Raw genomic sequence first — 140,625 nt, 5'->3', positions numbered from 1 at the left:
AAGCAACCATGCAAGCAACCATGCAAGCAAGCAGGCATGCAGCAGGCAGGGTTTCTGTCACGGCTCCGGCGCTGCGGGCCTCCGGCGGCTCCACGCGTGCTAATCGTCGCAGACGGGTTTCGCTCAACACCGCAGCTCGCTCGAAGACACCTGCTCCTCAGCCCGCGGGCCGCCTCGCCCCTACGCGCCTACGCGATTTCAGATAACACTCTAGAGGTAGGACAAACAAGACTACGTGGAGTCGGTTTTGCAACAATTCGGTTCTGTCACTAACTTTTGTTGCACAACATCTAACGTTATGCTAATAGTCATTAGGCCTATTAGCGTTATGCTAATCAAATTTATGCCAAAACAAATTAGTCTTTAAGATGATTATGCCAACTTCAAATGTATGCCTAAAAAAATATGCCGAAGTATTATTATGCCAAAATCGTTATGCCGAAGTATATTAGGACAAAGAACATTATACAAAAAGAAGGGATCCCAACATATTATATTATTTCGTAGAGGCAAGGAAATCACTTCAAATACTACGTAGTGTAGTGAAGTATTGTGAAGATTGCATTTTGCAGTGTGTTTTTTTGCCAGCTGTTCTCTTACGATTGTACACACTTTTCCAAAGAGATGTTACTCGAAGTTTAGGTAATTGAATAAATAAGAGGAAGAAGACGTGATTCGTATGTAGTTATTATATTATATTACTAACTGACCCGTGCGGCTCCGCTCGCGTAAATCTCGTGCTGTTGCATTCGTTGCAGCACACTCAGACCTTGATACTCTCAAAATAATATACTTGCATGCAAATGCTTTAACATTTTTTTCGTATTGATCTATCCTTTTGTCCGTGCCTATGCGTTACTTCCATTCGTGCTTACTTCTTCTCTCATGCTCCTGCCGGCGCCCGCGTACCTACATGCCATGTAGCGTACGCGTATGGAACCGCGCTAAAATTCTTTACGCGCGTAATCATGTAGGTATTACGATGATACATCGGCGCGGGCGACGCGTTAACCATCGTTTTATATTCATAGATAATTTCATTTTAACTATCATCCCCTCATATGATACATATTGCATAAAAATTTGATTGCCATTTACATTTTTAAATAATAAAACAAAAATAAATAAGTTTGGTGAATGTTGTAAAATGGATTGCAACGCCATCTATGACGTGTATGTGCAAACTTAGGTTCATATTAAATGTTGCCCTTTGAAATAAAATGAATATAAAATTATACAAATAATTACCCAAAATCTATAAAAAATGACAAAAAAGTATTTTGAATCGTCAAACAGTCACAAAACGTACGGTCTCCGATGAGGCTTGATCCCACACCAAAATGATTTAAGACGGAACAGTACACCATTGCGCCACAGCGACGCTTTAACAATGAGCCAAAATTATCTTTCATATCGTCCCCGTAGAACGAAAAGTCATTAAGTAACAAAATGTTCAAAATCGACTTATAAATCTATACTTATAATAAATCTGTAGAGAGGTCAATTCTGTACATTGAATATATTTAAAAAAAAAAACCAATGGGGGATGTTTAGTAACGGATACTGATACCGAATCTGCAATTTATAATTTTCTTTTCTGTCTGTCTGTCTGTCTGTCTGTCTGTCTGTCTGTCCTCCGTCTGTATGTGTCGCTATCACGTAAAAACTACCGGATAGAATGCGCTGAAATTTGGTATATGCATAGAATAAGTAGTGGAGCAATTTCCAGGATACTTTTTATCGCATAAAATTTCATAGATTTTTAGATAATTGAAAAAAATACGTAGAAATCGTTTGAACCTGCGTTTCCCTAAAGAGACCATAGATGGCGTTGCAATTCATTTCACAACATTCGCATATAGTTAACGCGGTGCCTTCCGTATCGATACCTGTTGTTCTCACCAACCAATAGATGGCGTTATAGTCAACAACACAGCATGTTTTTCTTATTAATTTATTTTGATTGCTTTATTGTAAAAAACATACCTTTGAAACAGGCTATACATTTATAAGATTTTCAAACATAAATGTTGTATGATATATTACACAAAAATGTTGGTTTACGTGGGTCCGGTGCGCTCGGGATATACTAGATGGCAAACCGAGTAATTTCGTTTGTTGTCGCCCCAACTAACAGATGGCGTAGTAGTTCGTATCACATAACCAAATTTATTGGTTGCATTAAAGAAATAAATTGGATAGCTGTGAAACAGACTATGTGGTAAGTTTTAAAAAATAAACAACGGATGATATATTAAAAAATAATTACGGGTTACGCGGTTTCGGACGTATCATCGCAAGTATACATTATTACGCGTGTGAAGAGCTCCGGCGCAGATAGGTCTGTTTGTACCTGTAATAATATTCTGAATCCTGACGGGTAAGCAATGGTCAGTCTATAATAAGGTACCTATTATATTTTACAGTGTAAACTGGTACGGATACAGAAAAGAGCGGGAAAGAAGGTAACCACAGGAAATCAGGCCTGCCTGAGCCTGTGTCACATTGTGTGCCCTTCGGGTCCCTTTCGTAAATAACCATTAGATGACAAAAGAGTTGTTAGCATTTTTATGTGTAGGTGTATCGAGTGCTTCGCAATTCGCGTAGTCAAACGAATAAGCAACAGTACGAAATTCACGCGAGCGGAGCCGCACGGGTCAGCTAGTACCAATAAAATCAGTAATTTTTTCTCCATATTTCTGTCTTACTCTCGTATTCATAACGTAATTATTTAGAAAAATGTAAATCGCGAGACTTAATTAAGTACATTATTTGATTTGTGACAGTTGAGTTACAAGTAACTAAGTCACCTGATTACTTTTTCTCTTCTTTGTTGAAAAAGATACTTACGCATTAAAGTCCCTTATCTACTTTTTCCGCATTACTCCCTATAGGCATGTCTTAAAAAATAGTAATGCGAAAACTCATCAAAGTGACTTAGTAATTTTATTGTATGTGATATTTTGTGCGAAAAGTAACTAACTACCATTAATTATTTTTCGAGCTATATTATTTAAGACCAGACGTTTAAAAGAAAAAACGACAACTAACTATAGTGTTCTGGTTAATATTTTCCCTGACTGTAGATGACATAACACATTAGAGTATTATAATTAAAATGTTTTGGCTACTTTTCACTCAGCAAAAACACTACTAGATGAAAGGTTGGTAACTATGTCCCGTGATACGATGCTACTTAGTGAGATTACGCCCTTTGACCTTAGGACCCTCGCCGCGCCCGCGCATTATTGCAGTCACTCGCAGAGGCGTATTTTAAGATGGCGCGCCCTGGGCTCCGCTAGCTTTCCGCCCCATCAAGGAATGAAAGAACTAAACTTTATTTTCATTTTTAACAAATTAGTTTTTTACATTGTCCTGATCAATTTTATTTATTAAATCGGCTTTAATCGACCTTCACCTCCTCTGGGCAGGCTGAGTCGTCCAGATCTGTAATGCTCAGTTCCGCGGTCTTTGTGGGCCTGGACACTCGGAAGGTGTCCTCCCCGATAACTTTCCTCAATTTAGAGGCCAGGGCATCCGCTTTTCCGGTCCCTGACCCCTGGGAGCTCAACATTCGAGCTCCCGTAGCCGCAACCCCGAAGCGGACTATTTCATTGTCGGCTTGGTTTATTTTGCCCTTTGCGTCCCTAATAATGTCTCTATATGTCGCACCGCTTTTTGCCGCCTTCAGCTGCAGCTGGAGCCCGAAGATTGGGCGCCTTCTTCTTCCTCCTTCTTTTATTACAGAATTGATGAGTATCTAAACGACAATAGCTCTTGGGAATAGTCGCTCGCTTGATTAGGATTCTTTTAAATTAGGGAACTTTGCCATAAATTGTATAAACTCAGTAGCAGTAGGTCTAAATATTGTAAAATATGGGCACTTAATGATGCAAATAGGTGATGTTACATACAATTTGATGTTAATCATAAAACTGTCACTTTTTTTCTTTTATATTGTTCACAACCAATGTGCTCACTTGTTGCCCATATTCTTATTATCACATGCTAGTAGGTGCTCCCAACATACGGTATGATCGGAGACTAATAAATAACCGTGAGTTTCTTGCTAGCTCTTCTCATAAGGCTCCACCCCCTTTCCGAGCTAGTGGTAGATTCAGTAATTGTAACGACTATCATAAGTGTCAATATTTGACCTAAATGTATAAATGATTTGATTTTGATTTTCTTGCCCTTTTTGTCGGCTACCGTAGCCTTGGGCGCCTTGCTATTTTTCCCGACGAGCTGCTACTCTTTGGCAGCCGTCGGTTTAGTGAACGGCGGTTTGGAAGCCACTGCACTGTAAGACGCGGCTGTTTACCCTGCTTCTCCTTGGTCCGGAGACCTGTGAGCTGCGGTGCGGTGGCGGTGGCGTGGCGAATGCGTTAGCAGGTACAGCTGAGGACGCTGCCCCTGGTTTTTCCGGCGCGGGGGTTGATGCCGTTGCCTGTGACATGTGATCGACCTCCTCTTGCAAGCGATAATTCTGGGCCTGACGCGCCAAATTCTCCTTCGTGGCATACTGCCTGCTCGACTCCGACACTGCCAGTTTGACGTTCCTGGCAGCGTCTTTGAGGGACTTTATAAAGGTCACCCTTGAGGTGACCGGATTTGTCGGCCACCTCCACCACTGCCTAGTGGTGAGTGAGGATAGTGTCCGCCAGCTGGATGGTGAATTTGTCCTTAGGGTCATTGTCTGACACTTGCTAAAACTGGGCGTGCTCCGACCCTCCGCAACTATGCTATGCAGTCAATACGGCTGGGCTTCTTGCCCCCGATCTCCTCGGGTTTGAGCTTCTCGCCTCTCCCACTTACATCATTTGGGTTCGTTTTCAAATTTATATTATCCAAACAGTTCCCGCGAGTGTGGTGGCAAGTATCGTTCCACCGAGGTAGAGGCCCCATAATCCGGTGACCCTTATACTACTGGAGGGCGGGAGGTGCCCCAGTGGCCGCTTGCGTCTGGTTTTTCTGGCGCGGGGGTCCCCGCAAAGCGAATGAACTCTGACCACGCAAAGCCCCTAAAGGGGGCGCCACTGCTGGAGTTACTCGGGATTTTCACAGAGGTGGTCTCCTCGCGACCCAGCCGGTTAAGGCAAGGCCCTCGGTCAAGGATGGACGGATTTACGATAACTGACGGTTGACGAGGGCGGCAGCGGCCTGGCTCTTCGTCAGCTCGGGGCAGTGTGAGTGCCTACTGAGCCCGTCCTCCCACTGACGGCTCACCTGTCCCGCACCTGTGTCCTCTGCAAACAGAGGGACACGCGCAGTAATTTTTTGTTACTCGCGATCACTGTTTCCCCAACCTTTCAATTCTACTAAGCCCCCTCACCCCGACAAGATGCAGACCCAAGAGAGGAAACCGGCCCGGGCTATAGCCCTTCTAGCTCTAGGGTAAATACTGCAAGGAAAGATTTGTTAAATCTTTGTGTCAAAGGTGTCATACTAAGCGAACTTTATCCTTGGTATGAATCTTTACCTGTTAGTAACGATGTGTTGGATAGGCTATGTGAGCCTGACGTCACTTAGCTCGAGGAAGAAGAGGAAAATGATGTGGCTACATCATTAATGCTGTTCTATTGATGATTTTGTAACGTGTTCTTGTTCATTATGTTTTAATTAGGTTTTGTATACTTAAAGACAGTTTTTTTTCAATAAATGTTGCCTAAGAATGTTGTTTTACTTTTATACTTTTCAACTGATAGGACACTAGTTTTAAATTAGGCAATAAATTAATAAATAAGCAAAGTCTATTTAGTTGGGTATTTTATTTAGACATAGTTATGTAAAATATGTTTTACTCCTAAAATAACTAACTGATTTTAGTTACTAGTATAATATTTAAATGCTGATGCGAAAACTAACTAACTACATGTGAAAAGTAAATAAGTGACAGATAAATAGGAAAACCTTGGGGTAAAACAAATTATCCTTTACAGTTAATAATTTATATACTATTTTCGTGGTTTAATACATATAACATATACTTAATTAATATATCTTCAAAACAAAACCTTTCATGCATCGATAACTAATCTCCGAAAAAAGTTATATTTTTTTTGTCATTTAAGACATAAAACACCTCGTATCTCAAAATCACTTAAGTGTTAGTTAGTGATTTTTCGCTCTACGGGGACGATATTTTTGTGTTACCTGTTAACGATTTTTACTACATTTTTGCAATTTTCAAGAAATTTAAGAATTTTTATGAGATAAAAAGTATCCTATATGTTGATACACTATTTATTCTATGCATGTACTAAATTTCAGTGCATTCTATTTAGTAGTTTTTACGTGATGCCGTCACATACAGACGGACGACAGACAGACAGACAGAAAAAAAATATAAATTGCAGATTCGGTATGAGTATCCGTTACTAAGCATCCCCCATTGTTTTTTTTTTTGTAGAATTGACCTCTCTACAGATTTATTATAAGTATACAACGTGCCGCTCCAATGGCTTATTTTCTTCAACGTCTTCAACTTGATAGTTGATTAGCCTTCAAGACCTTCACATTACGGCTTCTCAATCCAATTTTAATCTAATCTATCAACAACAGTAGATTTGTTGACCAGACTTAATGATTCAATTCAATCCTATCATTAAGTAAGTAGATGCTCCCATCATGCTTCCAATACGCTTGACATCTTGTTTACTACCACTTTAATATACTGATTTAATTTGTTAAGACCTATGTCGCTCCTTGAATACAAATGGCCACAAATCGAAATCTATAAATTTTACAGGAGAGCCAAAATAAATTTTTGAAACTGTTTTTTTATAACATTTCATATATTTATTTATTAAATATAAGATGTTAATATATCATTAGATGCGTATTTTTTAGCTCTATCTTTCTACAAAATAAACTTTGTAATAGCTTTTATCTATTATGAGAAAAAAGCATATAAGTCCCTTTTGCATTCAAAATTATAACCAATATTATGAGAAATATGTCAAAAATTAAACACAGTTTTACAAATAAAAATGGTTAATTGTACTTTTTTGGTAAAAAAACCGTATCAAAAAGTTTAATAATAATTACTAAGTAAAACCATAACTGAATAGACCAGGAAAACATTGTATTAAACAATCTAAATGAAAAAATCTTAACTTTTTATTAAGTAAGTAAAATTATTGAGATCAACTTTGTGCGTAACTTTAATTATTTAGTAAAATTAAACATCAATCATCATCATCAATCAATGGGTAACGTGACGAGTAGACTGAGTGCAGCAGAAGTATTAAAGAAATAAGATAATAGAAGAGGTTTTTGAGTTTTATAAGCCTTTATATTTAGCATTCGTGGATTATTCCAAAGCTTTTGACAGCATTACTCATTCCGCCATAGAATCATCACTCCATCCAAGTCCTACTTAAAGATACTATGTAGAATCGAACCTTCTTACATCAAACTCATCAAAGCAATAGACAACAATATCATTCCAAATCCAAAGAAGCGTGAAACAGGGAGACCCGCTATCTCCCAAATAATTTACCAACACCCTCAGAGAAATTTTCAGGAGCCTGGCGGTGTTATGGCAATCAAAAGCATAGTTGTAAGTGGTAAACAGTTAACAAACCATTGTTTTGTAGATGACATAGTCCTCTTCTCTTTTTCGGCATCGGAACTCGAATCAATGCTCAAAGATCTGAGCACGGCAAACCTTCAGATTGGACTGAGTAAGAACCGTACAAAAACCCAGGTTATGACCAACAACACAAAACGTAGGGTCGAGGTAGACGGGCACGTCATAGACTATGTCGACGAGTACACTTGCTAGGGCCAGATAACCTCTTTAAACAACCGACGGGACAAAGAGTTGGACAAACGTGTCACAAGTGCCTGAAAGAGATCCTGGTCCAGGAAAGAGCTAATAAAGGGTAACCTTCCACTGTCACTCAAGTGAAAGCTCGTCGACATGTTTATACCTACTACCCGTCCTTACCTACGCTGCCCAAACATGGTCCCTTACGGAAAACCAGAAAGAGCCAGAGAGCGATGGAGCATAGTATATTATGCATCAAAAGAACAGATCACGTCCGAAATTCTATACTGCGCTCCCAAACTCGCATAGCCGATGTAAGGGAGAAGACCGCCTGGCTGAAATGGAACTGAGCCGGCCACATTATCCATATGCATTCGGAAAGGTGGACCCGCATATCTACCAACTGGATGCCAGAAGATGGTCATAGCAGACGCGGGAGACTTAAATGGAGATGGCGGGATGACCTAGACGCATTTGAAAAGGACTGGTCGGATCTTGCCCCTGAAAGAGGAATTTGAAAGGAAAGGGTGCCTCTTTACTTTGCCTGCATCAAAATGTTTTATTTTATTTTTAAAATTGTAACGAAAACTAAAATTATTATCATACCAAACGGTCATATTTCTGGCCTTCCCATTCTAGCACGCTAAAAATGATTATTTATTTCACAATAATTTAATGCAAAAGGGACGTATTTCAAAATATGCTACTGTTATATTACAAAATATAATAACAAATACTAGTGTTTGAATGCAAAACGGTCGTTTTCAGAAATATGGCACTTTTGTATTACAAAATATGGTAACAAATACTATAGTTAGAATGCAAAAAGGACGTTTTCCAAAATATGGCAGTTTTGTATTGTAAAATATAATCACATTAACTTGAAATTTTGCTCCCAACACAGACATATTTTGGATTGTGGCACTTTTTCATGCAACTGACGAGCATTTGCGTTGAATCTCCGGGCGCAACTCAAAGAGTGGCTGTTTTGCACTGACATTACCTGTCAAAGTGAGCTAATGCAAAAAGGGCAGTAAGTCAGTGCAGCCATAATATAAGCAAAAATGATGGGGTTTTTTTTTTTACTATAAAATATAGTCGGTTCAGGTGTCATTTTTGCAATAAAACGATTTTCATTTTTTTTTGAGTTGTGGCCCTTTTGCATTGAAGGAGCGATGTGTGTTCGGTAGTGTTGGTAGCAGCGCCTTACATCACCAATAATTTATACCTAATAGAATCTCTTCTCATTGGCCCTATCTTCCGAACTGGCGGTAAATTCACTTTATGTATCATCGACTATCATAAGTGCCCGCATTTGACCTAAACGAATAAATGATTTGATTTTACAAAAGTTCTATGTATTTATGTCTGTGACCATACAAATCTGGCGCTCTGTAATAAATAATGATGAGTGGGACGAAGACAGAGCTATTTAGATATTTCTGTTTTAAAAACACAGATCAATTTACTAAAATAATAACTCAAAGTAAGTTTTGCCAGGAGCCTTGCCATACACTTGTTTTATTACTGAAACAAGGATTGGTGTTTCAAATATCCAGCCTAGGATCACTGAACTGCTAAAGCGACAATATACGAATATAGAAACCATTGAAAACCAGATTTAATTAAAACACTTTTTTGAGTACATAAATAAAATTACACTATAATATTTCCACACGTGTTCACACTGCGAAGGTTTTAGAGGTCAGGGTAAAGGTCAAATTCAAGACCTGGCTTTAAAGCGAAGCCAGTGACCCCCTTTCAATTGAACAGTGATTGATCCCGTGGTCAATTCAGCAGGGATGCAGGTCCTCTCACATGGAGACACCTCCAGGTGCTGCAGGATCTGGTAGATCATCACCTTCACTTCGCAGAGCGCAAATCTTGACCCTAAGAAAAAAATGTCGAAAAACTGTTAAGCCACTTGTAATTCCTAATTAAAATGTTTTTTTATAAATATACGAGTAAATGGTGAATACTGAATATGATTACGCACCATTAATAGTCGTAGTTGCTAAACACTTTAGTGGCGTTGAAGAGATTAAATAAGTCTCAAAATATCCACTAGAAGGTCTTCGGACCCACGAATGGGTCTCCGTGGTTCATCCAACGCGGATGTTGTTCATGATCAAGAGGATTTGCATCATCACCACCCCAACCACAGTAATAATGTCCTCCTAGCCGATATACGGCTACGGCGGTCAGTTTCATTGAAACTGGCCATCTGTGCAGGACTTTGTTTATAGTGTCCAAGTGTGTGCACAATACACAGGTATACCCTCTATTCCATCAGTCTCATAGTCTGGTGGGACGGATAACCGACACGACCAGTGAGAGGTCAGGCGCAGGACCGACGGCTTTACGTGCTCTCCGAGGCACGGAGGTCTTCGACCTCAACTTCCCAACTCTGGGTAATCTCTAAGAAATTCTTAACAGAAAATCTCAGAAAAGACTTTTTGGCTCGACCCAGGACTCGAACCCGAGACCTCTCGCACGGCAGCCGCATATACTACCGACCGCGCCACAGAGGCAGTTAACCACAGTATAGTACACTAAAAGCATTTCCTATGTCGACATTATCTCGACAGTACTCTCTAAAGAGCTCTTTAACTTACCAATACAGTTCCTGGGTCCAACACCGAAGGGCATGTAAGCAAACGGATTGATCTTGTGTTTGTTCTGTTCAGAGAAGCGTTCAGGATCAAACTTGTCGGGGTTGGGGAAGTACTGAGGGTCACGGTGGAAGGCAAACACTGGGATTAGCACACTATCGCCTTTACGCATCTGTAATTAATAGATGAGGTTTTAAATGAAAATCTGACAACCAGTCTTACCGAAGGGTATCGTGTTATGATCCAGGTAACTGGGTTGTGGAGGACAGATAGTTAGTCGTGCCATGTAAAATCATGCTTCTTGATATTCAGCTATATCCGGTGAGACTGGAAGCCGACTCATGTTTTTAAACATTTATTCAAGTTAGACAATAACATTTACATTATCAGCAACATAAATGTTCAGCAACTTCTGGAGCTGACTGTTATAAATACAAATAAGAAAATAAAAAGAAATTACAGTAATCTCTGTATTCTTCATATTTTGATCAGTAAATCTGAATCTTTCTGATGTTGGTGAAACAGGAAGCGTTTTAGAACATATATATTTCAATTGTGTTTGTACTTACAATGTAGTCTTGGGGATTTTTGTCGTTAGGTTTGCCCAAGTTATAGTCCTTGGTACAAGACCTGTCTGTAAACATAGCGGGAGGCCACATTCTGAGTACTTCTGCAATACAAAGCTCATATGAGATCACTAGTATTAGATTCGTTTATTTCTCTTAAAGAAAAGCTTAGTTCCACGAAGAGAAAATTGTGTGAATCCCTTAATCTGTTCTATTCTGACGTGTGGTTAGTGGTCGGCACTAATAGTGTTAATGCAAAAATCAGATTTTAGGCTGCCTGTATACCGCCGGCTGTACTAATGTATACCTATTTTCTACTGACTGATATTTTGAAACACACGAAATGCTTACCTGATACAACCATGTCCATATACCGCATCTCCTGGAGAGATTTCAGGTCTAACTTGCCACCGTTCTTAATGTCATATTCTCTGATCTCTTCCACCAGTTTGTCTTGCACCTCGGGGTTCAAAGCAAGCTCATACAGAAGCAACGACGAGGCTGTCGATATTGTTTCGAAACCAGCGAATAAAAATGAGACTACTTGCGCGATGATATCATTGTTGGACCATACTAGAAAAAGTAAAGAAACTCATTACAATGTTATTTGACTGCCTCTGTGGCGCAGTTGTTTAGGTCGCCACGCCGCTACCATTGCGTCGGGAGGTCGTAAGTTCGTCGGTTCCACACGGAACAATGATTTATTTATTTGTGCGAACCACAAATAATTGTTTCGGGTCTGGTTGTACGCTGTGTCCGTTGGTTGTAAAAGTCCCCGCGACACAAGAGCCATTCAGTAGTGCAGGAGTTGTCTTTTCAAATACAGGAAAAATAATTAACAAGCCTGATTTAATATGATTGACTGAAGAAGACTTCACAAAATACTGACCTCTTTTAACTTTTTTAGTTCCAACAGAAGATTCTTCTACGGAAGCAAATCCTGCTGATTCACCTTTAGATTTCAAATTTTCATGTGAAAGTCTGCCTGAAAAATACACAAAAGTTATCAGGTTTTACTGGATGTCACTATTTAAAGGAAAATATTTCAAGAGTAAATCCTTCCTTGAGGAGCTCCCTCAGTAGTTTCGGCTGTAACTTGTCCGTCAGTCAGTCAGTCTGTCAGTCGCTCAGTAGCGGAAGTGTTTTACATTTATAGAAGAATATTTAATAACATTTACCTTTCTTAGCTTCCATAAGTAAGTGTATCATATCAGGTCTGAGGATCTGACGTCGCTCACGGTCTGTCATTGTGTCCAGCACTAAACTCCTGAAGAATTTCTTCGTCGCTGTCGACATGAAGTCTATTTTTAAGAGCTAAAACAAATATAAAAAAAATATTTCCACTTTTGATAAACCATTACTAGACAACTAGAAATATGAAGATGGATTGATACGTTTTCTATTTTTTTAAATACAAATGCTTGTTTTGACATATTAGTCTTAGTAGGCTCATTACTTAGCAACATCAATATCATATAATTTTAATCCAGTAATGTCCCACTGCTGGGCAAGGGTCGGGCTTTGAGTCCACCACGCTGGCCAAGTGCGGCTTGAGGTCTTTGTATACCTTTAAGGACTGTCTTAAAGAACTTTCAGACGTGCAAGGTTTCTTCACGATGTTTTCCTTCACCGTTAGAGCAAGATAAAATTATTTCTAATGAACACAAAAATCATTGGCGTATTGATTCGGGTTTTAACGTCGACGATTTGCGTTATGCAACGCGCCTATTACTTCTTAAGATAAGATTACAATACAATAAGATTATATTTAAGCCTTTAAAGTAGCTTTAGATCCACCCACCAGATTAAACATTATCAAATGCGGTAAGTAGTTAACATTACCTTCCCAATAAAAGGCATATTCAACATAATGAAGAACTGGATCATATCTTTGAAACCCAAGGTTGTCGTCTCCTTGACCATGGTGAAGAACTCGTTGTCTTCATCAGTGAGAGAGTCTACCTTCAGACCGAAGGCGCAGGTAGCGATCACGTCGTTGGCGTAGCGCGAGGTCAGGTCCTTGCAGTCTATATCTATGTAACCAGCTGTGGAACCAATAAGAAACACCTGTTTTACAACACATACAAATACAACATAGTATTTCAAAAACCGTTTATGTTACGTTTATGTAAACGGTTGACAAATAAGACCCACGAAATCATACATTTATATGGAATCAAAATAAATTATTGAGACATTATCTTCTTACCTATGTATATCGTATATACTTTGCATTGCAAATAGCTCTAGTAGAAAGAAATCAAAGTCTTACCATCTGAAGACTTAATTTTTTTCTTAAGACTGGCCATCGTCTGTTCTCCGACCTCCACCATGAACGGCACCATCAGACGTATCTTGGAGCTGGTGAACGCTGGACTCAGCGTCGAGCGCATGTCCTTCCATTCTTGACCTAAGACAAATCGAACGAAGAACATAACAAGCTTAATCGAATTTAACAAACATGCATCATCAAGGAAAAAATAAAACATAAGAAAGATCCTGAACATGAGGTGTAAATCAAAGCTATAATGGGTATTTTATCTATTGCCTCCGTGGCACAGTGGTAGAGGTGGTCGTCACGCCACCACACCAGTGCGTCGGAAGGCGATCCCCACAAGGAACAAAATTTATTAGTGCGATCGACAAATTTGTCATTTCGGGCGTGACTATAGCCAGACATTCAAGCACGGACAAAAATTATAATTTAAAAGCACCCGCCAGACAAGAACAATTTTTAGTGCGGGACGAAAAACAATAAAAGTCATGTAATAGATAGAGAAAAGGAAAACGGAGGTTTGGGAAAAGACGGTAGAATTCAGGAATTTTTCGACGACGACGACGACGAAGACAGCAATATAATTATTTCGTTATTTGACGTTAAACTGAGTAGCTATAACGAATCTCAGTTAACAAGTTATTGAAAGCCACTATGATGAACATTGTTATCTCCCTTATTATAAAGTGATTAACAAGTTACGTCAAAGCAGCATTGTACTGAATAGTGACCATGAATTTGACGTTCACTAGTTGTCAAGTGAGATACGTGATAAGCCCGCAGGACTGAAAACTCACCCATCAAAGATAATAAACTCCGGTTGAAGGAAGAATCAGTCTCGAGGAACACAGGGCGACGGTCGAGGAAGTACTCGTAGTCTTTGACACCAATCTTCTTCACCAGCTCCAAGTCTCGAATCATCACTGTCTTGTTTGTAAATTCGTATCTTCCTATAAACCTAAATGCAAGTGTAAATACATAAATTCTATGCATAAGCTTAAGCAGGTAAGTAATTACGTTTTAAAGAACTATCGAATTTTCTTCCACTATCGGCAACGTATGAAAATCTGATTAGCGCCACCAACGTCACGTCAACGTCGTAGGAACTATTTTGTTGGTACGTTTTAAATGTCAAACTTTCGATGCTCGACAGTACCGGCTGTAGAAAATCGCGCTACTGAGAGCCGAGTGGCGTATACATTCACCTCGAACTCACGTGATTCAGGGTTCCTACCCAAGTAAGCACATGAATACATTTATTTGTTATATATTGAAAAAAATATAACATAAAAATTTTTGAGGATTTTTATGATAGAAAACTCCAAAAAATAACTAATATGTACTTACTTTTCTTCTGGGAAGGCTTCGTAGGTATCCTTTATATCGATCCCTACATTACGCTGACGGAACAAGACCTTGCCCATATTGCCGATGAACGGGAGCGGTTTGAAGTGCTTGACGCCATACTTCTCAAATACGGAGTAAGTCTGGCGCAGGTACAGCCACACTGCGATGACTAGCACACTCACCCAGAGCAGAAGGACAATCATGATCTGCATTAGAAGAAATAATCACATATAGTATAATCAGGGCAGGCAAAATAATTAAATGAATGTGACAATGTGTAAGTGCGAGCGAGAGACTCCGATAAAATGACATGACGTACTTCGCACAATTGAAATGGCCCGAGTATAACTTGCTGTCTCATTATATATTGTTGCGAGAGTTGCATCTCTCACGTTGCATTAACGCGAACACGCATTTTACGACCACGACGAGTGCAACCTGCGCCGAATCGTTAGGCATTTTAAGGTAAAATGCGTGTTTGCGTAAAAGTTTCCAGAATTAGGGTGTGTGCGCATTAAGGATTTTACATTTCCCAAAGAACTAAAAAAAAATGCGTAAAATACTTTGATTTCGAACTAAAGCCGTAAGACGACTGTTTTTTGCAAAAATGGCAAGCCTGGAAGCTTAGCAACCAATCCATGAGAACCTGACAAAAGAGTGTAATGTAGTACAATAGAGGAACATGATAAAGTACTCCATATTATCAGAAAAAGCAGCATACCGGAAACGATTTATTAGCACATGCTGACAAAATATCCCAAAACCTGCAGAAATTATGAGTGGAGGAAGTAGGATATTTTATTGGTAGTAATTTATATTTTTTTACAGGTTTTTGTTAATTTTGTTTCCTCTCTTTTTCTGGGAGAAGACCCGTGCTCTGTACAGCACCATAGGTCTCAAAACAAGAAAGATAATTTTGGCATTAAACCTACCACGCTGGTCGGAATTCATGCGATTAAAAGGCTTTTTTAAAAGTATATTCTCATTTGTCCCCGCTAAAACTGTCCCTCTGGGTGATAACTGGGAATAAAACTGGAATATACCGTTTTAAATAGCCTTTAAGAATGGAATATTAAAGAATTAAGGAAATTTAGCACTATATACTTTATATTTTCTATTTCATGGGGTGATTTATGTATTGAACAAAAATGACTTACCTTTAAATGTTAAAGTTCGGTACGTAGAACAAGAAATTATGAAATTATGTACAGTTACTTATAAACTAAGTAATTTGTTCTCTGGTTCAGCTTCCTTGCGGAATATGAATGGCAACTGAATCGCAACTGAGCATGACTCTATATATGAGACACATTATCTGGATCCCCAGATAATAACTCAACTGTACAGTCGCGAGCTTATTTATAGTAAACTAAACTCGATCATGATTTTTCTCTGGAGTATTATGAAGGTCGCCGGGAGGTGACATTCATAGACCATTTCAGTGATGACTTGCTTAAATATCAGGTGTGAAGTACTCGTAACCGGCGGTCTTGTACTGCAAGATAATGCAGGTGGCGTCAAATAGAGAAATATTGGTAACCGAGGTACATTTTCGTTCACGGCTTAAAAAGTCAAAGCAAAAGTGCCTCAGGTTTAAAAAACCCGGCCATTAGATTGGTAATTACTACATACTGATAGCTAAAATAATAACACGTAAAACGGGAAAGTGGTTTAAGTACGAAGCTATTTTCTTTCTTTCGCTTTTATACAAAGCATCATGTGTATAGATTGAAGAGTCTTGTCTCTTTTCTTCGAGAAGAATACCCACTCATCCATTTCAAAACGTTTTATTAAACCTTGATTTGTGCCTTTACGTAATAATATTGCCATGCAATTATGTCCGTGACTATCCAAGTGTGGTGGTTAATTGAACAATGATGGTTTGGTTTGATGGATTGGAGAACTTTTCTTCCGCGTGTGACGAGGACAAAACTATACCTACATAGTTATCCTTTAATGTTGGTCTGGTGCTAGAACTGGAAATTGAAGCTGCACGTTTGGCGCAGTGTTTCACGTAGCCACCTGGCCGCAAAAAACAGTGTTCTGAGTCTGCTTGTTCATTTATCCGCATAAGTATGTATTTAGAAGTATAGAGGTGTGTTTATCTGTTGTTTGGTTACCATAGTACAAGAGCTGCTTAGGTTGGAAACAAATGACCATAATTGAGTTGCCCAATAATACGTATTTATTTACCGATTGAATCACCGATCACACGCTCTTTGTTTGTAAATATGTCATGTCTATAATTAAAACTGTCTGGTGAGGATGACGCGAAGTTATATTGTTTTTACGCTTTATTATCTAGATAAAAATATAAATAATTATGTTCCGCAATATTTTAGTTATATCACCGTTAGTTTTGTTTTTCATTCATCTATACTAATATTATAAAGCTGAAGAGTTTGTTTGTTTGTTTGTTTGTTTGAACGCGCTAATCTCAGGAACTACTGGTCCGATTTGAGAAATTCTTTCAGTGTTGGATAATCCATTTATCGAGGAAGGTTATAGGCTATATATCATCACGCTACTACCAATAGGAGCAGAATACCAGTGAAAAATGTTACAAAAACGGGGAAAATTTTTAACTTACGTAACGCAAGCGAAGTTGCGCGGGTCAGCTAGTTAATCATAATGATGCAATAAATCAATTTAAATTAACTTGTGAATCACTGCTGTTCTACCTGTAGCTCAATTCTCTACCACTATCGACTATTGACAAGCGGCGAAATTTTGTATGAATATTTGATCAGCGCCTCTTGCGAGCGGGTTAGTTATTATTTTTGCTGCTCATTTAGAATGCCATACTCTGTAGGGGTGTTTTTTCAAAGACAGCTCCCCCACTAATAATTTCTCTTATGTCGCGGGGACTTTTACAAAAATGGAAACAACGAACACAAAGTAGAACCAGACCCGAAACACTTATTCGTGGATCGCACAAATATTTTTTTCCGTGTGGAAATCGAACCAGTGACCTTAACCACTGCGCCACGGAGGCAGTCAGTATGTATTGGTATACTGTTTAACCTTGAAATTGTCACGGACACACAGCGTTACTTTTGCTTGTATACATATTAAACCATATTAATGACTAACTCTTGTTATTACATAAACAAAGTTGTTTAATCCTCTAGCTCGACCAACACAAATAAGTCGCATTGTACCGATTACATATCATTGTATTTATAAACAAGATAAACTTGATAAATGCCAGTTGTGTTTATAACAGCGAGTGCTTTGTGTTACTGAAACTTTTTTTAAATATATTAACTTACATTAATTTTTCGTCGCTAACAAGATTTCTGTCTAGGTGATATATGTGACGGCATCACGTAAAAACTACCAAATAGAATGCACTGAAATTTGGTATATGCATCGAATAAGTAGTGGAGCAACTTATAGGATACTTTTTATCTCATAAAGATGCTTAAATTTCTAGAAAATTCCAAAAATGTAGTAAACCTCGTAATCAGGTAACATAAAAATATAAGCGACTGGCTGACCCGGCGAACTTCGTACCACCTAAAATATGCAATATTAAATGTCTATTTTTCAATATTTCTGAGTGATTTTCTTAATATTTTTTCCCGTAAGATCCTTCTCCTAATAATAACAAATATGCCGTGACCAAGGAAAACGGGTTTAATTTTTATATATATAGAGATAATTTTAGCACCGATTAAACGTCGCTGTGGCGCATTGGTTTATTGCTCCATTCGGGATCGTTTTGGTGTGGGATCAAACCTCATCAGAGACAGTACTTTGAATTTTCCCATGAGAATGCGTCATTTTCCCGGGGTAAAAGTAGCCTATGTCCTTTCGCGGGTATCAAAATATCTCCATACCAAATTTCATGCAAATTGCTTCAGTTTTTTAGGCGTGATTGAGTAACAGACAGACAGACAGACGGAGTTACTTTCGCATTTATAATATTAGTATGGATCATACAAACTGAGTGTAAAAAGCACAGCCTCAAGGAAAACAACGTGTGGTAGTAGATCATATATTATTTTGTTTCGTATTACTGGCGCCGTGGCTACTTCAACAAGGAGACCACTTCAAATACTACGTAGTGTAGCGGAACATTGCGAAGATTGCATTCTGTCGTTAGTTTTTTTAACAGCATTTCTCATAAAAGTGATTTTTTGTCATTTTTCTCCACTAAGTTCTGTGCCTAGGTGACTTTTATGAGAATACAAACTTTGTGTAATGAAGTAACATTACTAAGTTGATCGCATATAACATATATTATTTCGTATTAGAGGCAAGGAAATCACATCAAATACTACGTAGTGTAGTGAAGTATTGATAAGATTGCATTTTGCAGTGTGCTTTTTTGCCAGCTGTTCTCTTACGGTTGTAGTACACTTGTTAGACTTGTTACACGTTGTAGGTAATTGAATAAATAACAGTTCGGTGCCTTGATCTCTGCTTACTCCCATAGGAAGAAGACGTGATTCGTATGTAGTTATTATGTTATATTATAGGTACGTGTCTATATTTGGTACTTAGGTCACTACTTATGTTTTGAGCCTTGACGAATCTGATTGTTTTAGACCCCATTTGGTGTTTTCATCGTAAAGTTTGACCTTTTGACTACTACATTCCCAAGAAAGTTTTGAAATCTGCGCTGAAAATATTTTCAATATCGTCGATCGAAAATTGTAAGTGTGCGGGAAAATAGCATTAGGATGCTAACATTTTCGTGCAAATATTTTTTACTACTCTCGACGTGACTTATAGAAACAGTCGTGTATATATCGACGTGTCGTGTATATATACATATATCGACTGATGTATTATTTTGATGATAAAATCCGATCCTTCGAAAATTTAAAACGCCAATAAATAGAGTTCTATTATGATTATTTTTCCCTCACCAATGAAATTCCTGAAGGTCGTCCAAGGTCACCAGTTGTGTCCGGAAAAATTGATGCTGTGCGAAAATTAATTATGCATTTTCGTTTCCTGATACACGAAAAGAATGACACAATCCTAAACATTATTTCCACTCTTAGATATAAAATATTAGGTAACAACATTTCCGATTAGAAGATTTTTTCTAAATGAATCATTTTTTTTACAGTACCTAATTCAATAACGTCCTCGCGCCGATTAGTGCAAACAAATGCTTGAAAAATTCATCGTTTTGCTTCAAAATACGTGTATCAATTTGTGATAGAACAAAATCTAGGATAAAATGCGCATGAGCCCAAAAATAAACACCAATCGACTTTATGGATGCTTTAAGATGAACTAAATGCAGAAAAAAATATTCGCGCTCAAAGCACTTCGGAACTAATGATCCCTTGATTTTTTATAAAAATTTTGTTACGGTGAAAAGTGCCTTTAGAAAAATGCAGAATGGTTCATTCTTATTGATTTTCAACCAACAATTTACCTAAAGACTTTTTTGAAATATGGAAAAACCACAAAATCCTACGGGTCGAGCTCAATAGAAACAATGCCGGTCGTAACGCATCTAGCTAAACAGCCGGCTATTATGTGCACGAAAAAAACGAATTAATGAGTTTCTCGCCATGCCGTTACAGTTTGACTTCAAATGACTTTATTTTGTTCCAAAACGTTGACAAAAAATTGCGTTAACATTGATTTATCATCGGTACAAGAAATAGGTGACGCTTTTAAACACCCTGTTTTTGAGGGTTCTTCGGCAAAGGGAAAAAAATATTCAAAAAATATTTTAATCGGATAAAAAAATGATCTAGATCATGAATAAGGATACCCGAGAACACGATAAAGTAGTTTTCACTCACATATTTAAAGTTTTTCATGGTTAGGCTCAAAACATAATAGTGGCCCAGGAATTAATTAAAATATGTATCGATTTTTTATTTTGGTTTCACAGTTATAGTCTACATATATAATTGGAAAGATTGACAAGATAATATATTTAAGTGTACTCGTATAGTCGACAACTCGACACTGAACTAAGTCTAAGTGTTTAATTGTTTTACAGAAAACGTAGGTATAAAGTTTATCATTTGTAATTACAATACTGTATTAATTTTTGCCAGGAACCTGCTTTGTTTGAAAGGTAAATCATAATATATTCTTGGTTGGTTTAAACCGGCTCATGCTCCGAATCTGGACGATATTCCCATAGCCAAGCTTTCGCATTTAGGATTAAAATGAAAAAGCACTCAGTTACAAATTAAGTTATTTATCTTTACGGTACAAACTACACTAGTTTATAAAATAACACGTCTTTAGTAGTGTAATTATTGTAAGGTGAAGTAAATAAGTTTGACGGAAAATCTTTGTTGAAAAACTATCCGTGTAACATTATATTATTTGCACCAGTGATTCATGTCCCCACGCCGCTGCTACCAATGCACTGGGTGGAAATTGACTGCTAATAGGAAATTAATTGGTATAGGGAATTAGCAAATTGTTATTTTAAATACAGGATATTACTCTGAGAAGAACAATCTCGTTTCCATGGAAACCGAAACAAAATTCACTTACTATATTTACTATGATCGCCTCTCCTTCGTCAATGATAATAACCTATTTGATAGTCAATAGGCCTTCAAGACCTTCACATTACGGCTTCTCAATCCAATTATAATCTAATCTTTCAACAGCAACAGTAGATTTGTTGACCAGATTTAATGATTCCATTCAATCCTATCATCAAGTAAGTAGATGCTCCCATCATGCTTCCAATACGCTTGACATATTGTTTACTACCACTTTAATATACTGATTTAATTTGTTAAAACCTATGTGTGTTCGGTAGTGTTGGTAGTAGCGCCTTACATCACCAATAACTTATACCTAATAGATATATTGTTTAAACCATTTGGCGATTAAAAAGAGTGGCCAGGAGTTACTTGCCAGCTCTTCTCATTGACCCTACCTTCCGAACTGGCGGTAAATTCACTCTATGTATGATTGACTATCATAAGTGTCAGTATTTGACCTAAATGAATAAATGATTTGATTTTACAAAAGTTCTATGTATTTATGTCTGTGACCATACAAATCTGACGCTCTGTAATAAATAATGATGGAACATTTATTTCTTAATTCGGTTTCTGTTCAGTGTGGGACGAAGACAGAGCTATTTAGGTATTTCTAAAAACAAACTTCAATGTACTAAAATAATAACTCAAAGTAAGTTTTGCCAGGAGGCTTGCCATACACTTGTTTTATTACTGTAACTTTTACAACTGCTAAAGCGACAATATACAAATATAGAAACCATTGAAAACCAGATTTAATTAAAACACTTTTTTGAGTACAAAAAAATTACAATAATATTTCCAAACGTGTTCCACGTTAAGAGGTCAGGGTACAGGTCAAATTCAAGACCTGGCTTTAAACCGAAGCCAGTGACCCCCTTTCAATTGTACGTTGAATGATCCCGTGGTCAATTCAGCAGGGATGCAGGTCCTCTCACATGGAGACACCTCCAGGTGCTGCAGGATCTGGTAGATCATCACCTTCACTTCGCAGAGCGCGAATCTTGACCCTGAGAAAAAAAATAGAAAAACTGTTAAGCCACTTGTAATTCCTAATTAAAATGTTTTTTTTAAATATACGAGTAAATGGTGAATACTGAATATGATTACGCACCATTAATAGTCGTAGTTGCTAAACACTTTAGTGGCGTTGAAGAGATTAAATAAGTCTCAAAATATCCACTAGAAGGTCTTCGGACCCACGAATGGGTCTCTGTGGTCCATGTAGACAACGCGGATGTTGTTCATGATCAAGAGGATTTGACCATCACCACTCCAACCACAGTATAGTTCACCAAAAGCATTTCCTATGTCGACATTATTTCGACAGTACTCTCTAAAGAGCTCCTTAACTTACCAATACAGTTCCTGGGTCCAACACCGAAGGGCATGTAAGCAACCGGATTGATCTTGTGCTTGTTCTGTTCAGAGAAGCGTTCAGGATCAAACTTGTCGGGGTTGGGGAAGTACTGAGGGTCACGGTGGAAGCCAATCACTGGGATTAGCACACTATCGCCTTTACGCAACTGTAATAGATGAGGTTTTGAATGAAAATCTGACGATCAGTCTTACCGAAGGGTATCGTTTTATGATCCAGGTAACTGGGTTGTGGAGGACAGATAGTTAGTCGTGCCATGTAAAATCATGCTTCTTGATATTCAGCTTTATTCGGTGAGACTGGAAGCCGACTCCAACATAGATTGGAAGAAGACTCTCTCACATGCTTAACAAAATTTTACACGTTTTTTTTTAAACATTTATTCAAGTTAGAAAAGAAAAGAAAGAAAAATATTTTTAAATTTTGTACACCATGCTTATGAAACTACAACAAAGAAAGAATAAAAATCAGGTAAAAAAAGAAGTGTGTGTAGATGCACTTTGCAGTTGCACAAAAACAATGGTGATCGCTCAGCATAATGCTGTGGCACCTGCATTGCTGCAAACGCTTGACAGCGCTGATTTTCAGCACAGAAAATAACATTTAAAATAAACAAATAAAGTAGACATGAATTTGGTTTTTATAAAAATATTAATAATAAATTGACCAAAATAGGAAATTAATCATGCGCTTGCGATTGCGAGGCCTTCATCAAATAAACTTTGACAAAGTAAGGGCAATGGTTCAGGATGCGATAATTGTGATGTGACAAATGACATTTACATTTTCGGCGACATAAATGTTGAGCAACTTCTGGAGCTGACTGTTATTTACGTTCGTTGTTAAAAAGACAAATCTTCATATATATTATTCTTCTGTAAGTGTGTATGTCACTGAACTTCTCTTAAACGACTGGAACGATTTTGATGAAATTTTTTGTGTGTGTTCAAGGGGATCTGAGAATGGTTTAGATTCACAATTTTGTCCGCTGGATAATGTTAAATTAATTTTTAATTTATTAGTAGTTGTTGATTTTGGAATGTTTTACATTGGATCCGACAGACGGCGCTACCATTTCAGTGTCAAATATTTTTAGTCTTTGTTGTTGTCCATTTATCGAGGAAGGCTATAGGCTATATATCATCTCGCTACGACTAATAGGAGCAGAGTAGCAGTAAAAAATGTTACAAAAACGGGGAAAATTCTGAACCATTCTCTCTTATGTGACGCAAGCGAAGTTGCACGGGTCAGCTAGTAAGAATATAATAAAGAAATTACAGTAATCTCTGTATTCTTCATATTTTGATGAGTAAATCTGAATCTTTCTGGTATTGGTGAAACAGGAAGAGTTTTAGAACATATATATTTCAATTGTGTTTGTACTTACAATGTAGTCTTGTGGATTTTTGTCGTTAGGTTTGCCCAAGTTATAGTCCTTGGTACAAGACCTGTCTGTAAACATAGCGGGAGGCCACATTCTGAGTACTTCTGCAATACAAAGCTCATATGAGATCACTAGTATTAGATTCGTTTATTTCTCTTAAAGAAAAGCTTCTTATCTTATCTTATCTTAGGGGTGGGGGTGCCAGTTAATGCCTGGCTGACACTTCGACCATTCCTGATCCTTTGTGTCACCCCCTCCTTTGCTACTCTAGACGTTGGGGGGCAGGGCAAAACTTATCAGTTTTGCTATGCACCCCACCGGAAGCAGCCTGTAGTCTTCTGGTTTAGGGTAACCGCATCCTAGAAGATCCATTCTTTTCCTTCCTAAAGCATCACACTCGCACAGTATGTGTTTCATGGTTTCTGCTTCTTCATTGCAGTGCCTGCATTTGGGGTCATCTATGGCTCCTATTTTGTTTAACATGTAGTTCGTGCCGTAGTGTCCTGTGAAAGCACCAAGTATTTTCTTGATGCTGTCTTTGCTGAGGTTTATTAGGTTATTACTCCAGCTTTTGTTGACGTTATTTATGAACAGTTTCGAATGGGTTAGTCCAGATATGGCTTTCCATTCTTTCAGATGCTGGTCCCTGGTGAAGTTGGTTATTGCCAGTTTGACTGTCGCATCAGGTAGTCCAATTATTGGTTCTGGACCTATTGGGAGTGATTCTGATCCTTTCCGTGCAAGTTCATCAGCTTTCTCATTTCCATCTATGCCAGCGTGGCCTGGTACCCAAACTAGCCTAACTTTGTTTGTTCGGCCTACCTTGTTCAGGTTCTTTATGCAATTCAGTACAAGTCCCGAATTGACCTTAAAACAGCAAAGTAAAGAAAAGCTTAGTTCCACGAAGAGATAATTGTGTGAATCCCTTAATCTGTTCCGTTCTGTCGTATGGTTAGTGGTCAACCTCGTGTCAAAGTTGTTCAAGCCGCCCGGAAGGCCGTTGACGTGGCTTCACGTCTGTTATCTTAATGGACAATAACCTGGACCGACTATTTACGTGCTCACCGAAGCACGGAGACGGTCAGATCAAATACCACTATGCGGTCACCCATCTTTAGAGTGACCTCGCCAACGGTTGCTTAACCCACTGATCGTTTAACATGCGGTGAGCGCAACTGGCTATGAGCCCCTTAATGAAAATACCTCGTAGTCAGGACCTGCTTGAACCAAGGTGTGAAATAAATGTACCATTAATATTGTTGACATTCTATCCTTGTACACTGGTTTCCATATATTACATGAGGACCTCATAGGGTTCGGGGTTCGAAGTGAAATCGGTTATTAACCTGGTTATAAAATAATACATATAATAGAAAATAGTCGACACTAATAGTGTTAATGCAAATATCAGATTTTAGGCTGCCTGTATACCGCCGGCTGTACTAATGTACCTATTTTCTACTGAGTGATATTTTGAAACATACAAAATGCTTACCTGCCACCAGTCTTACCGAAGGGTATCGTGTTATATCCCAGGTAACTGGGTTGTGGAATTCAGATAGGCAATCGCTCCATGTGAAACACTGGTATTCAGCTGCATACGGTAAGACTGGAAGCCGACTCTAACAAAGTTTGGAAAAAGGCTAAGCTGACATGACAAAATGCTTACCTGATATAACCATGTCCATATACGGCATCTCCTGGAGAGATTTCAGGTCAAATTTACCACCGTTCTTAATGTCATATTCTCTGATCTCTTCCGCCAGTTTATCTTGTACCTCGGGGTTCAAAGCCAGCTCGTACAGAAGGAACGACGTGGCTGTCGATATCGTTTCAAAACCAGCAAATAAAAATATTACTGCTTGCGCGATGAGATCATTGTTGGACCATACTAGAAAAAGAAAATAAACTTATTACAATGTTATTTGACAGCCTCTGTGACGCAGTTGTTCAGGTCGCCACGCCGCTAGCATTGCGCCGGGAGATCGAGAAAAATGCCGCTCGATATCGCCGCCCTTTAATGTTAATACCGAATTGTGACTATTAAACTCGAAGGAACTACCCGATCGGCACAAGCCAAACAAATGCAGTAATTGATTTGATTCAGATTTTTTATTCGATAAACTCTGCTAAACAACTGGAATATACCTATGTGTAGCAAGCCTGATTTAATATGATTGACTGAAGAAGACTACACGAAATACTGACCTCTTTCAACTTTTTTAGTTCCAACAGAAGATTCTTCTACGGAAGCAAATCCTGCTGATTCACCTTTAGACTTCAAATTTTCATGTGAAAGTTTGCCTGAAAAATACACAAAAGTTATCAGTTTTTACTGTATGTCACTATTTAAAGGAAAATATTTCAAGAGTAAATCCTTCCTTGAGTAGCTCGTTCAATAGTTTCGGCTGTACCTTATCCGTCAGTATGTCAGTCGCTCAGTAGCGGAAGAGTTTTACATATATAGAAGTAGATTTACCTTTCTTAGCTTCCATAAGCAAGTGTATCATATCAGGTCTGAGGATCTGACGTCGCTCACGGTCTGTCATTGTGTCCAGTACTAAACTCTTGAAGAATTTCTTCGCTGCTGACGACATTAAATCCATGTTGAAGAGATAAAATAAAGGTAAAAAGATATTTCAAATTTTGATAAACCATAACTAGACAACTAGAAATATGAAAATGGATTGATACGTTTTCTATTTTTTTAAATACAAATGCTTGTGTTGATATATTAATCTTAGTAGGCACATTATTTAGCAACATCAATATAATATAATTATAATCCATTTATGTCCCACTGCTGGGCAAGGTTCTCCTCCCGTAATGTTGAGACCCGGTTTAGGCCTTGAGTCCACCACGCTGGCCAAGTGCGAGTTGAGGTCTTTGTATACCTTTAAGGACTATCTTAAAGAACTTTCAGACGTGCAAGGTTTCTTCACGATGTTTTCCTTCACCGTTAGAGCAAGATAAAATTATTTCTAATGAACACATAACTTCCAAAAATCATTGGCGTATTGATTCGGGTTTTAACGTCGACGATTTGCGTTATGCAACGCGCCTATTACTTCTTAAGATAAGATTACAATACAATAAGATTATATTTAAGCCTTTAAAGTAGCTTTAGATCCACCCACCAGATTAAACATTATCAAATGCGGTAAGTAGTTAACATTACCTCCCCAACAAAAGGCACATTCGTCATGATGAAGAACTGGATCATATCTTTGAAACCCAAGGTTATTGTCTTCTTGACCAGGGTGTAGAACTCGTTGTCTTCATCAGTGAAAGAGTCTACCTTCAGACCGAAGGCGCAGGTAGCGATCACGTCGTTGGAGTACCGCGAGGTCAGGTCCTTGCAGTCTATATCTATGTAACCAGCTGTGGAACCAAAAAGAAACACGTTTTTTGCAGCACATACAAATACAATATAGTTTTTCACAAACCGCTTATGTAAACGGTTGACAAATGAGACCCACGAAAACATACATTTATTTGAAATCAAAATAAATTATTGAGACAATATCTTCTTACCCATGTATATCGTATATACTTTGCAGTGCAAATATCACTAGTAAAAAAAAAAACAAAGTCTTACCATCTGAAGATTTAATTATTTTCTTAAGGCTGGCCATCATCTGGTCTCCGACCTCGACCATGAACGGCACCATCAGACGTATCTTGGAGCTGGTGAACGCTGGACTCAGCGTCGAGCGCATGTCCTTCCATTCTTGACCTAAGACAAATCGAACGAAGAACATAACAAGTAGTTCTTTACACAGCTTGATCGAATTTAACAAACATGCAGCATCAAGGAAAAAATAAAACAAGAAAAATCCTGAACATGAGGTGTAATCAAAGCTATAATGGGTATTTTATCTATTGCCTCCGTGGCACAGTGGTAGAGGTGGTCGTCACGCCACCACGCCAGTGCGTCGGAAGGCCGATCCCCACAAGGAACCAAATATATTAGTGCGATCGACAAATTTGTGATTTCGGGCGTGACTATAACCAGACATTGAAACAACCACTATGCTGTACATTGTTTTCTCCCTTAGTATAAAGTGATTAACACGTTACGTCAAAGCAGCAGTGTACTGAATAGTGATCATCAATTTGACGTTCACTAGTTGTCAAGTGAGATACGTGATAGGGCTTATCACTTCTGCGTCTTCTTATATCTACCTGCGGGCTGCAGGACTAAAAACTCACCCATCAAAGTTAATAGACTCCGGTTGAAGAAAGAATCACTGTTGGAGAACATTGAGCGACGGTCGAGGAAGTACTCGAAGTCTTTGACAGTGGTCTTCTTCACCAGCTCCAAGTCTCGAATCATCACTGTCTTGCTTGTAAATTCGTATCTTCCTACAAACCTAAATTCAAGTGTAAATACATAAATTCTACGCATAAGCTTTAGGAGGTAAGTGAAATTCGTTTTAAAGAACTGTCGAATTTTCTACCACTATCGGCAACGCAGTGACAGCCGAGTGATATAAGTTGACACCTCCCATGCCAGTGGTCGCAGGTTCGAATCCGAGGCAACACACCAATGACTTTTCGAAGTTATGTCTGTATTAGAAATAATTATGCCATCAAAAACATTCTGTAAAAACCTCAAGTCTCGCCGTAAAAAGTTGTGAGATCGATATAATACCAAGTCGATTAATCTATTTAGTCTCTACTTAAAGGACCTTCTGTCTTAAGTTATTACGTATGTTATTATCATGCCAATTTTAAAAAAAAATACCTTTAAAACAAATAGACCGACCTGGCCATCGCATGATTTAATTATTAGTATGTATCACACTACACAGCACGACGAGAAGTTAATGCTCCTGAAATGTTAATGGCGAATTTGTGTTTTCTTGCGATGACCAAGTCGATCTAATTGTTTTAAAGGTATTTTTTTTTAAATTGGCATGATAATAACATACGTAATAACTTAAGACAGAAGGTCCTTTAAGTAGAGACTAAATAGATTAATCGACTTGGTATTATATCGATCTCACAACTTTTTACGGCGAGACTTGAGGTTTTTACAGAATGTTTTTGATGGCATCTCACTTCTTTTTGTAGAGCGAACATAAGTCCAATTTGTATGGAAAGACGTTATTTTTTCATAATTCAACATATTTTCCTATGGGAATGTTGTTCAGTTTCATGGGCTAAACACCCTTATCCACCCTATACCCCCTCCCCCGTTATGTCTCATATAGTAGGTACCTATCTACACCTATTTATTTTATTTTCTACTGTAATAATAATTCATTAACTGCAAATGTAACCTTGTAATCTTATACATTTATATGGGATTACAAAGTTATTGTTGCAGTTGGTGTATTTAGAAAACTGGACCGAAATTAGAAAATATTAAATTTTTCCCATGATTAAGACACTAAACCCTATTTGTATTCTAAATTTTAAGTTTCTAAGTCTGCTAGAAGTACCTTAGACTTTTGATGATCGGTGAGTCAGTGAGTCAGTGAATCAGTGAGTGACAAAATTCAAAATTTTAACAAGTTGTCATTCCTAAACTACTGGTTCAAATTGACTGAAATTATAAATATACCGTGTTTATACAATGACTAATTAGTTGCTGAAAATCCAGGCTTCTTGTTTTATCCACAACGAAATTATAGGGGTGTCAAAAATAGCCCGAATTGCTTCGAGAAACGGATGTTACGGCCGTGCCGCTTTTTTTTTGCTCGACTTGCGGGGGCACTTCCGTGCCCCCAGATCACATGCTCCAACGGTGAAGGAAAACATCGTGAGGAAACCTTGCATGCCTAAAATTTGTTTAATACATTTATTGAGGGCATGCAAAGTCCCCAACCCGCACTTGGCCAGCGTGGTGGACTCAAGGCCTAACCTCTCCCTCATTACGGGAGGAGACCCTTGCCCAGCAGTGGGACAGTAATGGGTTAAATTTATTTATCGGCAACGTATGAAAATCTGATTAGCGCCACCGACGGGCGTCGTAGAACTATTTTGTTGGTACGTTTTAAATGTCAAACTTTCGATGCTCGACAGTACCGGCTGTAGAAAATCGCGCTACTGAGAGCCGAGTGGCGTAAACATTCACCTCGAACTCACGTGATTCAGGGTTCCTACCCAAGTAAGCACATGAATACTTTTGTATTACTTGCATTGAAAAAATATAATATTCAAATTTTTGAGGATTTTTATGATAGAAAACTCCAAAAACTAATATGTACTAACTTTTCTTCTGGGAAGGCGTCGTAGGTATCCTTAATGGCGATCGCTACATTACGCTGACGGAACAAGACCTTGCCCATATTGCCGATGAACGGGAGCGGCTTAAAGTGCTTGACGCCATACTTCTCAAATACGGAGTAAGTCTGGCGCAGGTACAACCACACTGCGATGACTAGCACACCCACCCAGAGCAGAAGGACAATCATGATCTGCATTAGAAGAAATAATCACTTATAGGGCAGGCAAAATAATTAAATGAATGTGACAATGTGTAAGTGCGAGCGAGAGACTCCGATAAAATGACATGACGTACTTCGCACAATTGAAATGGCCCGAGTATGACTTGCTGTCTCATTATATATTGTTGCGAGAGTTGCATCTCTCACGTTGCATTAACGCGAACACGCATTTTACGACCACGACGAGTGCAACCTGCGCCGAATCGTTAGGCATTTTAGGGTAAAATGCGTGTTTGCGTAAAAGTTTCCGGAATTAGGGTGTGTGCGCATTAACGATTTTACATTTCCCAAAGAACTAAAAAAACTAAAAATGCGTAAAATACTTTGATTTCGAACTAAAGCCGTAAGACGACTGTTTTTTGCAAAAATGGCAAGCCTGGAAGCTTAGCAACCAATCCATGAGAACCTGACAAAAGAGTGTAATGTAGTACAATAGAGGAACATGTTAAAGTTCTCCATATTATCAGAAAAAGCAGCATACCGAAAACGATTTATTAGCACATGCTGACAAAATATCCCAAAACCTGCAGAAATTATGAGAGGAGGAAGTAGAATACTTTATTGGTAGTGATTGATATTTTTTTACAGGTTTTTGTTAATTTTGTTTCCTCTCTTTTTCTGGGAGAAGACCCGTGCTCTGTACAGCACCATAGGTTTCAAAATAAGAAAGATAATTTTGGCATTAAACCTACCACGCTGGTCGGAATTCATGCGATTAAAAGGCTTTTTTAAAAGTATATTCTCATTTGTCCCCGCTAAAACTGTCCCTCTGGGTGATAACTGGGAATAAAACTGGAATATACCGTTTTAAATAGCCTTTAAGAGTGGAATATTAAAGAATTAAGGAAATTTAGCACTATATACTTTATACTTTCTATTTCATGGGGTGATTTATGTATTGAACAAAAATGACTTACCTTTAAATGTTAAAGTTCGGTACGTAGAAATTATGAAATTATGAAATTATGTACAGTTACTTATAAACTAAGTAATTTGTTCTCTGGTTCAGCTTCCTTGCGGAATATGAATGGCAACTGAATCGCAACTGAGCATGACTCTATATATGAGACACATTATCTGGATCCCCAGATAATAACTTAACTGTACAGTCGCGAGCTTATTTATAGTAAACCAAACTCGATCATGATTTTTCTCTGGAGTATTATGAAGGTCGCCGGGAGGTGACATTCATAGACCATTTCAGTGATGACTTGCTTAAATATCAGGTGTGAAGAACTCGTAACCAGCGGTCTTGTACTACAAGATAATGCAGGTGGCGTCAAATAGAGAAATATTGGTAACCGAGGTACATTTTCGTTCACGGCTTAAAAAGTCAAAGCAAAAGTGCCTCAGGTTTAAAAAACCCGACCTTTAGATTGGTAATTACTACATACTGATAGCTAAAATAATAACACGTAAAACGGGAAAGTGGTTTAAGTACGAAGCTATTTTCTTTCTTTCGCTTTTATACAAAGCATCATGTGCATAGATTGAAGAGTATTGTCTCTTTCCTTCGAGAAGAATAACCACTCATCCATTTCAAAACGTTTTATTAAACCTTGATTTGTGCCTTTACGTAATAATATTGCCATGCAATTATGTCCGTGACTATCCAAGTGTGGTGGTTAATTAAAAAGTACAGAAATTTATTAGAATTAAACTTAACTATAAATAACTTTTAACAACTAAACTAGAAATAATTAAAAAAAACAAAATATTTACAATTATACAATATATTTACAATATAAAATATGGATACAAAAGGAGTGCGTCACGCGTCGTAGAATTTCTCCTCACCATCGTCGACTGGTAACGTACCCAGAATGCTGGCAGCATTGCCACGTTGGATGGCAATGCTAATTCTTTGACCAAAGTAAAGGCCAGCATTCTGGTCACGCGTGGCATCGACGAGACGCTTCGCAATCTCTCGGTAGAGACTACGAGCACTCGGGCCCCACGGTCCTTAGGTTTCAACCCCAAACGGCACAAATACGTAATTACCAATGATGTTACTATATTTGCGCCGCTTGAGGTTTTCAGCTGATGCGGCAGCAGCGCCCGCAATGCCCACCGTACCTGGAATATGGGAAGGCGCCAAGGTGTCGACACAGGTTGCATCCCAAACCAAGGGCCTGCCCATACTCCAAGGCAACAACGACATACCGTCCGGCCTCTTCCCATCGTCGCGCGCCAGCCCATTGGGTTCTAATAGAGCTGGAACACCCGCGGTGGCAAGAGACCGGCGAATTATGTCGTTTAGGTGGGCGTGACGCGGGAAACGACCCGCACTTTTATTACACGATAGACCATGGTGCCCGAGCTCGCCGACAGCTTCCCCGCAGTGACAACGATGCGGAGAAACACACGAGGCTCCTAAACGAAGACAATGGTTAATTGAACAATGATGGTTTGGTTTGATGGATTGGAGAACTTTATTCCGCGTGTGACGAGGACAAAACTATACCCACATAGTAATCCTTTAATTTTGGTCTGGTGCTAGAACTGGAAAACTGAAGCTGCACGTTTGGCGCAGTGTTTCACGTAGCCACCTGCTTGTTTATCCGCATAAGTATGTATCTAGAAGTATAGAGGTGTTTTTATTTGTTGTTTGGTTACCATAGTACAAGAGCTGCTTAGGCTGGAAACAAATGACCATAATTGAGTTGCCCAATGATACGTATTTATTTACCGATTGAATCACCGATCACACGCTCTTTGTTTGTAAATATGTCATGTCTATAATTAAAACTGTCTGGTGAGGATGACACGAAGTTATATTGTTTTTACGCTTTATTATCTAGATAAAAATATAAATAATTATGTTCCGCAATATTTTAGTTATATCACCGTTAGTTTTGTTTTTCATTCATTAATCATAATGATGCAATAAATCAATTTAAATTAACTTGTGAATCACTGCTGTTCTACCTGTAGCTCGATTCTCTACCACTATCAACTATTGACAAGCGGCGAAATTTTGTATGAATATTTGATCAGCGCCTCTTGCGAGCGGGTTAGTTATTATTTTTGCTGCTCATTTAGAATGTCATACTCTGTAGGGGTGTTTTTTCAAAGACAGCTCCCCCACTAATAATTTCTCTTATGTCGCGGGGACTTTTACAAAAATGGAAACAACGAACACAAAGTAGAACCAGACCCGAAACACTTATTCGTGGATCGCACAAATATTTTTTTCCGTGTGGAAATCGAACCAGTGACCATAACCACTGCGCCACGGAGGCAGTCAGTATGTATTGGTATACTGTTCAACCTTGAAATTGTCACGGACACACAGCGTTACTTTTGCTTGTATACATATTAAACCATATTAATGACTAACCCTTGTTATTACATAAACAAAGTTGTTTAATCCTCTAGCTCGACCAACACAAATAAGTCGCATTGTACCGATTACATATCATTGTATTTATAAACAAGATAAACTTGATAAATGCCAGTTGTGTTTATAACAGCGAGTGCTTTGTGTTACTGAAACTTTTTTTAAATATATTAACTTACATTAATTTTTTGTCGCTAACAAGATTTCTGTCTAGGTGATATATGTGACGGCATCACGTAAAAGCTACCTAATAGAATGCACTGAAATTTGGTATATGCATAGAATAAGTAGTGGAGCAACTTATAGGAGCACTTTTTATCTCATAAAGATGCTTAAATTTCTAGAAAATTCCAAAAATGTAGTAAACCTCGTAATCAGGTAACATAAAAATATAAGCGACTGGCTGACCCGGCGAACTTCGTACCACCTAAAATATGCAATATTAAATGTCTATTTTTCAATATTTCTGATTGATTTTCTTAATATTTTTTCCCGTAAGATCCTTCTCCTAATAATAACAAATATGCCGTGACCAAGGAAAACGGGTTTAATTTTTATATATATAGAGATAATTTTAGCACAGATTAAACGTCGCTGTGGCGCATTGGTTTATTGCTCCATTCGGGATCATTTTTGTGTGGGATCAAACCTCATCAGAGACAGTACTTTGAATTTTCCCATGAGAATGCGTCATTTTCCCGGGGTAAAAGTAGCCTATGTCCTTTCGCGGGTTATCAAAATATCTCCATACCAAATTTCATGCAAATTGCTTCAGTTTTTTAGGCGTGATTGAGTAACAGACAGACAGACAGACAGACGGAGTTACTTTCGCATTTATAATATTAGTATGGATCATACAAACTGAGTGTAAAAAGCACAGCCTCAAGGAAAACAACGTGTGGTAGTAGATCATATATTATTTTGTTTCGTATTACTGGCGCCGTGACTACTTCAACAAGGAGACCACTTCAAATACTACGTAGTGTAGCGGAACATTGCGAAGATTGCATTCTGTCGTTAGTTTTTTCACAGCGTTTCTCATAAAAGTGATTTTTTGTAATTTTTCTCCACTAAGTTCTGTGCCTAGGTCTTTTATGAGAATACAAACTTTGTGTAATGAAGTAACATTACTAAATTGATCGCATATAACATATATTATTTCGTATTAGAGGCAAGGAAATCACATCAAATACTACGTAGTGTAGTGAAGTATTGTGAAGATTGCATTTTGCAGTGTGCTTTTTTGCCAGCTGTTCTCTTACGGTTGTAGTACACTTGTTAGACTTGTTACACTTGTTACACGTTGTAGGTAATTGAATAAATAAGAGTTCGGTGCCTTGATCTCTGCTTACTGCCATAGGAAGAAGACGTCATGCGTATGTAGTTATTATGTTATATTATAGGTACGTGTCTATATTTGGTACTTAGGTCACTACTTATGTTTTGAGCCTTGACGAATCTGATTGTTTTAGACCCCATTTGGTGTTTTCATCGTAAAGTTTGACCTTTTGACTACTACATTCCCAAGAAAGTTTTGAAATCTGCGCTGAAAATATTTTCAATATCGTCGATCGAAAATTGTAAGTGTGCGGGAAAATAGCATTAGGATGTTAACATTTTCGTGCAAATATTTTTTACTACTCTCGACGTGACTTATAGAAACAGTCGTGTATACATATATCGACTGATGTATTATTTTGATGATAAAATCCGATCCTTCGAAAATTTAAAACGCCAATAAATAGAGTTCTATTATGATTATTTTTCCCTCACCAATGAAATTCCTGAAGGTCGTCCAAGGTCACTAGTTGTGTCCGGAAAAATTGATGCTGTGCGAAAATTAATTATGCATTTTCGTTTCCTGATACACGAAAAGAATGACACAATCCTAAACATTATTTCCACTCTTAGATATAAAATATTAGGTACAACATTTCCGATTAGAAGATTTTTTCTAAATGAATCATTTTTTTTACAGTACCTAATTCAATAAGGTCCTCGCGCCGATTAGTGCAAACAAATGCTTGAAAAATTCATCGTTTTGCTTCAAAATACGTGTATCAATTTGTGATAGAACAGAATCTAGGATAAAATGCGCATGAGCCCAAAAATAAACACCAATCGACTTTATGGATGCTTTAAGATGAACTAAATGCAGAAAAAAATATTCGCGCTCGAAGCACTTCGGAACTAATGATCCCTTGATTTTTTATAAAAATTTTGTTACGGTGAAAAGTGCCTTTAGAAAAATGCAGAATGGTTCATTCTTATTGATTTTCAACCAACAATTTACCTAAAGACTTTTTTGAAATATGGAAAAACCACAAAATCCTACGGGTCGAGCTCAATAGAAACAATGCCGTTTCTCGCCATGCCGTTACAATTTGACTTCAAATGACTTTATTTTGTTCCAAAACGTTGAAAAAAATAGCGTTAACATTGATTTATCATCGGTACAAGAAATAGGTGACGCTTTTAAACACCCTGTTTTTGAGGGTTCTTCGGCAAAGGGAAAAAAATATTTAAAAAATATTTTAATCGGATAAAAAAATGATCTAGATCATGAATAAGGATACCCAAGAACACGATAAAGTAGTTTTCACTCACATATTTACAGTTTTTCATGGTTAGGCTCAAAACATAATAATGGCCCAGGAATAATTAAAATATGTATAGATTTTTTATTTTGGTTTCACAGTTATAGTCTACATATATAATTGGAAAGATTGACAAGATAATGTATTTAAGTGTACTTGTATAGTCGACAACTCGACACTGAACTAAGTCTAAGTGTTTAATTGTTTTACAGAAAAAGTAGGTATAAAGTTTATCATTTGTAATTACAATATTGTATTAATTTTTGCCAGGAACCTGCTTTGTTTGAAAGGTAAATCATAATATATTCTTGGTTGGTTTAAACCAGCTCATGCTCCGAATCTGGACCATATTCCCATAGCCAAGCTTTCGCAATTAGGATTAAAATGAAAAAGTACTCAGTTACAAATTAAGTTATTTATCTTTACGGTACAAACTACACTTGTTTATAAAATAACATGTCTTTAGTAGTGTAATTATTGTAAGGTGAAGTAAATAAGTTTGAAGGAAAATCTTTGTTGAAAAACTATCCGTGTAACATTATATTATTTGCACCTAAATAGTGATTCATGTCCCCACGCCGCTGCTACCAATGCACTGGGTGGAAATTGACTGCTAATAGGAAATTAAAATTGGTATAGGGAATTAGCAAATTGTTATTTTAAATACAGGATATTATTCTGAGAAGAACAATCTCGTTTCCATGGAAACCGAAACAAAATTCATTTACTATGATCGCCTCTCCTTCGTCAATGATAATAACCTATTTGATAGTCGATAGGCCTTCAAGACCTTCACATTACGGCTTCTCAATCCAATTATAATCTAATCTATCAACAGCAACAGTAGATTTGTTGACCAGATTTAATGATTCCATTCAATATTATCATTAAGTAAGTAGATGCTCCCATCATGCTTCCAATACGCTTGACATCTTGTTTACTACCACTTTAATATACTGATTTAATTTGTTAAAACCTATGTGTGTTCGGTAGTGTTGGTAGCAGCGCCTTACATCACCAATACTTATACTTAATAGATATATTATTAAAACCATTTGGCGATTAAAAAGAGTGGCCAGGAGTTACTTGCCAGCTCTTCTCATTGACCCTACCTTCCGAACTGGCGGTAAATTCACTCTATGTATGATTGACTATCATAAGTGTCAGTATTTGACCTAAATGAATAAATGATTTGATTTTACAAAAGTTCTATGTATTTATGTCTGTGACCATACAAATCTGGCGCTCTGTAATAAATAATGATGGAACATTTATTTCTTAATTCGGTTTCTGTTCAGTGTGGGACGAAGACAGAGCTATTTAGATATTTCTGTTTTAAAAACACAGATCAATTTACTAAAATAATAACTCAAAGTAAGTTTTGCCAGGAGGCTTGCCATACACTTGTTTTATTACTGTAACAAGGATTGGTGTTTCAATTAATCGGCGTAGGATCATTGAACTGCATAAGCGACAATATACGAATATAGAAAACAATTGAAAACCAGATTTAATTAAAACACTTTTTTGAGTACAAAAAAAATTACAGTAATATTTCCACACGTGTTCACACTGCAAAGGTTTTAGAGGTCAGGGTAAAGGGCAAATTCAAGACCTGGCTTTAAACCGAAGCCAGTGACCCCCTTTCAATTGTACGTTGATTGATCCCGTGGTCAGTTCAGCAGGGATGCAGGTCCTCTCACATGGAGACACCTCCAGGTGCTGCAGGATCTGGTAGATCAGCACCTTCACTTCGCAGAGCGCGAATCTTGACCCTGGGGAAAAAATAACTGTTAAGCCACTTGTAATTCCTAATTGAAATGTTTTTTATTAATATACGAGTAAATGGTGAATACTGCATATGATTACGCACCATTAATAGTCGTAGTTGTTAAAAACACTTTAGTGGCCTTGAAGATATTAAATAAGTCTTAAAATATCCACTGGAAGGTCTTCGGACCCACGAATGGGTCTCCGTGGTCCATGTAGACAACGCGGGTGTTGTTCATGATCAAGAGGATTTGCATCAACACCACTCCAACCACAGTATAGTACACCAAAAGCCGTTACTATGTCGACAGTACTCTCTAAAGAGCTTCTTAACTTACCAATACAGTTCCTGGGTCCAACACCGAAGGGCATGTAAGCAGTCGGATTGATCTTGTGCTTGTTCTGTTCAGAGAAGCGTTCAGGATCAAACTTGTCGGGGTTGGGGAAGTACTGAGGGTCACGGTGGAAGCCAATCACTGGGATTAGCAAACCATCGCCTTTACGCATCTGTAATAGATGAGGTTTTGAATGAAAGTCTGACATCCAGTCTTACCGAAGGGTATCGTGTTATGATTCAGGTAAAACTGGGTTGAGGAGGTCAGATAGTTAGTCGTGCCATGTAAAATCATGCTTCTTGATATTCAGCTGTATCCGGTGAGACTGGAAGCAGACTCCAACATAGATTGGAAGAACGGTCTCTCACATGCTTAACAAAATGTTACATGATTTTTTTTAACATTAATTCAAGCTCAACAATAACATTTACATTTTCAGCGACATAAATGTTCAGCAACTTCTGGAGCTGACTGTAATTTACGTTCGTTGTTAAAAATACAAATAAGAATATAATTAAATTACGGTAATCTCTGTATTCTTCATATTTTGATCAGTAAATCTGAATCTTTCTGATGTTGGTGAAACAGGAAGCGTTTTAAAACATATATACATATTTCAATTGTGTTTCTACTTACGATGTAGTCTTGGGGAGCTTTGTCGTTAGGTTTGCCCAAGTTATAGTCCTTGGTACAAGCCCTGTCTGCAAACATAGCGGGAGGCCACATTCTGAGTAGTTCTGTAATACAAAGCTCATATGAGATCACTAGTATTAGATTAGTTTATTTCTCTTAAAGAAAGCTTAGTTCCACGAAGAGATAATTGTGTAAACCCCTTAATCTGTTCCGTTCTGTCGTATGGTTAGTGGTCAACCTGGTGTCAACATTTTTCAAGCCGTTGACGTGGCTTTACGTCTGTTATCTTAATTGACAATAACCTGGACCGACTATTTACGTGCCCACCGAAGCACGGAGACGGTCAGATCAAATACCACTATGCGGTCACCCATCTTTAGAGTGACCTCGCCAACGGTTGCTTAAAACATTGATCGTTTAACGTACGGTGAGGGCAACTGGCTATGAGCCCCTTAATGTAAATACCTCGTAGTCAGGACCTGCTTGAACGAAGGTGTGAAATAAATGAACCATTAATATTGTTGACATTCTATCCTTGTACATTGGTTTCCATATATTACATGAGGACCTCATAGGGTTTGGGGTTCAAAGTGAAATCGGTTATTAACCCGGAGCCAATACATACTATGGAAAATTGTCGACACTAATAGTGAAAATCTGATATTTGCATTAGGCAAATATCAGATTTTAGGCTGCCTGTGTACCGCCGGCTGTACCAATGTACCTATTTTCTACTAAGTGTTATTTTGAAACATACAAAATGCCTACCTGCAACCAGTCTTACCGAAGGGTATCGTGTTATATCCCAGGTAACTGGGTTGTGGAGGTCAGATAAGCAGCCGCTTCATGTGAAACAATGGTATTCAGCTGCATCCGGTGAGACTGGAAGCCGACCCTAACATAGTTTGGAAAAAGGCTATGCTGACATGACAAAATGCTTACCTGATACAACCATGTCCATATACGGCATATCCTGGAGAGATTTCAGGTCTAACTTGCCACCGTTCTTAATGTCATGTTCTCTGATCTCTTTCACCAGTTTGTCTTGTACCTCGGGGTTCAAAGCCAGCTCGTACAGAAGGAACGACGTGGCTGTCGATACCGTTTCGAAACCAGCAAATAAAAATATTACTGCTTGCGCGACGAGATCATCGTTGGACCATACTAGAAAAAGAAAAGAAACTCGTTACAATGTTATTTGACTGCCTCTGTACTCTGTGGCGCAGTTGTTTGCTGGGAGGTCGTAATTTCGTTGGTCCCACACGGAACAATTATTTATTTATTTGTGCGATCCACAAATAATATTATTGTTTCGGGTCTGGTTGTACTTTGTGCCCGTTGTTTGTATGTTTGTAAAAGTCCCTGCGACAGAAGAGCAATTCAGTAGTGCAGGAGTTGTTTTTTTAAATACAGGAACAAAAATAATTTCCACGGCTTTCTAAACACATATTGTTCGGTGACAATCGGCCTAGCTGGGCGGCAAAAGCGAATATATATAGACGAATGATCGAGAACAATGCCGCTCGATATCGCCGCCTTTAAATGTTTATACCGAATTGTGACGATTGAACTCGAAGGAACCACCCAATCGGCACAAGCCAAACAAATGCAGTAATTGCTTTGATTATTCATTTTGTTATTCGATAAATACTGCTAAACAACTTCAATATAATATATGTGTAGCAAGCCTGATTTAATATGATTGACTGAAGAAGACTACACGAAATACTGACCTCTGTCAACCGTTTTAGTGCCAACAGAAGATTCTTCTACGGAAGCAAATCCTGCTGATTCACCTTTAGACTTCAAATTTTCATGTGAAAGTTTGCCTGAAAAATACACAAAAGTTATCAGTATTTACTGTGACTATTTAAAGGAAAATATTTCAAGAGTAAATCCTTCCTTAAGTAGCTCGCTCAAGTAGTTTCGGCTGTACCTTGTACGTCAGTCAGTCAGTCAGTCAGTCGCTCAGTAGCGGAAGGGTTTTACATATATAGAAGAAGATATACCTTTCTTAGCTTCCATAAGCAAGTGTATCATATCAGGTCTGAGGATCTGACGTCGCTCACGGTCTGTCATTGTGTCCAGTACTAAACTCTTGAAGAATTTCTTCGCCGCTGTCGACATTACGTCCATTTTGAGGAGCTAAAATAAATATAAAAAAATATTTCCACTTTTGATAAACCATTACTAGACAACTAGAAACATGAAGATTGATACGTTTCCTTTTTTTTAATACAAATGCCTGTTTTGACATATTAGTCTTAGTAGGCACATTATTTAGCAACATCAATATAATATAATTTTTATCCATTATTGTCCCGTAATGAGGAGACCCGGGTTAGGTCTTGAGTCCACCACGCTGGCCAACTGCGAGTTGGTGTCTTTGTATACCTTTAAGGACTGTCTTAAAGAACTTTCAGACGTGCAAGGTTTCATCACGATCTTTTCCTTTACCGTTACAGCAAGATAAAATTATTTCTAATAAACACATAACTTCCAAAAATTATTGGTGTATTGAATCGGGTTTCAACGTCGACGATTTGCGTTTATATACATATATTTATATTATATTAATTATAGATTATATTTAGGCCTTTAAAGTAGCTTTAGTTCCACCTACCAGATTAAACATTATTATCAATTATGGTAAGTAGTTAACATTACCTTCCCAATAAAAGGCACACTCGTCGTAATGAAGAACTGGATCATATCTTTGAAACCCAAGGTTGTCGTCTCCTTGACCAGGGTGTAGAACTCGTTGTCTTTGTCAGTAAGAGAGTCTACCTTCAGACCGAAGGCGCAGGTAGCGATCACGTCGTTGGAGTAGCGCGAGGTCAGGTCCTTGCAGTCTATATCTATGTAACCAGCTGTGGAACCAATAAGAGCCTTTTTTGCAACACATTCAAATACAATATAGTATTTCAAAAACCGTTTATGATACGTTTATGTAAACGGTTGACCAATAAAACCCACGCAAACATACATTTATTTGAAATCAAAATTAATCATTCAGACATTGTCTTCTTACCAATGTATTTTTATTTGTATATACACTACATTGCAAATAGCTCTAGTAAAAAAAATCTAAGTCTTACCATCTGAAGACTTAATTCTTTTCTTAAGACTGGCCATCATCTGGTCCCCGACCTCCACCATGAACGGCACCATCAGACGTATCTTGGAGCTGGTGAACGCTGGACTCAGCGTCGAACGCATGTCCTTCCATTCTTGACCTAAGGCAAATTGAACGAAGAACATAACAAGTAGTTCTTTTCACAGCTTAATCGAATTTAACGAACATGCAGCATCAAGGAAAAATTAAAACATAAGAACGATCCTGAACATGAGGTGTAAAGCAAAGCTATAATGGGTTTTTTATTTATTGCCTCCGTGGCACAGTGGTAGAGGTGGTCGTCACGCCACCACACCAGTGCGTCGAAAGGCCGATCCTCACAAGGTACAAAATATATTAGTGCGATCGACAAATTAGAGATTTCGGGCGTGACTATAACCAGACATTCAAACAACCACTATGATGTACATTGTTTTCTCCCTTAGTATATAGTGATTAGCACGTTACGTCAAATCAGCAATTTACTGAATAGTGACCATCAATTTGACGTTCACTAGTTGTCAAGTGAGATACGTGATAAGCCCGCAGGACTGAAAACTCACCTATCAAACTTGATAGATTCCGGTTGAAGTAAGAATCACTGTCGGGGAACACAGGGCGACGGTCGAGGAAGTGCTCGAAGTCTTTGACAGCGATCTTCTTCAACAGCTCCAAGTCTCGGATCATCAGTGTCTTGTTTCTAAATTCGTATCTTCCTACAAACCTAAATGAGTGTAAATACATAAATTCGTTTTAAAAAACTGTCAAATTTTCTACCAATATCGGCAACTGCTATCTATCGACAAATTATGTATGAAAATCTGATTAGCGCCACCGACGGGCGTCGTAGGAACTATTTTGTTGATACGTTTTAAATGTCAAACTTTCGATGCTCGACAGTACCGACTGCAGAAAATCGCGCTACTGATAGCCGAGTGGCGTAAACATTCACCTCGAACTCACGTGATTGAGGGTTCGCAGCCAAGTAAGCACGTGGAAACTTTTGCATGTTTTGCATTGAAAAAAAATAAAAATTGTTGAGGATTTTCATGATAAAAAACTCCATAAAATAACTAATATTTACTTACTTTTCTTCTGGGAAGGCTTCGTAGGTATCCCTAACGTCAAACCCTATATTACGCTGACGTAACAAGACCTTGCCCATATTGCCGATGAACGGGAGAGGCTTAAAGTGCTTGACGCCATACTTCTCAAATACGGAGCGAGTCTGGCGGAGGTACAGCCACACTGCGATGACTAGCAAACCCACCCAGAGTAAGACAGTCATGATCTGCATTAGAAGAAATAATAACATATACTATAATCAGGCCGTTACAAACGTGCGAAATACGTCATAATTGTGACAATGTGTAAGTGCGTGCGGGAGACTCCGATAAAATGCCATGACTGACTTCGCACGTTTGAAATGGCCCGAGTATAACTTGCTGTCTCATTATATATTGTTGCGAGAGTTGCATCTCTCGCGTTGCATGTTTAATATAGGTATATTAAAAAAATCTTGATTTCGAACTAAAGCCGTAAGACGACTGTTTTTTGCAAAAAAAGCATACAAATTATTTTCCTGGAAGCTTCGCAACTAATCCATGAGAAACTGACAAAAGAGCGTTATAAAGTACAATAGAGGAACATGATAAAGCAATCCATATTATCAGAAAAAGCAGCATACCGATACCGATTTATTAGCACATGCTGATAAAATATCCCAAAACCTGCAGAAATTATGAGAGGAGGAAGTAGGATACTTTATTGGTAGTGATTGATATTTTTTTGCAGGTATTTGTTAATTTTGTTTCATCTCTTTTTCTGGGAGAAGACCCGTGCTCTGTACAGCATCATAGGTCTCAAAACAAGAAAGATAAATTTAAACATTACACCTACCACGCTGGTCGGAATTCATGCAAATTTAAGGCAATTTTTTTAAAGGAATACTCCCATTTGTCCCCTCTAAAAGTGTCCCCCTGGGTGACAGCTGAGAATAAAAGTGGAATATACCGTTTTAAATAGCTTTCAAGCGTGGAATATTTAAGTTCAGCACTATATATTTTTTTCCATTAGATGGGGTGATTTATGTTTTCAACAAAAATGACTTAGCAAAATAACTCACCTTTAAATGTTAAAATTCGGTACGTAGAACAAGAAATAATGAATTTATTTACAGTTACTTATAAACTAAGTAATTTGTTCTCTGGGTCAGCTTCCTTGCGGAATATGAATGGCAACTGAATCACAACTGAGCAAAACTGCTCACTATATATCTGACACATTATCTGGATCCCCAGATAATAACTCAACTGTACAGTCGCGAGCTTATTTATAGTAAACTAAACTCGATCATGATTTTTCTCTGGAGTATTATGAAGGTCGCCGAGAGGTGACAATCTAGAAAGACATTCATAGACCATTTTAGTGATGTCTTGCTTAAATATCAGGTGTGAAGTACTCGTAATCGGCGGTCTTGTACTACAAGATAATGCAGGTGGCGTCAATCAGATAAATATTACCGAGGTACATTTTCGTTCATGGCTTAAAAAGTCAAAGCAAAAGTGCCCCTTTTTTTTGTTTTTCGCCAGGGAAACCAATCGGCGTCGCTGTAAAAGGTCGACCCACCGGCTAGGTCCCCGCCGCACTGGGACTGCGCAAACGGGGTATGTGGTCCGCCGTAGGGCCCACTAAAAACCTGACGAGTGTCCAACCGCTTCCGCAAAGACGTGCGCCGGGATAACCGCTAGTACCGCAAGACGCACGCCATGCGCGGCTCGCCCCCTGTGGGGGGCCCTACCTTGGGTGATGCCGCCTGGGTGGATAGTGACGGCATCAAACACCATAGACGATGGACGTGACACCACCCGCCCATCACCTATCTTGGGAACCTCACCTCTCCTGTGGGTGGTCCCAATTCCGTCACCCGGAGGTTCCAAAAGCAAAAGTGCCCTAGGATTAAACCACCATTAGATTGGTAATTACTACATGCTGATAGCTAAAATAATAACACGTAAAACGGGAAAGTGGTTTAAGTACGAAGCTATTTTCCTTCTTTCACTTTTATAGAAAGCATGGTATGTATAGATTGAAGAGTATTGTCTCTTTCCTTCAAGAAGAATAACCACTCATCTATTTCAAAACGTTTTATTAAACCTTGATGTCTTCCTTTACGTAATAATATTGCCACGTAATTATGTCCTTGACTATCAAAGTGTGGTGGTTAATTGAACAATGATGGTTTGGATTGATTGATGAACTTTGCTATAAATTGTATAAACTCAGTAGCAGTAGGTCTAAAAATTGTAAAATATGGGCAATTTATGATGCAAATAGGTGATGTTACGTACAACTTGATGTTAATTATAATTAACTGACACTTTTTTCTTCTATAATGTTCACAACCAAACAATGTGCTCACTTGCTGCCCATATTCTTATTATCACATGCTAGTAGGTGCTCCCATAACCTAGCTATATTCATTTTCCTTAACTCCTGCTGTAAGGGGTAGTTTTTTTTTTGATATTTAGGAGTTTATATATCGTCCCCGTAGAGCGAAAAATCACTAACTAACACTTAAGTGATTTTGAGATACGAGGTGTTTTATGTCTTAAATGACAAAAAAAAATATAACTTTTTTCGGAGATTAGTTATCGATGCATGAAAGGTTTTGTTTTGAAGATATATTAATTAAGTATATGTTATATGTATTAAACCACGAAAATAGTATGTAAATTATTAAACTGTAAAGGATAATTTGTTTTACCCCAAGGTTTTCCTATTTATCTGTCACTTAGTTACTTTTCACATGTAGTTAGTTAGTTTTCGCATCAGCATTTAAATATTATACTAGTAACTAAAATCAGTTAGTTATTTTAGGAGTAAAACATATTTTACATAACTATGTCTAAATAAAATACCCAACTAAATAGACTTTGCTTATTTATTAATTTATTGCCTAATTTAAAACTAGTGTCCTATCAGTTGAAAAGTATAAAAGTAAAACAACATTCTTAGGCAACATTTATTGAAAAAAAACTGTCTTTAAGTATACTAAACCTAATTAAAACATAATGAACAAGAACACGTTACAAAATCATCAATAGAACAGCATTAATGATGTAGCCACATCATTTTCCTCTTCTTCCTCGAGCTAAGTGACGTCAGGCTCACATAGCCTATCCAACACATCGTTACTAACAGGTAAAGATTCATACCAAGGATAAAGTTCGCTTAGTATGACACCTTTGACACAAAGATTTAACAAATCTTTCCTTGCAGGGGTGTATTTACCCTAGGGCTAGAAGGGCTATAGCCCGGGCCGGATTCCTCTCTTGGGTCTGCATCTTGTCGGGGTGAGGGGGCTTAGTAGAATTGAAAGGTTGGGGAAACAGTGATCGCGAGTAACAAAAAATTACTGCGCGTGTCCCTCTGTTTGCAGAGGACACAGGTGCGGGACAGGTGAGCCGTCAGTGGGAGGACGGGCTCAGTAGGCACTCACAATGCCCCGAGCTGACGAAGAGCCAGGCCGCTGCCGCCCTCGTCAACCGTCAGTTATCGTAAATCCGTCCATCCTTGACCGAGGGCCTTGCCTTAACCGGCTGGGTCGCGAGGAGACCACCTCTGTGAAAATCCCGAGTAACTCCAGCAGTGGCGCCCCCTTTAGGGGCCTTGCGTGGTCAGAGTTCATTCGCTTTGCGGGGACCCCCGCGCCAGAAAAACCAGACGCAAGCGGCCACTGGGGCACCTCCCGCCCTCCAGTAGTATAAGGGTCACCGGATTATGGGGCCTCTACCTCGGTGGAACGATACTTGCCACCACACTCGCGGGAACTGTTTGGATAATATAAATTTGAAAACGAACCCAAATGATGTAAGTGGGAGAGGCGAGAAGCTCAAACCCGAGGAGATCGGGGGCAAGAAGCCCAGCCGTATTGACTGCATAGCATAGTTGCGGAGGGTCGGAGCACGCCCAGTTTTAGCAAGTGTCAGACAATGACCCTAAGGACAAATTCACCATCCAGCTGGCGGACACCATCCTCACTCACCACTAGGCAGTGGTGGAGGTGGCCGACAAATCCGGTCACCTCAAGGGTGACCTTTATAAAGTCCCTCAAAGACGCTGCCAGGAACGTCAAACTGGCAGTGTCGGAGTCGAGCAGGCAGTATGCCACGAAGGAGAATTTGGCGCGTCAGGCCCAGAATTATCGCTTGCAAGAGGAGGTCGATCACATGTCACAGGCAACGGCATCAACCCCCGCGCCAGAAAAACCAGGGGCAGCGTCCTCAGCTGTACCTGCTAACGCATTCGCCACGCCACCGCCACCGCACCGCAGCTCACAGGTCTCCGGACCAAGGAGAAGCAGGGTAAACAGCCGCGTCTTACAGTGCAGTGGCTTCCAAACCGCCGTTCACTAAACCGACGGCTGCCAAAGAGTAGCAGCTCGTCGGCAAAAATAGCAAGGCGCCCAAGGCTACGGAAACCGACAAAAAGGGCAAGAAAATCAAAATCAAATCAGTTATTCATTTAGGTCAAATATTGACACTTATGATAGTCGTTACAATTACTGAATCTACCACTAGCTCGGAAAGGGGGTGGAGCCTTATGAGAAGAGCTAGCAAGAAACTCACGGTTATTTATTAGTCTCTGATCATACCGTATGTTGGGAGCACCTACTAGCATGTGATAATAAGAATATGGGCAACAAGTGAGCACATTGGTTGTAAACAATATAAAAGAAAAAAAGTGACAGTTTTATGATTAACATCAAATTGTATGTAACATCACCTATTTGCATCATTAAGTGCCCATATTTTACAATATTTAGACCTACTGCTACTGAGTTTATACAATTTATGGCAAAGTTCCCTAATTTCAAAGAATCCTAATCAAGCGAGCGACTAATCAGTACACACAGTACTACAGTGCTGGAGGCCTGTGTACACCAACAGTTAACACAGTTTGTGTTAAATAACAATTTACTTAGCCCGCTCCAATCCGGATTCAGACCAGGCCACAGCACTACGTCGGCACTCCTTAAGGTGACTGGCGATGTTAGGGCGGGGATGGAGGATACTAAAGTCACTGTTATGGCTTTGGTAGACTTCTCGAATGCCTTCAATACCGTCAGTCATGATATCCTTCTCTCTATCCTCTCCCATCTTAACATATCTTCCGGTGCGCTGAATTGGTTTTCCTCATATCTTCAAGGGCGCCAGCAATCGGTTCACCTCGGTGAATCTTCATCGAGCTGGCGTGGACTGGATTCTGGCGTCCCACAAGGCGGCATTCTTTCTCCCTTATTATTTTCAATATTCATCAATCTAACCCAAAATCTTCGAGGATCGTATCATCTGTATGCTGATGACTTGCAACTTTATTCGCAAGGGTCCGTGGACTCTATATCGACAGCAGTAGACGTCGTGAATAGCGACCTCGAACACATTAGGTGCTGGTCTGAGAAGTTTGGCTTGGCTGTTAACCCTGCCAAATGTCAGGCTATAGTGGTAGGCAGTCACCGCAATATTAGCAGATTAGGTAATGTTCATGTACCACCTATAGTCTTTAACGGCCGGACTATTGAAACGACGTCTTCAGTAAGAGATTTAGGTCTTCATGTTGATTCAACGTTGAGCTGGAAAGTCCAAACAGCCAATGTTTGCCGTAGAGTGACTAGCACACTGCGAGCTCTATATCGCCTTAAGAACTTTCTGCCATCCAGGACCAAAACCATGCTTGTGCAGACCTTAATATTCCCTCTGATCGACTATGGTGATGTGTGTTACTTTGACCTGAATGCAGATCTCCTCAACAAACTTGACCGTCTTCTTAACAACTGCATTCGATTTATCTTCAATTTACGCAAGTATGATCATGTATCTACTTATCGCTCTCAACTTAGGTGGCTACCAATCCGTGAGCGCCGTAATTTACGTGCACTCACGACTCTCTTCTCTTTTCTTACTTCCCCTACTCCCCCAGCCTACCTAACTCCCTACTTTCAATACTTGTGTGATAACCACAATCGTAATCTCCGCTCCTCAAGCAATCTTATTCTTCTCTGTCCCTCTCACACTTCTGGGTTTGTCAATTCCTCGTTCCCTGTTCAATCAGTCCTGTTATGGAATGCGCTCCCTCTTGAAATCAGGATGTCCACTAACCGTCTTACGTTCAAGAGCAAAGTAAAAGATCTATTGTTGAACAAAGTTGCTGAATCGTCACAATTATCATAGTTTATATGTATTCATATATTTATCTATTATTGTATATATATATATATATATATTGATTGTATGTTATTTTCATTTATGTAATTAATATGTATGTATATATATTATTTTTTATATGTAAGTTTATACTTAATATAATTATTAATTTACACTCATATTGTCTACACCAATTATTATTTATTTACACACCTTTTCTCATCTCACTCTCCTTCCTCTTTTAAACACCTTCACAACAATCTCTGCATCACCCTAAGGTAGACTGGCAGAAAATGCTCCTGGCATTAAGTCCGCCTTTATACAGCTCTGTATATAAAGTTTTAAATAAATAAATAAATAATCCCAAGAGCTATTGTCGTTTAGATACTCATCAATTCTGTAATAAAAGAAGGAGGAAGAAGAAGGCGCCCAATCTTCGGGCTCCAGCTGCAGCTGAAGGCGGCAAAAAGCGGTGCGACATATAGAGACGTTATTAGGGACGCAAAGGACAAAATAAACCAAGCCGACAATGAAATAGTCCGCTTCGGGGTTGCGGCTGCGGGAGCTCGAATGTTGAGCTCACAGGGGTCAGGGACCGGAAAAGCGGATGCCCTGGCCTCTAAATTGAGGAAAGTTATCGGGGAGGACACCTTCCGAGTGTCCAGGCCCACAAAGACCGCGGAACTGAGCATTACAGATCTGGACGACTCAGCCTGCCCAGAGGAGGTGAAGGTCGATTAAAGCCGATTTAATAAATAAAATTGATCAGGACAATGTAAAAAACTAATTTGTTAAAAATGAAAATAAAGTTTAGTTTTTTCATTCCTTGATGGGGCGGAAAGCTAGCGGAGCCCAGGGCGCGCCATCTTAAAATTTATACGCCTCTGCGAGTGACTGCAATAATGCGCGGGCGCGGCGAGGGTCCTAAGGTCAAAGGGCGTAATCTCACTAAGTAGCATCGTATCACGGGACATAGTTACCAACCTTTCATCTAGTAGTGTTTTTGCTGAGTGAAAAGTAGCCAAAACATTTTAATTATAATACTCTAATGTGTTATGTCATCTACAGTCAGGGAAAATATTAACCAGAACACTATAGTTAGTTGTCGTTTTTTCTTTTAAACGTCTGGTCTTAAATAATATAGCTCGAAAAATAATTAATGGTAGTTAGTTACTTTTCGCACAAAATATCACATACAATAAAATTACTAATTCACTTTGATGAGTTTTCGCATTACTATTTTTTAAGACATGCCTATAGGGAGTAATGCGGAAAAAGTAGATAAGGAACTTTAATGCGTAAGTATCTTTTTCAACAAAGAAGAGAAAAAGTAATCAGGTGACTTAGTTACTTGTAACTCAACTGTCACAAATCAAATAATGTACTTAATTAAGTCTCGCGATTTACATTTTTCTAAATAATTACGTTATGAATACGAGAGTAAGACAGAAATATGGAGAAAAAATTACTGATTTTATTGGTATTTATAAGTCGATTTTGAACATTTTGTTACTTAATGACTTTTCGTTCTACGGGGACGATATAGTTGCTTCCCTTTACGAAAGCTTCATAAACAACCAAAATTTTGTTACTGGGCCAAGATTTCGGACAGACATGGGGGTGTGTATAATTTTGACCTCCACCGACGAGAGGTTAATTTATTGACGTTTAGTCTATATCGCTGATTGTTGGCAGCTCCTTGCATGATCAATGATTGTATCAACCACATCAAGAACTTTTGGCGATTGAAAAGTGTGGCAGTGAGTTTCTTGCTAGCTCTTCTCATAAGGCTCTACCCCCTTTCCGAGCTAGTGGGAGATTTAGTAATTGTAACGTCTATCATAATTGTTAATATTTTACCTAAATAAATAAATGATTTGATTTTGATTTTTGATTGATTGGAGAACTTTTCTTCCGCGTGTGACGAGGACAAAACTATTATATCCAATACTAGCTGACCCGCGCAACTTTGCTTGCGTCACAAAAAAGAGAATGGGTCAAAATTTTCCCCGTTTCCGAAACATTTTTTACTGGTACTCTGCTTCTTTTGGTAGTAGCGTGATGATATATGATGATAGCCTATAACCTTCCACGATAAATGGGCTATCTAACATTGAAAGAATTTTTCAAATCGGACCAGTAGTTCTTGAGATTAGCGCGTTCAAACAAACAAACAAACTCTTCAGCTTTATAATATTAGTATAGATTATATTATCCTTTAATGTTGGTGTGGTGTTAGAACTGGAAAAGTTAAGCTGCACGTTTGGCGCAGTGGTTCACGTAGCCACCTGGCCGCAATAACAGTGTTCTGAGTCTGCTCGTTCATTTATCCGCATAAGTATGTATTTAGAAGTATACAGGTTTATCTGTTGTTTGGTTACCATAGTACAAGGGCTGCTTAGTTTGGAATCAAATGACCATAAGTGAGTTGACCAATGATTATCTGTAAATAACTTATGTCTATCAAGACACTAGACAGTTATTAAAACTGCCTGGTTAGGATGACACGAAGTTATATTGTTATTACGCTTTATTATCTAGGTAAAAATATTTAGTTTTAATCTATACAGATAATCAGAAATATAAATAATCATGTTCCGCTATATTTTTGTTATATCACCGTTAGTTTGGTTTTTCATTAATCATTATGTCAAAATAAATCAATTAAAATTAAGCTACTTGTAGCTCTATTCTCTACCACTATCGACTATTGACAAGCAGCGAAATTTTGTATGAAAATTTGACCAGCGCCTCTAGCGAGCGGGTTAGGAATTATTTTTGCTGATCATTTAGAATGTCATACTCTGTAGGGATTTTTTTTAAAGACAGCTCCCCCACTTATAATTTCTCTTGTGTCGCGGGGACTTTTACAAAAATAGAAACAACGGACGCAAAGTAGAACCAGACCCGAAACACTTATTTAATTTTGTAGATTGCACAAATAATTATTCCGTGTGGAAATCGAACCAGCGACCTCCCGACGCAATGGTAGCAGCGCCGCGGCGTGGCGACCTAAACCACTGTACCATGGAGTCAGTCGGGCTACTGATGCCACTGCCTGGTTGCTTTTCCTAATTGACGTTTAGTCTACATCGCTGATTTATTGGCAGCTCCTCACATAGTCAATTATTATTATATCAACCACATTGTAAATCTTTAGGCGATTGAACAGAGCGGCCGTGACTTTCTTCCTAGCTTTTCTCATAACGGTCTACCTGTTTCCTAGCTGGTGGTAGATTCAGTAATTGTAACGACTATCATAAGTGTCAACTGAATAAATGATTCGATTTTGATTTTTGGTTTTTATTTATATTTTCGGAATGTTATAATATCGTAGTCCAATCAGTTTTGGTTACATTCTGTACGTTTTTGAGATGAGCCGCTTCGCTGTCTCAAGGTTTTAGCCTTTATTAAGTTACAAACTACTTCCTTCTGCCCGCGTGAAACGATGTCCCGGGGTAAAAAGTATCCTACGTGTTAATCCAGGTTATAAGATATCAGTAAGTGTACCAAATTTCGTTATAATCGAGTTTAACAAACATACATTCATCCTCTAAAACTTTCGCGTTTATAATATTAGTAGAAATTTGGTTCAGGCAAGTAACATGTTGCGACAAATATTCAGTTCTCGTAACTGTAGGTATATTTTATCTTACTGTTAATTTATAGAAAAACAATTTTTTGTATCGTGTCATCATTACTATTCAGTTTTAACGGTCAGAATTAACTATCAGTACTTACTGCCTGGTCATAACAACAGATAAAACACAACAAAGATTGTGTTGGGACTCTATTTTAGCTAGATACAGCTCGTGGTTTTCACTTTCATTGTTTGAAAGTCTGTAAGTGCACTCTTCGATGTAACTCTACTCTATTACTTTATCGATTATATATTATTATAGTTCTACCGTCAGAGCTTCGAAAAGGATTCTCTATTTCGAATAATGCTTTACGAATGAAGTCGCGTAGCTAAAACCCATAATATAAAGAATAACCTTTAATAAATACAAATACTACTATTGCGTCGGGAGGTCGTGGGTTCGATTCCCACACGGAACAATTATTCGTGCGATCCACAAATAATTGTTTCAGGTCTGGTTGTACTTTGTGTCCGTTGTTTGCATGTTTGTAATAGTCTCCGCGACACAAAAGTAATATCGGGAGTATAGTTTGAAAAAAAAAAACCTACATCCGTTACGTTTTATCAGCTAAACCACTGAGCTGATTGTAATTAAAGGTATTTACCTAAATACCTTTAATTACATTTATGTAGGTTCAGGTCTGATTGTGAATCTCCAAGTACCTACTTGGAGATTTACAATCAAACCTATATATTCAGCTTCTGAAATGTGGAATTAATTAATTTTAGATAATGACGAGTAAGATTTTACTGCATACTCCCCAAAATATAATCGGTCGAAATACACGTATGTGCAATAGCACAAGTCGGCTATAATTTAATCCATCTTTGCTCGTTCTGCCACTTGATCAATTAATTGATGAGGCTGGGCCACATACTGCCTGTCTCAAATTGCGCTCCCCGAACGACAATGTGAATAGTCCTCATTGATCGCTGGTCTTAGACGCTACAGTTTCTTGAAAGGAACGAAATAAATAAAATACTATTAAAACGCTTCTATACATTATATATATTATATACATATATATACTCGTAGTAACGATTCAGTGAAGTGAATTCACATCAAGCCGTAAGTTAGTTTTCTTTTATGATATTTACAGTTTCCCGCATCACAGTGATGAAATGACGTACAGTTTTATGTACAAGGCTTCGTTTGGCTAAAAGAGCCTATGTGTTTATACGTTATAATAATTGTTCCATGTGGGAATCGAACTCACGACCTCCCGACCCAATGGTAGCGGCTTGGTGACCTTAACCACTGCGCCACGGAGGCAGTCGGTATGTATTTGACCTTGCTAAATTCAGTCGCCTAAATGATTTAGTTACTAAATTCAGAAAAGTAAAGTCGCATTTAGTATGGTAGGTTTATAAAGTAGTTTCTAATTAGAAAAAAGTATGGCTACTGATCAATATCTAAACTTTATTATCTGATAGTGTTTTAATTAGTGATAGCCGAGTGGTATAAGTTGACACCTCCCACGCAAGTGGTCGCAGGTTCGAACCCGAGGCAACATACCAATGACTTTTCGAAGTTATGTGTGTATTAGAAATAATTATCACATGCTCTAACGGTGAAGGAAAACATCGTGAGGACACCTTGCATTCCTAAAAATTTGTTTAATACATTTATTGAGGGCATGCAAAGTCCCCAACCCGCACTTGGCCAGCGTGTTAGACTCAAGGCCTAACCCCTCCCTCATTACGGGAGGAGACCCTTGCCCAGCAGTGGGACAGTAATGGGTTAAATTTATTTATTTATTATCTGACTAAATTATTTAGGAACGTAATTAAAATCGAATTAAGGTGTGACCGCGTTTAGTCGCTTCAGTCGGTGCGCAGAACTTCGAGCGTGTGGATGTGATTCAGGGATATTATATTTATTACTGACAGCATGGCTTGAGTTGCATTTCAAATCTTGGTATAAATTCCCTGTTGCAAGAAATCGTTATGTTACTACCAATATTAATGTTTTGCGCTAATACTGTCTCTTAAGATATTATATTAGATTTATATTATTTTTGTATTCATTTTGTATATGTCCGCAATAAATATTCCTTGACCCATGTCTTTCTATTGCTTTTCTTTATTTTGATAGAACCAACTGTCAGAGCTGTAGCGAGGCCAGTTTTCGATCTTTGGATAGCACTGGAGCCATTTTATATATCGTAATTAACACGTCCACCTATGCCGCGCTTCAATAGGCAACTGTTTTAGTGACTAAATTAGGACAGTCAGATAAGAAGCTTCTTATTTCGATCCTTTTCATTTCTGAATTTAGGAAAGTCTAATAAGCACTGTATACTGTACAACCTTGAAAATGTCACGGACAGACAACGTCACTTTTGCTTGTATACATATTAAACCAGTATGTTAATGACTATCTCTTGTTTTAACATAAACAAAGTTGTTTAATCCTCTAGCTCGACCAACACAAATAAGTCGCATTATACCGATTACATATCATTGTATTAATAAACAAGATAAACTACATAAATGCCAGTTGTGTTTATAACAGCGAGTGCTTTGTGTTAATGAATCTTTTTTTATATATTAATTTACATTAATTTTTCGTTGCTAACAAGATTTCTGTCTAGGTGATTGAAACAAATATAATTGCGTATAAAAAATACGAGACGAGGTATAACTTTTTATTGTCAGTTGATCACATATTATTTTGTTTTTTTAGTAAGTATTACTGATGCGGTGACAATTTCAAAAAGGAGAACACTTCAAATACTGCGTAGGACATCGTGAAAATTTTACCGTAAGTTGTTTTGCAAAAACATCTCTTTCCGAAGTTACTTACTAGTAAATTAAGTACCTACTAGTAACGAATTTAATGAGTGTTTTTTTCTATAGTCTCTGCAAACTCTCATACTTAAGAGTAGAGATTTTATGTATGATGTGTATTATAATTGTATGTATAATAAGTCCCAAGAAGGATTAACGTCAGGTTAATCCGGTGTTTAATAAGTGCCTTCATTTGGCTCGGAGGAGCTCGTGGCTTAGTTAACAACAGCTGCGCGGATCGATCTCTGAGGTTAAGCTACGCTTGCCGAGGTTGTTCAGTGGATGGGTGACCATCTTATACGTATCGGGTTCCTCCGTGTTTCGGAAGGCACGTTAAATTGTGGGTCCCGGCTGTCAATTTCGAAGATCTTTGACAGTCGTTAACAGTAGTCAGAAGCTTGAAAGTCTGACATCCAGTCTTACCGAAGAGTATCGTGTTATATCCCAGGTAAGGGTTGTGGAGGTGAGATAGGCAGTCGCTCCATGTAAAACACTGGAATTCAGCTGCATCCGGTGAGACTGGAAGCCGACTCCAATATAGTTTGGAAGAAAGGCTAAGCCATGATGATGATGATTTGGCAGAAATCAATAGGTTATATGTTAGATTTTGGCTTTACACATAAGTGTTCAATTTGTTTTGTAGACAGAGTAGTCACATAGTTTATCAATTGTTATAACACAACTGTATTGTAAATCACCTTTTTGTTCTTTTTTTTTTGAATAGATAAAATTATTTATCATTTTTATTTAATATCTTTTAGAACTTCCTTTAGCATTACAAAAATGTTATTTGATATAATCTGATTAAATGCTATATTTATTTCTTAATTATCAACACTATACTTTAATATCCTTTTCAACAATTACTATTTGACCAATATTATCTTTGTTAAATTAATATTTTCATTGCAGAGTCGCTATTTTCATACTACAATACAATATTGTCCCTTCTTTAGTCCAGAGCCCCCCAAAACTAGTCTTCTTATTGTTCTAGATCATGATAATCCTACTAATCTGGGTGACCGCCCTGGTCGCTGCAGTGACCTTGTACCTCCACAATGTATACTCCGCCTTCAAGAGGCGAGGAGTGAAGAATATGACACCTGTCCCGTTATTGGGCAACATGGCAAGAGTGTTGCTACGGCAAGACGATCTTATTAAAGATTTAATGACTTTGTACGATGCTTTTCCGGAAGAAAGGTGATTTTAATTATGTTTTGTTTTCCAACCTATAAATGTAATGAAGCACTGATAGCCGAGTGGTATAAGTTGGTACCTCCCACGCATGTGGTCGCAGGTTCGTACCCGAGGCAACGCACCAATGATTTTTAGAAGTTATGTGTGTGTTAGAAATAATTATCACATGCTCAAACGGTGAAAGAAAACATCGTGAGGAAACCTTGCATACCCTCAATAAATATGTTAAATTTTATTCTACATGGTTAAAAAAAATTGTCTTGATCGTTAAATAATTATGAAATGTTTTTTTTAACTTTATATATTATGACCGTTTGTTGACTAAAAAAGTTGTTGAGTTAGTTTTTACTTACTGAATATAAACATAGATCAAACATATATATCATGTGAAAAAGCTTAGATGTACATATTATTTTACATGAAATAAGAAATCATCTTCTATGTTATGATCCGCTCCGTACAAAAATATAGTGATGTTCAGCAACTGAAAATATAACGTGACTTTAAGTCGTGTATGACGGCGTATTAAAGTAATCTGGAATTATTTAAGAGCGAATGACAATTGTTTGTGGCAAACTTGTGTCATCTGTCAACGTGACTGGTTGTCATTCGCTCTGACGCAACACCAAGAGCTAGCGTGGGGGGGAGAACGGGCAAAGATACAGTCAGTTGACATCGAGAGGACAATCCGTTCGCTTTTAAGATACGCTCTACGTTATTGGTGGAGTGTCTAGTGATTTAATATAGTTGCTTCGTTTTTAATAAAGATCCTAATTTTGCGTTAAATACGCCTTCTTATTCTTCTCGCCTTCTCGTAACAAAAAAATATCGACCTCCACGATACTGAGGATGACCCTAACGTTCCTTTATATATTTTCTCAGGTTCGTAGGAAAGTTCGAATTTCTTAAAGAAATAGTAATGATCCGTGACTTGGAGCTGGTGAAGAAGATCGCCCTTAAAGACTTCGAGTACTTCCTCGACCATCGTTCTTTCTTCAGTGAGAGTACCTCATATTTTGCCAGGAATCTACTGTCTTTGAAAGGTATTTTTTTAATTTATTTTTATTTGCTCCAAACGTATGAGATATTTAAAACAGTATTTCAGACTATTCTCAATCATGGTATCCCAGAGGTTGGTAAAGTGCCCATTATTTTATGGTTATTAAAATTTGTAACTATATCTTTGTTTTGCCTCACATAGGTCAAGAATGGAAGGACATGCGCTCGACGCTGAGTCCAGCCTTCACCAGCTCCAAGATACGTCTGATGGTGCCGTTCATGGTGGAGGTCGGAGACCAGATGATGGGTAGCTTGAAGCAGAAGATGAAGTCTTCTAACGGTAAGCATTAAAAAGAATATCTAAAATTAACAATTCTTATGAGTACTTTTGAGAGTGCTTGAAAACAACTTATAATCATAATGATAATAAGAGAAATTAAATTATAGGACCAAATTTGATTTGATTATTGATTATCAGATTTCAAAATTACAAGTAAATCAAATAAACTTTAGTAGAACTTTAGTCTAAAGCTTGGTGGGTTAAATGGCAGCAGTCTTAAAGCAGTCTCGTTCGACGGATGTCTCTCCATAAATTATGTTGCAAAGCCGCCGTGCTATTTTTTCTCTTTTCTACAGAGGGCTATATAGACATAGAGTGCAAGGACCTGACCACGCGTTACGCCAACGATGTCATCGCCTCTTGCGCCTTTGGTCTGAAGGTAGACTCTCATTATGAACAAAACAACGAATTCTATGTGATGGGCAGAAACACTTTCCAATTCCGCTTACGAGAGTTGATCACAGTTTTGGCCCTGATAAATCTGCCAAAAAAGATTTCTAAGGTAAGATATGTTTTTTTTGGTTGGTTAAGGTTATTGAAGTTCGCATCTTCGAAAAGCCAAAGCATTTCGAGTTCACAAACTTTTTTTTCACGGTTTTGTTGGTGATTCCCATTTTTTGTTCGTTGAAGTTCGAAGTTCCTAATTACTGTTATTTTCCAATTAAAGTTATTGATTCATATTCATCACTCGTTTGTGATTTTTGAGTCACTGACACATTAGTGTTTTTTTTCTTCTCAACATAAAATAAGATTGCTTCTTTTTTTTGTTATTGTAGTTGCTGAAGTTGGACTTCATGTCGGTGTCGTCACAGAAATTCTTCAAAAAAATTATTCTAGAGACGATGCAAGATCGTGACGCGAGGCACATTATTAGACCCGATATGATCCATTTACTCATGGAAGCTAAGAAAGGTATACGTTTTTAGAAGTTTAACCAACTTACAATACTCAAATAACAGAAGATGATTAAGCAATTTTGGATTAAAAGAACCTTGAAAGTGTAATGTATACTCAATGTGTAAATTATTTCAGGTAAACTTACACATGAAACCGTGAAGGCTGATAACGAGACTGCTGGATTCGCTACTGTAGATGAATCTTCTGTTGGCACTAAGAAAGTTGATAGAGGTTCGTATTAATATTAAACTTCAAAATAACAACACGCAGAAGAATAACTAGTGATAATGGAAGAAAACGCTAACATTGTAGAAAAAAACTGTGTGGATAATGACGACTTCGCAATAACAAATACTCAATTCTTTGCCTTTTTTATTGGGCTGAAAAAATATTAAATCTATTCTGGCACCAAGTTCAGTTCATCAAATTGTACCGGTTAAAAAAGGTAACATGTTCTGATAAAATATGATGCGAATTACAAGGTGAGGTTCACAAAAAGTTCCGGTGGCAGGTAGAATTACAGACAAACCACAAATTAAATTATGCCAATAATTATAATTAAATACGAGTACATGTTCCACAAGTATCGCGGGACACAGTCTGATTCCTTGCCAAGGACGTTTCAATATCATCGAAAAATTAATTTAATGGGCTAGAACAATAATGTAATTGTGTTGTTTTGGGTCGAGACTTTGGGGTCATAGAGCTTGAACACTCGCAGTTTCTTTAGAAAAGTAGTGTTAAGTCGACGCTACACGTGACCAACAGGCTGGCCTATTTCTAGCCAAATAAATCAGCATTCCCGAACAACGTAGCAGGGCGGCCAGCCTTTGGGCATATTTCCGGTTTACAACGAATTCTACGAATGTTTTTTATTAAATTAAAATTCTTTATTTTTAATTCTTAGTTATATTATAGTTTGTAATACAATTTTAATTATCAGTCAAAACGATAACAAAGCAAAAAAATATTTTAGTATGGAACGACGATGACCTGATTGCCCAAGCTGTACTTTTCTTCTTGGCTGGCTTCGAAACTGTATCTACTGCAATGTCTTTCCTTCTATACGAGCTGGCTTGTAACCCTGAAGTTCAAGAGAAACTGGCGACAGAGGTTAAGGAGTTCGACGTCAAGAACAATGGGAAATTTGACCTGAAATCTATTCAAGAAATGCCCTATATGGATATGGTTGTATCAGGTACGTGGTTGAACTAAAGAAGCAAAAATTAAAGGTACAAGACAGAAAAAAGTTAAAACTATACACAGCTAATAGGCAAACCAGTGACTAGAGTTAAGCAGAAATTTTAAGTACAGCAAGACGCGAAAAAAAATCTGAATTTGCTAAAATTTTAGACCTCTTTGATAAGAGTAATCATCATGGCTTAGCCTTTCTTCCAAACTATGTTGGAGTCGGCTTCCAGTCTCACCGGATGCAGCTGAATACCAGTGTTTTACATGGAGCGACTGCCTATCTGACCTCCACAACCCAGTTACCTGGGTTCTAACACGATACTCTTCGGTAAGACTGGTTGTCAGACTTTCAAGCTTCTGACAACTGTTAACGACTGTGAAAGGTCTTCGAAATTGACAGCCGGGACCCACAATTTAACGTGCCTTCCGAAACACGGAGGAACTCGATATGTATAAGATGGCCACCCATCCATAGAACAACCTCGGCAAGCGTAACTTAACCTCAGAGATCGATCCGCGCGGCTGTTGTTAACTAAGCCACGAGCTCCTCCTTTGATAAGAGTAATATGAGGTTTTTTTAACGTTCCTGTCCCGCTTCTGCGCAAGGGTCGTCTTGAACGAGGGTTAGGCCTTAAGTCTAGTTTTATTCTTAACATGAGGTTAATCACAAAATACGAAGTGAAAAAAGGTACTCTGTAATCAATCGATAATGTTCCATATTTGTTTCAGAACTGCTGAGGAAGTGGCCTCCTGCAGTGGCATTAGATAGAGTGTGCTTGAAAGACTATGACTTGGGAAAGCCTAATGAAAAGTCTGATAAACATTACATTGTAAGTTAATTAGTTACACACATAAGTAATAGACATTATTAATTATCGAATAACAAGAACGAGTCGAAGCTATTACTGCACTAGTTCGGATTTTGCCGATCTGGTTATTTATTGGGCTAAACAATCATTCAATTCTCCTCGTCACAATTCAGTTTTCATTCGGACGCGGCAATGACAAGGCATAGGTTTTCCGAACATTCGTCGTCGTCGATGAATGCCTACCCGCTTGTGTTTCTACCTTATTGATAAACTTAACCAGAACTTAACTTTACCAGATTGTTTTTAATATCACAGCCCTTAATCTATATTTATTTTTCAGTTGCGTAAAGGTACAGTGGTGGCACTCCCGGTGTATGCCTTCCATCATGATCCTCAGTACTTCCCCAACCCTGAGAAGTTCGACCCTGAGCGCTTCTCGGAAGAGAACAAGCACAGTATCCCACCATTCGCTTATATGCCTTTCGGCTTGGGACCCAGAAACTGCATTGGTGAGTACAAAAAAAATAATCGCGGCAGAAATTTAAAAGAACTTCAAGTTTAGCATCTAATTTATTTACTTGTTTATTTAATACTGGTTTCCGATTTCAGTATTGAACCACTTGGGGAGGAAGACTTTTTAAAATATCAAAGTCTACTAAATATTCATGTAACTGAAATTCTAGTCCAGTTTTAAGACATCCATGAAATTTGCAACTTGCTTAATACAGGCTCTACATTTATTTTGGTTTAGCATAACCCGGTTTTTTATATTAGGTCGGGGAAAAAGTCTTTTCGCATTAAAGTATGAATGAACTTGTAATAAAATCTTTTCTCTACACAAAAAAGCTCGATATTTGGGTACCTCACGAGCACACTGAAAGAAACCTAATGAGCCGTGTACTCATTTGTGATTCTTGAAGCTAAAGAGATTTTATTACAATTTCATCCATACTATAATGCAAAAAGACTTTTTACCCGACCTAATATTTGCGTGCCATAATTTCAGGAAGCCGGTTAAATTTGTCTTAATTATACAATTATTCATAAATATTCATAAATTTTGATGTTTTCAGGGTCAAGATTTGCCCTATGCGAAGTGAAAGTGATGGTGTACCAGATTTTAAGGCAGTTGGAACTGTCTCCTTGTGAAAGGACCTGCATCCCTGCTGAACTGACTATGGAGAAGTTGAACATGGAGTTGAAGGGAGGACACTGGCTTCGGTTTAAGCCTAGGAATTAAAATCTAAAAATCTGACTCGCACTAGTGATATTGTTGATTAGGAATTTAACTTTTTATACTACTATAGAATATAATATGTGTCATATTGTTAAGTGTTCTACTCATTTGGCTGATATGGTGGACTGAAACCCTCGTTTACTTTGAAATTTAAAGAACAAATAGATTTCGAATGTTAGGTTCAATAAAAAAAAGTTTTTAACTATAACCTATCTGAAGTTTTATTTTGCATTCCCCAAAATTAAAATTGGCCACCCATCCAAAATCCAACCCTACCTATATTGCTTAACTTTACCATATCTTAAGCTTCATGATCAAGGTTTATTCAACGTGAACCAAAATTTGAGTTACACGTGTATTATGAACATGAATTATATTATGTTTATCTATACTAATATTATAAAGCTGAAGAGTTTGTTTGTTTGTTTGAACGCGCTAATCTCAGAAACTACTGGTCCGATTTGAAAAAATATTTCAGTGTTAGAAAGCCCATTTATCGAGGAAGGCTATAGGTTATATTATTATATCATCACGCTACGACCAATAGGAGCAGAGTACCATTAAAAATGTTACAAAAACTGGGAAAATTATGATTCTCTTATGTGACGCAAGCGAAGTTGCGCGGGTCAGCTAGTCTTAATAAACATAATAATTTTGGAAGAGCTGTACCTTGTCCGTGTTGTTGTTGAAGATAAATTGAGTGATAATAACTCCTTCGGGTTTAACAGGCGCTATTATGTATACGTATTTGTTATGCCATTCCTTCATACAGCTCTTTCTTAAACCTGTTCTCTGTTCTAGCCTTGAAAATGTCACGGACACGCTAAGTCACTCTTGCCTTCATGTACATGAAGGCTCTTAAACAAGGCTATGTAAATCTCTCATGCTTAACGATTTTAGTCTTCAAGTGAATACCGCCGTACAAATCCAGTTGCGGGAAAAATGTCGGCGACGCGTCTCGTGTACAAACTTTAATGGATTTATATGGTTATAGTCGCAGTCCGGAAGCAATGGTAGCGCCGTGCGTCCTAAACCACTGCGCCACGAAGGCATATGTAAATGAACAAGTTACATAAGCAGTGCCTTCGATCTTCCCGTGCTTCGTCGTGAACCAACACAAATAAGTCGCGTTATACCGATTAGATATCGTTGTATTTATAAACAGAATATACTTGATAATTGTCAGTTGTGTTTATAACAGCGAGTGCATCGTATTGCGCGAACTTATTTCTGTAATAGTGAGATTTAGTAAGTTTTTCATTATCTAGTCTTGTGTCTAGAGGTCACAAACCACATTGTAAATCTTTTGACGATTGAAAAGAGTGGCCGTGAGATTCTTGCTAGCTCTTCTCATAAGGCTCTACCCGTTTTCCGAGCTAGTGGTAGATTCAGTAATTGTAACGACTATCATAAGTGTCAATATTTGACCTAAATTAATAAATGATTTGATTTTGATTTTACAAATATATAAAATGAGTTTAAAAAGCACAGCCTAAAGGAAAATAACGTGTAGTAGTAGATACTAGATAATATATTATTTTGTTTCGTGTTACTGGCGCTGTGACTGTGCCAAAGAGATGTACTCGTAGTTTAGGTAATTGAATAAATAAGAGTTTGTTTCCTTGATCTATGCTTACTCCCATAGGAAGAATACGTCATTCGTATGTAGTTATTATGTTATATTATAGGTACGTGTCTATATTCGGTATTAATTAAAACATGTATAGATTTTTTTTTTTGGTTTCACAGTTACGAAGATACATAGATACGGTTACATAGATAATTGGAAAGATTGAAAAGATTATATATTTAAGTGTCCTCGTATAGTCGACAACTCGACGCTCAACGAAGTCATTAGTGTTCAATTGTTTTCAGACAAAGTAGGTATAAAGTTTATCATTTGTAATTACACTACTGTATTGTGTAAAACGATTACGTTACTAATAGACTCGCAAGTTTTTTTTGATAAGAAATCTTCTCATTTATTTATACATATATTTATATATTATATCATATTTTCTTTGATCGTTTAAAATCTATGGAACTTACAGTCGGGCTTAGAGATATATTTGCGTGCCGTCATTTCAGGAAAAGGCTGTTTACTTGTCTCAAATAAAAAATTATTTAACTTTTTAGGTGCTGTTAGATATAAGAAGTGTTAAATAATTGTAACCGTTGCCGCTATCTACTCTAAAATCATAATTTGAAATTCGAAAATGAAGTTTTTACATAAAAAAAACTATTTTTTATCCTTTTTAAAATATTGTCCCTGCGCTGCTCCAGAAACAAAATAAATAGATACCTCATTTTGTTCCAGACTATGATAATCCTACTAATCTGGGTGACAGTCTTGGTTACCGCTGTGACCTTGTACCTCCACAATGTATACTCCGGGTTCAAGAGGCGAGGCGTAAAGAATATACCGCCTGTCCCGTTCTTGGGCAACATGGCAAGAGTAATGCTACGACAAGACAATTTTATCAAGGATTTAATGAACCTGTACAATGCTTTCCCGGAAGATAGGTAAGCGAACTTAACTATACTTTTTTTGTGTTTTAAAAACAGGGTCTAAAGGTTGATCAAAAGGACATAAATTCGGTGCGTCATTACTCGGCCTAGCCGGGCGGCAAATGCTGCCGAACCACTCGTGCCGAACTGAATATTATTATGTGTGTAGCAAGCCTCAGATATAAAACAAAGGACGTGTAAACATAATGTGTTTGCAAAAGTATAACATCGATATTTTTTGTCAGGTTCGTAGGAAAGTTCGAATTTCTTAAAGAAATAGTAATGATCCGTGACTTGGAGCTGGTGAAGAAGATCGCCCTTAAAGACTTCGAGTACTTCCTCGACCATCGTTCTTTGTTCAGCGAGAGTGATTCATATTTTGCCAGGAACCTGCTATCTTTGAAAGGTAAATCATTATCTTGGTCTAACCGTTTTTAGGTTAATAATTGAACATATATTAATGATCGGTTAAAATAGTAGGCAGAATTTTGTGTAAAATATATAGGAGGGTAGCAAAAATTGAGAGAACGATCCAAGAAAATAATAGAAACTGTAGATCATAAAGATATATAAACTAGTGTGTAGCTCAGAAGATGATGTCGAGGATACAGCGAAGTAGAAAACAAAGATTAGGAAAGAGGATCTCAGTTCTTGGAATACTTAGCAAAGGATAAAATATGTGCAGAAATTTTATATCGATTTTTTATTTATGTACCGATGTAACGATAAAATGGCGTCTTTTGTCTCCTCTCATATGCTCCAGTAAAACGTTGATAGCACCAAAATTTACTTTTAAAACTTACACAGGTCAAGAATGGAAGGACATGCGCTCGACGCTGAGTCCAGCGTTCACCAGCTCCAAGATACGTCTGATGGTGCCGTTCATGGTGGATGTCGGGGACCAGATGATGGGTAGCTTGAAGCAGAAGATTGAGTCTTCTAAGGGTGAGTCAAGTACTCAAGAGTGCTTGAAAGTGTCAAATGACATAATTTTTGATAAAAGGTACCCAAAAAGAGCTATCAATCAATTGCACCCGTCGTGTCATGTTTTCATCATAGCTCTTTGCAAAGTTACAATAGTTATACTAAAAGCAAAATATTGCCGCAATCGTCTATTTAAAGGTAGATCCATCATCACTTCTCATGATTTATTTGCTCCACAGATGGCTACATAGATATAGAGTGCAAGGATCTTACAACGCGGTACGCTAACGACGTCATCGCCTCCTGCGCCTTCGGTCTGAAGGTAGACTCTCATTATGAACAAAACAACGAATTCTACGTGATGGGCAAAAACACTTTCACATTCGGCTTGCGTCAGTTGATTACTATTTTTGCTCTCGTCAATCTACCAAAATGGATTTCTAAGGTAAGATGTATTTCTTTCTTGGATGGATGGATAAGGTTATTGAACTCAAGTTAACGATCTTCAATAAGCCAAAAAAAATTAAGTTCGCAAACATTTTTTCCCTAATTAATAACTTAATTGGGACTCCCATTATTGGTGAAAGATTAATTTTTGCTTGTTGAAATACCAAATGGGTTCGATGTGAATACAGTTATTTTTACATTAAAGTTATTGATTGATATTCATTACTATTTTGTAATTTTTGATTTATGAAAATCATCGTCATTGTCAAGTATACTATTTCTAATATTAACTAATATTCTTTATAATAATTGTAGTTGCTGAAGTTGGACTTCATGTCGGTACCTTCACAGAAATTCTTCAAAAAACTTATTCTTGACACGATGCAAGATCGTGACATGAGACACATTATCAGACCTGATATGATCCATTTACTCATGGAAGCTAAGAAAGGTATATTCGACTTTACTACTACATTTTGTTAGCTGGCTGATGAATTAGCTTGAATGACAGGCAATCGAATATTGAATGTGTGCAATTTTTTAGGTAAACTTACACATGAAACCGTGAAAAATGACAACGAGACTACTGGATTCGCTACTGTAGATGAGTCTTCTGTCGGCACCAAGAATGTTGATAGAGGTTCGTGAAATTATGGTTTAGTTTAAATATCCTTTAGTTCAAAGTGCTAACACGGCAGAAAAATAATCATTAATGTTAATGGGAGGAGACACCAAACCTGCGGAAAAAGCTGTAAATGATGATAATGGGTTTGGAACAAGGCGATCTAGACTTCCTTTGTCTTTTTTTAATGAACTTTAACTGTGTTGAATCTATGTGTTTATAATTTTTTTGGGCAGCAAGTTCAGTTTATAAAAGGCAACAATCCAATAATTAAATATGATACTAATTACAAGGTGAAGTTCACAAAAAGTAGATTGTATCATAGACTAAGTGCTTGTTCACGTTGGAACTCGCGGGCGCGGTGGCGGTCGCGAGCGCGGGGACGTGGCGATTTGTGTTCACGTTGGCCGCCAGGCGGGCGTTTGGCTCAAACTGGCTCAAACTGGTTGATCTTACTTGACATCGCGAGTGAATCGCGCCCGCCACCGCTAGTTCGACGTGAACACACACGAACATCTTCACGCGTTTGATATTGGCGCGAGCGCGCCACGCGGGCCGCGCGCGACGCCGCTAGCTCGCCCGCGACTTAGACCGCGCGAACGGTTTGTACGTGAACACTTCGGTACATCGCCATACGTTTGATATTTCGCGACCGCGCCCGCCACCGCGCCCGCGAGTCAACGTGAATGAGCACTAAACCACAATAACTTAACCAAAATATGTTCCACAAGTATCGCATGACAAAGTTTGACTCCCTGTCAAGGACGTTTTTATATTACTTGGTACTCCTGCAAAATATTGCATCTGACGAATTGCGTATAAAGACAAGGCTAAATTATGATAATTTGCCCCCTTTCGTATACTTTAATCAAGATCTCAAGTAAAAAAGTCATGTGTCGAAAAACCATTTGTTTTTAGTGTGGACCGATGATGACCTAATTGCGCAAGCTGTACTTTTCTTCTTCGCTGGCTTCGAAACAGTATCGACTGCGATGTCTTTCCTCCTTTATGAGCTGGCTTGCAACCCTGAGGTTCAAGACAAACTGGCACAGGAGATCAAAGAGAACGATATTAAGAACGGTGGTAAATTTGACCTGAAATCTATTCAGGATATGCCGTATATGGACATGGTTGTATCAGGTAAGAGCTTTAAACTATACAGAAAAAGATTGATGTTATACAAAAGTTTACGAAAGCTATATACTTTTATGAAGCTAATAAGGAATACCAGTGATTAAATATTCCAGTTTCCAGAAGGCACTTCAATAGTACAACCGAATTTTTATATTGTAAATCAAAAACTATTGAAATGTTGAAGGTACTATGTAGGTGGCACAAATCAGAAATGATCAGAAAAAGAAAAAAAGCTACAGATTTTATAAAAAAGGTTTGTTTCAGAGGTGTTGAGGATGTGGCCTCCTGCAGTAGCGTTGGACAGAGTGTGTTTAAAAGACTATGACCTGGGAAAACCTAATGAAAAATCTGATAAGAATTATATTGTAAGTATTTTTTTTATGATGTATATATATACACACGTCTGTCAATAACCTACTTAAAGCAAAACTTTCTGGAAGAAAACAGGGGAGGACTAGCTTTTAGCGGGATACTGTAGAGGCCTGAAATGTGTGTTTCCTCTATCAAAAACCTTTTGTTTCAGTTGCGTAAAGATACAGTGGTGGCACTACCGGTATATGCCTTCCATCATGATCCTCAGTACTTCCCCAACCCTGGGAAGTTCGACCCTGAGCGCTTCTCTGAGGAGAACAAGCACAAGATTCCACCGTTTGCTTACATGCCATTTGGTTTGGGACCTAGAAACTGTATTGGTGAGTACAAAAGAAACAGAGCTTAGTAGGGCAGACACTACACAGAGCAATTTAAGATTAGGCAGCTGATTAACTCGAGACATGATTCTTTGTTTTCCTAATTAATTACAGCCCAGCGAAACGTTCTGTATTAATTAAGAGGTATCCGTTTTCCAAAATGCCGGAGAATTACCGCAAACAGCTAGGTTACTGCAATTGTACATACAAATAAAAAAATCGCGTCTTTTCCCAATTGGGGTATACAGTCCAGAGAACGCCACTTTGTACAATCACTACTAAGAATTGTGTTGTTAAAATCCTTTTCCAGTTATAGAGCTTCCATGACAATTGCATCTTACTTAATTTGTTTTCATTTATCATAGTGGTCTTTCCATTTAACACTGTAAACCTTGAGGTTCGGAATACCCACACAAGATTTGTTATTTCCAGGGTCAAGATTTGCACTCTGCGAAGTGAAAGTGATGGCGTATCAGATTTTAAGGCAGTTGGAACTGTCGCCTTGTGAAAGAACCTGCATCCCAGCTGAACTGACTATGGAGAAATTCAACCTAGAATTGAAGGGAGGACACTGGCTTCGGTTTAAGCCCAGGAATTAAAATTAAAAAATCTGAAGATTCGTGATATTGTTAATTAAGAATGTAACTTTTTGTGCTAATACTTAAGTTTTATAATATATTTTTATTGTGATATAATTACTCTAGAACTATGATACATAATATATTATGACGTTAATTCTTTGACCCATATTAATTGGTGTATTCAAAGATTTAGGTTAGGTTTAATAATATAAAAGTGTTTTTCAACTATCTGAAATTTCATTTTACGCTCTAAAAAAGTAAAATGCTGAAATGGTCACCCATCCTTTTCCAACCTTACCTAAGTTGCTAAACTTTATCAAATTTCGGCGCCACGATCATGGTTAATTCAACGTGAACCAAAAAAAACTGTTTACGTTTGTATTACACGTGTATTATCTATGAATAATATTATGTTGCCTATTAAAATACATGTTTAGTAAAAAACAATGTTGACCTTACATTTCGGTAGGTACGTATGTAAAAACTTGTTGTTGGTGTTATAAGATAAAATCTATACTAATACTAATATTATAGGTAAAGCTGAAACGTTTGTTTGTTTGTTTGAACACGCTAATCTCAGGAATTACTGGTTTGATTTGAAAAATTCTTTTAGTGTTAGATAGCCCATTTATCGAGGAAAACTATAGGCTATATAACATCACGTTACGACCAATAGGAGCAGAGTACCAGTAAAAAATGTTACAAAAACGGGAAAAATTGTGAACCATTCTCTCCTATGTGACGCAAGCGAAGTTGCGCGGGTCAGCTAGTGAGTGATAACGCGATGGATGACAATACTGTCCATATTAGGTAGTTATGATTAGGGGTGTCACAATTGCTATTAAATACGAATTATAACTGAGTGATGAAAATATTATTCATATATCGCTCTTTATATGATCACTTGTTTATAACAAAAAGTAGGCAGGAAATACGTTTGGATATTGAATGTCGGGTTTACATAATTTCATAACTGAAAATACTCTAACAGATTTTTTTTATATAGGAACAACAGCTAACTGGGGAGCTTATTTATGAAATTTGTAATTCAATGATTATAGTTCAAATGTTTGATCAATAACTCTACCCTGGTTTTCAATTACAGAAATGAAGAGTTTTTAATAGTTATTAAAGTAGATCAATAACCGTCAAATGCAAATAAGCGGTTTTACTTCGAAATCTATACTAATATCATAAAGCTGCAGTGTTTGTTTGTTTGAACCCGCTAATCTCCAGGAACTACTAATCCGATTTGAAAAAGAAAGAATAAGATAAAGATGATTGGAATAGAGTATTAAAAAGCCAGAAAAAAAAATATTAATATTCTTATCTGATTACTCCAAAAATCCCTGAACGATAAATATAATGATGTTTTATTAAATACTTTTCATGCCCCTCATTGAATTATATTACAAAATTAACAATACTACACGATAGCACAGAAACTCATCATTATTTTAAAGAACTTATCACGAAACCGTTTTCTCTAACAGTACATTTAATTCTCTCAAACTATTAAATATATATAAACCTAATAAATCTAGGTTTATTAGAGTACCTAGGGTACTCTATCTTATTCGCAAAAGTTCATGTCACCAAACGCAATATCAATATTCCATTCAAAACATCCAAATCAACGACCATCCATCCAAAATATTATAATGTAACGGGTCTTAAGCGCGATTGAAAGTTAAACGATAGAATACCTTATTTACATTATAATATGTGTACAAGTCGAGAGTTAAAAATCATTAATTCATTCATCCAAAGACGCACCGGTCTATCCAAATTAGTGCCTCCCACCGTCACGGCTTGTCACGTATCTGAGTTTACAACTAGTGTACGTCAAATTGATGCTCACTATTGAAAACATTGCTGCTTTGACATAACGTGTTAATCACTTTAATATAAGGGAGAAAACAATGTACAGCAGCTTTCAAATAGTTGTCAATTAAAATACGTAATAGCCAGATAAGTCCATTTATTGACAAACTCAGCAGTGTGTTTTCTCACTTGTTCCGAGGCACACGTCCGTGGTCGCCAGTTTCTCTCGCAAATATTACGCAGTTTATGTGAACCGGTCCCACTGGATACGTAGTAAGTTGTTTTATAATTGTTTAAATATAATGTTTTTATATTTTTTTTGGGATTTGAGTGAAAGTAAGAATTATTTGCGGTGAGCTATCCAAATCATTGTGTTAAAAGGCTAGGCTGTTTGGTGTTTTAAAATTGATTATGTATGTCATTGTTATTTTGAATTACAAAAACCGTGAATATACATACATAAAATATATCACATATTTTTTCCATACGGAAAAACGAAAGAAATATTTTTTCCTGCGATTTTTTCTGTGTAAGATTGTTTGTTATATTCGTTTGAAATATAGCAAACATTGTAAAAACAACATTACAATAGCAGAATAAAAGGATTTTATTTTCCTCTCAGTGACTAAAAACAAATATTAGGGTTACCATTAAACACTCAAGTGACTAGCATATTTACATAGTAAATATTTGAGCTGTAATATCAAGGTGTAAACAACGATTGTTAACGGAAGAAAGAACCGCATGCAATTAATACATTGTGTAGATGCGTTTAAACATTGTTCTATTGATTATTTACGAAGGTACACGTTTAAGATCTGTTTGCCAGTTACATAAAGACAATTTTGTATTAGTAGCTCTTTTTGGGATCCCATCTAATATATAGAATGTGTCTATAGCTTCATTTCACTACACTATTTGATTCTCCAGGTTTTTGGCTATAAATTTAATTTACGAGGTTGCTTCGGTAATTCGTTGCCAGTTGCACTCACCGGTCGGTAAACGATCTGTGGGTTAAACAACCATTGGCGCGGTCACTCCATGGATGGGTGACCGCATAGTGGTATTTGAACTGGGGGTCTCCGTGCTTCGGAGGGCACGTTTGTTGTCTACTAAGATAACAGTCGTTAAGCCACGTCAAAGGCCTCTCGGGCGGCTTGAACAACTTTAACACTAGGTTGACCACTAACCATAGGATAGGAAGAAGAATTCGTTGAAGAATTACAATTATTACTAGTATGATAACTAATTTTGCGGTTTATTTTTACGAACATTAGATTTTACGATTAGAATTTCGTGTTACTACTATTAGAGAATAACATCACGCAGTCGTGTTGAAATTTATGTATCTGACCATGGACTTGTGCTCTGAACCGTAAAATCATCAACAAAAGAAAAATTATACGTGTTTTTATTTATGTCACTACGTAACAGATAGTATAAATTAGAATGAAAAAACAATATCTACGCTTAAAAAGAATGATGAGAAGCCGTGATTTATCTATACTAATATTATTATATTGTAGAGTTTGTTTGTTTGAGCGCGCTTAGTATATCAGGAACTACTGGTGCGAATTAAAAATTATTTCACTGTTGGATAGTCTATTGAGGTAGGCTGGTTATGGGCTCTATGTCCGATAGCAGAGTACCAGAGTAAAAAATGTTACAAAAATTAGGAATGACCCATTCTCACTCATAAATTTGACGCAGGCGAAGTTGCGCGGGTCAGCTAGAAGAAACATAAAATTGCAGAAAGACTTCTATAACTAATTATATGGGAATCGAACCCACGATATTTGCTGCAGTGGTAGGAGCAACCCTCACCCAGGTAGTCACTGCACTTAAGAAATCAAATCACAAAATGATTGAATTCCTTTCTTCACAGAGGCACGGGTCACAAACTGGTTTTGAAATACCTTTTTTCCTTTTATACGATGTTCTTCCCCGGTCCAAGATACTATAAAATTGCAACGTTGCAAATATAATGATGATGAGATGAATTTTACAATTTCGAAAGATAATATTAGGTATACAGAGTAAAAATGAGTTGTGGTTTCGAAAAATGCAATAACAAAACAAGTGATGTGCGCTTTTAGTAAAATATTTTGGTTATTCTTTATATTTCATAAAATATATGTTGACAGAAACTGATTAAAATAATAACAAAATCTTCGCTTTAAATAAAATCTTTATTCGCTTAAATGTGAAATGAAATGAAAACTCTCTTTATTGTACACTTTTAACAATTGTACATTTATTTCATTAGTACAATTGGAGGTCTTATCGTACAGAGACAATCTTTTCCAGCCTACTATTGGATAGAAAGATATTGATAAAAAAATGAAAAAAATCGACACATGGCCAACCGTGCAGGCAGGCAAAATAAAATTGTGGTGAATTATATTTAAATGATTAATTGTATTTCAACATTTTTTTACCAAAAAGCTGATGTAATTTTCAACAGCTTACACGTGTAATAAAGTTATCGAATTGTTAATGTTAGCTGAAATCTTTCCATAAAAGGAAGATAGTGAAGATCTCAAAGATACGAAGCGGATCTACAAACATAATAGTACTCATTAATATTAAGTACAAACAATGAAATAATTAACGTCATTGAGTGCTACTTGAACTTTTTATAAGTAGTTCTTAAGGCATAAGTTAAATTATGATTAGAATATAAGTAAAATAATAAGTGTGTTCATGTTTTAGATTGTTATGTAATTATCGAAACCAAATAGTTATTACCGTTAGGTACTAAGCACATAACATACCATAGCACTGCCACATAACATTTGCTCCTATTTGATAGGGCTAAATGGGCTTTTACTATGAATTTTATATTGTGAAACATCTTTTATAACCCTATTTATAGCAAAAATAAATGATTTTGATTTAAGTTTTACGCTTCTGTTGAGGAATATTCATAAATTACAAAAGTCCGATAGAACTTTGTTCGCCCCGGCAATTCAACCCGAGATCTCGTGTTCAGCGGTCCGATACACTACCGTACCGACCGCATTAGAGGCAGTCATTTGTCATAAGTTTGAGTTTCAAAAAAAATATGCATTTATTTGTCACAACAAGGCTGTATTTATACCGCCTTGTTGTGACACATACAAGTGTTGCCTATACTATACTATATTTGCCATGCCGAAAAAATACGAAAGAACATATTTTTTATAGTGGCAACGGAATACATTATTTGTGTAAATTTCAGCTTCCCAGCTATTACGGTATATGAGACAGCCTGGTGACAGACGGACAGACGGATGATTCCGTTTTTGCCCTTTAGGTGCATTGAATCCTAAAAACAAATCAACAACAAAGATCCACTGATTATCACGCAGTACACAGTGTCGGGAACGTGATAACAATATCAATAACTATTTACGTCACTGTATCTGTTACAATAGTTTAGCTTGTAGTATTAATTACAATTACAAGCGCTTGCCTAGACTTGTGAGATTAATAAGTGGGTAACTCAAGTGTAATAAGGAGCTGCTGTACCTTACGTCGTGAGTGAACTGTAAATAATAATATGTTAACAATTTAGCTGTCTCACTTAGGGAATGTGCGCGGCGTTTAGTAGTGTTCGTATGGTTAGTGGTCAACCTATTGTCAAAGTGGCTTAACGACTGTTATCTGAGTGGATTACAACCGGGACCAACTTTTTACGTACCCTCCGAAGCACGGAGACGCCCAGCTCAAATACCACTTTGCGGTCATCTATAGAATGACCGCGCCAACGATTGCTTAACCCACAGATCGTTTACAGACCGGTAAACGCAACTGGCTATGGGCGCCTCATTTCAATAAGCTATATTTCCTAAATATAAAAAAAAATCGTATCTTCATCAATACTATTAATAACTTCAATATTAACTAAATTGTCTAGTCTTGTCACTTATTCAGATAACACGTTAATTTGTATAATCAAATAGTAATTACCTTTAATCTTGTTATTGACAAAAACACGAATAATACTGACTCATTTTGTTATTTCGACGTTGTTTGTAAACATTAATTTAACAGGTTATTTGATAAAAACTTGTTGTTTAATAATAATGGTAGCAAATATTCGTAATTGCGACTAAAAATATTAACAGGAGATCGAATATGGTGATTTGCTTTCCATGTAGTTGGTACGCTTCGGACCATATTTTACTTACTCAGATAACAGTCGTTAAGCCTTGTCAAAGGCTTTTCAGGCGGCTTGAACAACTTTGACACAAGGTTGACCACTTAACAAAGAAAGAATAGAATAGAACTTGTACAATTTGTAAACAAACGATGACGTCATAGTACACACAAAAGCAGTTAACCTACACACCGGTTACTAGGTATTTAACGTTCGAAAACAATTGTTAAATAACTATAAAGTTGTTATTGTTATGTCTGTTGTCAATGAGATAGAAAATTAAATGTGATGATTAGACAGTTTATAAGTAATAAAACAATATTTTTTATACTTATGACCCTTAACTCCAAACAACATCATACTGTATTTTGTATTGCAGTTTCAGAACAAAAAACGACCCGTAGATTTCACTAGTGTTGATATATAATAAGTACCGTAAGAAAAGGCTACCTTTGAACATTATTGGGGGTTAACAAGACAAATTCAGTTTTCCGGTTCTTGATACTAAATATATCTATGAATAAAATTGTAGAATTTCAAATAGTGTTATTGACCTTAAACATGCCCAATTCTTTCCATTTCGACTGCCTCTGTGGCGCAGTGGTTTAGGTCATTAAGCCGCTGCCATTGCGTCGGGAGGTCGTGGGTTCGATTCCCACACGGAACAATTATTTTTGCGATCCACAATTAATTGTTTTGGGTCTGGTTGTACTTTGTGTCCGTTATTTGTATATTTGTAAAAGTCCCCGCGACACAAGAGAAATTATTAGTGCGAGAGTTGTCTTAAAAAAAACCCAAACCCCTGTATTCAAAAGTAACCACGTTTTACCGGTAACAGCACATGGTCTTAACACTACAAACTGCGTAGTACTGCGTACTACATGACAACATCCGCCGCCGTATATGACTGCTCAATTGCAAAATTGAATCGTAAAAATTACGCTTGTTCTAAAATTGTACCATCCGAAACGTAAACTATCAATTTAATTACATTTTCAAGGCAGTATTAATATAGATCCATCTTAATTAGGATTCCTAAGTTTTGTCAATGTCAAGTACTAATTAACAGTAAGTGAATTCATCGTCCCGCGACAAATAATAAGTACTTTATTTGTTGCCAGGTTTTGATCAAACTGAGGCGATTTCTTTGAAGACGTATAAAGTACTAGCTTTTAGCGTCTTCTTCATCGTATGGTTAGTGGTCAACCTAGTGTCAAAGTTGTTCAAGCCGCCCGAAGGTTTTTGACGTGGTTTAACGACTGTTATCGTAGTAGATAACAACCGGGACCGACTTTTTACGCGCCCTCCGAAGCACGGAGACGCCCAGTTTAATTACCACTATGCGGTCACCCATCTATTGAATGACCGCACCAAGGGTTGCTTCGTACTTTAAAACTATGACACTATAGAATGTGCCCTAAAATAAATTAGGTACTCCAATGTATCCTTATTCGGCTTAGCTAAGCCCCTTATTCGCGAAGTGAAGTTCAATTTAACCATCATCGAGTCACAGGTCAATGACCTTGTTAGTCGCTGCGTTATTATTGAACTTGGCTATGTCTTCACGGTCATTGCACATGTAAACAAATTGGTGTTAGTCATCTTTATTTTGTTGCTGTTATAAGTGGGAGCTGACTAATTTGTAAAATATATTGATACTTGTATACTATTAAATATTTTCCCTACTTTAATTTCAGTGCAAAAAAAGATGATTCATTTTTTACTGGCATTCGAACATTTTTTACTGGCACTCTGCTCCTATTGGTCGTGGCGTGATGTTATACAGCTTATAGCCTTCCTCAATAAATACGCTTTCCAAAATTAATTGATTTTTTCAATTCATACCAATAACAGTAAAGGCACTAGCAAAATAATGTTTGCCGGGTCAGCTAGCATTAGCAAAAAATATCCTAATAATGCAGTTCTTATACCTAAATTATTTTGTTTCAGATCATGATAATCCTACTAATATGGATAGTAGTGCTGATAGCAGTGGTGATACTGTATCTTCGTCAAATATACTCGCGATTCAGTCGCTATGGCGTCAAGTACGTCACGCCCATCCCACTTGTGGGCAACATGGGCAAAGTAATCGTACGGCTCGAGCACTTCGCTTATAATATGCAGGATTTGTACAATCGGTTTCCTAATGAAAGGTAAGTGACGTAGACAAAAAGAGCCTTTTAGCTTGGCTTGACACGATGCTGCCTAGATTAGAGATAGCAAAAAACACCCTTGTTCTTTGGTCATTCTTTCAATACTATTGCATTTTATAAGTCATACAATTAATTTGTTAAATAACTGCCTATTTCAGTACCATAACAATTTAGTGTTACTTAATCTACCTGTAATCTTAAGACGCTTATTATCAAATCTTAAAGAACCGGAATACATAATCTATACTAATATTATAAAGCTGAAGAGTTTATTTGTTTGTTTGTTTGAACGCGCTAATCTCAGGAACTACGGGTCCGATTTGAAAAATTCTTTCACTGTTAGATAGCCCATTTATCGTGGAAGGCTATAGGCTATATATCATCCCGCTACGACCATTAGGAGCGGAGTACGAACGAAAAATGTTACAAAAACAGGGAAAATGATGACCCATTCTCTCTTGTGTGACGCAAGCGAAGTTGCGCGGGTCAGCTAGTTATCCGATAACTTTGTCTACAAAAGGACATGAGCGAGCGACCTTTCAATTTATGATGTAGGTATTCCTTATATTCTCAACTGCCGATCGGTCTTCCGGCGCCTTACAATTCCTCTTTCATACTTAAAGCCAAATTTCTATCGCCAACAGTCCTCATCAATTCTTAAACATTTTCTTCGTCAGGTTCGTAGGAAGGTTCGAATTCATCAACGAGCTGGTGATGATCCGCGACCTGGACCTGGTCAAACAGATCGGTGTCAAAGACTTCGAGTACTTCCTCGACCATCGTTCCATCTTCAGCGAGAGTAACTCGTTCTTCGCTAGGAACCTGTTCTCTTTGAAAGGTAAGAGTTCAAAGTAATTTTTTTTTACTTCTTTACCGTCACGCAGCTGGACAAGGGTCTCATCCCGAACGAGGATTTGGCTTAGGTTAGGCCTTGAGTCCACCACGCTAGCCAAGTGCGGGTTGGGAATTTTGAATGCCCTCAATAAATGTATTTAACAAATTTTTAGGCATGCAAGGTTTCATCACGATGTTTTCCTTCACCGTTAGAGCAAGTAATCATTATGTCTAATGCACATATAACTTATACCACTCGGCTATCACTGCTCTACTTTTGAAAAATGATATATTTTGGATTCGCATCTAATCATTTTTTTACTGACTGTAAATGTATAATAATTATTTATTTTTGGATAAATTACGATTTATTAAAATATATTCAAATTTTACATAACAAATAGAAAAGAAATCCTTTGTTGTGCCGTTCTTTTAAAATCTAGATTAATGACCTTACATAAGGAAAGAATTAGTGCATAAACAATGAACTGAATAATGCGAACGTAAGATAAAATTAAGTTAATACTTAAAATATCATATTATTCTAAACTTACACAGGTCAAGAATGGAAGGACATGCGCTCGACGCTGAGTCCAGCGTTCACCAGCTCCAAGATACGTCTGATGGTGCCGTTCATGGTGGAGGTCGGGGACCAGATGATGGCTAATCTCAAAAGGAAAATCCAAGATTCAAAAGGTAAAGAGTTTATTTGAAAAAAAAAAAATTAAGACGTGACGATTGCATCCAGCCATGTCATTGACTTAAAAACCGACATTTCGATTCCTGATATTGTTTGAGCACTGCTCCAGATTTTTTTAATAATTTGGAAACCAGACTTCAACAACCTATTACATGATTTCAAATTATAATTAAATAGCGAGGCTTGGTCTAGATGCAAAATTACTTAAAGTATTTTAAGCAGTTACATAATTTGTACAGGCTGAACTGGCTGGTATTTTTTCTGAGATTTTGTTCAGACTCAATAAAACCACTGAAAAGTCTATAAGGACACCTACATTATATCTAAACGTTCCTCAGATGGCTACGTAGACGTAGACTGCAGGGACTTGACGACTCGTTACGCGAATGACGTCATCGCGTCCTGTGCCTTCGGACTGAAGGTGGACTCTCACACTGACGTGAACAATGAATTCTACGCGACCGCCAAGGAGTCCTCAAGCTTCGGCTTCCGACAGACGATCATGTTCTTTATTATGATGAACGTCCCTAAATTAGCACGGGTGAGTCGGATTTTCTACACGAACTTTTTATTCTTTAAGTCAATCAAAATTATTTATTTAGGTCTAATTACACTTATGATAGTCAGATACAGAGAGTGAATTTATCGCCAGTTAGGAAGGTAGGGCCAATGAGAAGAGCTGGCAAGAATCAATCAATTGTTGTCACAACTCAATAAATTAAAGACTGACAAAAATCATGCGCAGGATCGATTGCTTTATTAATTTTTAAAGACATTATTAGTATACGAACACAAAATACTTAAACCGAGCATTTACTTCTAGACGCAAATCGGTTCAAAGACTTTTGCGCAGGAGTCGTATTTACTGCTTCTGAATTGTAGGAGAAATAAAAGAATAATTTTATATTTACGGCCTTATTCCCACCGAAAAAGATTTCTAGGTTCCTATAGATATCGGCGATAGAAATTTACTAACATTGTTCCTTGTTTTCAAGAAAGTCTCTTCTACTTTACTCTTCAGTTACATTGCTTTATAGCAAACGTAAAGTAGGTACTAAATATGACATAGTAGTACTTAGATAAAACATTGAAGGATGATCTCATTGAACAATGTTCAACATAACAAATTAATATTATAGTCCAGTGTAGGTTTTATTTGCTATACCATCCACGTGTACAATACTACAATTAAACAAAGTACAAACATTAATCAGTAGCGTAAATCTGTACAGTCGGTACATTCGAGTACCGTGAGTTTGACATTAAAATGTACTGTAAAAAAAAATAGTTCCTACGTCGCCCGTTAGAGGCGCTGATCAGATTTTCATACAACATTTCTCGATAGCTAGCCGGTTGTCGGTAGTCGATGGTAATAGAAAATTCCGGTACTGTGCCTCGATTCTCTTCTACTATCGACTACCGACATTCGACCTGTCATCGAGAAATTTTGTATGAAAATCGGATCAGCGCCTCTGACGAGTGTCGTAGGAAACATTTTGGCAGTACATTCTAAATGTCAAAATTCGATAGCTAGCCGGTTGTCGGTAGACGATAGTGGTAGAGAATCGAGGTACTGATCTACAGATTATGTTATTGTGAATTGTTATTGTCTTTCGCTCGGTCGTCGATTTTTCAAGTTTATGAATTAAACTATGCAGTAATTGACTTTGTGGGTTTGTAACTCGGAATGTAACACGAAACCGCTGATTTAAGAAAAAAAACAATACGAAAATGTGGGCAATGCATAGTCACCCTTGCACAGCCTACGATGTTGTTGCATACAAACGTAATAACATGACACGTAGTGTATCTACAAAAAAATAATCTATACAATAATTTCAGAGATTAACTTCCTATCAACAAACAATAACACTATTATCGGTAAAGATAAATGTTGTCTGGATGTCAAACAGCAGACAGACGATTCAAGTAACTAATACGTATTTAATCACTACAACCTTCAATTACATAGGAGTCGAATTAGTGATAATAATAACAAAGGTGATTAGTCATACATACGTACAATACAGTCATGTGATGTTGTTTGTCGTATGGTTAGTGGTCAACCTAGTGTCAAAGTTGTTCAAGCCGCCCGAGAGGCCTTTTACGTGGCTTAACGACTGTTGTCTTAGTAGACAACAACCGGGACCGACTTTTAACGTGCCCTCCGAAGCACGAAGACGCCCAGTTCAAATACCACTATACGATCACCCATCTATGAAATGACCGCGCCAATGGTTGCTTAACTCACAGATCGTTTACCGACCGGTGAGCGCAACTGGCTATGGGCGCCTCGATACCTCGATACCGATATTGTGTGATACCCGAAGATGCATAAATTACACCCACGTATCGCCATTAACAATGTTAGTCCCATATAAAAGGAACCGAGCCTATTGCTATATACCGGCCACGTTACCAAACTCCGGGCTACTATATATACTTCTATACTAATATGATAAAGCTGAAGAGTTTGTTTGTTTGTTTGTTTGAACGCGCTAATCTCAGGAACTACTGGTCCGATTTGAAAAATTATTTCAGTGTTAGATAGCCCATTTATTGAGGAAGGCTATAGGCTATATATATATCATCACGTTACGACCAATAGGAGCAGAGTACCAGTAAAAAATGTTGCAAAACGGGGGAAATTATGACCCATTCTCTCTTATGTGACGCAAGCGAAATTGCGCGGGTCAGCTAGTTAAGAAATATTTGTACATAAATTAAAAAATAACAATAGTATTATGGTCGATAAGGAAATTGAACCCGAGGCCTTATGATCAGCTGTCGAATACATATCTACTGCGCCACAGATGCGATGAATCATACAAATAATATGATCTGTCCTTCACAGCAGCTGTAGTAGAGTACTACGCATATTGAATGTCAATGTTGTGTTTACATGTCACATACATTATGTTATATCATTGTTATTATTAGAACATACATGTATGTACCAATCGCATATAATAGTTGCTAAACATGCATTTACAAATTCAAATTCAAAATATCCTTTATTTCGTACAAAGTATTTGAAACAGTCACATATTTTATTTATTTTGTCCGTTTTGAAAAAGCTGGTTGCTCGTGAGAAGAAACGGCAAGAAACTCTCGGCTTGCCCTTTGGACAGACTTGGTAGAAGCAGAACACTCCCAAGCTTTATTCTTTTTTTAAAAATGTTGACTACTCGAACATCTTTTTCTACCTTTGTTTTGGTATTATCGAGTTGCTGGCTGATTACAATTTAAATGTCTTATTTTTTTTCTCTTGATCAGTCTCTAATAGAACATTTAATTCTCAATAACTAATCGGTTGTTGGTAGTCGATACTATTGGAGATATAAAACTGTTCAAATGTACAATTAGGCAGAGGTTTCTTCCCAGAAAGAGGGGGACTTTTAGTACTAAATTTGTCGATACACAAAAACTTGTTATCTACAGCTAATGTTGCACGCAAAGGCTCAAAAGTAACAATTATTTTAATTTAAGTAGATTTTTTATTACATGCAATTTCGTACCTGCCGGCTGTACCAAGATTAATGTCAGTTTTTGTTACAGAATTTAATTTATGTGAATAAAAACCGACAGGAACTAGAATCACAATATAATGAGTCTTTTTAAAATAACAACAGTTAGTTGGTGCTGTAAAAAACTTTAATTTAAAGATACAATTGATGACCAGTTTTGCGATACGTGTAGCCAACGACGTCAAGTGTCTCGCCTCTTGCAATGGAAACACATGGTGCGATATACATATGTATTCATAAAATCACACCGTTTTCCCATAAGGATAGGCGGAGCTTAAATAACGCTGAGTACTATATTTCTCTTGCATTATTCACTAAGATAAACAAAAATACAGGACCGCCGGCTACAAATTACGCACTTGACAATTTTGCAAGACATCACCGATATGACCTAAGTATGTCTTTCTACAGCGTCCGTTCTTGTCGTTTCCCTTTACTTTACTAGATATATTATCTCCTATAACTCATTACTGTCACACTGCTGGGCTAGGGTCTCCTCCCGTAATGAGGGAGGGGTTAGGTTTTTAGTCCACCAAGCTGGCCAAGTGCGGGTTGGGGACCAGATATTATGTATGTCTTGTAAAAATGCCCATCAACGACCATATCGAGACAATTTGCCTATTGTATCTCTAGCTCAAACAAAGTCGAATGAAGGTCGAGGGTATTACCTGCAGTAATCGTAGCGGATGCGGCGCTCGCAAGTGACTGACAATCAAAGTGTCGCTATCATCTTGTTGACGAGTTATTGCGGTTGAGCCGTAGATCGGTACACTTGTTGTTTCGTGTTACGTTGAGATCTATTGAAAAGGTTATTTTAAAACTTGATGAAATAAGAGTTTAAAATGTATGTAATGCAGACGTCATACGAGTAGTTCTTAAAATTTTGATAAGTCAAAGGGGTTATCGAGATTTTATATTATTTATCCACAGTTTAAATTTGATTGGATGAAAAACAATAAATTTAACCTATTAATGTCCCCTGCTGGGCAAAGATCTCCCCCCTTATGAGGCAGGCTGGTTGGAAACTTTGCATGGATTCGATATTGTACAAATATCTATAGAAATTTGGTGGTCAGTACCTAAGGGCTGCCATAGAATACCTACTACGAAACACCCAAAACAAAAAAAATTGAAAGTGTAATAAATTGTACGAAAACGTTGTATTTACATGAGAGACTTGAATTTAATAATTTTTTGTATTTCAGTTCTTCAACTGGGACTTCCTGACTCAGAATTCCAAGGACTTCTTCCGCAACTTGGTGATGGACACAATGAGGGACCGCGAGATGAAGCACATCATCAGACCTGATATGATTAATTTACTCATGGAGGCTAAAAAAGGTACAAGTTTAACATATAGGTATATGTTACTGTAAAAGCTCCAACTGTGGTTAATCCTAAGATTTTCCGGTAAAACCTAAGATTTACCAACTCTCAATGATAAAATAATGTCGTAACAATTATTTTATTTCGAACTTTTTTCTACCACTATTCACTGGATAGATCTTAGGATTTACATAATCACACGGTAAAAGTTGATAAAGTCATATCATAACGTGTTATAAAGAAAGAATTTTGGGCAAACCGACATGGGTAGGTTAGGTTAGAAGGCTAAGGTGAGGCACCTTAGCCTTCGTGGTTATTTTTTTTTTATACCACCCAGAAGGAGGAGTCCCGCGAAGCGGGGCTCCGGCAACATCGCGACATCATCAAGTGAATAGAGGTAAAAGTTCGGAATAAAAGAATTGTTCGGACTTTTACCATTGAGAGTTGGTAAATCCTAGATTTTACCGGAAAATCTTAGGATTTACCACTGTTCGGGCTTTTACAGTAACATATATAACTCAAAGATGACTGACTGACTGACATAGCGTTTATCAACGCACAGCCCAAATCGGGCTGAAATTTGGCATGCATGTTATGGCGTAAACATCGGCTAAGAAAAGTTTTTGATCAATTCTACCTCAAAAGTGTATAACAGGTGATGAACGTCAAAAACTACACAGATAAAGTTAATAAAATATAGATAATACAGTAGTCGTTTCTCGCTATATTAAAATAAAATAAGATTACACGATTATTTCGTAGTTTTTGGAAATTCATTTTGATTCGGTCCCGTCAAACATACCTACTATAGACTGAATTTATTTTCGCCACTTATCACACAGATTTGGTTTTTGAGTCCAAGCAATACGTTTATTCATAATAAAATATTTTGTATATGTAATATTAATAAGTCCAAAAACCTTCTTTCAGGAAAGCTGTCCCATGAAACTACAAAAGCGAAAGACGATGTTCCCGCTGGATTTGCAACAGTTGAAGAATCTACTGTAGGGACCAAGGAAGTTAACCGAGGTTAATATGTGTTTTTTTATGTATTGTAGCAATAATATTTGAGTATTTTAAAAAGTATCGTTTTATATCGTATAGGTATTGGAATATTTCAATAACGAAGTATATCAAGCGAAAATAATAATGATCAAAAATCTGTAATAGTTGCCTCAGCGGCGCAGTGGTTTAGGTGGTCACCGCGCCACTACCAGTGCGTTGAGGGGTTTAGGGTTTGGTTCCCACGCGGAGTAAATGGTATTTATGTGATTCACAAATAGATGTTTCGGGTCTGGTTGTAAAAAAGGTTATCTCTACTCTATTGAGGAGGTTTACTCAGTGCTTACATTGAAAGCAGAAACAGAAGGTTTATAAAATTTTTGTGTTTGAACAAAGATAGGTTATCATAAAAGCAAGCCTTTAATAAAATTCACAGCAACACGCAAAACTTCAAAACCCTAAAATATATTCTATAGAAAACTTTCTCCCATAATTTTCCCTTCTTCTTCCAGTATGGACTGACGAAGACCTAATCGCTCAAGCAGTATTGTTCTTCATCGCTGGCTTCGAGACGGCAGCGTCAGGCATGTCGTTCTTACTGTACGAGCTGGCCATCAACCCAGACGTCCAGGATCGGCTGGCGAAGGAGATCAGGGAACATGACGCGAAAAACGGCGGCAAGTTCGACTTCAACTCGATACAACATATGACTTACCTGGATATGGTTACTTCAGGTAAGAGAAATGTCATGAGTTTTAAAAAGACTTTTGATACTAATATTGCAAAGATCATGGATTTTAATTTTCATGTTTTTGTTCCAAATAGGCTTCGAAATTACGGAATTGTTTAAAATTTTCACCTAGAGCTTAGTTGCCGGCGAGTAACATGAGGTATATTTAATTTTGAAAACATCGTAAATTGGGATTCGAGGAAAATAGCTTTGAAATAAGTCCCTGTTATTACAAATGAAATAAGGTTTTGATCAATCTTTATGTAGAAATAATACCTATATAATTTAAACTAACTATCGTTTTCAGAACTGCTTAGACTGTGGCCCCCTGGTATCGCCATGGACAGGCAGTGCAACAAAGACTACAACCTGGGCAAAGCTAACAAAGACTCTGAAAAGGACTTTATTGTGAGTATTGGTCACGATAAAATTCTGACTAAAGTCTTCTTCTTATCGTATGGTTAAAGGTCAACCTAGTGTCAAATTTTACAAACCAACCAACCAATTGACAACCACCGGTACCGACTTTTTACGTGTCTATGGAATAACCGTGCCAAGGTTTGCTTAACCCATATATCGTTTACCAGCTGGGTGCAACTGGCTATGAGCGCCTCTAATCAAACCGAATTTGAATTGAATATTTTATTTCTGTCAACAAATAAAATATTAGACCTGTGTTTTTTCCTTACTCTGTTTGTGTGTCTATTCGCTGACCAATTGTTTCATATTTACCACCCGTCTCCACAAAAAAGGGGATATTATCAATTTGCGGCGATTTATTGTCAATGTTTTATTATAATCTTAATTTTCTAGATTCGCAAAGGCATGGGCATCGTGATCCCAGCGTTCGCGTTCCACCGAGACCCTCAGTACTTCCCTGATCCTGAGAAGTTCGATCCTGAGCGCTTCTCTGAAGAGAACAAGCACAAGATACATTCATTCGCTTACATGCCTTTCGGTGTTGGACCGAGGAACTGTATCGGTAAGAACAACATTCAAAATTTGACAAACGATCAAGAGAAAATTTATCTCTAAGTCTTAAAAAAGGAATATCCCAATGCATCAGTATGACACCAAAAAGATACAGAAAATCTCGTTCTTTTTTTTCTTTTTAAAAGACAACTCCTGCACTAAAAATTGCTCTTGTGACGCGGGGACTTTAACAAACATACAAAGAACGAACACAAAGCACTACCAAATCCGAAACTAATATTTGTAGATCGCACAAATAATTGGTCTGTTTGGCAATCGAACCCACGACCTCCCGACGCAATGGTAGCGACACGCGACCTAAACTACCTGAAATACAATGTCCTATTTTTAAAGCTGCATTGAAATCTCGTGCTTATATTATTAGGCAACTTACCAAAGCCTAGTAGTTCCAAAGAACGTCTTAAAAAGACCTTTAACCAGCACCATTTGATTACAAAACAGTACGCTACTTCTTCTAACTGACCTACAAACAATATTTGTTGCCCACAGGTTCAAGATTCGCCCTCTGCGAGATGAAGGCCATAGTCTACCAGATCCTGTTGAAGATGGAAGTGTCACCATGTGAGAGTACCCAGATACCTGGCCGACTGTCCACCGAGTCGTTCAACATCAGGCTTCAAGGCGGACATAAACTTAGGTTTAGAGTTAGGCCCTAGAGAAACCAAAGAGCTATCGATTTAAACACTATCCATAGAATATTTGGAAAAGGCAACAATTTAAATAGAGAGCCTTGGTAGGCATTAGTTGTTTGTATAAATGACTAGTGAACCAAAAAAAGTTAGTAAAAATAAAATTCTATTCTCAAACCCTATTTTAACCTTTTAGGGGATGATTTTCCAAACAACCCTGGAACACGTGTTTATATATTTTTGAAACGAAAATCCCAAATATGAAATTTCATTCTTAAAATTTATTTACATATTGCATTAAATCACGCCTTCTTCCCATAGGGGTAGGATCTTGAGAATTTATTTGTGTACATTATGTCAGTAGACTTTGATGGTGTTTAAACTAAACAGGGCATTATATAAAAAGTTAAATAATGTAGTATATTATATAACAAGATTATTATACTTTTAGCATTATATCTTCAGTGGTTAAAAGGAGCCACTGGATTTTAAGTGATATAGTATACGGTCGTCTTTTGTGTGCCTGAATATAGCAACAAGCCGCTACGGTGAACACAGAAACACAGAAGGAAAAGGCGCATAAATATTGCTTAGAAAAAAGTTTTGTGTAAGAATAAAAATTTAATATCGTTAGTCAACATTTTGTGATAATTTTGGTACATTTTAAATGTGCCACTGTCATAATATAGTTTTTTGACTAAGCTGTAATATTAGAACTAAGAATTATACCTTTAATATAATCATATGTGATACAAAAAAAATATTATAGACCAATAAATATTATTTTTTGTCGTTAAGAAAATGACAAAAATATATTTTTCATTATATAAGTATTAAAAATAATAATAAAGGTACATTTTTAAAATAAGCGTTTTTATTAAGAAGTAGAATCCAAACAGTAAATTATATTTAAAAGTAGTTAAAATTTACGTCTTCTCTCATTAGGATACTAAAGCACTTAAATATAACATAAAATACCTAAGTTATAAATAAATTATAACAATACAGTGTTTCGAATGACGACCGTCAATGTTTCTGATGAACTAATAATATAATATCTAACTGCAGAAGAAAATGCGGTAAACGAGTCTCAGTCGAGAATCAGTGAAAACGTTTTACTATATTAGTTAAGCGAGTTTGATTTCCAGATATTTTTTCTTAAGAAATCTCACCAATACTTAGGATAAAAAAAAAATTTTACTTATCACTAAAACTAAATGTCAGTGTAGCTATTCACTGTCATTTCTGTTAAAACCTTTAAAGACTATCCCTTTTATTCATAAACACACTATAAACCTATTTTAGTTAAAACACTACTAAAATATGTTTTCTCTTTTTCATTTTGCTAAGGAGTGAAAGAAACAGAACACTTTATAAGCCTTTCATAACTTCATATATTTTTATGAATAAGAGGGTATGTACTTCATACATCTCTCTCATTATCACAATCAAATTAACATTAACATCATAAAGATCAAAGTCAAGTCTCGATTCAAGGCTTTTAAGGAGCACTTATATGAAGGCAATTTTACCACCTCTCAAGGCGCTATTGTGCGGCAGATGACGAAGTGAAAAGATTCCCTTTATCGTATGTTCAGCACATTACACTCCATCGATTTGTGACGAATGTCGCGTATTACTGGCAATGTTCTTTTTGAGATGATTGAAAGAGTTTGAAGGATTCCTGGTGTGGATTTTGGGCGGAACTTGATGTGATTTTAAAAGAAAATTTTGGAAACAATTCTGATGTTTCGAAATGAAATTTAATTGAATGGAAAATCTCTTTATTGTACACTGTTTGTAGATTAAATAGTACACATACGTATAATACATAACATCACGCAGGAGTCGGAAACAGAAATATTTATTTCGAAAACAAGACTGCGGGTTACGAATACTACGCCTCTGACCTTTTTGCATACGTAGATATTTCTGGGACACACTCTACTGATTCTGCTTTTCCGACTATACTCGTGTATTAGCTTAGCCTTTGTTCCAAACTACGTCAGAGTCGGCTTCCAGTCTCACCGGATGCAGCTGGATACCAGTGTGTTACATGGAGCGGCTCCCTATCTGACCTTCACAACCCAGTTAGCTGGGTTATAACACGATACCCTTCGGTAAGACTGGATGTCAGACTTTCAAGCTTCTGACTACTGTTAACGACTGTCAAAGATCTTCGAAAACGACAGCTGGGACCTACAATTTAACGTGCCTTCCGAAACACGGAGGAACTCGATATGTATAAGATGGTCACCCATCCACAGATCAACCTCGGCAAGCGTTGCTTAATCTCAGAGATCGATCCACGCGGCTGTAGTTAACTAAGCCACGAGCTCCTCCTTCTGTTTCTCCGACTTATTCAAAATATTATTGATTCGTCAGTTTTTTCTTGATTCTGGTATCTAAGATGATCTGACTGATCTGCTTCCGTCTATTTTTCTATTATTAAGTATTACAATCACTAGCCGACCCGTGCAACTTCGCTTGCGTCCAATAAGAGAGAATGGGTGAAATTTTTCCCCGTTTTTGTAACATTCATTACTGGTACTCTGCTCCTTTTGGTCGTAGCGTGATGATATATAAACTTATGTCCTTTCTCGGGTATCTAAATATTCTCATACCAAATTTCATGCAAATTGGTTCAGTAGTTTAAGCGTGATTGAGTAGCAGTCAGACAGACAGACAGAGTTACTTTCGCATTTATAATATTAGTATGGATGGAATTATCAAAAACGGATTAAATGGGCGTCTCTTAGATAGGTATCCTCGTTTTCATTGTAATTACCATAAGGTAAGGTGGGAGTTAAGTTAACTTAATTAAAAAAATAATGTTTCTCACAAAATTTCCAAAACTCCCCGAAAAATGTCATAATAATATATAATATACCAGTGATTAAGTAAAAAGAGCACAGTATGTCGTTGTAAATGTATTATGTAAATGCGCGGGGGACGTTGCAGCTAATCTCGCTGCCTTCCTACATTGTTCATTTATTCGCAGTCGGCTAATGACTTTTTGATGTGGTGTCACTAAGCCCGTGTTGTTTCCTCTTGTTGCTACTGAATTTAATTTCCCTTGTTTGTTATTGAATTTAATTATTTACGTCCCACAATTAGTGTAAGAGAGTATTTTTAATATTATAATGCAACTGGTCTGGTTTTTCTAACATTTCTGTCCCATTGTTTGGCAAGGGTCTTTTCTTGAACGATGGAGGGGTTAGGTTTTGAGTCCACCACGCTAGCCAAGTGCGGATTGGGGACTTTTGTATGCCCTCAGTATTGTTATTTAATAAACAATAATTTGTTTAGGATACCTAAAGAATAAAAAGTTAAAATACCTTATTTTGTTGACCCGATGTTTCGATCGAGTTACACTGAACGTGGTCACGGGCTGACTGACATAGCTGCGATATTAGAATAAAATCCTTAAGAGTATTTTTTCCCTCTAGTTTAAAAGATTAATTTTGAAAAACCAATCTTTACTCAACGACTTGATTATAACGTTATTGTAGTATCCAAATTTTTGCAGTTATTTACTGAGACACAGCTAAATAACTCGCTTTTCCTTAAAAGGAATCTTAAAGTTAATTTCCGGGTAGGTATATAAGTTAATTACCATCAGTTTTTTATTTAAAGTGGTTTTTGCGTCTCGTATAAATTTGTCTCGTCCACATAATCCTTTCGATCTTAAACAGGTCTTAGTCGCGGTGATAAAGGTTAGGAAACTTGATATTTAGTATTACAACATGTAGTTACCTAAATATTAAGAAACTACGGGAAACAGTTTTATAAATAATTAGATAATAATTGGGCAACTGACACACGGTCATTTAATTCCAAACTAAGCAGACTTCATTATTACCAAATAACTGATAAACAAACATTTATGGGTACTTAACTTACACAGAGAACTCAAAACAAATACACATCCGTCATTACACAAATATTTGTCCCGGGTGGGATTTGAACCTACCACACACGCGACGGTTATTGCGGCGAAGGTGACCACGTAAACCATTGCACCAAACGTGCAGTTTATTAGTTAGTTATTTTTCCTGTACCTATTGGTAACAATCTTAGACCATGCAAAAACAGAGGATATCATCTAAAAGTTATATTTAGGGGAATATTTTTTCTTATTGTGATATGTGAGGGTAAATTGATAGACTCACAGTGTTACTTATAATTATGCATCACCATAGTCTAGAGTAAACATGTTTACGTCAAGACCATGTTTATAGGATTTCTCGGTATTATTACTATCTCTATTGCAATAGTCAAAGATCAATTTATAGTCTATTTTCCTCCAAGTGGCAATGTTGCATAAGTAAGTTGAAAGGCTATCTAGTCGCTATTTCGAATTTATCTCTGCAAGTGATCCAAAACGTCCGATAAAGATTTTTCTGGATCAAAAATACAGTTTATCTTAAATTACAATTACAATTATCTGTTTTGAAATAGTTGAAGATTAAAAAATGCGGCAGGTTAGTAACAGAGCGGATAAAAAGCGTTGTGTCGTTATTAATACTTTTGTGGGGTTAGGTTATGATTTTTATATAAAAAGCAAATATTAGGGCGATTCTAACTTTGCAGTTTTCGCGGTGCACGATTGTTGTGTTCCTGTATAATATAAGGTAATATATAAACGTGAGAGCAGTGATAGCCGAGTGGTATAAGTTGACACCTCCCACGGCAGTGGTCGCAGGTTCGAATCCGAGGCAACACACCAATGACTTTTCGAAGTTATGTGTGTATTAGAAATAATTATCACATGCTCCAACGGTGAAGGAAAACATCGTGAGGAAACCTTGCATGCCTAAAATTTGTTTAATACATTTATTGAGGGCATGCAAAGTCCCCAACCCGCACTTGGCCAGCGTGGTGGACTCAAGGCCTAACCCCTCCCTCATTACGGGAGGAAATTTTGCCCAGCAGTGGGACAGTAATGGGTTAAATTTATTTATTTATTATATAAACGTCATCTCAATATATAATATATTACTGAAAGGTGACTGACTGACCTAGTGATCTATCAACGCACAGCCCAAACCAATGGACGGATCGGGCTGAAATTTGGCATGCAGGTAAACGTTATGACGTAGGCATCCGCTAATAATTTAGAAGGATTTTGATCAATTTTACCAAAGGAGATAGAATAGCGAATGAAAATTGTGTCCTAAGCCAAAAACTAGGCGGACGAAGGCGCGGGCAAAAGCTGGTTCGTTATAAATACCGTGTATAAAGCAATCAAGTTTTACTGAGGGAGTCGTTTTTGTGAAGAAAAATAATTAGTGTCTTGCTAATAAAGTAGTGTAAACTCTGATTATATTAGTTATACAGTGTTTTGTGTAATGTAATAAACCCACTATATATGAGTTGAAAAGACAAAACACTGTACAACAAATACGTTAGTTAGTAAGACAGTACGTCTCCACGTAGTCATTAGATATGAAACATTAAAAGCATTATAAGAATAGAATACATTACACGTATTATTACACCAACAACTTTCACATTTACTACTAAAAAGGCATTGTACAACATAATGGTTTCAACACAACTTACTAACATAACTCCCATTAGGTTTAATAAAAACTTATGGTACTTTAAACACATTATCATAATTATACAGGGTTTAATCCCGAACGCCGCATAAAACCAAGAAAGGATATTTACAGGGGTCGTTTGACATATTAGGCAAAAAGTTAGCTACAATCCGAATCCATATTAATATTATAAAACTCAAGAGTTTGTTTGTTTGTTTAAACGCGCTAATCTCAGGAACTTCTGGTCCGATTTGAAAAATTATTTCAGTGTTAGATATCGAGAAAAGCTATAGGTTATATATCATCACGCTACGACCAATAGGAGCAGAGTACCAATAAAAAATGTTATAAAAACGGGGAAAATTATGACCCATTCTCTCTTGTGACGCAAGCGAAGTTGCACAAGTCAGCTAGTAATATTATAATGTAATGGGTCTTAGACAGTGGTCCACGGTCGATGCAATTCGATCGAAACGTCGGGTAAACAAATAGGGTAGCCTAACCTTTAATTTTCAATCGCCTTTAAGACCCGTTGCATTAAAATATTGCAAGTCAGTAAGTGTACAAATTGAGAGAGTTTATTAAAATCGTTAATTACAATCCGATAACTTAATTTTAAGCCTTTTACACAACATTCAAAATTTAGACCATCAGTGACCCACAGGTTTATGCAGCTGACGGTGACCTACTTGATACAGATACTTTATTTTACAATTCACAATGGTGAGTATAGGCCTCTTAATCAATTTCTATTAGTGTCTACCCAGCGTGCTATAAGACTCATCAAATTGTCTCGGACATTTTCCTAATTATATTTTACTGAATTAAATAATTTGCTTGTTATTACTAGCGCACTGCCATGTAGGTTTCCAAATGTTTTGGTCTTCAAATAAGTACCTAAGGTAGGGCTTCCTACGAGATAAAGATATCCCAATAAATAGTTCATGCACATTTTTCTAAAAATCCTTTACTAAAAATCTGTAACAAATTCTTCGTCTAATCAAGAATGTCCTTAATTTACATCTGCGACGAAATTTACATTACCCTCTGCATTACTTGGAAGGCTCCCAGCTCGCAGACAGGCGAGCCTGCATACATTACTATAAAAACCACAGAGTAATTTATTTCCAAGTCAATCCGTCCACCCACTGCATATTTCAGTGTATGGTGGAGTGGTATTTCTTTAGACTGTGGCTCGATGTTATACAGGGCGTTTCAGTGCCGTGACAGATTATTAATCACGTCGTGACGTCACGCGCAGACTGACGCGTGTCATTCGAGACGATGCGTTGGGGAGAGATGTAAGTTATAAGAGAGATAATCAATAATAATGAATAATAAATATTATTGGACAACTCACACACGGTCATTTGCTTCCAAACTAAGCAGAGCTTGTACTATGGTAACCAAATAACTGATAAACATAGTTATTTACTTCTAAATATATACTTATATAGATACATTAACAACCAGGCTCAGAACAAATACTCGTGCTCATCACACAAAAATTTGTCCCGGATAGGATTCGAAACCACTGCGCCAAACGTGCAGTTAATGTGTAAATATCGATGTTTAAGTAATATCACATACGAGAAAATGGTGTCATTGTTTCTTACTTCGTGGTCACCGAAAAGTTTTTTAAAGACGGATGTCAACCACAATTAAACAGGTCTAGAAACTGTAATATGACTGCTGGGGTAGCAGTAAAACCGAGGACATAAAAGTAATACTGCAGGAAATCATACAAGTTGCATAAATAATTATTTAGAGTTCCCGTGATTTGATAGCCTAAACAATATTATATAACCCATATTTTATATTATATATTTTTTTTAATTTTTTTACATGTAACAAAAGCTATGTGTTTACTTTTACAACCAAACGTAATCGCTCCTCCAATCAGCCTGCGACCACGGCGAGTGCAACCTGCGCCGAAACGTTAGGCATTTGAAGGTAAAATGCGTGTTCGCGTTAATTCTCGTATTCTATTATACATTTAACATGCAACGCGAGAGCTTAAAAGTTATCGTACGTAATGATGATTTAATTTTACTACTCAATCATAACTTGTATGAATTCTAATCCGCTATCGCTCATGACTTACACCACATTCACAGTATGTTTTTTTAATGTTGTTCGCTCCTGTCGGCAAGCAGACAAGACATAAATTCGCAGCTTGTGTCAAATTGTATATCGACCACAAAAATAGAATGACTCTAACGTGACATAACGTTTACTGTCTTTTTGTCATATCGTAAATGTATTAAATAATGAATACCAATAAAAAGTGTTATGAAAACCAATTGTTGATTGCAGCTAGGAGTATTTTTTTGTATTTAATTATTTGTACAAACAAAAACGTATTGCGAAGTAGACTTTTTAGTATGATAGAAGATTTAAAGCAACCACCAATTTTTGGTGGTTTAAAAACAACAAAAATAAATTTCATCACTTCTGTAAAGGTATTAAGTAGTTACATACTTAGTGATTGATTGCTTAACTGCCACTTTATCAACTGCATAAGTTATTCAATAGTCATCCAAATACCGTGGAACTGGTTTTTAAGCTTGTAAAACTGTTTGGACTCTCATTAAGTAAAATTAACTACAATTTTTGTTTCCCGTCGGATAAGTATAAATTACAGTACGTTTAATTAATGTCAAGTTGCCACTGAGAAGAGGCAGGGGACTGACAGATAACTAGTGGGTCTTTTTTAAAGCATCTGAAAGTTTTCGGCTGATGCAATTAAAAGCAAATACCTACATTGGTCGATTATGTGATTAAACTATTTTACATGTTTTCTTTTTTAACTATAAGAATACCTTATACTGTTATTTCCATTAAACACGAACCTTTCAAAATTAATCGTCTTAATAAGTAATTTTTAACAATAAAACTTAATTAATAAAATGTTTTAAGTATTCGAATCATAATAAACAAACATTAACCACATTATTATTAGAAAATATTAGGTCGGGGAAAAAGTCTTTTTGCGTTATAGTAAAAGCTCGATATTTGGGTACCTCACGACCTCACTGAAAGAAACCTAATGAACCGAGTACTCATTTGTGGTTCTTGAAGCCGAAGAGATTTTATTACAAGTTCATACATTCTATGATGCGAAAAGACTTTTTCCCCGACCTAATAGGTTATTCATTTTGTCTTATGTTACTAATATTATCTATACTAATATTATAAAGCTGAAGAGTTTGTTGGTTTGAATGCGCGAATCTCAGGAACGACGGGTCCAATTTGAAAAATTCTTAAAGTCTTAGATAGTCCATTTATCGAGGAAGGCTATAGGCTATATATTATCACGCTGCGACCAATAGGAGCAGAGTAACAGTAAGAAATGTTACAAAAACGGGGAAAATTACAACTCATTCTCTCTTATGTGACGCAAGCGAAGTGGCGCGAGTCAGCTAGTGTTTAATATTATTTATCAGAGTTTTTAATCGTTACCGATTTTATCCATATGCTGAAAAGTATGTTCCGAGCTACAAAATCGCTACCTCTTCTAACTCAAGCCCCATATACAGCGTGTTCCCTTCATGTTATGAGTGAACAGACGCGAGCTGCGAGCGTGTCGACTTGTCCTACCTTCAGTACACTCCTGGGAATACCAGGATAGTGGGAAAAGAGATTGCGATGTAGAACTTCAAGGAGGATTTCTCTTTGAAGGAAGTATCTATATACTTGTCTGAGAAAGTAGTTGATGCATTCGTACGTAGCAACTTGTTTTATAGCACTATATCTACATATACTAATATTATAAAGCTGAAGAGTTTGTTTGTTTGTTTATTTGTTTGAATGCGCTAATCTCAGAAACTACTGGTCCGATTTGAAAAAATATTTCAGTGTTAGATAGTCCATTTATCGAGGAAGGCTATTGGCTATATATCATCACGCTACGTCCAATAGGAGCAGAATACCAGTAAAAAATGTCACAAATACTGGGAAAATTTTGACCCATTCTCTTATGTGACGCAAGCGAAGTTGCGCGGGTCAGCTATGCACTATAAGCTGTACAGTGGTATTATAAACGTTTTCGTATTTCGTAACGTTAGTTTGTTACGGCACAGTCACCACGGGTCACTACCTCAATCAGAACGAACGTCATCATTCTTCATTTGTGTAATTTTTTTTTTTTTTTTTTTATTTATATCTGCAATCAGTCCCAAACTATAAGCAGATTTATTCTGTGTCATTTTGTCATTTTTAAGGAGCTCCTCAGTAGGAGACACCTTGTCCTTCACCATCTGTCACCAATTACATCGTGGCGTTTCAGTCGTTTTGTGTAGGAGATGGTTGCCAACGCAGTAGCTAAGTCATTACGGTGATTTTCCAGCCGTGTTTTATATTTATGTCGTATTAATTTTAGCTCCTCCCTAATTGTTGTTATTTTCAGGGCTTCGTGGATCTCTGTGTTGGTGATGAACCATGGTGCATTGGAAATGGTTCTCAGGATACCATTTTGCAGCCTTTGCATTACGTTTAAATTGGAGTCGCAAGCACTTCCCCACAGTTGTGCGCCATACGTCCATATTGGTTTTAGCAGCATCTTGTATATCAACAATTTATTGTCGATGGATAATTTGGAGTTACGTGCCATCAACCAGTAGATGCTTCTGAACCGCATGCTCAGCTCGTCTCGTTTTGTTTTGATGTGCCTCTTCCAGTTCAGCTTTCTGTCTAGATGCATACCAAGATATCGAACAGAGTCGGTCTGTGGCAGAGCATTGTTGCCTAGTTTTACCGGAGCACAGCTTCCTTTCCTTAGAGTAAAAGTAACTTGTACGGATTTGGTTGTACTTGTTTTGATTCTCCATTTCTTGGTCCACTCGTCGACCTTATTGAGGCTTTTCTGCAAGATGGCAGACGCTACAATCGGATCTTTGTTGTTCACGAGAATTGCAGTGTCATCAGCAAAAGTAGCGGTAGTTACCTCTTGTGTTTCTGGGAGATCTGAAGTGTAGATGGTATACAGGACTGGGCCAAGGACAGATCCCTGTGGAACTCCCGTGTGAAATTTGTGTAAATAATTAAGTCTTATTGTTGAAAGAAAAAAAATATATATCGCAACGTATCATTATGCGCGTATAACGCATTTTGTGAAACAATATATCGTCATAAATACTTTTGTGATAGTATCTTAAGGCAATTACAGATGTTATCTACAACAATCATTCAATTATTGGATCGTATTGCATTGATTACGCATGTATTTTATCAGACTGTGACCTTCAGATTGAACTGAAGAACGTCAGTTATCAAGTTGAATCTTTGTATCGTTTACAATGATTGTATATCAATTATATATGGAGATCTATTTATATACCTATATTATACATTCTTACAATAAAAGGAACTCGATATGTATATGATGGTCACCCACAGAACCACCTCGGCAAGCGTAGCTTAACCTCAGAGATCTATCGGCGTGGGTAAGTTAACTAAGCCACAAACTCCTCATTCATCCATCTGGTATTATTTTATCCATAAAGTAGGTTATTTCACACTTAAATGTTGAAACTAGCCTGAAAGTTAACCAATTTATCTTCTGTGTCCTTAAACCTGCAAAGAAACAATCCCTTTCTAAAGCATTGCATTATCGTTTATAGTAGGGTCGTCAATAAGGCGTTAAGGGTCTCTTAATCGGTGCCCTGCCAACTCCAATGAGCATCTATCACGCGGCTCATTAGCGGCTGACTGTAATAACTTTGCGGCTGACTGCTATGCTTGTAATTAAATTTGCTGTTCTTGCTGTTTTCTTTTCTTTGTTGATTAATTTTGCGTATTTATTTATATTTCATTTAAGTTTAAGATTCGTTTTATAATTCTGTTAAATTATGCGTCATCGTTTAAATACCCCTCCCTCGTTAGGGAGGAAATCTTGCCCAGCAGTGGGACAGTAATGAGTTAAAAAAATATATAAAAACATATGTTGAACGTCTGTTACCTCGGCTAACTTAATGGTATCTACATAATAATAAAAATGGTACAAAGAATAACTATTACATTTTTATGCTTGAAGGTAACCTAAATATCATAACTCTTTACTTGCAAACCACTAGAGTGGCATCATAATAAAACCCTTATTCTTACTAATAAAAACATATTGTCGCGAAAGTCTACAATGTCATTATATTTTACTTAAGTCTTACAAACACACATTCAATATAAAAATATGTTCCAAAAAACTTTTATCAAAAACATCCATACATTAGTATATACAATTGAAAGTAGGTCGAAATAATTTCACATCTTAATGTGACCGTGATGGTTTAAAATCGAGTAACTTTGGTAACGTTCCGTGGGCCACACAAACATAGAATAATAAAAGTGTAAGAACAACTTTGTGGAAACAGCCGGTTTACGATGCGAGACTTGACGCACTTACGGGAGAAGAAAACGGAGAACAGAACGGCTAAATTCTGTACAAGATTTTATACATCGGACCTAAGGGATGATGCCCTGAGGATTCTTCTAACACAAACAACGACAACCATTTTAGGTCGAGAAGATACAATTTTTCAAGAATATGTTGTCATACTCACAAATTTTCTTAAGGTGCTTTCCGTTAGCCTCACAGAAAGTTGTAATGAATATCTATAGATACCCTGAAACAATTATCATATTCTAACGAGGGAGTACATCGTCTGTCGCTCAAGAAATCAAGTCATAAATCCAACCGTCTTAACAAAATGCTCACAAAAATGTCTTCCCGTATATCCTTTACCAGCTAAGTCCGTAGCTCAGTTGATGGGAACTAATGTTGCAAAGCTTTTAGCTCCACCCCTCTCCCCTGCCACCTGTCGTCATACAATGCCCCTCATTACGCGGCACATAAACAACAGCCTGTTAAGAAACTTCTAGAAAAATGTCTTAAGGTTACCTTGTGTAGAGTGACAGATTGCGATAAAAGACTTCCTTGAGATCAAATTTTTATTAGATGTCGTAAGTATTAGGAGTAATCAAGAGACATAAATAACAATAAATTAATTAAAGAAATATGATAAAAATACAGTATTATTGTAATAAATAATGTCGTTTTTTTTCACCTGGTAGTTAGTTATTTACACTACTCTTAAAGGTTCAAAGTTTGGAAGTTCCAATCAACTCGCGTATTAGACTATAACCCAAACCCCTATCCATAACATATCAGTAACGAGTCAGTATAGATAATAAAGTGAAGATTTTAACTAGACATCCGATCAAATACATAAAAGAAACAAATAATAATAGTTCTTAACAAAATTTATTGTGCATTTATAGGAGCAGGTTCAATAGGCTGGTTGTTTTTAGTCACCCAAGCGGTACCAGTGTCAGCAACCTTGAATATATTCACAGCAGCTTGACCAACTAATTCCACTTTCTGCCATATTTGACTGTTAATAAACTCAACACATTCTTCTTTACGATAATCAGAGAGTTTACCTTCTAGAATTTTTGTATCAGTAAATCCTGGACAAATGCCGATCACTCTTACACCAGTTTTTTCATAATTTTGTGGATGACCGAGAGTTTTTGTGAAACCAATGACTGCGTGCTTTGATGTCTTGTAATACACTAACCAGGGATCAAACTCGAAACCGTAGATGGAAGCCACGTTGACGATAGTACCACCGGAACCTCCATTGTCCTTTCTCATGTGATCCCAAAACTTCATTCCCCATTCAACGACAGCAATAGTATTAATTTCCAAAGTCTTTTTTAAAGAAGTTTCATCCAAAATGCCAGCATTATTAACTAGAACATCCACTTTATATTTTGACAGTATTTCACTGGACACTGGCTCAAGATCTTTAGTGACGTCACACTTCATGAAGACAGCTTTTCCTTCACCGTGTTGTTTGTTGAGGGTTCTGACAGCTTCAGCACCTGTTGTTTCAAGGATGTCCAGAACGATGATGGTTTTAGCTCCATTCTTGAGGAAGAAATCTGATATTTGATATCCTATACCTATAGCACCACCGGTAACAACCACTACTTTATCTTTAAGATCTCTCTCCATGACTTTGTATTAAATGTATCGAAATTCTTTATTTACAGTCGTGTGTTCTTAATTGGCAACTAAAAACAACTACTGGTCGAAAATTTGTTGAGATAGTAGATAACATATCTTTATAAATACAAAGATAAAGCATACAGAGTGTAATTATTTTATGACAAAACAAAAATAAAAAAATAATGAATGTGGAAAATAAAATTGGACTGATTATTTCAAACTCTTAATTTCGCTTCTTGTAGAACTGATGTTCACTCCGAGTGCAACAAAATAGATTAATATTGCGTTTGCAGAGGGCAAGCAATACTTAAACTTTGATTAATAAATTGATTACCCCATGTATAATTACTATCTTCGATAAGGATATTTTTAGTCTTGCTACGAATTTGTATATTCTTGTAATGACCTATGTAGTATTACATAATATTGTAAAGCCGACACGGCAAACGTTGGTCTCGATTTGAATTAACTGTTTCAGAGGCATTAAAAATAACTTATTTTCTATTCTTCTCAGATCCATCAAGTATGCTCATACATAAAATATTACATACGAGTAGTAATATAACCAAAATTTCTAAAAAAATCGCTATGAAATAAAAATAACTAACTCATAGACTTTTATGGAAATCAGAGTATTAGAATATTTATATTAGTAGTTAATGAAAGGTAAAAGTGGTCGCCTTATCTACAACATTTATGTTATTGTAATAATACAGAACGAATATATCTTTGTTATTTCTTTTTCGGGGACATTCTCTACCACTATCAACCAATTGACCTCCGGTTAGCTATCGATCAATGTTGTAAGAATGCCTAATAAGATTCCCAGGCAATTAACATAGGAACAAATTTTTAAATAAATTGTTCACTGTCAAACTCAATACTCGCAAGTACCGTCTGCAGAGAATCGCGCTGCCGATCATTTTTGTGTAAGTTGTTTTTAAAACATGTCAGTTTTTGAAAAGGAATTGAAACAAAAGCAGATTAGTACGCAATACTTTATTGTGTATTAATAGGAGCTAGTTCAATAGGCAGATTATCCTTTTTCACCCAAGCTGTACCGGTTTCAGCAATCTTGAATATTTCAACAGCAGCTTCTCCAATAGTTTCTGTTTTTTGCAGTATTTGGCTCTTAATAAACTCAATGCATTCTTCTTTACGAAAATCAGAGAGTTTACCTTCTAGAATTTTTGTATCAGTAAATCCTGGACAAATGCCGATCACTCTTACACCAGTTTTTTCATAATTTTGTGGATGACCGAGAGTTTTTGTGAAACCAATGACTGCGTGCTTTGATGTTTTATAATAAATAGACCAAGGATCGAACTCGAACCCATAGATAGAAGCCACGTTAACAATAGTACCACCAGAACCTCCATTGTCCTTTCTCATATAATCCCAAAACTTCATTCCCCATTCCACGACAGCAATAGTATTAATTTCCAAAGTCTTTCTTAAAGAAGTTTCATCCAAAATGCCAGCATTATTAACTAGAACATCCACTTTATATTTTGATAGTATTTCACTGGACACTGGCTCAAGATCTTTAGTGACGTCACACTTCATGAAGACAGCTTTTCCTTCACCGTATTGTTCGTTGAGGGTTTTGACGGCTTCAGCACCAGTTGTTTCAAGGATGTCCAGGACGATGATGGTTTTAGCTCCATTCTTGAGGAAAAAGTTTGATATTTGATATCCTATACCTACAGCACCTCCGGTAACAACCACTATTTTGTCTTTAAGATTTCTCTCCATGACTGCAATATATTTGGTATTATTTTTTTGCAGACGTCCGTTTTTGATTGGCAACCAAAAGCTACTGCTGGTCCAAAATACTTTGAGATAGTAGATTTATTAACTCTATCTTCAAAAAAAACAGATAACGCTAAAGTTATTTTAGTCATTAAGTGATAATTTCAGAATTACATATCACTACGCAGTGATAGCCGAGTTGGCCCCTCCCACGCAAATGGTTGCAGGTTCCAAGCCGATTTAATACACTTCTTGGAGGCGTGCATTATAATACAAATGAAATTCTTTTAGGTCAAACTTTTGAATTTAATCTGTTCATGGGTCGCCCCCGATGTCAACGCCTTTGCGTTAATCCACTGCAAAAGTTTAGATTGCATCATATTTTACAAAGAACTGTTTTGGATATAATAATATTATTTTTTGTAATATTTTTAGTATTTTTTTAGATGGGGTGACTTTTTTCGTTTTAGTATTACATACACATTTCGTTTCTCTACAAAAATTCACAGAACATAAATAAAACGAAACAACTTGTTTAAATTTCATATATTTTAGAACAAACCACCGGATCACTTTTTAACAATTTACTTTCCAACTTCAACAATAGGGCGGCCTCCTTCAATCAGCCATGCACTTCCACTGTCGGCTCTCTCATATATTTCTACAGCCGCATTACCCACAGCCTCCACTTGCTGCCAAGCTTGAGACTTTAAGAACTTCCCAAACTCATTATTCTGGCTCGGATCCCACATAACAGGTTGTTCTGTCAATTTAGTTTCAGTAAACCCAGGACATATTGCCACTACCCTCACGCCAGACCTTTGGAAATTAGCTGCATGTCCCAAAGACTTGGTAAAGCCCATGACTGCGAATTTGGAAGCTTGGTAGACTGGGAGAAACTGGTCCACTCTGTACCCGTATATCGATGCAAGGTTGATGATAGTACCTCCATTCCCTCCGTTGTCTTTTCTCATGTGCTCCCAAAATTTCAAGCCGAAAGCTACGACTGCTGTCACGTTAATGTCAATCGTCTTCTTGATTAACGCATCGTTGAGTATCCCGGCATTATTTAGAAGGATATCCACTTTGTAAGAACTGAAGATTTTCTTTGAAACTGTTTCCAAGTCTGTAGTTACATCACATTTAAAGAATACAGCTTTATTGTTCCCGTGTTTTGCTGTTAGTTTCTTAACAGCTTCGGCTCCTAGTTTTTCGTTAATGTCTAGAAGTATGGTAATCTTAGCTCCTTTTTGAAGATATTTGTCGGCTACTTCATAACCAATGCCGTCTGCGCCTCCCGTGATCACAACAACTTTGTTTGTTAAATCTCTAGCCATGGTTAGTGTCGAGTGGACTAAGTTACACTAAGCAGTAGTCTTGTTTGTTTCAGATTATATATGCGGATATCAGTGAGGATGAATTGCAAGTAAATATATTATAGCATGGCCTGAGATAAGTCGGATATATATTGCAAAAAGATCAAAAGACGATATCAATGTCAAGAGTTTATTGCTTAAGTGTGAAGTATATTGCTGTGTAGAGTTAGCAAAAAAATTAAGTAAATGAAATCTATAAGTAATATAATTATGCATACAATTGCATAAGTATTTGTAGTTTTTTGTTCCCTTTTTTGTATTATTGATATATTTTTAGTAACAATTTTTTTGTTAACCTTTACATAGTAATTTATTTAGACTCCACATACTGTAATATGCTAAGGTTAATTATAGTAATATTATAAATGTCGAAATCTGTCTGCCAGTTTAACGACTAAAACGGTTTAGTCAATTATTTTAGTTAAATAACAACCGCACTAAGATTTACTCTTATGTCGCCAGGACTTTAACGAACATTAACGTTTTTAAACTCTCGCGACTAGTATCCTAACCTTTAAATTTTCAATCGCGTATAAGACCCGTTGCATTTTAATATTATGTTTAACGAACATGCTAAGAACGGACAAAGAATATAATACAACACGACCCGAAACAATTACTTGTGGATCGCACAAATAATTATCATTCTTTGTGGGAATCAAACCCACGACCTCCTGACTCAATTACGGCCGCGAGGTGATTTAAACCACTGCGCCAAAAAGGTAATAATTTAATATTTTTTAAATTGAAGACCCGAATATTTAAAAAAAGTTTATGCACGAGTGGAGTTTAGTCAGACAGTTAGTACTTTCTATAATGATCTCTCGTGTTTAAGTTGTTCAAAGCAAAAACGACCTATTACAATTAATTACAAGATTATTGTGCGAATGAAAACATAAGTCAACATACGATTTGTTATTGTTTAGATTAGTATACCAGTCGTAATTTATAGTTTTATCACGTTTTCTATCATGCTTGTTTTTAAATGCTATGAATTATAATAGTATCCAAATGACAGTTCTACATTTAATCTTAAAATATGTTTACTTAACAATTTAAAATCAAGTCCCTGAGTTTTAAAAGTATAAAGGCTAGTTGCAATGTGTATCAGATAACCTATCTGCTGAATAAAGTAACAGTAAATGTAGAAAAACAACTGTCAAAATTGTATTTAATAAGCTATCTAGAATATTTTTAAATGTACTGAGACTTGTTTACAATAGCAATAATTTATAAACTTATGGGTTAAACTAATTCAGTCAATTTACCACCTTCAATAATCCAAACTGTTCCACTCTTTGCACATTTAAATACTTCAACAGCTGCGTTTCCAACGGCTTCTACCTTCTGCCACGGCTGAGAGTCCACAAATTTAATCAAATCCTGATCTGGCACCAACTTTTTAAGTTCTGGGTCGTACACATTCTTTGTAAGATTAGTTTCAGTAAACCCTGGGCATATAGTTAATACACGAACAGCGGTCTTCTCAAAATGGTAATCATGTCCAATAGATTTAGCAAATCCGAGTACAGCAAATTTCGATGCTTGATACACAGGTGCATAAGGCACAATTCTGAATCCGAAAATTGAAGAATTTATTATAATCGTTCCTCCATTACCACCCTTGTCCCGTCTCATGAGTTCTAGAAACTTAAATGCCCATTCTATAACAGAAGTAACGAGAATATCAATCATTTTTCTAGGTACAGAGTCATCTGCTATTCCTGCATTAAGTACTAAAACATCCACTGTTTTATATTTCTCAATAATTACTTTGTATGTAGCTTCAAGATTGGTAGTCACGTCACATTTTATAAAATCAGATCTTCCTTCGCCATATTTTTCATTAAAATTCTTCTCTGTTCCTTTCCCTTGCGTTTCATTAACATCTATGATGACTGCAACTTTCGCTCCTTCCTCTAGATATTTGTCTGCAATTTCACAACCAATACCACTTGCTCCTCCAGTAATAACAACCACTTTATCTTTTAGAGAATACTCCATTGTAAATACGTCCGTGGCACTAAGATTTTATTAAAACTAAATTTTCCAGTAACTGCTATCAGTATTTCCGAACGTATTAGAGTTAAGATATTTGTTATCTGATAACAACAAATGTGTAGAGTAATGATCTGAATTTTATCTCGTAACGTATGAAATGTAGCTCTAAAAAATAGATAATTTTCGATCTTGATACTTCACTTTGCACTGATAAACAAGTTGCCGCGGTTTCTGCACTGACTGCTAAAGGCAAATGAAAGGAAAGTATGTAGAACCTAAGGTAGTGGTTAAGGCGCAGCAACCGGTGATAAAATGGGGGACCGGTTTCGTACGACCTACAAAAGGTAATGAGCAATATGACCTCAGACATTTTGAGCCCTCATACATATTATGCATCCTTTCTTGTGTTGCAGAAACGAAAATCAATTTTTTTGTTTCATCTTTCAAGTGAAAGCCCGGATTGAGCCACAGACTACTTTAAAAAAAATCGCTTACTCGATGGAACGTATGTATTATCATTGTTTTATAGTTATAAAAGCCTAATATCAATATACCTAACTCAAGGGCCAAGGGCCAAAAATAGTACCGATTTTTTTTTTTTTTTAAAAGAGTTCTAATCACATTTTATAAGAGCGTCTGCACACTGAGCGTATCACTACCGGTTTTATCTTTAATTATTTTGCCGCTTGTTTTGATAAAAGAATAACAATTATATAACTAGACCCCTCCTTAGTTCGAGACGAAACCTTTGCTCCGCAGTGGGACAGAAATCAGAAGTGGGTTATAGAAGAAAACTAGATTTTAAGGAGAAGTAGAAACAAGCTAAAATCCCACACCATTCAGTTCACTTTTGGAATCTACACAACAAAGGCCACCTGCCATCATGTGACGTCCAGGCAGTTTTTTATTTTTATATAATAGCTGTGAGCTCAATAAAATTGGTAAGTAAATTTGAACAGATTAATGAAACTAGATAAAACTGTACGAGAAAGAATGGATACTATTTGTCTCCATTGCTTTGAGATTGATGTGCTCTTGAACATGTGTATGTCCCATTTCCTGGTACTTGCGGCGGAATTTATGATAATCAATAGGCAGTAAAGATAGCGTTGATGGAGTAATAATGGAAAAATTATGTTTTGTTCCCCTTGGGAATGTTTTGCTTGCATTCTGCATAGGGATTGTAATTTCCTCTTCATATGACTAGAGGGTTGATTACGCACAATTATAGGCCATCAATCGAGACGCTTATGGACAATATTATAATAATATAGAAATGCTACGTAGCTGTAGCTTCAAATCCATTTTTTTTCAACTAATGAGTCGATTGTATTGATAGCAAATTTTACTACAGATATATGACTTTAAGCTTAATTTAGTTACTTATCATAGACCAAATTCTAAATAGACTGATACTATTAAGGTAGCAGGCCATTCTATCACACCATAGTAAGATTCTGTTTATTATAATATTCATGTTAAAAATTTATGTTAAAATCAAATAATACATTATTGGAAATAATTCCAGGAAATTCGGTAAATGACACTGTAATTGCGAATGAGAAGTGCATTCCCGCATAATACGAGTGTCTGTTGACAAACAGTGATAACCTTTGATAGGCGAGCCCTAATGCTGCGGGTGAATGTATCGGACGGTTATCCAGCTTGTTTACGAATTAATACATGTTTATTACATGTAGCAGTAATAGCCGAAGGGTATAAGTTGGCATTTTCTGCGCAAGTGATCGACAGCTCGAACCCGGGGCAACACACCGATTTACTTTGCCAAGTTTTGTGTTAATTAGAAATAATTATCACTTCTTCTAACGGTGATTCTTGAGGGCATGCAATATCCCCAACCCGTACTTGGCCAGTGTGGTGGACTCAAATAAGTCAGCAAAGGCTTGTCCTCATTCGGATGGAGACACAAGCTTGAGAGATCAAAAAATCTTTAGCAAAATAACCCTAAACTTGATTTTCATCAGTCAAGTAAATATAACAAAGAAAAACCTTATCCACTAATCAATACACCTACGCCTTCAAATTTTCAATATTGACTCTAGGCCATAACACGGCGTGAGAGGGGCTTATCTGAACATTTTTTGTACAGTGCCTTAAAGCCCGACACGTGAGTGGCGGCGTAAGCGGTTCACATGCAAATTAGCCACAAACTGGGACCTTGTTAGCTATAACAAGCTGTTATTCGGGACGCCTTGCGAACGGTTTTTACTTGTAGATAAATGAGTAGGCTGGATATTTTCACGTTGACTGAAGTTACTGTGTGCTTTTGGTGTTAGAGGAAATATAATTTGTATACTTAGAGTCAGTTAAGTTATGAATAATAGTCAGATAACCTTCCTCCTAGATAATGTGACAGAAAATTTAGGTTTAGAACAGGTAAGGGCCTTAGAGGCGTGAATTAAAACGTGCTAGAATAATCACAGTTAAAATATTTAAGCTTATAAAGACAAGTTTTACATTTCCCAACGTTATACGTGAATGAATCTTTGATTCATACAAACAACGAGGGATCAAAAAGTTTGTTAGCAAACTATGAAATCCATAATTTTAGGGTGGTGTCATCATAAAAGATACAATAAACATCGCCATATTTTTTAATCCTGACAACAACTTTTACAAACCTTATTATTTGTGAGAAGTCCCCGAAAACCTTAACATTCCAAACAATATCGTCGAAAACAAAAACCACAGTAACAGCTTACAAAAACCTTCAAAAAGAAAAGGATTAACGAGAGAAACTTCATTAAATCTCAAGCACTTTACATAAAAACCTCTTAAAGTATTAAAAAAACTAAAATAACAAGACACTCGTTGATTATTACGAGTACACGTTCGCTGTCGGTTTTAATTGCTACCGTGTAGATGTCGCTACGGTTGTACGAAACGTCAGCAGAAAAATACTAAATGAATTTGACAATTTTTGCATCGGACTTATTGGCAATGGCTACCGTAAGAAGTAAAGGCCGAATGATTTCGGTCAAATATTGCAAGGTTTCATACAGATATAGGCATTTGCTGTCTCTATGGTGCCGTCGGTAGTAAATGCTACTGCCGCATAGGGCTCGGCGGTTTGAATACCGGGTCGGATATAAAATATTCCTAAGTTTTCCTATCAAAAGTTTTAAATAAATTGAAAGTGCTTGTCCTTCGTTGGTCATGCGCGTCTGAATCTTACCGATAGTGTTGGTATTTCGTCAAAACGGGTAAAGAAAGTGACGAAATAGAGGGCTCTCGAATATTTTAAACAAAATCCTACGTTGTTGGCTGGTTTTCAAGGCATTATTAATGCCTTTCATAGAGGCAGCAATATTCTATTTCTTGATGAGAAAAGACCTTCAGTGAGTCTTAAGATTGGAACGTTAAAAATATTTTCATGATTTTCTCGCTTAGAGATTTTTAACAGAAAATATTACAAGATGTCTGTTGTCGACTTATCTTTAATAGGGACCTTGGGAGGGAAAATATTTAGGGTTATTAAATACATTGTTTTAGCCGTAAGTACCTAGTTATTTATCGGAAAACACAACCTGTAGAAGAAATAATAAGGCTACAATAATGTTTAATCCTATTAATTGCCCTCAGTGACCCCACACGAAACAAAAAACTTTGCGATCTACAATACATTTCTGTTTGGATACTATGCGACATGCGTATACTGAATGTGTTTTTTTTAATAACTACAATTTTGCCTACATTACATTCATAAAGATTATGCCTTTTAGGAAGAGCAAAAATTTATACTTTCAAGAAAGGAAACCAGCTTTCAGTGTTTAAAATTCCATTAGGAAATATTAAAGATCATTTACCTAACATTTCTGCAGTTGAATTCACTTAGTGACGTGATTCATTGCATCTTATAGGTGGCAATTGAATTAAATTGATTGATTTCAATCAGCGTTCAGCGAATCTGCAATGTGGATGACGTCATTGAATTATAAGCTGAGTGAAATCGAGGAATTTAGTTCTAGTGTTTTAAGTCAATTTGATTGCAGGTTTGGTAACATTTTTGAAGTGGTCAGTACCTACTCTACTGTTGCAATATGGGTCGAAGTTTCATAAAGCAAGAATATTGGGTTTTTATTTGAAACTCTTCCAAGCGGAGGAACTAAGATTACGAGTACATATAACAACTACACGTCAAACTTTTGTGATGTTTTTAGCTAGAGGCCATATTTGAAATGTCCATTAACGCAAAAATATACAAAAAAAATTGTATCAATGTATCAGTTTAAAAAAATATTGCTGAATGCGTGTTCCAATTTGCTTTTATCAACCTAATTATTTGATTACTGGTTTTAATACAACTTACTTACACCATATATTATACGTGTATACAGTTTAAAAAAAATACCATTTTGAGCAAAAATCACGTTGTAAGTTTTGCTAACGCTACCAACTATGGTAAAAACAATCTGCAAGTAACGAACTCGTCGATAACCACTACACCGTGATATGAGTTGTCTTTGCGTTCTATATCATTATATTGTCATCATTATAACATTATTTATATACCTTTACTTTGAATGAAGTAACATTAACAGTTGGCGACCATAGTCAGATCAGCTCGTCCCCGTAGAGCGAAAAGTCATTAACTCGAAAAACCTTGTTTTGAGATATGGCTGTTCAAAGTTTTTAAAAATAAAAAAAATCATAACTTACGATTGCAGTAACCTATCTCTACGTTTATAGTCTTAAATGAAGGAAATTATAACAAAGTTTATTTAATATAGACTACATTAAGAAAATTATTGTCTGAACGCTTGGAAATATCAAAATATATAAATTAGTCACTTTTATTTTTTAAATATGTAACTTAATTTCGAGTTAGTTAATTTTTGACCAGAGTTAGTGATTATTAACGCAGTATGAAATGCATGTACCGATGTGAAAAATAACTAAATCCATTTAGTGATTTTACAATTGCTAATAATAATTTTAATATGCAGAGATAATTCAAAGGAAAAGTAATTAAGTCGTTTTAGGTATTTTTTAAGTATGGGTTAATACAATCCTAAGAAATGAATATTAATTAACTAAAATTAGTTAATTTGCTCATTTTATTTTCAGCTCAAAAGGGTTGACCTGGTTAATTTTCACATTCTATAAAACAAAAACTATAATAGCTACAGGTATGAGGATTAGACAGAAAATTAGAGAAAAATATGGCGATTTCAATGGTGTCATAAAAAAAGAAAACATTAACTCGAGTTAATGACTTTTCGCTCTACGGGGACGAGCTACTCTTTATGAAATGTCAAAAGCACATTTTTGGTACAAAAATACGACATAGTGACGTCACAGTATCCTATACTCTAGTTGGTATCAAATTAACACTTAATATTATGTTCTAAGTCTATAATAATTTAAAATTCAACATTATTAACGTAGAATTTCGGCGTGAGCATTTTGGATAAATATTTTACGAGTACAAGTTTAATCATCTTTCTTTAACCCAGTCAACTACTCAAGTAGTTAAGTAAGAGTATATTTTGATTGTCAAACTCTCGGTACGGTAGTAACGACTGCAGAGAATCGCGCAAATTCTCACGGTTTATGAGATAATAATATATAGATTGGTGACTGGCCGATGGATAGCGATAAAACACAATAAAAATAACAAATCATATTATAAAAATCAAACTGCTTAAAACATTCCAAATCTACAAACATTCTCTTGTTACATATAATAGTGTAATTCATTTATTTTGGTCATATTATGTACTTAATACATAGTATATAATGTACATACATCGTTTATGGTAGAGTCAAGACATATTGTGGGGAATTAAACTTCAGAATTTTAGAATTTTCACTCGTTTCCTTGGTATTGCGTATCTCTAAAGTCAATATGCTGTTCATTGTTATCTCCTTTAGATCATAATGATTAACACTTTACGTCAAAACAGCAATGTACTCAATAATCACCAATAGACGTACCTACACTAGTTGTTAACTTAAATACGTGGTACGCATACTGTACATAAATTGATGTTGTTATTTCCATCATATGGTTAACTATTGAGACTGTGTTATATCGTAAAAACCAATGTACACAGTTTTTTATGATGCCATAATTGTGTCTACTTCATGTCATACGGTTGACAATGTGCCAGTTTAATTGAAAAAACAACTTCCACATAGGACATGAGGTATTACTTCATCATACATGACTGAGTAGGCGATATATCTCCATCTCTTTCACTCCACGTAAACAGTTCACACTACAGACGACTGATGATAACACAGTTGTTGTTCGTAAACGAAGTAAATATAATACGATTGTGGTTTTTGTTTTGGCTGTTGAAATACGTCAGTAAAGACAGGTCAGTGATTACGTATTTTTAAATAGATCTTTGGCTTTGCATGAAAACAGTTATCTTTTTCAAAATTATAATGTGTTTGAGTTGTTTCATCATTCATATTTTGATGCAGAATAAAAAAAAATATTCATTGCCTATTAAATTACCTCTTTTTATGTTTCTCTTTTTGGCTATTCGTTCCTTTTATGATTGAAGTTATCACTAGGTCTTTCATTACCCTATTTTTGGCTTTGTCTTCACACTTGCAGTACAATAGTGTCATCCTCACTTACGTGTCAAATGCTTAATAGAGCGATTGACCACACAGAGAGTAACAATAGCTACGGTTTGACATTTAGAAGTACTTGTCAAAGTATAGTTCTTAAAAAACACGGTAGAGGCGCTGATCAATTTTTATATACAAGTAGACGACAGTAACTCGTTACCCGAAGAGCTTTACGTATTTTAATTATTTGAATGCATTGTGGGACTCAAATTATTTTCAACTGAAGCTGTACATTGTTTTCTCCTTCAAGTCAAATCAGCAAGTTTTCTTATCGTATGATTAGTGGTCAACCTAGTGTCAAGGTTGTTCAAGCCACCCAAAGGCCTTTGACGTGACTTAACGACTTTATCTTAATTGACAACAACCGAGGCCAACTTTTTACGTGCCCTCCGAAGCACGGAGATGCCTAGTTCAATTGCTTAACCCACAGATTACTGAATGTAAACCATCAATGTGACGTCCACTAGTTGTCAACTGAGGTACGTGATAGCACACTGGTTTGATCATGGTAGGATATAACCCTTTTAAACTTTATAAAAACAAACGAGTGTGCCAAATATGGGTATTAAATTAAAATAGTTTACCCCGTGTCAAAGATACGCGCGAGAGTATTAGTTATCGAGATGTCACGACCGTTCTACCGTCACTGTCGAGACCTTTGTGGCTCAAGTTACAAGTGTAAGCGAAGAACAAAAAGAAAGAAATTGAAATTACTGCAGTTCAGCAGAGTCGTTAAATTCATGAATATTTTTATTTTCGATTCAAAATAAAAATATTAATGATGCGCAGATACTGCATCAAAATGTTAACCTTTTTGCATCCTTTACCTAATAGAAATTGCGAAATGCTCAAATACGTAATACAGTTCAATTTGCAAAACTAAAAATATATTTTACCAATACTGTGGCGTTTCAACAAAATTCTGTTTCGAAAACAGTTATAGTGCAATTTTGTTTAGTTAGTACTGGCTCGTACCAAAAGTTTGACATTTAAACTGTACCTCAAAATTAGTGCCTACGGTGCCCGCTAGAGGCGCTAATCAAGCTTTCATACAGTTGTTAGGTGGCTGTAGCTAAAATCGCGCTAATGTACTTTTGTCTTGTCCCAAATCAGTAATATAAAAAGCTAAAACAAACATGTAAAATGAAACTAACGATACCAATCTACAATGATGACTCCAAACTCGATCTTAAATAAATAATTCTCATTCACTTATCAGCCCTTACGCCGCGCCCTCAGATGAAGTTGATAAATGACTCGAAGGTAATTCACCTCGTAATCTGCGCCCTGCGTCCCGTAATTTTTCACCTTTTTCTATCTTTTAATCCGATGAAAAGATCGTAGCCCTTCGGCAGTAGATAGGAAAGAGATAGATGCATTTAACGGGTAATGATCAAATTTTATTTTATTTGGTGAAGTACGATTATCTAAAAATTGCTTAACTTTTTTGGAGGCAGGTTGGGAAAAATATGTATTTAATATATTATGTGAAAACAAATAAACTTTCCGGAATTAAGGTATTACGGAATAGCTTTACTAATAAAAAATATTCAAAGGTGTAGGACTGTAGGTATATATAGTAATAAAATAGACCACTGCACTGGCTCATTCGAAGGACAATAATGACACCGTTTATCGATAGATGTCGCTAGAAGTAACAAAAGTTATCTTTATTTTATAACTTTATTTTAAAAAGTTTGATTTATTATCCATATTAAACCATAGTAAGCTGTTTGAGCTTAAAAACTATATTAACGTATATTTATAATAAAGTATAATTAAATTCCATACTAAAGACAGAAAATTTTTCCAAATATTTTAGTCAAACGAAAATGCGTACGAAATAAAATTAGTCCAACAAAATTTTGTCTGAATTTGTAATCTCATAGGTCCTAAAGTATGAACTATAATTATAATATTCAAATGACTATAAACTTGTAGTAAATCCAATTTGCTTGTACATACAAAGTCATAACGAAGTCTAACGCCTTATACATTTACGACGGCAAACATTCTCATCAAAAACTCTATAATAATTTCATCAGAATTCTAATTATGTTGAAAAATGATTTTAAGTTAAAAGTTTCTATTAAAATAAAGGTTAATATGAAGATAACTGAATGTTATTATGTTTATAAATACAATTTATACAGGGTGTGGCGTAAATAATGGATAATCCTCTATCAGCGGATGGGCGACCACCCGACTGATCTAAAAATTAAAATTTATCTCTGGCATAAGTATCACAGTTTTTGAAATTTAACTAACCTAACCGAACAGCTTTTTGTGGATCGCACAAATAAATGTTTCGTGTAGGAATCGTACTCACGACCTCTAGTATGGTACACAATGGTAGCGGCTTGATGACCTTAACAACTGCTTCACGGAGCTAACTAAATGCTACATTTAATCAAATGGTTTCAGCTGTTTAGCTGTAAAAGTGTAACATACAGATTATCACATGTAGAATATTAGGTAAAATAGAAGTTGACACCTCCCACTCAAGTGGTCGCAGATTCAAACCCGAGGCAACACACCAATTACTTTTCGAAGTCATGTGTGTTTTAGAAATAATTGTCACGTGCTCCAACGGTGAAGGAAAACATCGTGAGGAAACATGCCTAAAATTTGTTTAATACATTTATTGAGGGCATGCAAAGTAACCAAACCGCACTTGGCCAGCGTGGTGGACTCACGGCCTAAACCTTCCCTCATTACGGGAGGAGACCCTTGCCCAGCAGTGGAACAGTAATGGGTTAAATTTATTTAGAAGTATGGATGTATTTTATAATAGGTACTACATACAAATCTAGCATCCGTTGTCAACCAACAACCGGGTACATCACACACATTGAGGTCAAACAATGTGACCGCAGGCTACTAATTACGTGATCTATTGAAATGGCATTGTTCAACTACAAACTGACCGAAAAACCAGCGAATTACTCTTAATCACTACCAGTGTGGTACCACTTTATGTTCGTGATTCACATAATGTAATTTTATAACTTTAATAGGCCATTTTTCAGAGATATCATTTAGAAGTAAGTTTTAGAGAGATTTTTTCTACATTATTTGTAAAAAACGTAAAAAATATTTATCGATCAGAGTACTTTGAAGAAACAAAAATTATACTATACATTAAATTAATACATTAAATAATAATTTTATATGTACAAACGAAAAATAAAGAAATTAAATATAAATAAAACTAAAACAAGGCATCATAAAATATCTGCGCATCGTCGTCCTCGGGTAACGTGCCCTGAAGGCTGGCAGCATTGCCACGGTGAATGGCAAATTAAAATTATGCTAAAATTTTTATTGGTTAGTTAACGTATTTAAAAGGGTGTAATACTGATCAATTTTATGTTGTTCTATATATAAACATTCCTCCATGCTATCACTATTACAACCTAGTGGCACGATAAACCGAAACGACCAGAGAAAGGGCGTAGGACCCTTTTTAAAGACATCTAATAGGAGATCTTCGCATCTTTCATACTGTATAGAATCACTTGGGCACAGAAAAACTGAGAAGCAAATGAGTACGATTTAGAATCTGACCTTAAGACCTTTGCGGAACATTTACATTCGCAGATAACTAACCATACTTAAGAAAAGATCAACAAGAATGACTAGTAGTTTTTTTAAATAACAATGTTGGATCAACACCTATATTATTATATTATCTCGAAGTAACTTGTTATTAAATAACTGGTTATATTTTTCCCGTGCTGTGATCCATGTTCAAAAGGTCAGATTTGTCTGATAAGATGGTTTTACTTGAGCCATTTTGTTATTGCTTATATGTAAGTGATTCATTCTAGAATTTTTAAAATTAAACAGCATAAAATATTGTAAAATTATGGTCCCCAAATTGGAAATAAGTTACTAAGACTTTGTATTATTTTTGTCTCTAACAAAAGCATACATATGTATGCATGCTTTTGTTTGTACTAAGGCATCACATCACACATGCATATACGCACATGCACGCATATGCAAGGGCACGCATGCACGTAATCTTATGTAAAAACGAACTAACGAATATGCGCTGGCATATCTATTTTAAGAACTAATCTCCGTATGAATCAATTGTTTGTAGATTATAGTATCTGCGATGTCAGATTTCATAACAATTATCGAAATTAATAGCATTCCGGGATACCTCAATAAACTGCGAGTATTTCATCATTGTGGATTAAGCATTTTTATCTCAGTAAGGGGTATCGGTTATTCATCATTTTGAAGTAAACAATTTTGTTGCACCATTTTATATGATTCTTAACTAACATAGGAGAACAGGTTGAAAGTTTATTATATCATTATATAGGTAGCGCAGCTACATTATAGCATAACGAGGAAGTGAAATAATACAAGCATGATCTCTTATTGACTATAAAATAAAGAGGCATTACAAATCAATTTCTGATGAAACAGAAATATATAGAATTGATGTTTCTTAAATTTGCTGCTACTATAGCTGTAAACCTGTAAACCCTCACATTTAAAAGACACAAAATCAATTTATTCAATGCAATTAGTTTAAGATCTGAATTACAGAAAATGATACTTATCCCTTCACCTGGCATATAATTACCACTCTTACATCTATACCTAAATCACTCATTAATTCATAGTTCAATCCTCTTTCCTTATTATCAACAAGCAATGATTTCATCCTGTGCAATCCTTTGTCTTACACGCGCAAATCATTAAACATACAATATCAAAAAGGATATAAGTCTTACATGGGTATTGTCACATATGTCTTTTTCGAACTATTAAGTATTAAATGCGCAATATCTCAAAGAGCTTAAGTCTTGCCTGTGTATTGTCACATATGGCCTTTTAATAATTTTCAATTTAAACGTTTATTATTGTGTTCTTATCTTATCAGGTATTAATCTCAAAGTTATCAATATTTAGTGTTGGTTTTGTTCAGATATTGTTAAATATCAGATAGTATTGTCCTATAAAGTATTGCTTTATGAGTATTGTGGTCAACAGTGACTTGTTTGTGATTTTAAATGGTCATCTCATCTCTAATACTATCGAGTAATATTAAGTAGTAAGTGACTTTGATATTGATGTGTGATATTGTTGATTGAGTATTATACTGAGTAAAATCCGGCGTCAAATTATATTGTGCTATACCTTTTAAATTTTCGCGTTGCATAAATATTTATAATTTAATGCATGTTTACACACAATCATGTATTTTACCTTATATTGCTTGACATTTCGGCACAGTTTCTTTTTTTATTTATTTTACTAAGTTAATTAAGAGTAGATGATTTAGTTTGGGTTATCACGTTATCAGTTTACAAAGTAGGAGATAATAGAGGGACATTAATCGGTTGAATTTATTTTAAATGCATAAAACTGTTTCTTATTTTCAGATCATGTTATTTATTCTTTGGGGCTTCATCCTCCTCCTTGCCTTAGTGCTGTACCATCGGCAAGTGTACTCCAGGTTCAAGAGATATGAGGTGAAGCACTACACCCCCTACCCACTGCTGGGCAACCTTGCCCAAATGATGATGTCCAAGAAACATGTCACGGACCAGACTGATGACTTCTACTACTTATTTTATGGAGAAAGGTGAGACAAAATTTTTCTTTCCTTTAAAAAGACAACTCCCGCACTTAGAATTGCTCTTGTATCGCGGGGACTTTTACAAAAATACAAACAACGGACACTGTGTACATCCAGACCCGAAACAATTATTTGTGGATAAATGGTCACATAAATGATTGTCCCGTGTGGGTATCGCACCCACGACCTCCCGACGCAATGATAGCGGCGTGGCGACCTAAACCACTGCGCCACGGAGGCAATCAAATGCTTTGTCGTGAAAAGTTTAGTGACACACCTGCGCAATGTGAGCAACTCGTTGTCTTATTCACATCACCTATGATGTATCTGTCGAAATTACGCCGAGCATAGCATAGCGCAGATAATGCCGTCACCGAACGTTCGGCGCCGAAAGTTTGGCAGGTGTGTCGTACATTTATCGTTCTTAGTACTTGTGTCTAGCATTTGTTTAAGGTAATGTAAGTTCTTCCCCGCAATTTAATCTATCAACATGTTATCTAATTGTATCGTAATCAGTGGTAGCGGTTTGCAGAGATCAGTAGCGCGATTCTGTTCAGTCGGTACCATCGAGTGCCGATAGTTTCATATTTAAAACTAGCTGACATACAGCGTCACATAAGCGAGAATGGGTCAAAATTTTCCCCGTTTTTGTAACCTTTTTTACTGGTACTCTGCTCCTATTGGTCGTAGCGTGATGATTTATAGCTTATAGCCTTCCTCTATAAATGGGCTATCTAACACTCGAAGAATTTTCCAAATCGGACCAGTAGTTCCTGAGATTAGCACGTTCAAGCAAACAAACTCTACAGCTTTATAATATTATATAGTATAGATGTACAGTTAAATTAGTTTCTATGGTGCCCGCAAGAATCGTTGATCAAATCACACATTAACTTTACAGGTTTCTAGGTAGCTATGAGTTTACGAAGCCGATGATAATGATCTGTGATCTGGACCTTATCAAGAAGATCACGGTGAAGGACTTCGAGTACTTCCTCGATCATCGCTCAGTTGTTGACGAGAATATGGAACCTTTGTTCGGAAGAAATTTGATCGCTTTGAAAGGTTTGTTGTTTGTTGTATGGTTAGTGGTCAACCTAGAGTCAAAGTTGTCCAAACCGCCCGAGAGGCCTTTGACGTGGCTTAACGACTGTTATAGTAATCAGAAAGAATATTAATTGAAATATTGTTAATTTGAAAAGTAAGGTTCATGATAGACTACGTCTAGTAGCTAAAGGAATGAGTTTAATGTTTCAGATATTATAATACAAGATGAATTAATATAATAATGTTTTGTTGCACTAACTTATTCGGGTACGGTAGCCAGTTTCATTGAAACCAGCAAACTGTGCAGGACTTTGTTTTATAGTCTCCAAATGTAAAATCTGTATTCCGCCAGAAAAAAAATGTAATCCGCAAATGAACCAAACAAACCCACTTCACTTTTAAATTGTTAATTAGTGTCTGTCACCTAATCTATGTCCGTATCTTCAAGTTTAAAATATGATTATCCTTAAAAACAGTTTACATAACAAAAACACTGTTATTATTAACATAAGCAATTTCTATCTTACTGCCAAATAAGGTTCTGAATTAATATTTAAAATATTAATATTTGCTTGTATCTTATTGCTATAGGTCAAGAATGGAAGGACATGCGCTCGACGCTGAGTCCAGCGTTCACCAGCTCCAAGATACGTCTGATGGTGCCTCTGATGATGGAAGCATGTGATGCAATGATTAAGTCTTTGAAGAAACAGATTCAAGAGTCTGGAGGTATTTCATCCAACTGGTTTTAAAAGAAATATGCATACTAAGAAATTTATATATCTATCTTTTTCAAATTACGACAAGAAGTTCATTAAAGACAGAAAATAAAATTCGGGTGTCCGAAACCTAATATATAAAATAGGGAGTTAAAAATTAAGTACATTAAATGATAATACAGCATCCTGAAAAATGATTCGCGCTACTTAACAAAGTTTAATAGTAACGATTTTCGAATGCCATGGAATAGTTGCTTGGTCCTATTTGTTTTTTACTTTTTAACCTTATACAACTTATTTTAAATATCCACAGTTGATTACGTGGATGTTGAATGCAAAGACCTGATGTCGCGTTACGCCAACGACGTGATAGCGACTTGCGCCTTCGGACTGAAGGTAGACTCTCACACAGAAGTCGACAACGAATTTTTTAAAGCTGGCAAGGAAATTATGGGGTTCAATTATTTAAAAGTATTAATATTTCTTGCGTCTGCCGCATTTCCGAATGTAATGAAGGTGAGTAGTATCATAATTATACGACACATAGATTTAGCAGAGAGTTTTATATATTGGTATAAATGATTTAGAGTTTAGTAAGACCATCAATCACCCATCGGTAATTTTGTGCAGCTTATGGTGGCCCTTTTGTTTTTTTTTTTTAATACACCTAATTATTCTAATCGAGATAAATCATGCAAGCCAAAGATCTCTACTAAGTTGTTGGTCTATAGTTGAAGGTTATGTAAAACACAAATCAGAAACCAGTCTGTTTTAATGACCGTTTACCGTTTATCGAAGTTAATTAAACATGCAACGCGAGAGCTTAAAAGTTATTAATTAAACACTAATTTATAAGTCACGTATTTGTATGGAAGTTCTTTAGAAATAAACTAAAACCAACTTCTTTTTCAGAAACTAAATTTCAAATTGTTTGCTGACAAGACTGCTGATTTCTTTAGAGCAATAGTTCTAAACACAATGAAAGAAAGAGAAGAGAAAAATATATTCAGACCGGACATGATACATCTGTTAGCAGAGGCTAAGAAAGGTAGACTTCAAAAGATCAGAGAACTATCCAAACTGTAGGAAAAAATAGTAATATTAATCGTGATAAATATTTTTCAGGACAACTGTCTCACGACGAAAAACATAATGAAGAAAATACTGGTTTTTCAACGGTCGAAGAATCACATGTTGGAAAGGGAAAAGTAAATCGAGGTATGTGTATATCATATTTGATCATATAAATAAAATTTTAGTTTGTTTTTTGTTTTAGTGGGATGCATAGATATTACAAAACATTTAGTTTTGGAAAGAACAAAAGCAATCGTTTTTATTAGACCTTTGCAGTGACTTTTTTTAATTTTGAGCTAAGCCATTTTTTATTTAAGTGTTCTTTCCTCCAACACTTCTTTGTTCATGGGTGCCGTCTGTAAGTTCCTACAATAGCTTTAGAAACTGAGTTTGTTTTATGTCCAGATTCAAATTTTATTGCTTTCCTTTTTAGATTGGACAGATGATGACCTAGTAGCCCAAGCAGTGCTCTTCTTTGCAGCGGGTTTCGAAACGGTATCTACGGCAATGTCGTTCCTATTGCACGAGCTAGCAGTACACCCTGACATCCAAGATCGCTTGGCACAGGAGATTAAAGAACACGATGTCATGAATGGCGGCAAATTTGACTTTAAATCTATACAGAGTATGACGTATATGGATATGGTTGTGTCAGGTAAAGAGACTGAATAATCTTTCTATCGTTTTTTTAATAAGAATAAGATAAAATAAAATGACAAAAAGCTTTAAGTAATGATGCACTCAAAGGTGTGACTACTGGGTAGGTAAAAAGAGCACTTTATCTCAGTGACAAAAGATGAGAGAATGATGGTTTTATGTCATACCCTTGTGGTTTAAGCAACACATTCTAAATATTGCTTTTCATCATATTATTTCACTGTTTCAGAGGTTTTGAGAAAATGGCCACCAGCTATCGGTACAGACAGACAGTGCCTTAAAGATTACAATTTGGGAAAGCCAAACCCCGAATGCAAGCAAGATTATATTGTAAGTTTACAATAGTAGAAATATTTACAATATTTCTGATTTAAAAATAGAAGCACAATATGTTGTAGTGATGCTCAGCGGGCGCTCTCAGCACAATAGTCTTATAATCTCTACTATAATTAATACCTTTATTTCACAGGTCAGAAAAGGAGAGTCAGTGACGATCCCAACCTGGGTGTTCCATCGCAACCCTGAGTACTTCCCAGAACCTCAAAAGTTCGACCCTGAGCGGTTTTCTGAGGAGAACAAACATAATATCAAACCTTTTACGTATATGCCGTTTGGTTTAGGACCTAGGAATTGCATCGGTAAGCGTTTAGCTACATTTATTACGAAGTTTGCGAATGTGTAGCGCTTTTACAAAGTATAGTCACAAAGTACACTAGCAGCTAGATTTGGTGCACTCTCTAAAATAGAATACCTAGGGTTTAAAATTTAAAATACCTTGGAAAAAAATGTAGTTACAGATTTTTTTCAGAAATTTTACACTAAAAATTTATCGATTTCTTTGCAATTTTATACGATGTATCGATAGCTTGTGAGTTGCCCCTATGATCACACATTTATTTATTTTGTGGGAATCAAAGCCTCAACTCCCGAGTGCAGAAGCAGTAGCGCATGACTACTTTAACCTCTACGCCACAGACGTCAGAGCCGTGTCTTGTTAGATAATAACAAAGTTGCATAAACCAGTTTCGTTTAAAAAATAGAATAAGCGTTATTATTCATGCAATTCGAACTTTAGACTCCGAATACATAATAATATTATTTATGTTTTTGTGTGAGGCGAATTCTTATCAAGAAGGCTCACACTATTATTGAAAATTACGAAGCCGCGCAGCACCCCTTTCTTATATTTAGGATACATTAACTAAAATCTTATGCTCGATCCCGAATACTCAATTGCATCAATATCGAGTCAGCAGCTTTGAAACATACAAACGTAATCATATATAGATTATCGCATTTATAGTAAAAGTTGTAACTATGAGGACAGACCATTTTTCCATATAGAATTTTCCACGATTTTCTTAATAGATCCAATGTCGAAATTACCTAAAACACTTTTTAAGACTATATTTTTCCTCAGGATCAAGATTCGCTCTCTGCGAGATCAAAGTGATGACGTACATGCTCCTACAGCAGATGGAACTGTCTCCCGGCGAGAAGACTGACATACCAGGGACTTTGGATGCCAAGAACTTTAATATTAAGATCAAAGGAGGACATTGGGTTCGGTTCAAAGTTAGGCAATGAATAAAGACTGTTTAACATTTTTTGTAATCTAGTATTATATCGAGGCTAGTTTTCACTTTTTGTATCTGTATGTTCGTAATAAATATTTTATAATATGTGTTTGGTTTTTTGTTAAGACTTTTTCTAATAAGATGCTCTTATTACTAGAAGACTCACAATGGTTCAAAAAAGCAAAGTAGGCATACCATACTTGCAACTAAAATTAGAACAATTGATGTTGAAGCAGCACAACATGACAACGTGGATTCAAGAGAGAATAAAACAATGGCGATTCTGACGATGCGGCTAATAAGGCTTGAAGATTAAAAAAAACAATATCTTGACGTCATACCAAATTATATAAGTGCAATCTTACTTTGGAAAAAATCGACCTTGACAAGTTCACATTAAAAAACTTGAATTTTGTTTCAAAGTCTAAAGAGCATTTACGAACTTTTTCCAACAATTTTTTTGTTCGTCCTAGACTTACTAATCAATATAACATAACACAAAAGTCGCCAGTAACTTGATAATTGTTCATCGCAATCAATTGCACCTCAGGTCACCCTGACATGTTCACTATAAAGAATTGAAACAGAAAACATTCATTTGGATTAGCTATCTTATCGAAGTGTGAAAACGTACATCCAATATTATCCACGCAATTAAAATGTTTTGAATGATGTCATAGTACGTTCATTGAATAACTCATTGTAAATACTGTGGTATCATGGCCACAGAATACAAGATATAAGCAGTATGGAAACTACAAACAAACGTGTACTCCTTAACTCGCATAGATGCAAGTACATCGACGCGAACGCGAATTAGTTATTGAGTGAGTTGAAAGTACTGTGGCATCTTATTTTTATTTAGAAAGACAACACTAAGAAATGCTTTTGTGTCGCGGGGACTTTTACAAACATACAAACAACGGACACAAAGTCAAACCCGAAATAACTTTTGGTGTGTCGCACAGATAATTGTTCCGTTTGGGAATCGAACCCATGACCTCCCGACGCAGTATCGACGTGGCGACTTAAACCACTGCGCCACTTTGAGTTCTTCTTGGTACTCTGTAATATGTATGAGTAAAAAATTTGTTTGCAGTTTCCATGCTGCTTGTAAACTTTTAGGCTGTGTCTTGACCGTGGGGTTCTAAAACAGTCTAGTGGCTGTCAAGGACGAAATTGTTTAGATACACTTTATTTTAAAACGTATGGTATATACGTGTTGTTTGTTATTGCAAAGTTAGCGTGTTTAGATTTTTTAGAGCATTTTTTTAGATGTTATTCACAAAAAAAGATCCGGTTATGTTTTGTTTACATTCCTTATTTGAGTGGTTCGTTTCTTACGGAAAACCTTTTTTCTTCTTCTTCGCTGATCATTGCTCAAATAGTCATAATCCCTTGAAAGTGACGGTCACGTTTCTTGATAAATAAACTTTTAGTATTGAGTCTATCTGAACAATATAAATATGGTAATGACTGCCTGTCCTTTGGGTAATTAAAGAATAGCCTAGTATATAGCTTTTAGCTTGGTAGTCAGAAGAATAATAATGTAACCCATAGCTATCCCACAATTCAAGAGTCTCGTCCTAGAATGAGGGAAGTGTTACCCCTAATTAATATAATAAAAGGTGTCAAAAGTTACAATTTGACTCCCTCTCCACTCAGCAACTTACAATTCACTGTCATATTACTTTTTTATTCACGATGACGTCATCTTGTTTTGACAGCAATTCGCACTTAACTACATAGCTATAATATTATGCTTGTTTACCTGAGATAATACATAATACGCTATATGTTTTTATACTTATCTCTCAGGTCGTTTTAATAGTAAATAGCAGACAGACGTATGTTCTGCGCCGGCGCGGACGCACGAGGTTTTTGTTCATGTCGCTAGTACTACGCATTTAGTGCTTTTAAAAGTGAGTTTTGAATGTGTATTTTTTGTTTTAAATATACAGTGTAATTCTTTTGTTGTTCATATTGAGGTGTTGTTTATTTGTCTGGAGTGTGAATAAAAGGTTAGTAATTGAATTGTTATTGTTATGTTCCGTAACCTAAAGGGTAAAATCGTGACCATATTACTGAGATTTCGCTGTTCATCTGTCTGTCACCAGGCTGTATGAGCTATGGTAGTGAAACAGTTGAAATAAATTGTCATCGATTATGCATTTCTAAACAAACAGAATTGAATTTTTATGGAGGTTTTCATACAATAGACAATATATTTTTGCCGATTTTGTTAATTATTTTTTCCTATATGTATTTATCTGATGATGCTCTTTAGTGACTTTTGACAGTAAGATCTAGTCGTAAGTATAGCCATATCTTTTAGATAATGATTAATAATATCTATTTTTATAATATAGATTAACGAAAGTGTGTGTTAATGGCGTGTTTGACATTTCCGTACCGGATGCACCGATCGTGCTCACAGACTGAATGTTATTTAAAAACAAATATTTATCACTATTTTGAATAGATAATACTTTTATATATACATTGATTATCACCATCATTGATTATTATTGAGATATCAGTATATTAGTACGTATTAATGCAAAAAATGCTTTGTCATTGTTGATAGTCTGCTTGCAGTCATGACCTTTGTAACCTGTGCCGAAATATCAAAAAATCCAAGGTCTTTGGTCAATTTGGAGTCATAAATTTTTGGCCATTTCGAGCAGTTACATTGGGAAAACAGAAAAAGAGTTGTTATATTAATTTTATGTTATGACAGTTGACAACTGTCTATAAACAATTATTTACGTAAAAGAGCGGTACGTAGTTCGTTAGGATCGCTATAGTGCGACAACTTAGTGGAGAGGATTGTATGATTCAGAAGCTTATGCAGCTGACGGTAGCTTGCTTGATGCACCGACTTTATTACAGAAATACAGAAAATTATTAAAGGTTTATCAAAATAAAGCGTGCATGCCAAGGCGTAATACAAAAATATAAGTAAGTTGAAAAGTTACGAATGTAAAACCGTATAGATATAGGTAAATTAGTCTGGAAAAATAGGTGGCCTCTATAAAAGGTAAACATAGCAAAACGATCATACTAGCTCTCGATGATGATTAAATGCGATCGGCTGTATGAGCTATTATTAGTATAGCCACTTGATTGAAGGTAGTTAGTTCATGTATTACATTTACATTTTTTTATGGTACCATGATGGTGTTTTTTTGCAGTATGTCCAAGTTTCTTTGTTTTTTTGTCGGTTTAGTGATAGGCATTGATACATAGTTTTATTTCCTTGTGAGTTGTAGATATCACATGTACTGTAAGCATTTGTAAAGACTTTTTCGAATTTTATGTAAATCATTTATTTCTTGAAGAGTCCGTCCTTTTACATAATGATACTTTTAGTAAAGATTGACAGGATATTGAGTTCCAAAAACTTTTCCATTCAATTTGAGTTCTCGATCAAGCCCAAAACTTGAAATTTATGCAGATTTACCATTTATCACGCCATTCCTCCGATTCAATTATACTTTTTCAAAATAACTTGGAACTGAAGATTGATGTTTTAGAAATTGAGACCATTTGACTTTTATTTACAATACCTACATTTTGTTTTGAAGTTTAGTAAAAGTTTGGTTTACATAAAAATCTATGTAGGTACATAATCTATACTAATATTATAAAGCTGACGAGATTGTTTGTTTGTTTGATTGTTTGTTTGTTTGTTTGTTTGTTTGAACGCGCTAATCTCAGAAACTACTGGTCCGATTTGAAAAGTTCTTTCAGTGTTAGATAGCCCATTTATCGAGGAAGGTTATAGGCTATATATCATCACGCTACGACCAATAGGAGCAGAGTACCAATAAAAAATGTTACTAAAACGGAGAAAATTTTGACCCATTCTCTTTTATGTGACGCAAGCGAAGTTGCGCGGGTCAGCTAGTCTCTAATAATCGTAGATACTAAAACGAAATATCTGTGATAGTTTGGTTTTACATCAAGAAAATGGCTCAATGAGGTGTGACTAGCATGAAAAATTATTTTGACGCAAATTCTATTGAATACATAAACTGTGACTAAAATAATTATACGGGCGTTTCTAGTCTGAACAAGACATTTCAAGGACTAATATTAATACAATTACTTATTGTTCGTTACATATTTAAATGTATATAACTCCAACGTGACTGCCTGACTGACTTAGTGATCTATCAACGCACAGACCACTGGACGGATCGGGATTGAAATTTGGCATGCAGGTAGATGTTATGACGTAGGCATCCGCTAAAGATTGTTGTTAGAAGGATGAAAGTTTGTATGAAATTTACCTACATGTATGCCAAATTTCAGCCTGATCCGGCCAGTGGTTTGAGCTGTGCGTTGACAAATCACTATGTCAGTCAATCAGTCACTCAGTCAGTCACCTTTCATATATAAAGATACATATAAAGATAGATGTAATCGCAAGAAAATCTTAACACGTGGACCTTATTAGAACAACAAAAGCTAGTTTGCATAAATGTAAGCAAATGCACTTATTATAGCTCTCTTAGCTATGGTCACCAACCGCACTTGTGGTTGACTGAATAAAGGAAGCGACCTGTAGCTATTCTGAAATTCAATACCCTACTACCACATGGCATTGGTTTCAAGTATTTAATATGTTAAATAAGTGCTAACATACATGTATGATTTCCCTTTATAATACTTTAAGATTACTGAACATTTTTCTTATAAAAACTCTTATTTAGAGCCATTTCCTGCCATTACCAAGGCACCTACCGAGAAATATATTTTAAGGTACAAAATATTTTCTTGCTATCAGCGAGTCTAATACGTATAAAATAATTAACACAATATACTGAAACAGCCATTCTAACAGGGACTATTCTAAATATTTCTCTAGGTAGCGTTTCTTGTAAGGCTTTGCCCATTTTCCGAGCTAATAGTAGATTTAGTAATTGTAACGACTATCATAAATGTCAATATTTGACATACATAAATTAATATATAATAAGATTTTTTTTTGTATTTTCCAGACCATGATATTCTTCATATGGGTCTTTTTACTGCTGATAGCACTAGTGCTGTACTACAAAGAAGTATACTCGAGGTTCCAGAAACATGGAGTCAAACACTTTACGCCTCTCCCTCTGCTCGGGAACGTGGGAGAATTGGTTACAAGACAAGCTCATATAGTAGATTCCTTTGATAAGCTATATTACAATTTTCCTGAAGAAAGGTAAGTAGTACTATTGACTATTGACTGGTTTCATGGCGCACTTATGTTTTTTTTTTAAAACAACTCTCGCACTTAGAATTGCTCTTGTGTCGCGGGGACTTTTACAAATATACAAACAACGGACACAAATAATTGTCTCGTGAGGGAATCGTACCCACGACCTCCCGACGTTATGGTAGCGGCGTGGTGACCTGAACCACTGCGCTACGGAGGCAGTATATTTTTATCGACCGCCAAGAAGTCTTAGGCTTAAAACCCCATTCGGGCCTAAAATTTATCCCTGAGAGTTTCTGACAGGATAATTTTATTATCAATGATTTATTCCATTTATCCGTTGTTGAGAAGCGGAGGTCACATACATCCGTGCCATGTAAGGGTTGCCGGTCCCGCGCCTTACGTTTCACCTGACTTTTTTTCGATAGAATATAAAGTTAAATAAATTGTTGCACCGTGGATTTTTATCATAAAATTGGCCGTCTGTAACCCAGTATTGGCTAGGAAGACATTATTGACTGTCAATAAAATGAATCTCGTGTTACAGGTTTGTTGGTCGTTATGAGTTCACAAGACCAATTGTATTGCTCCGAGATTTGGACCTGATCAAGAAGATCACAGTGAAAGACTTCGAGCACTTCCTTGATCATCGCCCTCTAGTTGATGAAAATATGGATCCTTTGTTCGGAAGAAACTTGTTTTCTTTGAGAGGTATGTTTGTAATAGCTAAATTTAAGAAATATGTTTTATTAGGACGTAGGCCTTATTCGGGTTACCCAGCTTGCGTTAAAGTTAATTGAACATTGAATTGAATAATACTATTGAAATAATTATTAACTACTTTGATCACCGACTTAGAACTTTAACTTTCAGCTAATAAAAATGTGAAAGCGTATTAAAATGAATGCAACTGTATAGTAAAACTTCCGAGCAAAAATATTCAGACAGACAAAAATTCAACAGAAGTACAGATATTAAGTTCAAATATCCTAAATGATAATAACTCTACAAACATTGTAGATCGTAGTTTTAATTTGATTGATTACTTCTAGGTCAAGAGTGGAAGGACATGCGTTCCACTTTGAGTCCAGCGTTCACCAGCTCTAAGATGCGTGCCATGGTACCCTTCATGTTGGAAGTCAGCGATGTGATGACCAAGTCTTTGAAGAAACAAATAAAGGCGTCGGGAGGTAACCGACTTTTTACAATTAGAGATCCTAGATTTAATAGAATAGAATTCTTATAATTACTCACTATTGACCACTGAGAAATTGTGTATGTCCTTACAAGCACACGTAGCTTTTTCCTCAAGACGTACTTATTAATTATTTTTAAGTACTTTAATATGTTCAAAAATCGTATCTCAATATTATGGAGTCAGGAAATTGCGCTGAAAAATATTGTAAGGCAATCGGTTCAGCGCCTGTAGCGGGCAAGGGTCTTAGAAACTATTTAAAAAAGCAATATATTATTAAAGTCAATCTCTTGATACTCGATGATTGCAATTGTAGCGAGCCGTGTCACAGTTATCCAGATTTTTCATTCACTGAACCCTTCCTAAAAAGTCTTGTAAGATACAAGTAATTTTTAGTATCCGATTTTCGCAGTCAAAACGATTAAAAAAAAATGCTTTACAGAAAATGTAAAATTAAATAATGTTTAAAATAATTTTACTGTCATTAACAAAGATTGTGTTCTTTTAGTCGACTACGTGGATGTTGAATGCAAGGACCTGATGTCGCGTTACGCCAACGATGTGATAGCGACCTGCGCCTTCGGTCTGAAGGTAGACTCTCACAATGACGCGAACAATGAGTTCTATGTCATTGGCAAAGAAACTGCTACCTTTGGCTTTTCAAGAATTCTTATCTTCCTTGGATATACGTCTTTTCCAAATTTGATGAAGGTAAGTTTTATACTTTTATAAATTTGCTGTAAAAGTAAATGGAAATCTCGGGAGAGGACGTTCTATTAAGATATACAATAACTCATATACATAGATCATATCGGTAATGTTCTTGAACGAAAAGGTATATAAAAATATATCTATATAAATAAAAATGAATCACCGAAAATTATGCAGACGCCTAACTTTCGAAAAACTTTACTATATTATGTTTTATGCCAACTGTCGGGACAAGGTTTGTATGGGATCGATGGGTTCAAAATTCCCACGGGAAAAGATTCAACGGATAAATTTGTACTTTGCCCTACAAAGTCGGGCCAGTTCACTAGTTAGGTTTAATATGACAAGATGCATGAAAATTATTAAAGCAAAATATCTTCATATGATCATACTAATAGACGTTCTATCTGTTTCTTCTCCATGTCATTTTAGAGTCGTGTATTTCCGTATGTGCAACAGTTTATAATGATTCTCATGTCTTCGTTATACTGATTATTATCAAAGTAGTAACGACAAAAACATGTGTAAAATATAGTAGTAAATATTTACGTCACAATTAAAATGTAATAACGGCGGGAACGTAAGTTAAAATAGTGATATTTGTGACAAATATAACACAGAAATAGACTAAAAGTAGTTACGTTTATTTCTATTTATATTTTTTCGATGAATGAATCTCTGAAAGCATCTGGGCTACTTTCATTCCGCCCACAAAGGAACCTTCGTGGGTAGCTTTAACGTTATTAGATGAAAATATCACTTCAAATAAATGAAGGTTGACTATTTAAAACCTTCCTATACAAAATAGACAATTTTAAAGATCCTTGGGTAGTCACCTTTTTTAAAAGAAAGCTGACTTACCCCCGGTTACTGAGTACATTTAACTGTAGTTTATCTATTCAATAGCGTATATGAGTTTTAACGCTATTGAATAGATAAAGTACCGTTAAATGTACCTCAGAAACCGGGGGTCAATGAGTTAATGTTAATTACTTACACCCGTTACAGTCCTAATATTCGGAAAATGCTTCCTCCCGAATTGAGGAAAAAGTTAGGCCTTGAGTCCAATGCACTGGCCAAATGCTGGTTGGGGAGTGAGCATTCCTTTAAGAATGGTCATAAAGAACTCTCAGGTATAGGTACAAGGTTTCATTTCAATATTTTCTTTTACCGTAAGAACATGTTACTGTAAACGTTATAAACACATCATATCATAGTCATTGGGGTGTTGCGTGAAACAAATGCTTAGCCTGCTCTAAATGATGACTCACGCCAAAAAAATATTTATTAATACATTTATTATATAATTTCCGTTATTGGCCCTTATCTAAAAGTAGATAACGTCTCAGACGAAGTAGATATAAATAAAATTATAGATAGTAAGAATAATAACATGATACTTGATAGATAAACACCTGAGGTTTTATCGAATCATATTGAACTAGCAAAATCATCGAGAGAAAGGAAATTATGAACATTTTCTATAAAATACTGAGACCTTTTAAGGCAAATTATTTAAGCAAGTGCAAATCTAAGAAAACAAACATTTATTTGCTCTTCACCAGGTGTAAATTTGAGAATATAAGTATGTTCTGCTTTAAGTGGTCTTTCTATAAAATGACAATATTTTATGTTATACGTTTGTTTAGCCAGATCCTACTCATCTGTACTAATATTATAAAGCTGAAGAGTTTGTTTGATTGTTTGTTTGTTTATTTGAACGCGCTAATCTCAGGAACGACTGGTTCGATTTGAAAAATTCTTTCAGTATTAGATAGCCCAGTGATAGATAGAAAATTATGATCCATTCTCTCTTATGTGACGCAGGCGAAGTTGCGCGGGTCAGCTAGTTATAATATATAATGCACCCCCTTATTTAAGTTTATCACTATCGTTATCATGTAAGACTTTTCTTTTCTTTAATTGCTTATAACTTGCTGGGTTACTTTTACACATTGCAGGGCAACTCTCTCTCCCATATTAGATACATGTCATATTATGTGCTACTGAGTTTTTTTACTAACTTCACTGCGCGATTGACAATTCTTGCCATAGGTTTCCCAATGCTCTGAATTCGTCCTCTCTCGGACACTAGTTGATTACCTGAAAACCTCATTTAACTTGTGTTATACAATATCATTACAGAAATTAAATCTGAGGTTATTTTCAACGAAGATCAGTAATTTCTTCAGCAGCATAATCTTGGGTACGATGAAGGAGAGAGAACAGAAGAATATTCTGAGACCGGACATGATTCACCTTTTAATGGAAGCTAAGAAAGGTACGATGTCGATAATGGTACCTATATTTATAAAATAGCTTTAGATAATGATTGAGGATAAGATGTTTGTGAATTAAATTTTGACTTGTATAGTTCAAAATAATCCTGTGGATTTTAATATTAATGGATAGGCTTACTTGATACTTGAGCTTAGCGTTTCCATACTTCATAAGGTATGCTAAGCCATGACAAAGGCTTTCGAGTGGCTTGGACAATTTAAAATCTAGTTTGACCACTAGATTTAAAATTACGTACAATAATTAAATATAGTGAATTAAATATTTCTCAGTCAGTGGTTTTCTATACAAAAGTTTGAAAATAATAAGTATCATTACCCATATTGTAGTTCCACAAATTGTTATTTAATGATATCGTGTAATATGTAGTTACACGGCCTTGTATGATCCGAAACTAAAGTTACAAGCTGACCTTTGATATAAAATGTTAGATTGAATTATGTGTAATTATAGTTTCAATATCAGTAATCCAAAATCTAGGATAAAAGCTAAAATGGTAACTGTTTAATGTTGCGTGAGAATAAATTTGATTATTTTTATGAAAATAAAATGTTGGTAAATGTACTTTCAGGAAAACTTTCTTTTGATGAGAAGACAAGCGAAGAAAATGCTGGTTTCGCGACTGTTGAAGAGTCTGATGTTGGGAAAGAAAATGTTAACAGAGGTAAATATTGAGAACTATCTTTTTTATTTGGACATACTCCTTATCTACTTTTTAGACAAACGTGTGGGAATCGCTATTGTAAAATAATAGCTCAGAAACACGAGATTTAATCTTTTTGCAAGTTTTCACAGGCAAGTTTCTATTGGTCACGTTTGTGTAATTTACTCGGCTATTTTGTGAGTAGTCTTGTGGATGACTGTGATAGTTAATCACTGGCTTTCTGGAGGTGCGATAGCCGTCGTTCCATGTAATATACTTGTAAGACTGAAAAAGTAAAAGTAATTGGCTCAACGGCTAGGTTGATGATGACTGACTGTAGGAACCACCATGGCGCCGTAGTTAAGGTCGCCACGCCATTGCCATTGCGTCGGGAGGTCGTGGGCTCGATTCCCACTCGAAACAATTATTTATGCGATCCACAAATAACTGTTTCGGGTCTGGTTGTACTGCGTGTCCAATGTTTGTATGTTTGTTATAGTCCCCGCGACACAGGAGCAATTCTTAGTGCCGGAGTTGTTAAGAAACAAAAAAAACAAATACACGTGTTTTTTTACAGATTGGTCTGACCAAGACCTCGTAGCTCAAGCAGTTCTATTCTTCGTGGCTGGTTTCGAAACAGTATCTTCAGCCATGTCCTTCCTTCTATACGAGCTGGCTGTGAACCCTGATGTCCAAGACCGTCTGGCGCAGGAGATCAAAGACCATGACATTCAGAAAAGTGGCAAGTTCGACTTCAATTCCATACAGAATATGCCGTATTTGGATATGGTTGTTTCAGGTAAATATTTGGTTATATAATTTGAATTTGAAACTTGTAGAACGATAATATTTATAGCTTTGTTTGTGGGTGAGAATTTAATTCGACATGGTTTTAGGACCTAGGCTCTACGTCGCGACGTTTCTATAACTCCGCGCGGTAATTCAGAAAATATCACTTGCATCCATTTTTTTATTACTTTTAGTATAGGATAATGAGCATGTGTAGGTATATATTTCACTGGCGCTTTTTAAAAATGTTTTAAATGAGAAGCAAGACTAGTTTCTTGTACGTGTAAAAAAGTATTATTATTAAAATACGCAATTATAACAAGACTAAACACATAAATATGTATTATTTACAGAGGTACTGAGACTATGGCCCCCTGCCATTGGTATGGACAGGTTATGCATAAAAGACTACAATATGGGGAAACCAAATAGCAAATCAGAAGAAGATTATATTGTAAGTATAAAAATATTAATAAGTAACCGTATAACCTATATACACTTACTTTTAACTATAAAAAGTCAAGTTTGTTTTACAACAAAGGCTATGATCATATTCCATTGCTATCAACCATTAAGAACCGGCAAGCTTTCGATAAATTTTGTATGAAAATTTGAACGACGCCTCTAGCGGCTGCCTCTCCGTAGGAACTAATTGCAGTACATTTTAAATGTCAAACTCTCGATACTTGAGAGTGTCGATTATAGAAATGAATAAATAAGTATCAATGGACTTTCTCTTAGTATTTTTTAAACTTTTGATTGTAACATGCTTTCAGAGGAGCTATCGATTACTAAACATGATTTATTGAAAAACTACCTACCTAAAGAACAATAATAAATTCGAGAAGGTTGAACAATAACACTCACTAATATTGTTATAATTCTTTCAGATTCGCAAAGGAGAAGCTTGCACCATCCCAACATGGGCGTTCCACCACAATCCTGATTACTTCCCAGACCCATACAAATTCGACCCTGAAAGATTTTCTGAGGAAAACAAACACAATATCAAGCCTTTCACTTATGTACCGTTTGGATTAGGACCTAGAAACTGTATAGGTATGAAATCCTTTTTATTAATTCCTTTTGGTCATTTCAAGGTCGAATTTAAATTCGCAGTTCAGACTGATGATGTGACAATTACGGTTGACCGCTAAGAGATATTTGAACTTAGCGTCTCCGTGCTTTAGACGGCACGTAAAAATTCGGTCCTGGTGGTGGACACACACAGGTTGATAGAAAACGACCGTCAAGTCAAGCCGCTGGAAACGTCTTTGACTTGACTTAATTTTTTTTCTCAGGGTCAAGATTTGCTCTCTGCGAAATAAAAGTGATGACCTACCAGCTTCTGCAGCAGATGGAACTGTCTCCATGCGAGAAGACGCCGATACCTCCCGTGTTGGCGAGAGATACCTTCAACCTTAGGCTTCAGGGAGGTCACTGGGCTCGATTCAGGGCTAGGCAGTGAATGTTATTTGTACTTATGTATTTTTAAATGGATACTTTTATTTTGTGATGTGATTTGGTTTTTAATAACTGTATTAAATTAGTTTGTAATACATATTATTTTACTTATAAGTTGAGTAATTATTTCTTTTTGTCTCGATTTTCTAGCACTATCTATCAAATATTTGATGAAAGATTTCAAAGTTGTTTCCAGGCTAGCAAATGATTGACTTTGCCAAGATATGTGTTTTACTATAAAACGGAAGTATTACTCACCAAACCATTTCTGGAATTTGTATATTTCCTGAACATAAATCAAACATTATCTTGCTTATTTTGATATCATTTTGTTATAAATCGACCGAGTGTGAGAGTTATCTAAAAGAAATTTGAATCTTATCTGAATAAAAGAAACAAATCATATGCCTCAACAAAACTAGATCATCAAAATACTGATCACTTGAGAATATCCACCAAAAGCCCTATCTCTTCCTTTGCAGTTGGTCCCGAATTTACGAGCAGTATTTATTTACGAGTTACAAATGACCGCCACGTCACTCCCAGCTTACTTATTGCTGAGTTTCTTTGAGATAAACCCACATATTTTACTAGCATAAATAAGTAAGAGTAAGCTGGGCTGATAACTAGATTAAATAGAGGTCGCGTGTAAATAACACTGGGTATAGAGATTGATTGGGATAAGAATGAAACACTTCGGAGATTTTTTGTTTGTTGAAAGAAGAATCGCCTAACCCAACCTAAGACACACACATCCTACTAATATTATAAATGCGAAAGTTTTTGAGAATGTATGTATGTATGTATGGATGTGTGTTACTTTTTCACGCAAATACTACTGAATTGATTGCAATGAAATTTGGTATATAGGTAGCTAAAGACCCAGGATAACACATAGGCTACTTTTTATCCCGGAGTTTTGGAGGTAACGGCATTTACACGGGAAGGGTTTCCACGCGGACGAAGTCGCGGGCGGCCTCTAGTTTGTCATAGTTTTAGCTTTCAATCTCTTAACTAATTTACAATAACTAATCGATCTTCAAATCAGAGTATGTTATCTTAGCCCCGACATAGACCTACAGTGCGGCTGATTAGGGTCTCGAGGATGATTTGATTGATCGATTGACATGCCTATTAATACACCTCTGGCATTCCGGCTAATTGGGCTAAGTATACCTGGGTGATGTGTTGATGAGTCTTTAGAGATGAGAAGATTATAACCAACATTAAATGGGTATAGACAAGGAGATAATTTGTTAGAAATAGATTACTTTGAGATGAATATTACTTGGTTGTGTTTTTAATTAAGGTATATCTAATAATATTACCGTTTTGTAGCGCGATTATGTGCAGTCGGTACTGTCGAAAATCGAATGTTTGACATTTAGAATGCACTGCCAAAATAGTTCCTACGACGCCCGTCAGAGACCCTGATCAGATTTTCATACAAATTTTCTTGATGACAGGTCGGTTGTCGGTAGTCGATCGTAGTAGAGAATCGAGCTATTGGTTACAGCTCTTTATTAGACGTTTTAATGACTTAAAGCTTTTTAATGATTAAACTTAATCTATTAAGGCTTGAATTAAATAACTTACGTCATCGCAATGTTAAGCTCAAGATTTCAAATATTCTTTTATTATCATAAATTATTTGTAGAAATCCAAGAAGCAGTTTAAGGCATTTATGTTTTAGTACATATTATGTTAAATTTTGATTCCGGGAATTTTTGCGGATGATGTCATAGACAAAAGTTAATGTTGGTTAAGGTTGTTGTGAAAATTGTTGACGCTCAAGGAAAAGCAAAAAAATCAACAAAGGCTTTGAAAAAGTTGGAAACTGCCAAAAACCACAACGTTACTAGCCAGTGTCCCCAATCTGCCTCAGATTTTCCAGTCAATCAACTGCCACACGTTCTCGCAAACTTCTGACGTCCAATTATGTCGCTGTACACTAAAAATCGCTCCTACGTAAGCGTTAAGCCTTTATTTGATTCTCCACGAAAAATAGCTCCTTCTCTGTAATTAATCTTGTCTCGCAATTTCATAAACATAAAACAATAAGACTTTGCTATGTTCTTCTTTACTATGATATGGATCACAGAAATTGTATTTTGTGTCCGTTGTTTGTACGTTTGTAAAAGTCCCCGCGTCAGAGCAGTTCTTAGTGCGGGAGTGTCTCATTTATATAAAATAAAAAAATATTTCTTTCGTGTGGGCATCACCTCGGTACCTGGTGCAACTATATTAAATGATGAAACGAATAGCTGTTTCATAGAAAATAGTTTTTGGATTAAACTTTTCTCAATTTACACATTGAAACAAAACAAAATACCGACCCAATTTCGCAACTTCTAAATACTTATCCGATAGTTTATCTGACAGAATTGCGACAGTTGTTTTCATACCTTTGCTGTCATTTTATGTAACAGGTAGATGATAATAATATAACAATAAATATAAATTGTTAAACTGGTTCTAACTATCCTCATGTCCTACTAAAACAACAGAACATCGAGCTTTAAATCGACCACATCAGCTCAGCGAGAAGCGAAGAACTAAAACAAAATTTTCCGTAAATCCAAAACTCATTCTGCGTGTACCCATAGAGATCTATATACACATAGAATTATAACCATAACATGCATAATTTTACTCGAACAGTGCTCCTAACTTTGTCGAGTAATTCTCAAGTGATTTGCATACAGTTTTACAGCCGTGTATAAATTTCGGACAGAAATGTGTGGTAATTGAATCTAAGGGTTTTAGTGCCCATTATTGGACGTCAAAGCGTAAGTTTGGCCATATCTTGAAGCTGTCTTTATCAAGTTAGATGTAAGGTGCGTTGCACACGGTGCAGTCCTGACTCGTAAATAGCTACGATATTTGTGAACGATGAAAAGGCACACAGACATAGGTATTGTGAATAAAATGTAACGTTTTTATTCAAATGTAATAAAGCGAGACATGAGAAGTCATGGCTTTAAGAAAATTGTGCATATATCTTTGCATAAAATTAGAAAATAGTAGGTGCAATTCAACATGCGTAAGTGTTTGCAGATGCGCGTGTTTGTGTGCGTGTGTCCGTGTTAAAATTGTATAGCTATTCAAAATTATTATCATTTCAGTTCAATTACAACCTAATTCCTTACCGACTTCTTCGCAATTTCGAAAAGCAAAACCACACCAAAAGCCTCTTACTGTGTACAGTTACCACATCAACAAATTAAACGACCAGTTACCACATCATCAACAAACAAACAACTGACACAATTATACAACTGACAAAATCTTACTAAAACAGCACCACGAGGCAAAAAGTTCTCAAAAATATATGACAAGAATCTAATTAACTAATTGTACGCGTGTAAAGTCACGTGGAAAGAATTACTGAAAAGTACCTGAAAGAGGAACCTTTGCATTGTGTTACCTCCTTTGTTCAAAGCTTCATAAGCCAGAATTAATCTTTTCAAAACAATCAATTTAATAAAATGATGATGAAGAAATATTTTTAGGTTAATAAGAAATTCGCTGAAGGTTGTTTTTCAAAAAGGAGTGAATTGGGTTTTTCTTTGGAAATTTAAATTTAATTTAAGTATTGTTGATTGTTTTTTGTTTGAATCGTAAACCGGCAAACATATTTTTGGTAATGGGCTGATATTTATACAACGACAAATTAAATATCGGCAGTAAGTATATTTATCACTTAGAGCATTGTGATACTAAGCCTTCTGATATTGTCCGTTTAAATAATTATTGGACTTTAGAATGATACGTCATTTACTTAAAAAACATTTATGCAGGCAAAGCCTCGAAGTAAGATTTTCCACGGTGCGCTAGTTTCTAAGATAAACTCACCCCAAACTAATGACGATTCTTCTAAGATTCAATATCTTTTCAAATGCAAAACAAATTGCCTATAAAAGTAACAAATAACTCGAACACATTCAATTTATCCAACAACAAAAACTAAAAGCGAAACTTCAAACTAATCCTATTTTGAATTCACGCAACAACCCGAAACATTAGGCTCCCTGCACACCTAATAAATGAGGCAACATAAATAGATTACATCTATTAAGTCGACAAAGGCGCGTCGCGTTTCCAATCAGGGGTGTGTGGCTGTCCTTACATCGTCCTCAATAACGATGTTAGAGAGGTATTAGACTTTGTGGCAGTCTCGATAATCCGCTGAGAACTTTGTATCTATTATGTAACACAAGTGAACGATCGTCGCGCAATTGCCTTTTACGATTGCTATCGAGGTGGTGATGTATTTTGTTGAATGGAGCCTTAAAAATGAGGGGTGAAGAGAATATAAGATAATATTACTTTTAGTGTTTTGTCACTTTGGATGTCGTGTTGTCTACTTGTAGTGCAGCACTTTAAATGTTAAGTTATCCTTAAAAAACGCGTTCAAATTAAGTAATTACAAATGATAAATAATATAAAAAAATCGATTAAACATTAGCAGACGATTGTTAATACAGATAACTTTATTATTCAATGAATAAAGATTTATCTGAATCTTTGTTAAAATCTTTAATATGTATTTCATAAAATAGTGGGTCTCAACTAGGCTTCTAAAAATCACACAAGCATTTTTCATTCATAAACCTAACAAACAACAAAAATCATCGCACAACACATAACAAAAATAATCCACCGAAAACCCTTACAATGTAAGTCCAAACATTTTTTGAAGTTGATTAAGCCAACGGTCATTCCACTACGGCTACACATTCGGGCTTAGCCGCCCCACTTACTAAATGTTGGCCGTCCAACTATGTCCCACAAAAACTCGGCCGTCGCACATGAACGTACAAAACTACCGTTTTTGTCCAAACCCTAAAGTTTCTAGCTCAACTAATTTAACATATTCTTTCTCGAGTTTTTTCGTTTTTTGTTCATAAGGGAAAGCTTTGCGGAATTTTGTTTTGGGAGGAAATATAAAAGGTGGATTTGGACACTTCTACAATGTACATAGACTACATTTATTACATCCTTGCTGTTCCACTCTTATGAAATCGTCTCCGTCTGTGCACCTGATAGACTTTTACGGCTAAAGTATATAATTTTGCAGACTGACAGATTACCTACTTTAATAAAAAGGAAAAAAGAGAAATACTACTTTTGCTTACTACCCCCCTTTCCGAGCGAGTGGTAGATTCAGTAATTGTAACGACTATCATAAGCGTCAATATTTGACCTAAATGAATAAATGA

At 36.4% G+C, this 140,625-nt stretch overlaps 10 protein-coding genes and 1 pseudogene across 17 annotated transcripts; 4 read left to right on the top strand and 7 right to left on the bottom strand.

The window, feature by feature from the left end:
- Positions 1 to 9,370: 9,370 nt before the first annotated feature.
- On the bottom strand, positions 9,371 to 15,873 carry LOC142975143 (cytochrome P450 9e2-like). Of its 2 annotated transcripts, XM_076117850.1 has the most exons (11): positions 15,729 to 15,873; positions 14,572 to 14,777; positions 14,022 to 14,182; positions 13,222 to 13,359; positions 12,792 to 12,994; positions 12,128 to 12,263; positions 11,839 to 11,934; positions 11,301 to 11,522; positions 10,953 to 11,053; positions 10,387 to 10,555; positions 9,371 to 9,661 (listed from the first exon to the last, which is right to left on the bottom strand). In XM_076117850.1, exons 2-11 carry the CDS (start codon positions 14,772 to 14,774, stop codon positions 9,495 to 9,497), a joined length of 1,596 nt encoding a protein of 531 aa, XP_075973965.1. In that variant the 5' UTR covers positions 14,775 to 14,777; positions 15,729 to 15,873; the 3' UTR covers positions 9,371 to 9,494. The 2 variants fall into 2 exon arrangements, with proteins under 2 accessions (XP_075973965.1, XP_075973964.1); XM_076117849.1 differs by lacking the exon at positions 15,729 to 15,873 and having other exon boundaries at positions 14,572 to 14,783.
- A 5,836-nt stretch (positions 15,874 to 21,709) lies between these two features.
- On the bottom strand, positions 21,710 to 31,301 carry LOC142975144 (cytochrome P450 9e2-like). 2 transcript variants are annotated; one of them, XM_076117852.1, is made up of 11 exons: positions 31,191 to 31,301; positions 30,038 to 30,243; positions 28,031 to 28,191; positions 27,417 to 27,554; positions 26,997 to 27,199; positions 26,298 to 26,433; positions 26,027 to 26,122; positions 25,488 to 25,709; positions 23,822 to 23,922; positions 22,414 to 22,582; positions 21,710 to 22,066 (listed from the first exon to the last, which is right to left on the bottom strand). In XM_076117852.1, exons 2-11 carry the CDS (start codon positions 30,238 to 30,240, stop codon positions 21,900 to 21,902), a joined length of 1,596 nt encoding a protein of 531 aa, XP_075973967.1. In that variant the 5' UTR covers positions 30,241 to 30,243; positions 31,191 to 31,301; the 3' UTR covers positions 21,710 to 21,899. The 2 variants fall into 2 exon arrangements, with proteins under 2 accessions (XP_075973967.1, XP_075973966.1); XM_076117851.1 differs by lacking the exon at positions 31,191 to 31,301 and having other exon boundaries at positions 30,038 to 30,249.
- Positions 31,302 to 37,774: 6,473 nt separating this feature from the next.
- LOC142975142 (cytochrome P450 9e2-like) lies at positions 37,775 to 43,378 on the bottom strand. Its single transcript, XM_076117848.1, has 10 exons — positions 43,152 to 43,378; positions 42,627 to 42,787; positions 42,047 to 42,184; positions 41,616 to 41,818; positions 40,958 to 41,093; positions 40,682 to 40,777; positions 39,891 to 40,112; positions 38,952 to 39,052; positions 38,319 to 38,487; positions 37,775 to 37,985 (listed from the first exon to the last, which is right to left on the bottom strand). The coding sequence occupies exons 1-10, from the start codon at positions 43,376 to 43,378 to the stop codon at positions 37,819 to 37,821; spliced, it is 1,620 nt and encodes a 539-aa protein (XP_075973963.1). The 3' UTR covers positions 37,775 to 37,818.
- Positions 43,379 to 54,036: 10,658 nt separating this feature from the next.
- On the top strand, positions 54,037 to 62,576 carry LOC142975146 (cytochrome P450 9e2-like). Of its 3 annotated transcripts, none has more exons than XM_076117859.1 (12): positions 54,037 to 54,186; positions 55,595 to 55,672; positions 56,693 to 56,898; positions 57,778 to 57,938; positions 58,097 to 58,234; positions 58,531 to 58,736; positions 59,011 to 59,146; positions 59,267 to 59,362; positions 60,108 to 60,329; positions 61,052 to 61,152; positions 61,472 to 61,640; positions 62,205 to 62,576. In XM_076117859.1, exons 3-12 carry the CDS (start codon positions 56,696 to 56,698, stop codon positions 62,369 to 62,371), a joined length of 1,599 nt encoding a protein of 532 aa, XP_075973974.1. In that variant the 5' UTR covers positions 54,037 to 54,186; positions 55,595 to 55,672; positions 56,693 to 56,695; the 3' UTR covers positions 62,372 to 62,576. The 3 variants fall into 3 exon arrangements, with proteins under 3 accessions (XP_075973974.1, XP_075973973.1, XP_075973975.1); XM_076117858.1 differs by lacking the exon at positions 54,037 to 54,186 and adding an exon at positions 55,399 to 55,502; XM_076117860.1 differs by lacking the exons at positions 54,037 to 54,186; positions 55,595 to 55,672 and adding an exon at positions 55,529 to 55,546.
- Positions 62,577 to 63,474: 898 nt separating this feature from the next.
- LOC142974920 (uncharacterized) lies at positions 63,475 to 87,243 on the top strand (annotated as a pseudogene).
- A 12,677-nt stretch (positions 87,244 to 99,920) lies between these two features.
- LOC142975154 (alcohol dehydrogenase 1-like) lies at positions 99,921 to 100,759 on the bottom strand. Its single transcript, XM_076117873.1, has one exon. The coding sequence runs from the start codon at positions 100,693 to 100,695 to the stop codon at positions 99,940 to 99,942; it is 756 nt and encodes a 251-aa protein (XP_075973988.1). The 5' UTR covers positions 100,696 to 100,759; the 3' UTR covers positions 99,921 to 99,939.
- Positions 100,760 to 101,671: 912 nt separating this feature from the next.
- LOC142975155 (15-hydroxyprostaglandin dehydrogenase [NAD(+)]-like) lies at positions 101,672 to 102,828 on the bottom strand. Its single transcript, XM_076117874.1, has one exon. The coding sequence runs from the start codon at positions 102,442 to 102,444 to the stop codon at positions 101,689 to 101,691; it is 756 nt and encodes a 251-aa protein (XP_075973989.1). The 5' UTR covers positions 102,445 to 102,828; the 3' UTR covers positions 101,672 to 101,688.
- Positions 102,829 to 102,972: 144 nt separating this feature from the next.
- On the bottom strand, positions 102,973 to 103,802 carry LOC142975156 (15-hydroxyprostaglandin dehydrogenase [NAD(+)]-like). Its single transcript, XM_076117875.1, has one exon. The coding sequence runs from the start codon at positions 103,776 to 103,778 to the stop codon at positions 103,026 to 103,028; it is 753 nt and encodes a 250-aa protein (XP_075973990.1). The 5' UTR covers positions 103,779 to 103,802; the 3' UTR covers positions 102,973 to 103,025.
- Positions 103,803 to 104,019: 217 nt separating this feature from the next.
- On the bottom strand, positions 104,020 to 106,053 carry LOC142975153 (15-hydroxyprostaglandin dehydrogenase [NAD(+)]-like). Its single transcript, XM_076117871.1, has one exon. The coding sequence runs from the start codon at positions 105,819 to 105,821 to the stop codon at positions 105,063 to 105,065; it is 759 nt and encodes a 252-aa protein (XP_075973986.1). The 5' UTR covers positions 105,822 to 106,053; the 3' UTR covers positions 104,020 to 105,062.
- Positions 106,054 to 112,060: 6,007 nt separating this feature from the next.
- Positions 112,061 to 123,183, top strand: LOC142975150 (cytochrome P450 9e2-like). 3 transcript variants are annotated; one of them, XM_076117867.1, is made up of 11 exons: positions 112,061 to 112,162; positions 117,830 to 118,032; positions 118,928 to 119,091; positions 119,665 to 119,802; positions 120,106 to 120,308; positions 120,705 to 120,840; positions 120,918 to 121,010; positions 121,300 to 121,521; positions 121,753 to 121,853; positions 121,993 to 122,161; positions 122,944 to 123,182. In XM_076117867.1, exons 2-11 carry the CDS (start codon positions 117,833 to 117,835, stop codon positions 123,108 to 123,110), a joined length of 1,593 nt encoding a protein of 530 aa, XP_075973982.1. In that variant the 5' UTR covers positions 112,061 to 112,162; positions 117,830 to 117,832; the 3' UTR covers positions 123,111 to 123,182. The 3 variants fall into 3 exon arrangements, with proteins under 3 accessions (XP_075973982.1, XP_075973984.1, XP_075973983.1); XM_076117869.1 differs by having other exon boundaries at positions 112,131 to 112,148; positions 122,944 to 123,183; XM_076117868.1 differs by lacking the exon at positions 112,061 to 112,162 and adding an exon at positions 117,380 to 117,498.
- Positions 123,184 to 124,890: 1,707 nt separating this feature from the next.
- On the top strand, positions 124,891 to 135,498 carry LOC142975149 (cytochrome P450 9e2-like). Of its 2 annotated transcripts, none has more exons than XM_076117866.1 (11): positions 124,891 to 125,022; positions 128,107 to 128,309; positions 128,851 to 129,014; positions 129,356 to 129,493; positions 130,007 to 130,209; positions 132,355 to 132,490; positions 133,079 to 133,171; positions 133,728 to 133,949; positions 134,293 to 134,393; positions 134,830 to 134,998; positions 135,241 to 135,498. In XM_076117866.1, the coding sequence occupies exons 2-11, from the start codon at positions 128,110 to 128,112 to the stop codon at positions 135,405 to 135,407; spliced, it is 1,593 nt and encodes a 530-aa protein (XP_075973981.1). In that variant the 5' UTR covers positions 124,891 to 125,022; positions 128,107 to 128,109; the 3' UTR covers positions 135,408 to 135,498. The 2 variants fall into 2 exon arrangements, with proteins under 2 accessions (XP_075973981.1, XP_075973978.1); XM_076117863.1 differs by having other exon boundaries at positions 124,932 to 125,121.
- The last annotated feature ends 5,127 nt before the right edge of the window (positions 135,499 to 140,625 follow it).

Source organism: Anticarsia gemmatalis, chromosome 8 (assembly GCF_050436995.1).
Source record: "Anticarsia gemmatalis isolate Benzon Research Colony breed Stoneville strain chromosome 8, ilAntGemm2 primary, whole genome shotgun sequence".
Taxonomy (NCBI): Eukaryota; Metazoa; Arthropoda; class Insecta; order Lepidoptera; family Erebidae; genus Anticarsia; species Anticarsia gemmatalis.
The sequence above is the reverse complement of the archived record's forward strand: the minus strand, read 5'-3'. Positions and strand labels throughout refer to the sequence as shown.

What these genes read in the sequence shown, in the direction of transcription:
- LOC142975154 (XM_076117873.1), bottom strand. Translation starts at nt 100,695, where the DNA reads ATGGAGAGAGATCTTAAAGATAAAGTAGTGGTTGTTACCGGTGGTGCT.
- LOC142975150 (XM_076117869.1), top strand. Translation starts at nt 117,833, where the DNA reads ATGTTATTTATTCTTTGGGGCTTCATCCTCCTCCTTGCCTTAGTGCTG. An exon ending in AAATTTGATCGCTTTGAAAG is followed by an intron (nt 119,092 to 119,664) that starts GTTTGTTGTTTG and finishes TTATTGCTATAG; the next exon opens with GTCAAGAATGGAAGGACATG. An exon ending in ACAGATTCAAGAGTCTGGAG is followed by an intron (nt 119,803 to 120,105) that starts GTATTTCATCCA and finishes AAATATCCACAG; the next exon opens with TTGATTACGTGGATGTTGAA.
- LOC142975156 (XM_076117875.1), bottom strand. Translation starts at nt 103,778, where the DNA reads ATGGCTAGAGATTTAACAAACAAAGTTGTTGTGATCACGGGAGGCGCA.
- LOC142975153 (XM_076117871.1), bottom strand. Translation starts at nt 105,821, where the DNA reads ATGGAGTATTCTCTAAAAGATAAAGTGGTTGTTATTACTGGAGGAGCA.
- LOC142975155 (XM_076117874.1), bottom strand. Translation starts at nt 102,444, where the DNA reads ATGGAGAGAAATCTTAAAGACAAAATAGTGGTTGTTACCGGAGGTGCT.
- LOC142975142 (XM_076117848.1), bottom strand. Translation starts at nt 43,378, where the DNA reads ATGTTATTATTTCTTCTAATGCAGATCATGACTGTCTTACTCTGGGTG. An exon ending in GAATCTATCAAGTTTGATAG is followed by an intron (nt 42,185 to 42,626) that starts GTGAGTTTTCAG and finishes AATTTGCCTTAG; the next exon opens with GTCAAGAATGGAAGGACATG. An exon ending in AAGCTCCCCAAGACTACATC is followed by an intron (nt 38,488 to 38,951) that starts GTAAGTAGAAAC and finishes CATCTATTACAG; the next exon opens with ATGCGTAAAGGCGATGGTTT.
- LOC142975149 (XM_076117866.1), top strand. Translation starts at nt 128,110, where the DNA reads ATGATATTCTTCATATGGGTCTTTTTACTGCTGATAGCACTAGTGCTG. An exon ending in TTTGGATATGGTTGTTTCAG is followed by an intron (nt 133,950 to 134,292) that starts GTAAATATTTGG and finishes TATTATTTACAG; the next exon opens with AGGTACTGAGACTATGGCCC. An exon ending in AGGACCTAGAAACTGTATAG is followed by an intron (nt 134,999 to 135,240) that starts GTATGAAATCCT and finishes TTTTTTTCTCAG; the next exon opens with GGTCAAGATTTGCTCTCTGC.
- LOC142975144 (XM_076117851.1), bottom strand. Translation starts at nt 30,249, where the DNA reads ATGCAGATCATGATTGTCCTTCTGCTCTGGGTGGGTGTGCTAGTCATC. An exon ending in ATGTGCCTTTTGTTGGGGAG is followed by an intron (nt 26,434 to 26,996) that starts GTAATGTTAACT and finishes CCTTTATTTTAT; the next exon opens with CTCTTCAACATGGATTTAAT. An exon ending in TATGGACATGGTTATATCAG is followed by an intron (nt 23,923 to 25,487) that starts GTAAGCATTTTG and finishes TTTGTATTGCAG; the next exon opens with AAGTACTCAGAATGTGGCCT.
- LOC142975146 (XM_076117859.1), top strand. Translation starts at nt 56,696, where the DNA reads ATGATAATCCTACTAATCTGGGTGACCGCCCTGGTCGCTGCAGTGACC. An exon ending in GAATCTACTGTCTTTGAAAG is followed by an intron (nt 57,939 to 58,096) that starts GTATTTTTTTAA and finishes TGCCTCACATAG; the next exon opens with GTCAAGAATGGAAGGACATG. An exon ending in GGGACCCAGAAACTGCATTG is followed by an intron (nt 61,641 to 62,204) that starts GTGAGTACAAAA and finishes TGATGTTTTCAG; the next exon opens with GGTCAAGATTTGCCCTATGC.
- LOC142975143 (XM_076117849.1), bottom strand. Translation starts at nt 14,783, where the DNA reads ATGCAGATCATGATTGTCCTTCTGCTCTGGGTGAGTGTGCTAGTCATC. An exon ending in GAAGCCTTCCCAGAAGAAAA is followed by an intron (nt 14,183 to 14,571) that starts GTAAGTACATAT and finishes ACTTGCATTTAG; the next exon opens with GTTTATAGGAAGATACGAAT. An exon ending in AACTAAAAAAGTTAAAAGAG is followed by an intron (nt 11,523 to 11,838) that starts GTCAGTATTTTG and finishes TACTTTTTCTAG; the next exon opens with TATGGTCCAACAATGATATC.